The sequence below is a fragment of the Chiloscyllium plagiosum genome, unplaced genomic scaffold, assembly GCF_037043375.1.
Source record: "Chiloscyllium plagiosum isolate Xiang-an unplaced genomic scaffold, Cpla_swu_hap1 HiC_scaffold_10, whole genome shotgun sequence".
Classification (NCBI taxonomy): Eukaryota; Metazoa; Chordata; class Chondrichthyes; order Orectolobiformes; family Hemiscylliidae; genus Chiloscyllium; species Chiloscyllium plagiosum.
In genome coordinates this window covers 21269614-21404063 of record NW_028270148.1, presented here as the reverse complement: position 1 = coordinate 21404063, position 134450 = coordinate 21269614, and the positions used below count along the sequence as shown (strand labels likewise).

The 134450-nt window shown below is 42.9% G+C and overlaps 1 protein-coding gene and 1 long non-coding RNA gene across 4 annotated transcripts; one reads left to right on the top strand and one right to left on the bottom strand.

Moving 5' to 3' along the window:
- Positions 1-17242: 17242 nt before the first annotated feature.
- On the bottom strand, positions 17243-108640 carry LOC122552660 (inactive phospholipase D5). 3 transcript variants are annotated; one of them, XM_087991202.1, is made up of 11 exons: positions 108344-108640; positions 95239-95381; positions 88265-88448; positions 86018-86132; positions 80329-80456; positions 65319-65405; positions 61701-61898; positions 61124-61263; positions 52750-52915; positions 48694-48793; positions 17243-20488 (listed from the first exon to the last, which is right to left on the bottom strand). In XM_087991202.1, the coding sequence occupies exons 1-11, from the start codon at positions 108521-108523 to the stop codon at positions 20253-20255; spliced, it is 1677 nt and encodes a 558-aa protein (XP_087847328.1). In that variant the 5' UTR covers positions 108524-108640; the 3' UTR covers positions 17243-20252. The 3 variants fall into 3 exon arrangements, with proteins under 3 accessions (XP_087847328.1, XP_087847329.1, XP_043551415.2); XM_087991203.1 differs by having other exon boundaries at positions 65319-65363; XM_043695480.2 differs by lacking the exon at positions 65319-65405 and having other exon boundaries at positions 17245-20488; positions 108344-108638.
- LOC148148918 (uncharacterized) lies at positions 107504-125234 on the top strand. Its single transcript, XR_015758361.1, has 3 exons — positions 107504-107613; positions 108406-108593; positions 125102-125234. It is a non-coding gene; the product is annotated as an uncharacterized LOC148148918 (long non-coding RNA).
- The last annotated feature ends 9216 nt before the right edge of the window (positions 125235-134450 follow it).

Genomic DNA, 134450 nt, shown 5'->3' with positions numbered 1-134450 from the left:
TTCAGGGCATTCTGGGACGTCCTGGGGAGTGACTACGCGCAGCTCCTGGGGGAGTGTCTAAATGCCGGACAGCTACCCCTTTCTTGGCGCAGGGCGGTCATCATCCTGCTGCCAAAAAAGGGGGACCTTCGTTCTTTGAAGAACTGGCGTCCGGTCTCCCTCCTCAGCACGGGTTACAAAATCTTCGCCAGGGTGTTGTCTTCCCGCTTGGCCTCCGTGCTGGCTCGCATGATTCACCCGGACCAGTCCTACACGGTCCCGGGCCGGAGGATACACAACAACGTGGGCGGCACGGTGGCACAGTGGTTAGCACTGCTGCCTCACAGTGCCAGCAACCCGGGTTCAATTCCCGACTCGGGCGACTGACTGTGTGGAGTTTGCACATTCTCCCCGTGTCTGCGTGGGTTTCCTCCAGGTGCTCCGGTTTCCTCCCATAGTCCAAAGATGTGCAGGTTAGGTGAATTGGCCATGCTAAATTGCCTGTAGTGTTAGGTAAAGGGGTAAATGTATGGGAATGGGTGGGTTACGCTTCAGCGGGTCGGTGTGGACTTGTTGGGCCGAAGGGCCTGTTTCCACACTGTAAGTAATCTAAAAAAACGTCCACCTGGTCCGGGACCTGATCCATTTCTGTCGACGGGCTGGTCTGCCGAGCGCCTTCCTGTCTCTCGACCAGGAGAAAGCGTTCGACAGGGTCGATCACGAGTACCTGCTCGGGAGTCTGCGGGCATTCGGGTTCGGGACGCAGTTCGTCGCCCGGATCCGACTTTTGTACGCCACCGCAGAGTGTCTGGTTAAAGTTAACGGGTCCCTGACAGCGCCCCTTCGCTTCGGGAGAGGAGTGCGTCAAGGCTGCCCCCTGTCCAGCCAGCTGTATTCCCTGTGCGTGGAGCCTTTCCTGCGCCTCTTGCAGAGGAGGTTGTCGGGGCTGGTTCTGCGCGGCACGGGCACGGGGGTGGTTCTCTCGGCCTACGCTGACCACGTGCTCCTCACTTTCACCGACCCGGCTGACCTGGGGAGGATGCGCGAGTGCCAAGCCGTGTACTCGGCGGCGTCTTCCGCCAGGATCAACTGGGCCAAATGTTCCGGACTACTGGTCGGTCCGTGGCGGGTGGACTCTCTGCTGGAGGAGTTAGGGGGGTTCAGCTGGAGTACCACCTATCTCCTCGACCTGGGGGTCTACCTCAGCCCGGCTGAGGAATCCTGGCCGGCCAACTGGCAGGAGCTGGATGCCAAAGTCTCGGCTCGCCTAGGCCGCTGGACAGGACTGTTCCGAGTGCTATCTTACAGTAGTCGAGTGCTTGTCATAAACCAGCTGGTGGCTGCCATGCTGTGGTACCGGCTGGTCACTTTGGTCCCTCCTCCTGGATTTGTCGCTGACATCCAGAGAACGTTTGGTCGACTTCTTCTGGGACCAAAAGATGCTCAGGTTGAGTCTCCCTATTGAGGGCGGTCAGTCGCTGGTGTGCGTCCGCACCCAGGTCGCGACGTTCCGCCTTCAGACCTTGCGGCGATACCTTTACGTCGAGCCTCCTCCTAGGTGGTGCGCCCTGGCGACATTTTTTCCGCCAGGTGCATAGCCTCAACTACCACACGCAGCTCCTGTTCGACCGTGACGGTTTGGAGGTCGCCCTCAAGACGCTGCCTGTCATTTACCAGGACCTGATCCCTGTCTGGAACATGGTCGAATCGCGTCGTGCCTACCCTCCGGCTGGAGTAGCAGCTGTCGGCAGGGAGCTGTTGCTCAGGAATCTGCACCTCCGTACTCGCGGGTTCGAGTGGCTGTCGGAGGGGAGGGCCGTGGCGGCGAGGGTGACCAGGATCGGGGACGTGCTGGGGGTCTGGGCTGGATGCTGCCGCAGGACATAGCAAGCAAGGCAGCGGAGACGTCCGGTACGTGGCCACCGCCATCCGACGCCTTAAAACGGCGGTGCTCTGACCCGACGTAGTGCACCAGTTGGAGGACGCTCAGGTGTGCGGTGGGATCCCGTCCGCGCTCACCCCAGCCCAGATGGAATTTCACATTGGCTCCAAGGTCCCGTACTTCCTGCAGGAGCCTGTGCCCCACAACCTGAGCCGCCTCCGGAATTTTAATTTTGTTCCCTTCCAGGGGGTAAAAAGGCGGGCCCTATATAGACTGCTGCTGCACACCGTCCACCTCTTCTCCCTCATCCACCGTCCGGACACACCTTGGCGTGCCCATTTGCCACCGGGTGGTGGGGATCCCCAGTGGAGGGCTCTCTACACGGGAGTCCTCCCCCTTTCTCTCGGGGATCTGGGGTGGAGGGTGCTGCACGCAGCAGTCCCCTGCAACCGCAGATTGCGGTGGTTCATGGACTCCCAGCCCAACTGCTTGTTCTGTGGCGCTGTGGAGTCCGTGGACCACGTGTATATTGGGTGTGGGTGTTTGCACTCCCTCTTTGATTTTCTCAAAAACCTCCTCCTTTGCTTTTGGTTGCACTTCAGTCCCACGCTCCTGATCTTTGGGCACCCGGTCCGGGAGGAGGGAGGGCAGGTCTGAAAACCTACTCGTGGGTCTGCTCCTGGGCCTGGCCAAACTGGCCATCAACTGGTCGAGGCAGCGGGCCGTGGAGGGGGTCGTTAGGGCCGACTGCCTGCCCCTCTTCCGCGGTTACGTTAGGGCCCGGGTGTCCTTGGAGAAGGACCACGCGGTGTCCACCAACACCGTGGAGTTGTTCAGGGAGAGGTGGGCGCCGCAGGGAGTGGAGTGCATCATTTCCCCCTCCAACTCTATTTTGATTTAATCCCTGCCCTCCCCTTCACTGTTTGACCACACAGCATTGCCCTTTGATGTGAAGGGCAGTGCTTGTCACTGGCCATCTGGGTGTTTCCTTTCTTCCTGGTGGTGGAAATTGAATAAAGATTCGTGCACTTTGTGTCTCTCACTGTGTCTCACACCTGCGCACACACACACATATACACCATGGTTGCTGGGGAAAAAATAAGCACTACCGCAGTTAGGCGGTACTGTGGGGGTTAAATGTAAAAAAAAAGAAAAAAATACTGGAGTGTTCTCAGCTGTGTTAAAGAAAAAAAAATATATACAGGAGAACCCATTTGCCACCGGGTGGTGGGGATCCCCAGTGGAGGGCTCTCTACGCGGGAGTCCTCTCCCTTTCTCTCGGGGATCTGGGGTGGAGGGTGCTGCATGCAGCAGTCCCCTGCAACCGCAGATTGCGGTGGTTCACGGACACCCAGCCCAACTGCTTGTTCTGTGGCGCTGTGGAGTGCGTGGACCACGTGTATATTGGGTGTGTGCGTTTGCACTCCCTTTTTGATTTTCTTAAAAACCTCCTCCTCTGCTTTTGGTTGCACTTCAGTCCCACGCTCCTGATCTTCGGGGACCCGGTACGGGAGGAGGGAGGGCAGGTCTGAAGACCTCCTCGTGGGTCTGCTCCTGGGCCTGGCCATCAACAGGTCGAGGCAGCGGGCTGTGGAGGGGGTCTTTAGGGCCGACTGCCTGCCCCCCTTCCGCGGTTACGTTAGAGCCCGCGTGTCCTTGGAGAAGGAGCACGCAGTGTCCACCAACACCCTCGAGTTGTTCAGGGAGAGGTGGGCGCCGCAGGGAGTGGAGTGCATCATTTCCCCCTCCAACTCTATTTTGATTTAATCCCCGCCCTCCCCTTCACTGTTTGGTCACACAGCATTGCCCTTTGATGTGAAGGGCAGTGTTTGTCACTGGCCACCCGGGTGTTTCCTATCTTCCTGGTGGTGAAAATTGAATAAAGATTCATACACCTCGTGTCTCTCACTGTGTCTCACACCTGCAACATGGGTGCTGGGGAAAAAATAAGCACAGTGTGGGGGTTAAAAGGAAAAAAAATTTAAACAGGGGAAGTATGTGGGGCGGCTGGGTGCTGGAAGGCCAACAGTCCGACTGTAGGAAAGCAGTTCGGGGGTGGTTTGGTTAGTACGTGGGGTGACCGAGAGCTGGTGGCTGATGTCCATTCCGAGGGAAAATTGGCTGGGGAGGGTCAGTCAGTATGCAGGGCAGATGGAGACCAGAAGGCCAACAACCTGCTCAGTGGAAAGCGTCCCAGGGTAGTCCAGTCAGTACACGGGATGACTGGGAGCTGGGTGGTCGATGGCCAACCAAGAGGAAAGCAGGCCTGGGGATGGTCAGTCACTATGCAGGACGGCCAGAGACCGGAAGGCCGATGATTGTCCTTCAGGAAGGCTAGCCAAGGAAGGTCTGATCAGTATGTGGTGTGGTTGGGCGTCAGGTGTCTTTTATAGCTATATTGGCTCTGTGCTCTATGCACTATTTGATTGCTCTGTCTTGTTTGTGTTTGCTACTGTTATCTTTGTGATAAGTGGAAGTGGGATTTGAGGTTTGTCCTCATCTCCCTGAAAACTGGTTGAACGGTGGAGTTTGGGGTTTGGCTTTGCTGCCGATTCCCCTGGGTTTTTTTGTGAACTGCTGCCTTTTGTTTATCGTCAACTGTATTTTATACTGTTGAATGAAATAATTAAAAAAAAAAGGGGATTCAGAATCTCCTCACTTCAGGGAATGACTCTGAGCTGGCTGGCCATAGCTGGTATACTGTTCACATGTAAATAAAGGGTGACTTGGTGATAGGATATCAGTGTCTCAGCAGTTATCTCAGTTGGAAAATGAATGCAGACACTTACAATTTGTAACTTCGCTTCATCAGAATTACATATTTGGTGGCATGTCTCTTTAGTACATATATGTAACAAACCAGCTGGTTAGATATAGTGGAGCTGACATTTAAACAAACAGAAAATTCTCACGTTAGGTAGCCATTCTCAGTGACCTGGCAAAGGTCTGGTGATTGTAGTTCTGGAGTTTGCCATTGGATGGCGCTGAGAGTCTTACCAGCCAGGCAAGTGTGCAGACATGAATGATGTATGATGTGGGAGGTGCTGGTGTTGGACTGGGGTGGACAAAGTTAAAAATCACACACCAGGTTATAGTGCAAAAGGTTAATTTGGAAGTACTAGCTTTCAGAGCACTGCTCCTTCATCAGAAAACCAGCTGTGAAGCACGTTTTTCGAAATGGCATTTCTAAAGTAAAGCTCTGTGAGCCAATTGCAGAGATTTCCAAGAAATTAAAGCATTAAAAACACATGTGATACATATCTTTCCTTGCCCCGTCTATTTTTTGAAAACTCTGGAAATGGCCTGTCTAAGTTCAGGACTCTGGTGCAACTTGAATGTCAAGGCAAAGGGGTGATGTTTAGGTGCAGGGTTATTTTGAATGCATTGGCCGTGTGTCAATAATTTAAAGGAATTAAAGGGGATATTTTGATGCAGTTGTTTCGTCATTAGGCAGAATTTCAATCTGGGGCAAGGCACGTAAAATGCCAACTGAGTAAAATATTTGAGGGGCATATTTCATCACAGCAGCCACTCTACTATTCCCTCAGTCTGGAACCAAGTGACTCAGGCACAGTGACAATTCCGTTCCAATTAAATGTTCTTACAGCAGTAATAAAGTGTGAGAGTTGCCAAACTCACCGAGAACCATGTGCTGCTCTCCCATTAGAGAGAGATAGACGATTCATGCTAACATCATTCCTCAGACAGGGCAGAGCTTGATCCAATGGTCAGTGAAAGTAAAAAGCAATGCAGCTCTCCCAGGTCACGTTTCACACTGTGTTGCTATGTTGAATCTGGAGGATCATTTGAATGAGAGTCCACCTGGGTTATAAGCCTCCTATGTAAAGGTTAAACCATCTGCTGTTTCCTGAGAAGATATTTTTAATTCTATCATTTGAACATCAAGGACAAGAACCATTCTTGAATTCTCTTGAAAGATTGGTGGTTAGCTGCCAGTCTGAAACACATGCTGTGTGTGGTGTAGGTACATCCACTCTTCAGAAGCAGTTTGATACAAGTTAGTGATCATTTCAGAGGACAGTGGGGAATCAGACACACTGCTGACTGTCTGGAGTCATCTCAAAGCCAAACCAAACAAGAATGAAGGATTTCCTGCCTTAAAGGCAGTAGTGAATCAGATAGGTTTGTTTCTCCCTCTTGTGGGAGACTCTAGAATGAGAGTGCTTAATTTCAGAATAAGGGGGTCACACATATAAGTTGGAGATAAGGAGGATTTGTTTTGCTCTCAGAGGGAATAAATCTGTGGAATTCTTTATTTTAGAGGGTTGTTAGGACTGGGTATTAGGTATATTCAAGGCTGATATGGACAGACTTTTAGTCAGTGAGGGAATCAAGGGTTAAGCTGATAAGAAAAGTGATGTTGAGGAATATCAGAATAGTTATGATTAGATTACTTACAGTGTAGAAACAGGCCCAACAAGTCCACACCGACCCGCTGAAGCACACCCACCCAGACCCATTCCCCTACATTTACCCCTGCACCTAACACTACAGGCAATTTTAGCATAGCCAATTCACCTAACCTGTACATTTTTGGACTGTGGGGGGAAATCGGAGCACCCGGAGGAAACCCACGCAGACACGGGGAGAATGTGCAAACTCCACACAGTCAGTCGCCTGAGGCGGGAATTGAACCCGGGTCTCTGGCGCTGTGAGGCAGCAGTGCTAACCACTGTGCCATGGTGCCGCCCACAATGATCTATGATCAGACGCAATAGGCCAAATGTCCTTTTCGTACTCCTACATCTTCTGGTCAATGAATTTTTACAACAATTGCTAGTTTCATTATCATTGACCGCAGCTTCCTAATTCCAGGTTTAATTCACAAATTGAACTGATGTTCCATCATCTACCATGCTGGAAGTTTAATTAACAAATTACTGCAGATGCTGGAATCTGTACTGAAGACAACAAATGCTGGAGATCACAGCAGGTCCGACAGCATCCAGGGAGAGAGAGCAAACTAACATTTCCAGTCTAGATGACTCTTCATCAGAGCATCACACTTCCCCTCAGCTTTGATGAAGAGCCATCTAGACTTGAAACGTTAGTTTGCTCTCTCTCCATGGATACTGTCTGACCTGCTGTGATTTCCAGCATTTGTTGTTTTCAGTACAGATGCCTGACCATGCTGGAATGTGAACCTGGATCTCTGGAATATTCCTACTGAAGGGCTTATGCCCAAAATGTTGATTCTCCTGCTCCTCAGATGCTGCCTGACCTGCTGTGCTCTTCCAGCACCACTCTGATATAAACTCTGGTTTCAAGCATCTGCAGACCTCACTTTTTCCTCTCTGGAATATTGGCACTGTCCTCTGAATTGCAAATGCATTGAACATGAACACTGCACCGCTGTCCCTCTAGCACAGTGACGGCCAACGGTTTTGCATGGCTGCGTGTTGGTGGCAGTCACATTTCAGTTTTCTCTTCCTTGGGAGCCGATGAGCAAATTTCAGAAAGGTGCCATGACAGTAAACAAGAATTTCACCAAAAAAAATCAAAAGTAATAAATTGATCAGGTCCATGAGTACTTATTAGAAATGACCGTTAAAATGTGCAAAACAGCAAAGCTTATCGATAGAACCAATTTCTGCATTTTGGTTAGGAAACAGAGCTAAAGAGGGAAAGCAAAGGGAATGGGGTGGTGACTGGCACTGAGCTGAGGAGTTAGATTTAATCAATGCGTACTCTGGAGGGCGTACTCTGAGCCAGCCTTTGGAGACCTTCCCCTGAGAGTCGGGCTTGGAGGTGAGGTGACTGTAAGGCTGGAGTTTCCCTCTCACAGCCTGTTTTACTTCTCTCCGTCTGCCCATGTCCTTTCCAACATTCTTATCCTTTTCCCTCTTTCTCTCTCACCTACTTCTTTTGCAACCCTATCCCCTTCTATCTACCCTGCCCAACTCTCTTAACCCTCTGTCTTATTCTACCCCCTTTAATTTCAAGAAAATAATCCATGGGGCTTTGTGTTCCAAAACTTTCTGCCCGCGCTGTTACCTCACCATTGAAATGAAAATGATCAGGTTTTTATTTTTCAGGGAGACATAAACATAAAATGGTAAAAAAGGCACTTTCTTTTTGAAACATGAAATAAAATGAAACCTGGATGGAATAAGTTGGCAGCCTGACTGTTATTCCCCCACTCACGGTCACAGCCCCATCTGCAGTTCCCCTCTCCCACCCATTTCCCATTGCCTCTCAGGCAGCTCCTTGCAAAATCTTTAACTTTACAATTCCAGGTTCAAGCAATACAGTAAAGGAGACGTTGGACTGAACGATTGATTGGAGCGCACAGTTCCTCGTCTTTCTTTTAAACTGCTGGGATTACTGCGAGACAAGAAACTCAACTGGCTGCTATAAGGTGTCAAATGGAGGTAACACCTGAGCACGTGACATCATTAAACTATTTGAATGGGTTGCTTGCTCATTCCATTAAAACTGAACGTGGGTAGTTAGGGTCCAGGGATGCAAATTTTGTTTTTCTCTGTTCTGTTCCCCAGGGACCCATCTATCTGTTTGTAAGTTTAAAACCCATTTTATCCATTTGTGTTGCCAATCTCAGGGAACTGTGGATGCGTACCGTTAGATTGTTGTGTATGTTGATGCATTGAGTGATACTGCCAATTACTGTACATTTCCCTCCTGCATTAACTCTTTCAAAATGCATCACCTCACATTTGCCCAGACTAAACTCCATCTATAACTTCTCCACCCATATCTCCAGTCTATGTAAATCCTGCTGTATCCTCTGGCAATCACTCACTATCTGCAGCTCCCCCCAAACTTTGTGTCATCTGCAAACTTACTAATCAGGCCAGCTACATTCTCCTCCAGATCATTTATTAATATTACAAACAACAGGCATCCCAGCACTGATCCCTGAGGAACACCACAGGTCACTGATCTCCAGTCAGAAAAACATCTTCCTGCTGCTTCTGTCTGCCTGCTATGACCATGACAATTCTGTATCCATCTTACCAGCTCACTGATCCCATGTGACTTCATCTTTGTAACAGCCTGCTGTGAGGGACCTTGTCAAAGGTCTTGCTAAACTTCATACAGACAACATCTATCACCCTCTTCAATTATCTTTGTCACTTCCTTGCAAAGCTCAATCAGGTTTGTGAGACATGACCTTCCTTACACAAAGCCATGCTGCCTGTTGCTAATGAGTCTGTATTTTTTGAAATATGAGTAAATCCTGTCACTAAGAATCTTCTCCAATAATTTCCCTGCCACTGACATAAGAATCCCCTGTTGATAATTTCCAGATTATTCTTGTTGCCCTCCTTAAACAAAGGCTGTTCTCCAGTCCTCTGAAATCTCTCCCGTGAGTAAAGAGGATACAAAGATTTCATACAAGGCCCCAGCAATTTCTTCATCTGCTTTGCTGAGCATTCTGAGATAGATCCAATTGGGTCCTGGGGACTTGTCTATCTTATTGTTTTTCAAAACACCCAAAAACGCCACGTCCTTTTTTATATCGACATGCCCCAGCATATCAACATAGCCCTCCCAGAGCTCCCCCTCCACCATGTCCTTCTCCTTTGTGAATACTAATTGTAAAGTATTTGTTCAGGACCTCACCCACTTCCTCCAGTTCCATACATAAATTCCCTCCCTTGTTCTTGAGTGGACTAACTCTTTCCCTAGCTATCTCCATGCTCCTTGTCAATACATAAAACACCTCGGTGTTTTCCTTAACCTGTTTTCCAAAGATATCTCATTGCCCCTTTTAGCCCTGCCAATTCCTTGTTTGAGTTCTTTGCTGCTGTTTTTGTATTCTTCAAGAGCTCTGTCTGTCTTCAGTTTCCTAAATCTTCTGCATGCCTCCTTTTTTCCTTTTTGATTAAGCTGTCAATTTCTCTCGTCATCCAACCTTCCCAAATCTTTCCATGCTTATCCTTCATTTGCACAGGAACATGCTGATACTGAAATCTAATCAAACAGGCCTTAAAAAAATTCCCATATGTCAGATGTTTATTTACCCTCAAACAGCTGCCCACAATGTACATTCCCCAGTTCCTGTCTAATATTGTGATAGTTAGGCTTCCCCCAACTATAGTACTTTCACCCAAGGACTACTCTTATCCTTATCCATAAGTTACTTAAAACTTACAGAATTATGGTCACTGTTCCCAAAATGGGCCTCCATTGAAACTTTGATCCCCTGGCCAGGCTCAGTCCTCAATTCTACTTTTAGTATGGCCCCTTCCTTAGTTTTCTTTCTGTCATCTGCTGGCAGTGATTACATCCTTCTTATTCTTGTTCCCATATGGCCTGGCTGGATGAGCTCCTCAAGGTGTCCTCCCTCAGTACAGCTGTGATGCTCTCCCTAACCAAGAATGCAACTTCCCCACTTCTTTTTACATCTCTATCTCACCTGAAACATCTAAAGCCCGGAACGTTTAGCTGCCAGTCTTGTCCGTCTCTTACCCCAGTCTCCATAATATCTATAACATCACAGTTATATTTATTAATCCAACTCTAAGTTCCTCTGCCTTACCTCTCATACTCCTTGCATTAAAACGAACAGACCTCAGAGCCAGGCCTGTCGTGTTCAGCAACCTCTCCCTGTCTGTTCTTTCTCTTAGCATTACTGGTCTCAGTCTCAGACTCCTCTTCAGTCACTTAACTTGCTGACCTACCACTCTGGTTCCTGCCCCTACCACTCTAAACCCTCCTGAGTGGCACTAACAAATCTCCCTGCCTGGATATTGATGCTCCTCCAGTTTAGGGGCAACCTGTCCTTCTTGTACAGGTCCCACCTGCCACATACCTGAAACTCTCCATCCTATACTAGCTCTTTAGCAATGCATTTAACTATACCATCTTCCTATTCCTAGCCTACTGGCATGTGGTACAAGACGTAATCCTGGGATTACAATTCTAGAGGTCCTGCTTTTCAACTTCCTATCCAACTCACTGAACTCGCTTTGCAGAACCTCATCACTCCTTCTGCCTAAGTCATTGGTACCAATATGGACCACAACTCACTCTCCCTGTTCAGGATATCCTGAGCCCACTCAGAGGCACCATTGACCCTGGATAGAGGGAGGTAACTTGTAGAGTCTCATTTATGGCCACTGAAATGCCTGTCTGTGTCCCCTAACAATGTGACAAATCAAAATCTGCCACTGCTGATCACTCGTAGGTTCACACTGACTGATCCCATTCCTCAGGTATTTAACCCACTGCTACTGTTCACATATTGTGTCCTATCTGTAATTGACTGTAGCAAATGCAGCAAATCCCCCTACCTGGCTTACATAGAATCCTTGCAGTGTGGAACCAGGCTATTTAGCCCACCAAGTCCACACTGACCCTCTGAAGACCATCCCACCCAACCCTGTAGCCCTACATTTCCCCATGGCAAATCCACCTAGCCTGCACATCCCTGAACACCATGGGCAATTTAACATAGCCAATCCAACTAATGTGCACATCTTTGGAGAATTTAAGGAAGGATGTGCAAACTCCACACAGACAGTTAACTGAGGGTGGAATCGAACCTGGGTCCCTGACACTGTGAGGCAGCAGCACTAACCACTGAGCCACCATGCCACACTCAGTTGCTTTGTGTAACAAATACTTCCTTTTTTGGCTATGTAACTAAAAGGTGCCTGGAACATTCCAGAACGGGCCTCGGTATTGAGCCATACAATATCTAGTGTTACTTCTTCTGATGGTAATTTGATACACACTAATTGCCCTGATTGATGACCACTGCATGTTGATTGGATGATTTTAACATGTTATCAATGAACACAACCCAATCCTTTCTTATTTTGCTAAATTTTTACAAGCTTTAGGAGTTAGAACTGCCCACCTGCTCTAGCCGTGTGTCATAATGTGTCTGAAACCATAGATTGAACATGTCTTTACTGATAACTTTAATAATAATACATTGATTAGCATCATTATTTTTATACAAGCTTTATTCAAATTCACAGTTTTCATTTGTCTTACTCTATTTTTCCTCTTTGAAATCCACTCGAGGTTGTAACTGGTCCTAGGTCTCTCTGAAAATAACCATTCTTCTTTCTATTTGTTGGGTTTGCAGATTTATGAGGGCGGTATATGCAGTGTGAGGTAAGCAGCTACAGTTTGAATGTGTAGATTTTTATGGAATGTGACAATAGAAGGACTAGGCTGGAGTAACCGTTTTTGGAGATCAACAACAGTTTCAGTCACCCTTATGGACATTCCACTCAAAAATAAAAAGCACAGATCCAACTCATAACTCCACAAGCAAATATCAATTTATATTCTTCAAAAGAAGCTCACTGTAGTGACCTCAAAATAGTCAACTTAATTAGCATTTAGAAGCTATGAGCCTTACAGACCTGCTTTGTACTGATAATTACACTTGGATTACATTCTACATTCACTCCTGGGTATTATACTTTCCCCTTACTTCACTCCTGTTACTACATTATTTTTCAAATGGAAAATCCAATGTACCAGATGATTAATGTAGGCAAGTAGTTATTTCAATGCCTTATGTACGAGCTTCTCTCGCAGCACAATATGTTACATAGGGATACAGAGAGTGATTCCCAAGATTTACTGAAAAGCTCCATTCTGGCCTCTGGCATATCTCCAATTTTTATGCTCCCATCATTGGTGGCAGTGCCTTCAGCTGCCCAGGTCCTATACTATGGAATGCCCTCCTATACCTCTCCAACTTTATGACACTTCCTAAAACCTATTTGTTTAAGAACCAGGTTGTTTTGTCACCTGTCCTGCTGTTTTCTTCTGTGGCTCCGTGTCCCATTTTCTTTGATAGTGCTTCTGTGAAACATATTACGACATTAAACACACTGTATACATGTGAGTTTTTATTGTCTTGATTTGTAAAATGTTAACTTGCCTGACAACTTATTAGCTATTGTGCTTTTCGGGGTTGAATAGCCCATAAACATTTTTTTCCTTTATATTTCTTAGTTTAAATGCTCATTGTCATTTATACCATCGAGGATATGTTCTCAAATCCATTGGCCACCAACTCACATGACCAAACTGCTTTGTGAAAAAATGTATTGCTCTATTTCCAATGTTTATAGGATATAACTATAATTCTACACATGCACGTTGATACAGGCCCAGTAATACAGGCAACCATTACAGCTCTTGTTAAATATCTCTATACATTTCATGCAGTATTCCCGAGCAGAAACCACAGTATTCAACTGCTCTATCTTCTACACAATGATCAGCAGTGATCAGATACAAGTTTTGCATTTGTTCTTTTGGTTATATGCTTAGTAGAAAATGAGGATGAAACCTGCTTTTCACTGTACATCAAATATTTTCGTTCATATAATGGCATTCCAACTTTTGAAATCTGTGGCTTTTGAAGTTTTCTGCAGTGCCCCTAGAGTCTGTATGAGTATTGCTGAGATTGACTGCACAGACAAAAGCTACATTATAGTCACTCCCGCAGGCTTTGCATCTGATCAGTCTCTAGCATACAGTAAAAGCTTGTTTTGAAAACATGACACCTATCTGTTAGTGTGATGCTGGAAAAGCACAGCAGGTCAGGCAGCGTCTGAGGTGCAGGAAAATTGACATTTCCAGCAAAAGCCCCTAATCAGGCCCGAAATGTCGATTTTCCTGCTCCTCGGATGCTGCCTGACCTGCTCTGCTTTTCCAGCGCCACTCTAATCTTGACTGTAATCTCCAGCATCTGCAGTACCCACTTCCACCTATCTGTTAGTTACTAGGATAAAAATAATAAGGTAAAGAATAACAAGGGGCATTTTACAATTGGGTGCTGGTACTAGTCCCATCAAATCAGCCACAAGCTAGACATTTTCCCTCTGTTTACTTCAATGACACAGAGAATCAGGTAGAGTTTATAATGAGTGCTGAATTCAATATTATCAGACTTTGCTGAGGCAAACAGCACAGACATATTTAAGAGGAAGCTCTATACAGTCATAGAGATGTACAGCATGGAAACAGACTCTTCGGTCTAACTCGTCCATGCCAACCAGATATCCTAAATTAATCTAGTCCCATTTGTCAGCACTTGACCCATATCCCTCTAGACCCTTCCTATTCATATACCCATCCAGATGCTTTTTAAATGTTGTAATTGTGAAAGAAAAAGAAGAATATATCGTCAGGGTAAGAGGATGCCTGAACATAGACACCTGTAAAGACCAGTTGGGCCAGTTAGTATTGTACCTAAGAAATTTAATGCAAAGCCAGCATCCAACAATAAATTAAATTCCACTGACTAGACAGATGTAGTCAAGATGAATGTGGTCAAACTTCACTGAGGGATAACTACCCATGGTAATGATTTAAATGAATGCATTGTACTGCTTTTACAAATACATTACTGAATATATTTGCGTACACATTTACAGCAAACAGGGTAATCAATACGCTTAAAGAAATCAGAGTGGAATTTCAGCAGAGCACTGAGCTCATCTGTTACAAACGTCAGTGTCAGTAACTTGACCTCAAAACTCACCAACTCTTTGAAGTACAGACTGACTGATTAACTGAGACCCAACTCTCACCAGCTGTCTGAGCATCTCTAATGGATCCATTAGAGTAACATTAAAGTATATCGACATTAAACCGGCAGTATCGTTTTCATGAATGTACTGGGAGGAGACAACATTCTTCACCACAATGCATTCTGCATATCTTTATCGTTCATCCTTTTCTTTAATCCAACAATGGAAATATTATGCAAACACTGTATTCAGTCTCCTTTCTTATTTTTACCATTTTGACTAAAAGCTGTTCATGTGGAAGCTTCAAACTTGAAGATTCTGAAATTGAAAATCAAGTGCCTGAAAAAAGTTAGTGTTTGAAAGAGAAAGGATGTGAATAATTCTGGCACGGGTATTTTTCACAATACTCTGATCCTGCCCTAAGATGAGGGATAAAGGGTGGTACGTTCTCGGAAAAGAGCAAAGGAAACTGATTGCTCTTTGAAAGAAAACAGCATGGATGTGATGGACTCAATAGCCTCTTTTCCTTGTAATGTTCTATTCTATGAAATCTGTCACTTCAGACACATTGTTCCGGTAAATTTGCATTATATTTTCAGTGTAATCTCCGAATTTTTGATTGGTAAGGAGATCAAAGATTACAGGGAGAAGGCAAGAGAAAATGGGGTGAGAAACATCAGCCATGATTGAAAGCCAGAACAGATTCAATAGGCCTAATTCTGTTCCTATATCTTATATCATACAGCAAATACATGATTATGAAGTAACACAGTTTATTAAGGCAGCAACAGGTCAGGCAATGTCTTTAATCAGTGTAATCAGGGATAGGTAATAAATGCTGGCCTAGCCAGTGACACCCTAATCCCATGAATGAATATTGAAACAAAATGCAAGGCTGAAAACAAAAGGAATTACCTGGAACCATATCCTGAACATATTTTAATAATGCTACATTTGTCACCTGAACCCATTGTTTTATTACAACAACAACAGCATTATGTTTCAGATGAACCCCTATTAATGTGGTTCCTGCAGCTCATTTCAAGGAAGCATGTGGATAAGTGGAATTGCTTCTCTTTACAGTTCCTGAATGAGATGTACTTGTAAAAACAGTGCGTGCATGTGATACATATACTAATGCCTACTTCAACACGCTGGGAACTGTAGTCTGCTGAGACGTAATCTGATTTGCAAGTGTTTTAAGAATTAGGGATAAAGGGTGATGGAGAGAAGGAAGAAACAAAATGGAAATGATAAAAAGTAGTAGGGTCCCACAAACAGCAATCTGGTGGTGAGCAGATAATCTAACCTTTCTTTTGGTGAATGTAGGTTAAGTGATATACATTGGAAGGCACAAGGGAAGAGTTTCTGTCTCAGGCTTCTGATGTGGAACCAATTTGTTGGCAGAGCATATTTACAAAGAAATCACAGGCACTCCTCATTCTACCTCGACTATACCTGTACAGGTATTCACTGGGGTAAGCTCCGGGGTGTACAATAAAAAAACTGAAACTTCATTGGTCTCAGCTTTATTTCAATGTAGTCTTGGCAATGGGAGGGTGGTAGTGTCCTTACCGTTAGGTTGCAAAGGTCTGGGTTCATGTCCCACCTATCCTGGAGTGTGCCATGGACTGTCCAAACAAGTTTATTAAATGTAATTTAAAAGTAAATGGGGTGGAATTCACTCATGAGCACTTAGCTGAGGGCCTAGCATTGCGCAAAGAGTTTGTCTTCCATTCTATTGGCTAAACATGGCTGCAGTACAATGGTGCAAAGTTCTCCAATGTGCAGATTCCACTTTGACTGGCCATACAGGAGGGAACAGCATTGCTCAGGGCTGCTCACTCAGCAGCCACTGAGCTCAGGCCAATATTGGGTGACAGTGTAGCACAGATGAAGGCCATTGGCTCCGTAGTGCCAACTCCAGTTTTTTGAAACAGGTCTCCTTTTAGTCCCACCCATGTTCCTGCCCGGAGCAGTACCTTTTCAAGTATTTATGGATTTTACAAGTTACTACTCAATGTGTTTTCATCACCTTTCCAGGAAATGTGTTAAAAATTCTGCATTGAAGGTTATTTCTATCTCAGCTCTTAATCTTCAATTTCAGAACATTTCCAAGGCAATTGGAGAAGGTGGCAGCCCTGCACATTGGATTAGAAATTGGTAACTTATAACCACATTTTCTAGGGGACAATCAAGGACAAAACATATCAAATATGGTGGGAAGAATACACGTTATGTGACCTTAAGGTCACCTGAATTAAGTCAGATTCCCCTTTATTGTATTGCGGATGTGTCAGGTTAAATGGTTCCCAGGAACTTTCTGGGAAACAGGACTGCTCTGCTAAAGATTCCCCCCTGTAGATGTGGCTTAGCAAATGGCCACTACTAAAATAATACTTCTCAACAGCTCAATTGGTAGCCAGGAAGTGCAGGGCTGAACTCCCGAATGCCATGATTATCCAATGCGTGCTTTGTTGCTCTTTTTCAGAGGTCACCAGTCAATTGCAGTGCTAAAGGCCTGGCTTTTCATTTTCAGGAATGGGATCCTGAAGCTGGGTCTGTCTCTAGATCCCACTCTGCTCTCGGGGACATGGGGAAGGGCGGGAGATGGAATAGGAAAGCACTCGCTCGATGGAAGTTTGACTGGGCATCCCCTTAATTGACATGGAGACAGGCTGCTTGCCCAATTGAGGGTGGTGGGTGGGTTATAGAAGGTGAAGGGTCAACCAGAAAGAGGCCTAACCACTTGAGAGAACTAGTAGGCTGTAATGAAAGGTAAGTGTGAAAGAACGTCAACATGTAGACTCATCTACATTTAACCAAAAACATCAACTGAGAAACAGAAATAGATAACCAAGTTACTTCATGGACAGTAGGGCATGTAAGCCTACCCACTGCAGTCTCCCTCTCTCACCTCCCCCATAGGGCCCACTTCTCCTGCCATCCCCCTCCACCCACCCCCACTTCCAGTCATGATGTAACACTGCAGGCTGACTGGAGAATCTCACCTGCTATCCATAGTGAGGGTCTTAATGAAGCTGACCAGCTACTGTGGCCAAATTGGTCCAATCTAGGGCTGGAATTCGCCTCCTTTGCTGTCCAAATACTTATGCGACGTAACATGAAGTTGTAATTACATTTTTATACGCCACCCTCACATTTTCCCTCCCTCAGCCACAGCCCTTGATTCAACCTTTGGATTCCTGCCAAGGAGGGCGCAGAATTTTATCCCCGGATTTCAACAGTATCCCACTGACAGCATGAAATCTGCCGTCAATTCGCTCAAAGTGTTTGACTGGGGTCTGGAAAATGATTCGAGGATGAAACCTGGCTTTCTTTGTGTGGTACCACACTGTCTGTGCTGTTGGTAACAGACTCACCAACTGGCTTTAGGGCTTCTTAGGAATCCATCATTAACTTGCATCAAAGGAGATCAGATGGAGGAATTAGGCGACATAATAGTTGAATGCTTATTATTGCTAGACTAGTTAAATCAAAATCCAGTTAATGTTTTGGGGACCTAGGTTCAAATCTTGTCATGGCAGATGGTGGAATTTGAATTCAATAAAAATCAGGAATTAAGAATCTAATGATGAGCATGAAACCAATGTTTGGAAAAAAAGAACCCATCTGGTTCACTAATGCCCTTAAGGGAAGGAGACTGCTGTCCTTACTTGTTATCCTGGCCTACATGTGACTCCAGACCCACAGTGATGTGACTGACTCTTAACTGTCCTCTGGGTAATGAGTGCTGGCCTAGCCAGCAATGCCTACATCCTGTGATTGAATTTTTAAAAAGCCCTGACTTTGATCCTGTTGCAGTATCTGACTGGACTTGATATATGGATGCTGCATTAATACGAGCTACCAACCAGTGTGTTTATTGAAACATCATGCAATGTTGACTAGGAGAAAGTGAGGACTGCAAATGCTGGAGATCAGAGTCAAAGGATGTGGTGCTGGAAAAGTACAGCTGGTCAGGCAGCATCTGGGGAGCAGAAGAGGTGATGAAGGGCTTATACCTAAAACGCCGACTCACCTGCTCCTCAGATGCTGCCTGACCAGCTGTGCTTTTCTAGCACCACACTCTTCACCTCTGTTGACCCCAATCAGCCAAGTGGTCCTTCAGTGGAGATCCTGAAGCACAGGCAGCAATCAGGCTGCTGAGGGCCACACAGTGTAAATGTGCATGTTGTTTTAGGGCCAATACTAGACTCAATAGAAAAAGCCCCATCTACAATGTGCCAACAAGGTGCAATAACAAAACATTCAAAGCCTTCCAAGATTCTACACTAGCCATACTGATAACAAACAGAATAACGCAAATTAACGGGGTGCTTTCACAACCACTGGGTTGTCTGTATGTGCTTTATAGCCGATAAAATAGTTTTTAAAGTGTAGGCAGTGTTGTAATTTAGGCAATGTGGTAGCCAAATGTACTCGCTGTAAACTCTCACAGATAGAAATGCGATAATGACCAGATAATGTGTTTCTGTGATGTTGACTGAGGGGTAAATATTGGCCAGGTGACTGTGGATAGACCTGTTTTTTCTTAAAGCAGTGCAATGGGATCTTTTTACAACTGAGCAGGTTTAAGGTCCCATCCAAAAAATGGCCCCTCCAACAATGCAGCACTCCCTTTGTACTGCATTGAGTCAACATTGATTTTTATTCTCAAACACTGTATTGGGACTCGAACCCAGTACATTGCAGCTTACAGGCAAAAACACAGCCAACTGGGCTGAACTGACACACTCATTAGCAATCTAATAGCAATTTACAGCTATGTTATAGATTGCTATGGGCTCTAAATGTACCTGCCTTAGTAAATGGATCGATAATCCATGCTGTATGCTGATAATAAATGGGAGTGCAGCTTTATTCAGCTTTTGTTTATTGGAGGTGAATGTACTTAAATAATAACTGAAATGATAACCAATGGTAATTGGTGTGTTATGATATTGAGCAGCTAACACAACACGGGGATTGAGTTGCCAATCCACCCTCACCCTCAACTCCAAGAAAATCCACAGAGACTATTCTCGAATAATCATTTCAAAATTGAAGGTAGAGACCTACACTTTGGCTTTGCTCGGGTTGAAATCATGGTGTGTAAAGTTAGTAATATAAACGTCAATCCACTTTGAGTAGTTGTAGCAATTGAGAAAGGAATCCTGGATCAATATCGGCAAGCTTTTGCTAACATCACTCAGTAAAATTTCAACTCATTTAATTTGGGCTATTCCATTACATAGGTACCTTTGTAGCTACTTCTCTAGCTATATGATAAGGCAGTGACTTCCCTGTGACAACAAGTGAGCTACCTTATCTTCAGCTATCTAGTGGAGGTGTTGGATTAGTGGCACTGACCCTGTTAATCCACGGATCAAAATAATGTTTTGGGACCAGGGTTCAAATCCTGCCACAGCAGATGGTGGAATTTGAATTCGATAGAAATCTGGAATTAAAAGTCTAAATATGACCATGAATCCATTGTTAGGAAAAAAGACCCATTTGGTTCACTACTGCCTTTTAGAGAAGGGAAACTGCCAACTTTACCTGGTCTGGCTTACATGTGACTCCAGAGCCGCAGCGACGTGGTTGACTCTTACCTGCCCTCTCAATAATTAGGATGGGCAATAAATGCTGCTTAGCCAACAACACCCTCATCCCATGAATGAGTAAAAAAAAAATCATAGGACAAGGATGGAGTGGATACTTGGCGAGCATAAAACCATTGAAAGATTGCTATCAACTGAACATTTGGCTTGTTTTTTGGATAAATTTGGACATGGTAAGATGGCTACCTTTAATTCAAACCCAAAGTGAAAACTTCCAGTACATCTGATCACGTTCTTTCTCCCTTCGCTCGCATATCTCAAAACAATGGTATTGATTCACCCCAGATTAAATGAAGATGGTTTGCGCCGATAGGTTTGAAGTTCCAAGCATTCCGGAAAGATATTTATTTCCAAATTTTGGGCATATTTGGAGTTCCAGTCTCTCTCGAACACAGCCTTTAACTCCTCGAGAACTGTGGCCTTTCTCAGTCTCCTCCTGCTCTGTTTGTGTTCAATGACCAGGCTCACTCCCGTGTTTTTCACAAAGTTGTCCCCAACCCAGTCAGAGGTACCTGAAAGGCAGCACAAGAGATGTCTCCGTTAATTATCCCATTCACCAATCCAACAATCTGGGCCACATCCAGTATTTTGGGCCAAAATTACAGCCACAAAGCAGGCGAGGGGGTCGGGTACAATCTGGGCTTCATTTCCAGTGGGTTTTTCAAATAATAGGACATCACAATTCACAACCAAAGCTATTTTTACAGAAAGAAAAGGAGCTGCATTCATATAGCACCTTTCACTACCTTGGGACATCCTAAAGTACTTACGTTTTTCTTAAGCACAGTGAAGTTGACCTCAATTGTGATGAGTTTGATCAGAGAATGCAGATACTGAACTGAAAGAACTTCCAACAGCAGAACATTAAATCTCAGAATAAGGGGTCACCCATTTAAGACCAAGATGGAGAGGAACTTCTTCACTGAGCGGGTTGTGAATCTGTTGAATTCTTTATTGTAGGGGGCTGTTAAGGCTGGGTGGTAAATACAGAGTTTAGATCAGAGTGGTGCTGGAAAAGCACAGCAGGTCAGGCGGCATCTGAGGAGCAGGAAAATCGATGTTTCGGGCAAAAGCCACCACTCTGATCTAAACTCTGGTTTCAAGCATCTGCAGTCTTCACTTTTGCCTGGGTGATAAATACATTCAGGGCAGAAGGTGGGCATTTTTAAATGTGTATGGGAGTCAAGGATTATGGGGAAAGGTAGGAAAGTGGAGTTGAAGATTATCAGATCAGCCATAATCTCATTGAATGGTGGAGCAGATTTGATGGGCTGAATGGCCTATTCTGCTCCTATGTTTAATGGATGCGAGGGCATAATTAGGCCACTTCTCCACAAAGAGTAACTGAAAAATGTCCTCAAATTAGATTACAAGTTAGCAAGTAGACATCTTATCTATACTTTGGAGGTACATTAACTTGTTGATACAGGTAGCATGGTGGCTCAGTGGTTAGCACTGCTGCCTCACAGCGCCAGAGACCTGGGTTTAATCCCAGCCTTGGGCGACTGTCTGTGTGGAGTTTGCACGTTCTCCCTGTGTATGCATGCATTTTCTCCGGGTGTTCCAGTTTCCTCCCACAGTCCAAAGATATGCAGGTTAGGTGAATTGGCCATGCTAAGTTGCCCATAGTGTTCAGGGATGTGTAGGTTAACTGTATTAGTCAGAGTTGAAAAATGTGGTGCTGGAAAAACACAGCAGGCCAGGCAGCATCCGAGGAGCAGGAGAATCGACGTTTTGGGCATAAGCCCTTCTTCAGGAATGAGGCTGGTGTGCCAAGCGGGCTGAGATAAAAAGTAGGGGGGAGGGAATTTGGGGGAGGGGTGCTGGGAATATGATAGGTGGAAGGAGGTGAGGGTGAGGGTGATAGGCCGGAGAGGGGATGGGGGTGGAGAGGTCGGGAAGAAGATTGCAGGTCAAGAGGGCGGTGCTGATACCTCTACATTGGGGAGACAGGCGCCTACTTGCGGAACATTTCAGGGAACACTTCTGGGACACCTGCACCAACCAACCCAACCATCCCGTGGCTGAACACTTTAACTCCCCCTCCCACTCCGCCAAGGACATGCACGTCCTTGGCCTCCTCCATCGCCAGACCCTGACCACACGGCGCCTGGAGGAAGAGCGCCTCATCTTCCGCCTAGGAACCCTCCAACCACAAGGGATGAATGCAGATTCCTCCAGCTTCCTCATTTCCCCTCCCCCCACCTTATCTCAGTCCCAACCCCCGGATTCAGCACCGCCCTCTTGATCTGCAATCTTCTTCCCGACCTCTCCGCCCCCACCCCCTCTCTGGCCTTTCACCCTCATCCTCACCTCCTTCCACCTATTGTATTCCCAGCACCCCTCCCCCAAATTCCCTCCCCCCTACTTTTTATCTCAGCACGCTTGGCACACCAGCCTCATTCCTAAAGAAGGACTTATGCCCGAAACGTCGATTCTCCTGCTCCTCGGATGCTGCCTGACCTGCTGCGTTTTTCCAGCACCACAGTTTTCAACTCTGGTCTCCAGCATCTGCAGTCCTCACTTTCTCCTGCATTAGTCAGGGGTAAATATAGGGGAATGGGTCTGGGTGGGTTACTCTTTGGAGGGTCGGTGTGGACTTGCTGGGCTGAAGGGCCTGTTTCCACACTGTAGGGATTCTATGATTAAGACATGCAAGATGTGCAAAGACACATGAACATTTTCAACATGTCTTTTCCAAAATTCTCTAAATTCCAGAACCTTCCCAATGGATTAGAAGTTACTAAATGCATCTCCACTACTGAAGAAAGAGTGCTAGAGAGGAAACAGGTCACTACAGGCCAGTAAGGCTGTCATCAGTCTTTGAGAAAATGTTGGAATTTATTATTAAGGATGTGGTTATAAACAACTTAGGAAATCATAAATTATCAGGCAGAGTCAACATGGTTTTCTGAAAGAACAATCATGTTTTATTAATACATTAAAGATTTTGGAGGATATAACTAGCAAGATGCTTTCAGGGAAACCAGTAGCTTCTTTGCATTTTCAAAAATTACTTGGAAAGGTGGAAGGTGGCATAACAAAAGTCGTAGGACAATATAGAGTGTTCATGCAGAAGGCAGTTAAAAACAGAATGAATAGAGCATTGTAAAAAGGATACAAAACAGAAAGTGGGAATAAACAGACTTTTTTGCTTTGATTGTAGACAGCTCATAATCAGTTTTCATAAATATCAGTGCTGGGTGATCAGCTATTTATAATCTACAATAACGAAAAGAAAGTTTGTAATGTATCGGAGTTTGCTGACAGTTTCAAGCTGAAAGTGAAAAGGTTGTGAAAAGATGGTAATGGTTGAGAAAGGATATCTGGGACATAATCATATTCATGGGATGATACTGTACACACAAGATCAGGCTGTTGTTTAATTTGACCGTGGGGCAGCACTCCCAGTTTTGGCTTAAATCCTGAATTTGTTAAACACCTGGTTGATGTCACAACTTGTCTTACTAAATCTGAAGTTTCTATCTTACTAAACTTGCCAAATGAGTTAGATGCTGAGAAGACTCGATATGGAAACCAAAGTGGCTCATTGGCAGATTCAGTTTGCTATTTGCTCTAAACAGCCTCATGCTGCCTACAACCAACCTGCAGCCCAGAGCATGATCCATAGTGACAGCCACATGCACACCTCATCCATAGACACGAGCAGCTGATTGCTGCCAAATTCTCAGGATCATCATAGCACCTTTCTGGCACTACACTCTGGGTGTATTTGATGAGACGCACTGAGGGAAACTGCTATGCCTCGTGGCAAAAAAACCTCAAAAAGCCTTAAAACTACACTGACCCGGGCAAATGAGTTTACAATAGAGTCTAGATTAGAGTAGTGCTGGAAAAGCACAGCAGGTCAGGCAGCATCCAATGATTCCTGATGAAGGGATTTTCCTGCTCATCGGATGCTGCCTGACCTGCTGTGCTTTTCCAGCACCACTCTAATCTAGACTCTGATTTCCAGCATCTGCAGTCCTCACTTTTGCCTAGTTGATTTTAACCTTACTGCGAATCCTCTTGCAAGGATGCCTACCTTGAAGAAGCTCTCCTCCTCTCTGTACAAGAATCTCAGTGAGTCTCTCTCTCTCTCTCTCTCACTGCACTCCCAGGTTACCTCCTCTGCCCTAAAGCTCTTCAACCATGTACTGAACATTCCTGATGATGGGCTTTTGCCTGAAACATCGATTTTCCTGCTCCTCGGATGCTGCCTGACCTGCTGTGTTTTTCCAGCACCACTCTAAAATCCAGACTCCAATTTCCAGCATCTGCAGTCCTCACTTTTGCCTAAATGAGTTTACAACTCACACCCATCACTTCTGAAAATGTTGCGAAGTTGTTACATGTTGGTAAGGGTAGGTGATGGCCTAGTGGTATTATCACTAGACTATTAATACAGAAACCCAGCTCATGTTCTGAGGCACCAGGTTTGTACTCCAGCCAAGGCAGATGGTAAAATTTGAATTTAATTTAAAAAAAATCTGGAATTAAGAATCTAATGATGATCATGAAATCATTGCTGATTGTCAGAAAAACTCATCTGGTTCACTAATGTCCTTCAGGTAAGGAAATCTGCCATCCTTACCTGGTCTAGCCTACGTGTGTGACTCCAGCCCCACAGCAATGTAGTTGACTCTCAACTGTCCTCTGAAATGGCCTAGCAAACCATTCAGTTGTACCAATCACTACAAAGTCTCAAAGAAATGAAACCAGGTGGATCACCTGGCATCAACCTGAGCACTGGAAAAGCCCACGGCAAAAACAGCCCTGTTGGCCCTGCAGGGTCCTCCTTACTAACATCAGGGGGGCTAGTGCTAAAATTGGGAGAGGTGTCCCATAGAATAATCAAGCAAAAGCCTGACTTAGTCATACTCACAAAATTATACCTTACTGACAATGTCCCAGACACCACCATCACCATCTCTGGGTATGTCCTGTCCCATTGGCAGGACACACCCCGGCAGAGGTGGCAGCACTGTGGTACACAGTCGAGAGGGAGTTGCTCTGGCAGTCCTCAACATTGACTCCAGACGCCACAAAATCTCATGGCTTCAGGTCAAACCTGGGCAAGGAATCCATGTACCATCCTCCCACAGCCGAAGAATCGGTACTCCTCCATGTTGAACAACATTTAGAGGAAGCACTGAGGATGGCAAGGTCACAAATTGCACCCTGGGTGGGGAATTTCAATGTCCACCATCAAGATTGGTTCAGCAGCAGTACAACAGATAAAGTTGGTCGGGTTCTAAAGGACATGGTTGCTAGACTGCGTCTGTGGCAGGTGGTGAGGAAATCAACAAGAGGGAAAAACATACTTAATGTAATCCTTATCAATCTGCCAATTGCAGATGCATCTGTCCATGAAAGTATTTGCAAAAGTGACCACCATACAGTCTTGTGGAGATGAAGTCCCACCTTCACATTGAGAATAACCTCCATCGTGTTGTGTGGCATCATCACCATGCTAAATGGGAAAGACTTCAGACAGCAGCTTATCAGACTGGGCATCCATGAGGCACTGTAGGTCATCAACAGCAGCAGAATTGTACTTCATGGCCTGGCATATCCCCCACTCAATCATTTCCATTAACCCAGGGAGTCAATCCTGGTTTAATGGAGAGTTCAGGAGGACATGCCAGGAGCAGCTCCAGGCATACCTGAAGATGTCAACCAGTTGATGCCACAAACAGGATTGCTTGTATGCCAAACAGCATAAGCAGCAAGTGATAGACAGAGCTAAGTGATCCCACAACCAATGGATTAGATCTAAGCTCTGCAGTCCTCCTATATCCAGTCATGAATGGTGCAGGATGCTAAATACTGGCATACTGGCATATACCTGACAATGTGGAAAATTGCCCAAGTATGTCCTGTACATAAAAAGCAGGACAAATCCAACCCAGCCAATTACCGCCCAACAGTCTACTCTGATGGAAGTGTGTCATCCACAGTGTTATCAAGCAGCACCTGCTCAGCAATAACCTGAGCCCAATTTGGGTTCCGTCAGGGCCATTCAGCTCCTGACCTCATTACAGCCTTGGTTCAAACATGGAGAAAAGAGCTGAATTCCAGAGGTGAGATGAAAGTGACAGCCCTTGACATCAGATTAGATTAGATTAGATCAGATTAGATTACAGTATGGAAACAGGCCCTTCGGCCCAACAAGTCCACACCGACCCGCCAAAGCGCAACCCACCCATACCCATACATTTACCCTTAACCTAACACTACGGGCAATTTAGCATGGCCAATTCACCTAACCTGCACATCTTTGTGACAGTGGGAGGAAACTGGAGCACCCGGAGGAAACCCACGCAGACACGAGGAGAACGTGCAAACTCCACACAGTCAGTCGCCTGAGGCGGGAATTGAACCCAGGTCTCTGGCACTGTGAGGCAGCAGTGCTAACCACTGTGCTACCGTGCCGCCCACAAGGCTGCATTGGATTGAATGTGGCATTACAGAGCCCTAGCAAAACTGGAATTAGTGGGTATCAGGGGAAAACTCTTCGGTGGTAAGAGTCATACCTGACAAACAGGAAGATAGTCATGGTTGTTGGAGGTTAGTCATCTCAGCTCCAGGACATCTCTGCAAGAGTCTTTCAGGGTAGTGTCCTATAGGCCCAATCATCTTCAGCTGCTTCATCAATGACCTTCCCTCCATCATAAGGTCAAGAATGGGGATATTTGCTGATGATTGCACAATGTTCAACACCATTCGCGACTGAAGCAGTCCATGTTCAAATGCAACAAGATCTGGACATTGGCATTCAGTGGTGTTACCATCACTGAGTCTCTCACTATCAACATCCTGGGAGTTACCATTGACCAGAAACTCAACTGGATTCACCACATTAATACAATGGCTATAAGAGCAGGTCAGAAGCTAGGAATACTGCAGCGGGTAACTCACCTCTTGACTCCTGAAAGTCTGTCCACCATCTATAAGGCACAAGTCAGGAGTGTGATGGAATCCCCCCACTTGCCTGAATGAGTGCAGCCCCAACAACACTCAAGAAGTTTGTCACCATCCAGTGCAAAGCAGCCCATTTGATTGGCACCATATTTGCAAACAACCACTCTCTCCACCACTCAGTAGCAGCAGTGTGTCTTCTCTACAAAACATGCTGCAGAAATTCACTAAAAGTCCTCAGACAGCATCTTCCAAACCCACGACCACTTCCATTTAGAAGGACAAGGGCAGCAGATACATGGGAACTCTACCACTTCAAGTTCCCCTCCAAACTACTCCCTATCCTGACTTGGAAATATATCATTGTTCCTTCACTGATGATGGGTCAAAATCCTGGAATTCTTCCCTCACAGTATTATAGGTCAACCTACAGCATTTCCTGTTTCTATTTCAGATTTACAGCATCTGCAGTATTCAACTTCTTTTACTTCAAGGGAATATGGGATTAAGAAAGTCTTGTTTCAATTTCAGTAGACTTCGAGTACCCCTCACCAGGAATACTGTGCACAATTCTGGAATCTGTATATAAGGAAAAATATACCTGTCTTAGTTGGGTTGCAATGTATATTCACTATGTCCGTTCCAGGGGTGAGAGGGATGCCCTGGGGTGAGTGGCTAAGTAAATTGGGCCTAGAATCTCGAGAGCTTAGAAGAGTTTAGAGCTTAGATCTTCTCTGGAGCTTAGAATGGTGATCTTATTGAAGTATGTATGGTCGAGAGAAAGCTTGCTAGAATGGATGCCGAGCCTCAGAAATGGATTTCCCAGAGAGGTAAGAAATTCCATCGATCGGAGAGCCAACTGCTTGTAGTGTCATCCATTGAGGTGGCCACTGCTATGGATTCAGGGAGGAGGAGGAAGTGCTTCAATGTTGAAGTGCTATCGAGGAGAAATTATTCAAGCCAGGCCTAGTGTTTCGTTGGGGAGTGGGGTGAGTGCTGCATTGTCATGTGGTGCAATGGTGGTCTCTCAATCTGAGGGCAACCACTTTGCCTCGTGAAATGCTGGGGGTAGGAGCTGGCTGTTCATCGGGCACTGGATTGGCAAAATTGGCTGTCTGGGAGACAGCCACACCGTCGAGATTCCCACCATAAGTAAATTCCCATGGCAAAAGGAAGACACCATTCTCCCCCTCCTGATACCTTCCCATCCAACAGCACATCTCCAGAGTTAAAATCCATTCCTGAATTTTCCCTAGTTGAAAATCTAGCACGAGATGGAGCATGGCATTGTCATTTCAGTCTGAAATGAGAAATTTCTCCACTGAGAGGTTTGTGAACGTTTGGAATTTTCTACCACAGACCATTATTGATAGTCCAGTCATTGAGTATGTTCCAGTTGAGACCAATAGTTTTGGACTCTAAAGGAATTGGAGAGATTAGGATCAATTGGGAAAGTGGAGTGGAGGTTGAGGATTAGACGAGGTCTGATGAAATGGCAGACCAGGCTTGAATATAATGCTCCTGTTGATATCCTGAAGGTGCTTATCACACTTCGGCAGTTTGTCTGTGAGTGTCATAAATTTTCAATGACAGATAACTGACAACAGGCTCTGCACTCTGAGAACATAACATGTCCAATTAAGTGTAGCCCCATGTTTCATGGAAGACTAATCATCAGCTGAATGCAACAATAAATCAGTAAACTGACTTCACTACAGAAAAGAAAACTAAACTGTCTGGAGAGATGGAATGTTAGTGTGTTATTTAATGTCTTCAACCATCGGAAGATGGAAGAACAGCACTCCCACCAAATATCAAAAATAGATCAAGATAATGTTTTCTCTTCCTAAATCAATGTCAATGAATCCCAGTGAAGATCTGGCTTTTGATTACAAATTTGAATCAAGAATCTGGGCAATTCCACATCCAAATAGGAGGTTTTACCAAAAGCCTCTGTTGGGCAGGAGTCTGACATAATGTTAATAAATTCAGGCAGGACTCTGACTGACAGCTAACAGCTTCCAATGGTGGCAGATGGCATTAGCATCTGTCTGTTCATTATCCACAGCATGGAAGAAGGTGCACCTGAAGGGAAGGATTTTCCACATGATACTAACTGGTTAACAAGGGGTCCACCAGGATTTCCAGGCCAAGATTATGAGTTGGCAAACCTTGGAAATGTTGTAATGACATGTTCCTACTGGCACTTCTGTATATTTCATTATCTGGGGACTACATATCTGACTGAGAGAGAACCAGCAGATCTTCCTCTCGAGTCAGTTCTCCAGTACAGGTTGTTCTGCTATCACATGCTTTTCATTAATGTGAATTCGCTACTATGCAATTGACAAATTGGGAACAATGCTTCTAAAGTATGTATTGGTTATAATGTGATTCTGGCTTCAGTAGTTTAAATGGTGGTACTATTACACCATTTTCTTATAACATGGGATTGCACGAGTACAGAACTACCGCCTTACAGCAGAACTGACTGTACCATATGCTCTGTCCCCAGAAGCGGCACTCAGGATGTGTTAGGGCTATAACTAATGATCTGAATCTGCTCTGACCCCAGTACTCCAGAAAAGGCAGCAGAGAATTTTCTGGCTCAGGATCCTTTCACGTGCCAAACAGGAAATGTTACACTTTGGATAGAGTTTCACGCATAAACCTACGGATGGAAGATTAAGAATTTTGTACATTGTGAGCAAATACAGACATTTTGGCTCACTGTAATTCTGCATATTGGGAGTTTGCATAGGGCTATGGAATGCTATTAGTTCTATACAATGGACTGAGTGGGAATTACCCCAGTTGGCTGAAATTCTGCAGAACAGAAAACAATTTTGTATTTGGAAATGTGTACAATAGCAATGGAACGGAAATTGTTTAGCTGATCAGAGCTGTAGCGAGGTCCAGAACATGTCAAACACTATATAAATGAACATATCATCTCACTGGAATAGTAATCTAAAAGATGGATTATCTGGAGTTGAAGGCTCAAAAATGTGGTGATTTTATATTCAATAAACTATATAAATCTGAAACAAAAGCAAAGTGGCATCAACAATAGCACCAAGACCACCAGATTGAAAAATTCATCTGGTTCACTAACGTCGTTTAGGACAGGAAATTGGCCATCTTCACCTGATTTTCCCTATACGTGACTCCAGACCCACAGCTAACTAACTGATTCTTAACAGGTTCCTTGAAATTGCTGATTGACTCCCAGAATTGCACTTTCTCCTTTGTCAGCACGCTTCTTGACTTCTTCTTGAGTAAAAATATTTTGTTATTAAATGCTGGCTTTCCAGTAACACCCACATCCAACACATGCTTACTCCGCTGTGCACGATACAGAATGCATCGAGAATTAATTTTGAAAATGACAGTTGAAGTCAAAGGGGCTTCCAATCCGTAAAAGTTTAATCATTGAAATCACTCCCTGTTCTAAAAAACCTTTAGTGAAATGGCATTTCAAACCCCGTAGTAAAACTTTGAGAGTAGGAATTGCCATTTTTATTAAAAACGGAGTAGGAGGCATTTAATGACAATAAAAGTTTAACTGGCCCGTAAGAAGATTTCAGAAAGTTCCTCTCCGTAATAATGACCTTGATGAAATTGGAACAGCACAGGGCTTTCGAGAGGAAAATAAATCTCTTGGGGAAGATTAAAAACATAGAGGAGTAACTGCAAATGGAGGTTTAATCCTACATTTGGTGATGATTGAGAGCTCTGCACTCTTTGCCACTACAATATTTTACCATCCATCACATAAGTAATTCAGGTTTCTTGGAAGAGAAAGCACTTTTCTCCTGTTTCAACATAGCTAATGCGAATGAGTAATATGAAATAAGCTGGCAATATCTATCCATCACTTAAATTATCCTCTGGCAGAACAGTTCTGCAACCTCCTTGAAGAATCACAATTTTTATCTGGGCAAGAAAACTGAAATATATAATTAAGCATTTTGTACTGGCACCACTACAGTAGGATAATGATGCTCCTACACTACAAAACACAAGAGTCATCTTTGAGTGAATATGAAACCTTGGTCAATTTGAAAAGACAGAGTTACTCAAAATATACTTCACAATCTCAAAGCAAAATTACATTCAGAAAGCGCTAATAAAAAGTAACAGAAATCCTTTAGATCATGCAGCTTGTTTTCCATTTTCCATTTCTTTCAAATCTTGTGACATACGCTAAATCCTCACTTAAAATTGTGGTTGGGTTCCTAAAAATCCCAACTTTAAGGCAGACAACCTTAACTGATGCAATGGCAAAGTACTGCAGATGCTGGAGAGCTGAAAGAAAAACACAAAGTGCCAGAGAATCACAGCAACCTTCTTCAGGTTCCACTAAGTTCCCTTGAACAACCTTTTTGGACTTAAAACATTAACTCAGTTTCTTTCTCCACAGATGCTGCAGCTGAACTTCTTTGGCACTCTCTGACTTTAAGTGAAGCATGGTTTCCCATAGGAAGCAATGTTAAAGTTTTCCTGTCCAGAAAAAACATATGCACATGCTAAATAGGAGCAGATGTAGACCATCTGGCCCTTTGACCATGCTTTGCTACTCAATACAAATATGGCTGAGCAGCATGGGTTTTGAATTCCACATTTCCATCAATGCACAATAAACCTCAATTCCTCAGTTTAAGAAGAATCCGTCCATCTGACTGGGCGACCAATTGTAGAACAGCTACATTCTGTCCACAAAAATGACCCTGAGCTTCCAGTTACCTGCCACTTCAGCACACCATTGTGTTCCCTGGCCAACATCTCTGCCTCAGGCTTGCTGCAGTGCTCCAGCGAAACTCAACACAAGCTGGAAGAACAGCACTCCATTTTCCGCTTGGGAACCCTCCAACCTTCTGGATTCAATATCAAGTTCAATAACTTTAGGGCCTGACCAGAATTGCCCATGACCTTACCACAACCCCTTCATGTCCAGCCTTACCATCATATGGGCTGCTACAACAAACAGCCCATTGTCAGCAACTAATGATCCCCAGCTATTCAGGCTGAACTTTACCAATTTCTTTGTCTGCCCAACTGTGTTTTTCTCTCTCTGGGCTCCATCTTGACCTATTGTTTACTCTTTTTCCCCTCTGCCCACTTCTTCTCTAGCACTTCTTCCCCAACCCGTGGGGTGGCAGGCTGGCTCAGTGGTTAGCACTGCTGCCTCACAGCACAAGGGTCCCAGGTTCGATTCCAGCCTCAGGTGTGTGTGGAGTTTGCACCCCATGTCTGCGTGGGCTTCCTTCAGGTGCTCTGGTTTCCTTCCACAGTCCAAAGATGTGCAGGTCAGGTGAATTGGCCATGCTAAATTGCCCATAGTGTTAGGTGCATTAGTCAGAGGGAAATGGGACTGGGTGGGTGACTCTTCGGAGGGTCGGTGTGGATTTGTTGGGCCGAAGGGCCTGTTCCCACACTGTAGGGAATCTAATCTAACAGCTTCCTAGCTACAATCAGTTCTGAAGAAGGGTCACTGTACCCAAAACATTAACTCTGTTTTCTCTCCGGAGATGCTGCCAGGTCTGCTGAAGCTTTCCAGCAATTTCTGATTTTGTCTCCAATTTATATCCTTCCTTAAATAAGGAGACCGAAACTCTACGTAGGATTCAAGGTGTGGTAACTAATACACAAGTTGAAATACTATACTGCGCATATCTGGCTGAAATAACTTGCAAAATAAATCACAGAATATAGCGTAAATATTGTACAGTTACATGAACCTTCTTCCCTAAGGTACTTTTCACCCAAACAAGCAGAGACAAGAATAGCAATTTCACTGAACTTGGGTAGAATAATCGACATCCTTTAATCCTCAATGGTTTCTGTACCTCACTTACAGTAAGCACTCCTGAAACTCCAAAATGGAAGTCAACTTGTGTCAATAATTGGGCCTTGTTTTCAAAGAGATGAAGAGTGTAGGTTTATTGCTTGCAAAAATGAAAAACCCGAGCTTTGTATCCTGTACAAGTCTTTACTTCTCAGAACTCTGGCATGGAATTCTGTTTTTAAAGATTGAAATTGCCTCGAGTGCCACCTCCTTTCCTCACAATGGTGGTCATGATGAATAACTCTGACATGGATTGAGCATCAGTATTGCAGAGTGCCACTTTAAGGATTTGGATAAGGGACGACACACGACACCACACTACAGACATATCACATGATGGCACATGTATAATACATGTTGTGAGGATGGTTGGTAATGAAGCACAACACAGATGACTCAAAAACAACATTTAAATGAAGAAGGCAACTTTATTGGAAGAGACAGGGCCTGTAAACAAAACATTAAAATCAAAACATGTGCACTTTTCAGTGAGTTTTATGAAGGGTTTCGCTCCGTGAGGTTTTTACGCACCATTAGCCAGTTTTGTTTCTTTAACTCAGTTCCCCATTTCCAAGGCACCCTCGTTGTTTACAGCACGATGGAAGGAATCAGCAGGTGGTGGGCGGCACGGTGGCACAGTGGTTAGCACTGCTGCCTCACAGCACCAGAGACCCGGGTTCAATTCCCGACTCAGGCGACTGACTGTGTGGAGTTTGCACATTCTCCCTGTGTCTGGGTGGGTTTCCTCCGGGTGCTCCGGTTTCCTCCCACAGTCCAAAGATGTGCACGTCAGGTGAATTGGCCATGCTAAATTGCCCGTAGTGTTAGGTAAAGGGGTAAATGTACGGGAATGGGTGGGTTACGCTTCGGTGGGTCGGTGTGGACTTGTTGGGCCGAAGGGCCTGTTTCCACACTGTAAGTAATCTAATCTAATCTAATCTAATCTAAGCAGTGATTCTCCAGTTCAGCCTCTTACAAATGGTCAACATCCAAATGTAGACATTCCCTCCCTGTCATCCCCACCGGGGTTGGAATCAGCTAAGGTCCCCATCTAACCCATTGACCTAAACCTCCATCTTCCCACTTTAGCATCCCTATAGCCCCAAGGATGTCAAGTGAACACACCATTGTCCCCCAGCCATTGAAGCTAGGGTACTGGTTTCAGTCAGTGACCCTCCTCCTGCATTACCCACTTTTCTTTGATCCTCAATATGTCTCCCCCCCCGGGAACATATTGAGTTGCTCCTACACTGGAGCAATTCTCTGCATTCAGCATTCTGCCTCCAATCCCCACAATTAATTTCCTAGCTACTCTCCTGCACCAGTAGACCTTGATAACCTCCCCTTGATTTGACCTTTAGTGGATGGACTGCCACCACTGAATGTGGCCCTCCCCCATGAGTGACTTTGCCAGACAAATCTGAATGAGGAGTGACCAGACTCCTGTTACAGAGTGATATCTGTACGGGTCCCGACTGCGTTCCTGCAACTCCCCACACTGGTTGCTCTGGACCCACAGGGTTGATGGGACCTATTATTGGGACTGCAGAGGTACAGATCCCCTGACCATGACCAAGTTCTTGAACTATTATCGGAGGATGCCACTGACTTACTGAGCTGGGACTCCCTGACTGAAGGGAATCTCCCTGGATTTGACCAGGAGTTAATCCTCTTTGACTTAAAGCTTAGCCGTTTGCTTGGAGTGCATGCAGTTGTCTATGTGCTACTCACAACGATGTAGCACGGTGTCACACACCAAGGACCCTGAATAGGCAGTGCTGCACTGTTGCAGGTGCCATATTTCACCGTAAATCAAAGCCTGTGTTCAGATGGACATTAAAAAGTCTATTCCGCTAACTGAAGAAAAGCAGAGTCATTCTCAGGGTGACCTAGTCAACATTTAGCCCTTGAACAACATTAGCAAAATAGGCTAATTTGTCATTGACCTCTTGTTATTAGTTAGATGTGCACATTGTATGCAGTGTTGTGCCCTAAGGTCTCTTGCCCAAAACGTTGATTCTCCTGCTCCTTGGATGCTGCCTGACCTGCTGTGCTTTTCCAGCACCACACTCTTGACCCTGCTCTCCAGAATCTGCAGTCCTCACTTTCTCCACATTGTCTGCAGTGTCTGCCAACATAACCATACCTAATTAAATGGGGCTGAAGCATTTTGGGATATCCTGAGCCCATGAAAGGTGTATATTAATAGAATGTCTTTCTTGTCAAAAACAGAAATAATGTTAAAACATTTATGTCTCTCTGGTTGCAGACTGTACAATGAATACCAGTGACGTTAGGTTGAATCACATTAACTTTGCCAAACTATGGTCCATGTGTTGATGATTTGAACCAACACATTCAAGCCTAAGGTTCACGGAAAAGCTGATGCCTTTTGCTACATACTTTCCCGTGGCTTGCCACTTCAACACACAATCCTGCTCCCATGCCCACATGTCTGTCCTTGGCCTGCTGCAATGTTCCAGTGAAGCTCAACGCAAACTGGAGGAACAGCATCTCATTTTCCGACTCGGCACGTTACAGCCTGCCGGTCTCAACATTGAATTCAACAACTTCACATGATTATCCCATCTCAACCCCTCTGTTTTCATTCTGCTCCGTAATTTTATTTCATTTATTTTATTTACCGTTTTTAATAAATTTTTTTCACTGTTCTGTACCTCATATTTCTTGATTGTCTCTCTTTCTCTCGCTCCCCTCTCCCTTATCACCTTTTTCCTCTCCTCTTCCCCCTTTGCTACCCTTCTCCCAGCTTTGACAAAGGGTCAATTAGACTCGAAATGTCAGCTCTTTTCTCTCATTAGAGATGCTGCCAGACCTGCTGAGATTTTCCAGCATTTTCTCTTTTGACCACAGAAACCAAATTCAATGGGATCACATGACTGAGAAATGTGCAGATTTTTATTGTAAAATTGTTTATAAAATTTACTTTTGGATAATGGAAATTTCAGATATTGATTGGAAAGAAAATTTTCAGGATCACCTCGAATGGTTTGAGAGTCAATATTTTGTTGAAGCCCAAAGGAATCAGTAACTGATAATTCAATTATCTGAGTGCCTCACACTGATATTGCAGAGAAATATAATAGTAAGTGCAAGCTTTTCATATTTAAAATATTTCCTATGGCAATTCTATTGGAGTTTTTGACAACCTACTCAAAAACATATGACAATACATGGATCAAGACAATCTGATCACAAGACATTCATACAGCCTGCATCCACCACCACCATCACCAACTGGTGCCTCCCCTTCGATAAGATCATCCATGACCTGATTACAGCCTTAACTCCACAACTCTTGACTTCTGTGTCAATCATAAATCTGTATAATTCAACCTTGGATATATTCAATGATCCAGCCTTACACTGCTGTTTGTAGAAGAGAATACTAAACACTATTAGTCCTTTGATAGCTGTTCTGAGGAAGACCCGGAACGTTAACTCTGCTTTCTCTCCACAGATGCTGCCGGACCTGCTGAACTTTTCCAGCAATTTCTGTTTTTGTCTTTGATGGGAGGACCTGGTTGTCATCTCCATCTTCAATTGGAGAATCTTTATCTTTCGACTGTGCCTCCACCCCAAGTTCTAGATATCCCAAGGGAGGAAACATCCTCTCAGCATCTACCCTGCCAAGCACTCTCAGAATCCTATATGTTTGAATTGTCTGCCTCTCCTACTAAATATCAATGAGTATAGGCCTTATTTGCTCAACCTTCCCTTATAAGATAACTCTTTTGTCCAGGAATTAGCTACATGAATCTTCTTGGAACTGTTCCCAAAGCAAGTATAATCTTCCTTAAGGAAACCAAACTGTACATTGCCCTTCACTTGCAGACTCAACAATGCATTTTACTCCTGCAGCAAGACTTCCCTATACTCCATTGCCCATGCTCCAAAGGCCAACATTTCACTTACCTTTCTAATTGCTTGCTGTGCCTCAATGATAATCTTTTCTGACTGGTGTACCAGGATATACAGATCTCTCTGCATTGCAGCATTCTGTAGTGTCCCCCCATTTCCGTTCTTCATGCCAAAATAAACAATCTTATACTTTCCCACATTGTACTCTGCCACAATTTTGCTCATTCACTTAACCTATCAATATCCCTTTTCAGATTTTTATACATCACTCGCTATATGAGAGCTCTAGTACACTGGAGCAACATTGCAGCAATGTCACAGAGCTGCTCCTTAACTGGGCATGAGTAGCATAGTGTGGGCCGAGTTAAGGAGATGAGACAAACACGTGGATAGCATAGCTGAAACCTGAATATACATTAAATGGAACAGTGTTCCAATAATGTAACCTAACATTATAGCCTGGTCTGAATACCATGCATTGTAGTATTTAGTTTCAATATGTAATAAACAGGGTTATGAAGAAATACAAGCCGGAAAACAGTCCTTGATTCTGCTATCTCATTGACCAGATTCTGGATCAATGGTGCTGGAAGAGCACAGCAATTCAGGCAGCATCGAGGAGCTTCAGCAAAGTCGACGTTTTGGGCAAAAGCCCTTCATCAGGAATCAGTCAGTCTTGAACCCACCCATCACTTTAGGGATAAAACTATACAAAAAAAAATCCACAACACTTGCTGGTCGACTTAAATTATCTGCAAATGTGACTACAATACAGTTATTTCATCTCATTGAGATGGTTACTGAACATTTTAGAAAGACACACATGCCCTTAGCATTTGACTAGCAAATCCTTACCTCAAGTAATGAAATGTGAGAAGACACTTCATTCACTTCTTAAAACATTCTTTAAAATGTTGCTGATAGAAGAATGGAATGCTGCAAAGGTAGAGCTTAGGTTTTCAGATAAATTGATGAATTTTAATTCAATGCTGAAGCTTGGAAGTTAAAAGAGATAGATTGAGAGATGAGGTTTTTTTTATTTTGAATGTAACGACTTGTCACGATTTGGAATTCACTGAGTGAAAAGATAGTGGAAGTAAATTCAATAGGAATTTCAAGAAGAATTTGGATTAATACTTAAGGAATGTTAATTGCAGCGCTAAGGAGGAAGAACAGAGGAATGAATTTAACCGGATAAAAAAGGATAAAATGTTGGAGAAAGTCAGCTGCATATGTGGAAAGAGACAAAATTACTCTGCTGAGTTTCTCCAGCATTTTTGTTTTGTTCCAATTTTTCAGCATCTACATTATTTTGCTTTTATCCAAGATCCAACCTCAAATGGATAGAGGCTTAAAAAAGGCACAGTGGCCACAAGGTATCCATCTGCACTGTTAAGATTCTATAATTAAATGGGTTGATTGTCCAACTCTGACACATTTCCTAATATCATTGTCAGCGATGCTCCCGAATTAGTTACATTTATCCTAATTCACTGAATAACCTGTTAGTAGTTTCAAAACTAAAACAGGCAACATAAATAAGTTTTGCACTCAATATTTGACACAGAAATAACTAGATAATGGGGTAAGATCTCACATTTGAGCTCTGTGAGACTTACACAAATGTGTGGTAGGCTGACTTTTCTCATTCCGCCTTGCTTGGACTCAAACTAAAAGGTGAACATTTATCAAGATTAATGTGACAATGACCCTCAATAAGCCTTCCCATTTACAAGTCAGCTGGGAGATCTGTCTCCTTCCTACTGCTATAGCACAGAGGTTGATAATCAGATACATGTTGGCACTCAGACTGCTGACTGAGCAGAATGAACAAGCTGATGGGTTTGAATTTTGCATTCAAAACAGCACCAGTATAAAAATCCTCTCCTTCAATAAAATCCATTCCTGCTCAGCAGAGGAGTCATGATTTCATTTGACTGAATGTTTGGCTGCTGGAGTAGAATATATGAATATTTCCTCCAGACTCCTACCCACGGTTAATTGCAAAATGTCACACGGGCACTTGTTGATGAACTCTTTAATCGCAGAGTTATGCTCAGAGAGACAAAGAATCATTTTCTGAGGAATAATTTGCAATGTTATTTAACACTAATTAAAAAGACATAAAAGGCAATGTGTCACCATTTCGGGCAGAGCAGTGTAATTCTCTGTGGTGTCTGGGCTAATTGTGTATCAATCACCATCCACCAATGGCCCCCATCAAATCAGTGGCTATACTTCCAAAATGTTTTATTAGTTAAAGACATCTAGTGGTCATGAAAAGTTCTCTACAAATGCATGCCTTCCTTTCCCAATCAACACTGTTTTACAGATTAGACAAAAGATTGGGCCTCCATTCCTGATGAAGGGCTTTTGCCCGAAACGTTGATTTTCCTGCTCTTCGGATGCTGCCTGACCTGCTGTGCTTTTCCAGCACTACCCTAATCCATACCGCTATACAGATTATCTGGTCATTCCAACAGTGTTATCTGTGGGATCCTACAGTTGTCACACTAAATCAATTGTTTACCAATGTTTGCTACATTTCAAAAGTGAGTACACTTCTAAAACTCATCATTGGCTGTAAAGTCCTTTGGGATATCTTGAGGTCATGGAAAGGGCTATACAAATGCAAGTTCTTTCTTTTCATTCATTAGGTGTATGGCTGTAAAATGTCAATGGGATGTCCCTCTGGAACTCAGTGGCTGCTACAAATGTTACCATGCCCTCTGAGGGTTACTAGGAGAAAGTGAGGACTGCAGATGCTGGAGACCAGAGTTGAAAAGTGTGGTGCTGGAAAAGCGCAGCAGGCCAGGCAGCAACCGAGGAGCAGGAGAATCGATGCTTCGGGCAAAAGCCCTTCTTCAGGAATCTCTGAGGATTACTTCAATTCCAGGGCTACTGGGTGAGAAAGAAACTGTGCCAACATTCAAAATAAGGGTGAATAATGCAAAAAGTGAAAATAGTGTGGAAGAATGTGATCAGAACTATTCGCTCGTGTGTGAGGTAAAAGCCAATGGACTGGTTGACCGATCTGTTGCTATGTTTTATGCTGGTTTGTATATTTATGGATTCTCCTTGCAATCCATTTTTTATGTCTTGGCACCATAATCAAAGCAGGTTGTAGCTTTTGCTATACTCACTTCCTTCTAATGGAGCTTAGTTGGGCCCTTCCCTCCCCCCGCCCAATGCCCTGTCAGATTTTCCCCTTTTTGTGTAACGTCACCGCCCCCCACCCCCATCACTCCATCCTCTCCTCCACCCCCCCAGCCTTCAGCGTGTGTAACATTCTGTTCTGAAGCTGGGTCACTGGACATGAAATATTAACTCTGCTTTTCTCCACGGATGATGCCAGATCTGCTGGGTTTTTCCAATAATTTCTCATTTTGTTTCTGATTTCCAGCATCTGCAGTCCTTTGGGTTTTTTGCAACGATTAGTGTTCCCCTCACCAGTTATAATCACATGAATATCCACTCCATGGAAAATGTTCATCCTGCTGTAAAGAATCCCTTACAGTGTGGAAGCAGAGCATTTAGCCCACCAAGTCCACACCATCTCTCTGAAGAGCATCTCAACTCGACCCATCCTCCACACTATCCCTGTAACCTTGCATTTCCAATGGCTAATCCACACAGCCTGCACAGTATGGGTAATTTAGCATGGCCAATCCACATAACCTGCACACCTTTGGGTTGTGGGAGGAAACCAGAGCACCTAGAGAAAACCCACACAAACAATTGCCCAAGGGTGGAATTGAACCTGGGTCCCTGGCGCTGTGAGGCAGTAGTGCTAACCACTATGCCACCATGCCCTCCCACAAGACTGCCTTCCTCACTAACACCAGCTCCTTTGCTAAATGTAAGCTGCCCTTTTTAACCTGCCACTCGCAGATACTGGGCACCAACATATGGGAGCTCAGTATTCCTTTTCATAACTTCCCATCAGTGAAGAGGATAGATGAAAGGTTTGCTGCAGGGATTTATTTTTTTAAATTTATTAGCCCAAAGGGTAGTTTGGAGTCCACCACATTGCTGTAGGTCTGGAGTCACATGTCGAATAGACTAGATAAGGTCAGCAGTTTCTTTCCCTAGAAAAGCTGATAGGTTTTTCACCAAATGATCAACATTTGCCATCAATACACTCTTCCTTCCAGGTTTTTGCTGAATTCAAATTCCACCATCTGTCAAGGCATGTTTTGAACCCAGGTCCCAGAACATTTCCTGGATCTCTGGATTAATAGTCAAGCAACAATACCTCCAGGCCATCACCCATCCTGCAGGATTGCAGGTTAATTTTTCAGGCTCTTCAATAAGTGGAAGAGGTATTTTATTTACAGATGTCATTAATACCCCCCTCCCTCCACCCATCAGGTTCAAACAGGCTGCCTCTGCAGAAAGGAGCAGGAAGAATGACACTGGCTGTTTAGTAATGGAATGCTTAAACCATAAATTCCCGTTGACTTGGTTAAACTTGAAGGATATTACATTAAAGACACTTCCGTTACAGATGCATTTGTTGACTCCTGTTACATTTACAGCGCTAGTTCTGCAGTGACTGTTGACAAATAGGAGCTACTATGAATGATTGATCAGTAACTATTTCAGCTATTGCAATTTGATTCTGATTAGTCAGTTAATCCTTTAATGGTTGGATGATATCCGAGACCCTTCAATGAGACTTTAACATGTCTTCCCTGGTAAGCAGAATTTTGTTTTACACAAATGCCATTACTGCTTATGCTGGGAAGTCTTGTGGTGTGATTACAAGGGTTCCAGCAGCCATCTGGCAGGTTGCTGGAAGCAAGTAATATTTATTTAATGTGTAGAACCAGTTCCAATTGGACTCTCACAAAGCTTTGGATCAACATGCTATAACTGCAAAACAGTGTAACAAGTTTGCTCAAATCGATTGCTTCTATTTATACCACTTTGAATATTTGAACAGCATACATAATCCACCTCAAAGGGTTATTAAGAACAGATGACAGATTTCTGACCTGAAACTTTAAAAGGCGACTTGTGTCTGGCATCCAGAATAATATCGTTTAAGATTAAAATGCTCCAGGATAAAATTACATCTTCACCATCTGGGATGAGTATCCGGTATTGATCATTCCAATTAACATCAGACAGGTTATAGAAAAGACTTCACTTCGGTACAAAAACAGAAATTGCTGGAAAAACTCAGCAGGTGTGGCAGCATCTGCACAGGGAAAGCAGAGTTAACATTTTGGATTGAATGAAGATAGTTATAGAGATATACTAGATGTAGGTTTGCTTGCTGAGGTGGAAGGTTTATTTCCAGACATTTCGTCACGCTACTAGGTAACATTTTCAGTGGGCCTCCGGGTGAAGAACTGCCGATGATTCCTGCGTTCTATTTATATGTCTGGGTTTCTTCGGGTTGGTGATGTCAGTAACTGTGGTGATGCAATTTCCTGCGGTGATGTCATTTCCTGTTATTTTTCTCAGGAGGTCGTAGATGGTGTCTAACTCGATGTGTTTGTTGATAGAGTTCCGGCTGGAATGCCACGCTTCTAGGAATTTTCGTGCGTGTCTCTGGCTTGCCCTAGGATGGATGTGTTGTCCCAGTCAAACTGGTGTCCTTCCTTATCTGTATGTAAGGATACTAGTGAGAGAGGTTTTGTGGTTAGTTGGTGTTCATGTATCCTGGTGGATAGTTTTCTGTCTGTTTGACAATGTAGTGTTTGATTTAGTTCTTGCACAGCATTAGTTTTGCTTGTTGTCTGTATAGGGTCTTTCAAGTTCATTAGCTGCTGTTTTAGTGTGTTGGTGGGTTTGTGGGCTACCATGATGCCAAGGGGTCTGAGTAGTCTGGCAGTCATTTCTGAAATGTCTTTGATGTAGGGGAGAGTGGCTAGGGTTTCTGGATCTGTTTTGTCTGCTTGTTGGGGTTTTGTTGCTGAGAAATCTGTGGACTGTGTTCATTGGGTACCCATTCTTTTTGAATATACGGTGTAGGTGATTTTCCTCTGCTCTGCGTAGTTCCTTTTGCTGTATTGTGTGGTGGCTCGTTGAAATAATGTTCTGATGCTGCTTCGTTTGTTACCTAGTAGAGTGATAAAATGTCTGGAAATGAACCTTGCAGCTCAGCGAGCAAACCTACATCCAGAACCTCAACCTGAGCTACAAAGCTTCTTAAAACTCAATAGAGATTTAAAGCATGGATGGTTCTGATGAATGGTCACCGGACCCAAAACATTAACACTGCTTTCTCTCCACAAATGCTACTAGACCTGCTGAGTTTTTTCCAGCAATTTCTGTTCTTGTTTCTGATTTCCAACATCCACAGTTCTTTTTTTTTAATGTGCTTCAATACAACTCGGGTCAGGAAAGGTGAAAACTTGTCACTGTCTGAAGCCATGGATGTCCAGCACAGACACCAAGCACAGGACAAGGAACAAGAAGGAAACAGTAATCGTGCCTATGAAAAAGACAACCACCTTTCAAATCTGACTGGGATTTGTTCTCAATTACAGAGGCTCATTTCTCAAAACTATTGAGTTTGTATTCAGCTCTCGCTGTCTGACGGAGACAGGCTCCACATTGCAGAGGTAAGATAACACTTGAATGAATATTGTACATTGACTGACTGAAATTAAGGGACTAGAAAGAAAAAGGAACTTGTGCATATCACACCTTTCACACACTGGAGGCATCCAAAGATGCTTTATAGCTAAATGAGGCACTTCTGAAGCCTGAGCATGGTAGTAATAAAGAAAACATCACAGTGAATTTATGCACAATTTGTCCCACAGGCAGCAGTGTGATAGTGACCACAGAGGCTCTAGTTTCCTCCCACAGTCCAAAGATATACAGTTTAGGCAGATTGGCAATGTAAAATTTATTCAGGGATATGCAAGCTGAGCGTATTAGTCATGGGAAATGTAAGAATTTGGTGGGGGGGGGGGGGTGTTGTGCATCTGGGTGGGATGCTCTTTGGGGGGGTCAGTATGAACTCTAGGGGGTGAATAGCCTGCTCTCACATTGTAGCAATTCCATGATTAACATTTTATCTGTAAGACAGCATGTCTAACAATGCATCATGTCCACAGTACTACATTGAGAGTATCCACCTTTATCTGTGTGTTCTCCAGAGTGGACCTGAACCCATATCCTCTGACTCAAAAGATGACCAACCTGCTCACTGAGCTACAGCCAACACTTGATGGGCTTAATGGTACTGAAGTGATCAACAGGGGACATCAACAAAGTCCTTGAGTACAATGAAATGCCAGTTTTGGTCTCCCTTAGCAAGGATATACTTACCATAGGGGGTGCAACAAAGGTTCACTGGGGTGACAGGACTGTTGTATGAGGAGAGACTGGCTGGTATTCATTAGAGTTTGTAAGGATGAGACAGGATCGGATTTAAACATAAAATTCTCACATAGTTGGACAGACTGGATCCAGGGAGGATGTTTCCCCTGTTTGGGGAGTTCAGAACCAGGGGACGTAGACTCAGGATGTGGGATAAACCATTTAGTACTGAGATGGGGGAAACAGATTCACTCAAGGGTAGTTATTTTTTGGAATTCTCTGTGGAAGTCAAGTCACTGAATATATTCAAGGAAGAGAGAGATTTCATAGTTTCATTGAATGTGTGGGAACAGGCCATTTGGCCCAACAGATCTACACCAACCCTCTGAAGAGTCACCCACCCAGACTCATTTTCCTATCCTATATTTCTCCTGACTAACGGACCTAACCTATATATCCCTGAACACCATGGGCAATTTAGCATGGCCAATTCACCTAACTTGGACATCCTTTGACCGTGCCAGGAAACTGGAGCATCTGGAGGAAACCACGCAGACATTGGGAGAATGTGCAAACTCCACACAGACAGTTGCCCGAGGCTGGAATTGAACCTGTATCCCTGACACTGAGGCAGCAGTGCTAACCACTGAGCCATAGTGCTTAGATTTAAAAGGCAGCACGGAGTGTGGTGAGAAAGCAGGGATGCAGCAGCCATGATTTTATGGAATGGCAGAGTGGGCTCACAGCCCTGAATGGCCTATTGTTGCTCTCCATTTTTATATCTATCTTTCTGTGTGATTCACCCACATGCAAGGCATGGCAGAATCCTTGGTTTGAAAAACACCAATATAAAGACAGCTGCAGTCAGACTTTTATCTGAATGATTAAGAATGATTTGATCTTCCCAGAGTTAATAGACCATGGGGTTCATTTTAATGTTGTACAACAGTGTTCAACATGGTAAATAAATGGAAATAAAAATTAATGAAGTTGTACAGTTGTTGATTCACTAACACCTTGTTTCCACAACATGGGAACTGTTCTTCCTTTCCTTAAATTTTCCTCCCACCAGCCAATAATCCTGATGACTTCTAAGTGAAGGTCAAAATGCAGAATTTCAAAGCACTTTCTATTTCCAGTCCATAAAGTGGGCTTGGTGGACTCAGTGGAGGACTGTGTCAAGAGCTGCTGCAGCTATATTGGAGCTTCTGATGAGAATAACTAGATGAGGAACATTAGAGGATTACCAACAGGTAAAACAGGATGCTGTTAAATCTCAGCAACCTTCTCTCATTGGCAGCCTCACAGACGCAGTTTTTGACAGGTCTACTGTTTGGGTATTGAAATAAGGTGAATTTTGCAAGATATTGACAGTAGCTGATTGATGATCTTTTAAAATTAAATGGGCTCCAGTATAAAATCCATTCACAGTGGGTCCCACCTACACAGTTAGACCATAACACAGAGTTAGACAATATGACATAGGTGCAGAATTAGGCTTTTCAGCCCATTGATTCTGTTCCACCATTCAACCATGGCTGATATGTTTCTCAACCCCATTCTCCTGTCTTTTCCCTATAACCCTTCATCCACCTACCAATCAAGAACCTATCTAACTCTGTTTTAAAGACATTCAATGGCTTGGCCTATTGGGCCTTTACAGCCCTCTGCAGCAAGGAGTTCCACAGATTCATTACTCTCCTGCTGAAGAAATTCTTCCTTATCTCAGTTTGAAAGGGTCGTCCCTCCATTTGAGGATGTCTCCCCAGGGAGAGTCTCCCCTACGAGTGGAAACATCTTCTCCATGTTCACGCTATCCACTCCTCTCAATATTCTGTAAGCTACAACAATTATTGAAATTGCAGGTTCAACTCTTAAAATAATGACAGGAGAATCTCCCAGTTTGGGAGCATACAGATGAGATTCATAAAGGTGATCCTAGCAGTGAGAAGCCATAATTAATAAGCAGAGAAAGTGAGACTTTATCCTTAGCACAGTGAAGGTCACATTAGATTAGATTCCCTACAGTGTGGAAACAGGCCCTTCAGCCCAACCAATCCACATTGACCCTCTGAAGAGTAACCTACCCAGACCCATTTCCCTCTGACTGATTCATCTAGCACTATGGGCAATTTAGCATGGCCAATTCATCTAACCTGCACGTCTTTGGATTGTGGGAGGAAACCCACACAGACACAGGGAGCACGTGCAAACTCCACACAGACAGTCGCCCGAGGTTAGAATCGAACTTGGGACCCTGGTGCTGAGAGGCAGCAGTGCTAACCACTGAGCCACCGTACCGCCCTCAGATGGTGGCATCAAAAATAGTGAAGGGATTCAAAATGTACATATGGAAAGTATCCTGTGACCAGTGAGTCAGTAACCAGAGGGCACCTGTTTAATATCACCCTTGAGACGAGCATTTTAAAAAATGTAATGAGACAAGAACAAGGGATTCAAAGTAAGTAGCTCTTTCAGAGAGCAGGCACAGTTAAGGTGGGCTGAATGGCCTCTTCTGTGCTGTAATATTCTATGCTTCTATTAATGAACCTCAAGTTTCTTGGCCTAGTAGTCACTTTGCTGCATCAACGGAAAAACATCAAAGAGAACTGAAACAATTATTTGGTGCATCTTTCATCCTTATCATCATTGTTTTGGAAATCTTCTGATAACTGATAGATTGCCAGGTAGAGCCCTGCTTGGCAGCATCATCCTTTACCCTTTGATCCAAGTCCAATCCCACCCCAAATGTATGAAGTAAGGATGATTTCCCAGTGTCAAGTTCCACTCTCTGCAGTTTGACAGGAATAAGATAAGTTGGGAGGGGATGAGACAGGGCTGTCCGTCTAATAATTGAGGGGCCTGGAAATCTGAAGTAAAATAGAGCACACTGGAGAAACTCACCAGGCCTGGCAGAAGAGTTAATGTTTTAAATCCAGTGTAACTCCTGCAAGGTTCTGCTTAGGCGAATACCAGATTATAACTGAAATCGCAAACGATTGCAGTGCTTAAGACAACCTCTTTCTTATCAGAAGCAAAAGGAGTGTTGGAGCAGTGCTTTTACTTCTACATCAAACCAGAAAGTCAAATCAGAGTGCCACTTGGGGACTTCCATGCATAGTTTCTCCTTTCTGTGGATTTATCCCTCCTATTCTGTCAAACCTTATCTCTTATGTACAGATATTTAAATGTATACATTTGAATCTGTTGATTCTGGTTTGCTGAACTATCTATTATCCGTTAATAGATAATACAATTTTCTGTATCCCAACAGGGTCAAATCTGGTGCATTTTGCTCTGATATAATTGCCTCCAGCTTCACTCCTTTATTAAGATGTTTAGCATCTTATATTTAATCAACCTGTTCAATCATGTTATGAGAGGTCTCCAGTGCAGGTGGGACTGAACCTCAGAGCTTCCTAGCTCAGAAATAGAGATACTATCACTGCATCTGAAGTCAGATTTCACTATCTATCATGGTGGGATTTGAAATGTTGCCTACAGACTGATTTATCTGATGCACAACCACTGGTGATATTACCACTGTGCCCCCCCCCCACCCCAGGCAGTTAGCATATAACTCTCAATTACCTCAATTGTTCTTCATTGTAATAGTAGATTCAGTCACTAAGAGAGTCATTGACAGCACAATGAACCTGTTACAATGTCAAGCAGTTTCAACATTAATCCTCTAATCAGGGTTAGATTCAGTTAACTGCCTCATCGTACAAAGCTGTCCTTCCAAAAAGTCTTTATTTAGGATTTGAACAGTTGTGCACAAATGATGCTTTGCAGGGGAACCTGCTAACTTTCAACACAAAGATCAAATTCAGCCTTTACCTACGTTTTCTATTCCTAGCACTTTTGCCCATTAGATGGTTAACCACTGGATACACTGAGCAGAAATTACTCAGTGTTGCTGTTATTCTCTAAAGCAGCTATTTTAAAGCTTCCAGTTAAAATCAGAAAGAGAGATTGGAGGAGGATGATATGGTTGGTTGAATCAATGCTGGCAGAGAGATCATTGAGGGAAACTGCAGCATGCTTACTAGTCATACAAATTTAAATAAGTGAGTTGGACATGCACTTGGTAAGCAATGCTTATGTACTTTGAGAAGAAAAGGAATTTAGGACTGAATACCTCAATGTTCTTTCTTAGTTGGAAATGGTTGCAAGCAGAGGGGTATATGGGAGGTTTCGTTTGGAAAAGCATTGTGATAGTAGAGGTTTAGGAAAAGGAGCCAGCCTTCTTTCCAGACTCAGCCAATGTCTGTGAGGAGTTTGCATATTCTCCCTGTGTCTGTGTGGGTTTCCTCCAGACGCTGTGTTTCCTCCCATAGTCCAAAGATATATAAGTTGGGTGTATTGGTCATGCTAAATTATAGTGTCCAGGGATGTGCAGGCTAGGTGAGTTTGCGATGGGAAATGCAGGGTTACAGGGATAGGGTAGTGGGTATGGATCTGGGTGGGATGCTCTTCAGAGGCTTGGTGTGGAATTGATGGACCAAATGGCCTGCTTCCATGCTGCATGGATTCAATGATTCTGTTTGATACATTTGTGGGCAACAACTGAGATTGCAGGTATTAGCCTGGACAGAGGCAAGTGAGGGTGTCGACTGGCATTTCTACGTTGATGTAAAAAGAGGGTGTACAGATCTCCTTTCAAATGGCCACTCTCTCAATGGGCTCTCCTTTGTCATTGCCAAGTGGTTGGGGTTCATGCTCAGAGTCTGGTAACCTAACCTGTCTCCAGACCCAGAGATAAAATGCTGATTGGTTACTTACTGATGTATGCTGCTTTGTCTGTCACCATGTATTTGTTGCGATTGACACTGGAAAATGGGACCTTCTTATCCCCTTCAGAAGCAGGAATTCCATAATATTTCTGTAAGATATAAGCACAGGGGTGAAACCTTGAAAGGATCATCAATACAATTTTGAATGTAAAACTGTTTCTTGTCTCCATTCAAGGAGTAAAGAAAATCAAGATGCTTATTCCATCTGAATACAAGTGAAAGGCCATCGCTAGCAACATTACAGTAATGATACTGAAGAACAACTAATAATTTCCACAAAACATGTTTATTATCCAAGTGAGTAAACTATAGCTTAGCTACACTGTTTATTTCTCTGGAGTCAATTAAAAGTTTTAAATGATGCTGAAAGATATGGAAAACAAATCAATTTTTAGGAGGAAAGTCAAGATAAAGCCATTTGATTCATTTGAAACTTTATCATCCTAACTTTTTCATTACTATTTATAATGCTTCAATTTCTTTTCCTTTAGTATCTGCTTGGTAGGCCATTCCTATTGTGAAATTACATAAAGGGCATTCCTGACATCTAACATTAGCTTCAGTGGAGAATACTCCTGGAGAAATAGTGTAAATGCTGTTTAGCCAAAGTTATAGCTTTGCTTTGAATGTCTCATGTATTTCAATCTTCAATGGGCACCTAAGGTATGGTCACCATCATCCCAGAGAACCACAGAGCTGCTCTCTCAGACAGACCATCGGTGATGAGTTTAATCGGAGGGTCACCATTCCTCAGGTGAGGGGGGAGGTTCAGAAGACATGACAGGCATGGTAACCTCAAGAGTGTTGCCATCACAACCAGCTGTCCAGCCAACTTAGCTAACCAACCTCCAGAATATTCCATATGGCAGGTAGGAACTCCACACTTCATTACATGCTGGACATGCACCACCTATAATGTTGATTTCGGCAGAAAAAGAGGCATCATAGGATTGTGCCCAAAACAGACATCGCTGTTCTTCTTTCAAACACACTTCGGATCTTTTACATTCACCTTAGAAGGCAGTCACAGCTTCAATTTAACATCCCATGAAAGACAGCATCTCAGACAGTGTATTCCTGAAGCATCAGCCTAGTCTAAGTGCTGACGCCAGGGACAGTAACCTGTAACCTCTGACTCAAAGTCAAGAATGTGCCAAGGCTGATGATTGAAGGCGTTGCATTAGGCCTTAGGTGGTCAGCTAAATGCCTCAATTGCAGCTCAACACAGTCACAATACTGATTTCCATTTCTCTTTATATAAAAATACAATTAAACAATTATATAGCAGAAAGGTTAAGGAATACATGATGCAATCGGTTATAAAAGTAGTTTATGTTAATCAATTAATCCCTCAACTGAATTAGTATTCACTTGTATTCACTTCTAGACGCCAATTTTATTGAACCTGCCACAAAGGGTGCACTGATTTACTGTTTGGGCAAAATATCATTTTTAAACTTAGTTTTAGCTCTTCAACTTAATTTATTGCTGTCTTCCATGTGTTTATAAACTTCTCAAAGTAGCTAATTAATAATGGTTTGGATAAAAATACTTTTTATAAAAATAACAATGCATTACCCTAAATATTAGGAACCTAAGGCCCTTTGAATTTACCAAAATAGTTCTATGGAGCACAATCCACAAGCAAAGTTCTACATATCAATTCTTTAAATTCTAGATTTGCTTGTCCAGTAGCATACATTTTAACATAGCTTCTCAATCTAAAGTAATCAATTTGCTCCTCATGCCTGATCTCCTCTTTACAATTAAGGCCCTAGTTTTAGATTGACCTATATCACTTATAAACTTTATCTAAAATTCTATTATATTACACTCACTTTTCCCTAAAGGCTTATTTATGACCAAACTATTAATTAGCGCTTTTTCCTTGCCCAATATGAGATCTAAAATAACCCATTCTGGAGTTGGATTCTCAACATTCTGGTTTAGAAAACATCTCATATGTTCCAGGAATTCATCCTCCACAGTATTATTGACAATTAGGTTTACCCATTCTATAAGTAAATTAAAGTCCATGATTGTGTTACCCTCGTTACATGCGTCTTTAATGTTCAACCGATGTCACTGGTATCTACATGGGCTTCTCAATCCCATTGTATATTCTTCTTCGGCCCAGAGAAAACATTCTGAACTCAGCACTGGGAAGGCTAGACTGTTCAGGATTCATACTCTTGGCTGCAGGGAACTGTGCCAAGGGGCGGCACTGTGGCTCAGTGGTTAGCAGGGACCCAGGGATTCCAGCCTCAGGCAACTGTCTGTGTAGAGTTTGCACATTCTCCTCGTATCTGCATGGGTTTCCTCCGGGTGCTCTGGTTTCCTCCCACAGTCCAAAGATGTGTAGGTCAGGTGGATTGGCCATGCTAAATTGCCCATAGTGTTTGGTGCATTATTCAGAGGGAAATGGGTTACTCTTTGGAGGGTTGGTGTGGAGTTGTTGGGCCGAAGGGCCTGTTTCCACACTGTAGGGGAATCCAATCTAATCTTGAACAGAATCTAATCTATACTGCACCTTGCTACTATCAAACATTTCTAATAATTCTTCTACCTTGAACGGTTTCATGTATTGCGATGCCAGGCTAAATTTGCTCATCCGCTCTACATGTCCTTTTTAATTGATTCAGACTGTAAGAACCCAACCCCATTGGATAATTGAAGGGCTGATGCTCCACTTCTCAATCTCAAAGCCTGCCTCATTCACAGTCGCAGCTATTTATTCCTGTCCATGGATCAGATCAGATGGCCCTATCCTAAGTGGTGCCACTGCTTCCTGGAAGTGTGCATCCAGGTAACACTCTAACAAGCTTTATTATTATGAGTAAACCTAACTACTACTAATACAACTTCCCAAAGACTAGACTTAGCTGAGTTTTCAGGTTTTGTCTCTTGAGATCTCAGAAAAGTTCACATTCTGGAGATTTCTGCACATGAACACACTGTGAAACACTTTGCCAGTACAGAGCAGCACCCAAAGGAGCACAATAAATATGAACAGATAGAATAGAATGACATGCTGCACATACACATTTTGCACATCTTCTCAGTGCATTTTGGGGCTGTCAACAGAGATTCTCAAGTTTTTAAGAAGTTAAAACTAAAAAAAAACTCATTAATCAATCAACTACTTGTTTTCCTGTGACATTACACTTTTACTCAGAACATGGTCATTTTGCTCTGGAACTAGAGACTAGATTTAACTGGACTGGACAGTTCTCTTAGGTGCTGCTGCTTGATAATCTTGGGTTCTTTCTGTCTCTTGGTCTTTTAGATGCTACTATTAGTCTTATCATCTTCTCTCATATTTTTAGTTGTTGCTGTCTCTCTCCAAGTCCTCCTCCTCCTCTCTTGCTCCCACAATCCCTTGTCAAATGTTCGGCAGTTCTCTTTTTGCCATCTGTCACCTCCTTCCTACTCAGGGCCTGGTTAGCCTCATAAATTTCAGCCGTTTCAGTTTAAATGGACACCTGGTCCTGCAGCCAGATTATATGCCATTTTAGGTCTCAGTAAGTTATTCTTCTCCTCTCCTCTTCATATCACACTGAACTTTCTTTTCCCTTGACCTTAAATTGCAAAAGGAACAAAACAGGTGAATGATTCACTATCACCTGCATTTTGCCAGCCATCTGATGCTAAAATGGCTCCCCTATTGGGCTAAACTTCTATCTACACCCTGAGTATAAAACCTTATCTCGGTGGAAAATCCAACAGGTGGTGATTCCATGTGGACGCTGAGTCCTGTGCATTCATAACTTGCATTTTTATATCATATTTAACATAGACAAGAAGCCCAAACAAAATGTGACACTCATCCACAGAAGATGATATTAGCACAGATAGAGTCATAGAGATGTACAGCATGGAAACAGACCCTTTGGTCCAACCCATACAGCTTTGCAAAGTGTCACAGAGGAAGAGAGAGAAGTGGCAAGACAGAGAGGAGGTAATTTCAGAACAGTAAGCCAAAGCAGCTAGAGGTAAGACCAGTGATGGAGTAAGGAGGAAATCTCTGGAAGTGGACGGCACTCACCACTTCGAAGCTGCAGTTGATGGGCTCACTGCAGAACATTTTCAGGGACCATAGGAAGTTGAGCATTGGCAAGTAGGTTCCTTTCCAGCAGCTGACCAACATTCGCACCCTGACTCTCCGCAGAAACAGAGCTTCCCGCAGGCCATTATCTATCAGAGGCCAGTATCTGAAACACAACACAAGGATTTCTTGCCTTGAGCAGAACAAACAAAACTGATAATCTGATATTTAACTATGGCAGCCTTCATTTCCAGGTTAAACTGGTATTGTACTTTGCAGAATCTAAGGAAAGAGAAAGATATGAAGATATTGTTATGACTGACCCCTGTCAAGCTCAATGACTTTCAAAACAAATTTAAATATCCTGTGAACAGCTGAAAGGTTGACCCGAAAAACTTGCATACTTCAACTGTAACAAATAAGTAAAAGTAATTTTGACCAAGCACAATTTCTACTTAAAACTAAAAAGAACAGAACTTTGTACTTTTACATTTAACACAATTGAAAACTGCTCCTTAAGCAGAAACTTCAATCTCCTGAAGCCAGTCTAAAATGATTCTAAGCTCTCCTGGGTTTAGCTCTACTCTTTTCCTTTCCCAGACTGGTAATTTCCGGGACATTGATACCGCTGGTTGACCCAACATTTTATTGCTCGTCCCTAGCTGTCATTGAGACTGTAATAGGGAGCTGTATTCCTGAACTGCTGTAGTACATGTGTTGTAGGTGGACCTACAATGCTGTTAAGGAGGGAATTCCAGGATTTTGACCCAGCGGCACTGAAACAACTGCAATATATTTCCAAATCAGGATGGTGAATGGCTTGGAGGGGGGCTTGGAGGGGAACTTACAGGTGGTGGTGTTCCCATATATCAGTTTCCCCTGTCCTTCTAGATGGAAATGGTCAGGATTTGAAAGGTGTTATCTAAGGATCTCTGGTGAATATCTGCAGTGAATCTTCGAGCTAGTACACACAACTGCTACTGAGTGTCGGTGGTGGAGGGAGTGGATGTTTGGGGATGTGGTGCTCATCAAGGAAGTTGCTTCGTCCTGAATGGTGTCGTGTTTCTTGAGTGTTTGTGGAGCTGCATTCATACAGACAAGTGGGGAATGTTCAATCACACTCCTGACTTGTGCCTTGGTGGATAGGCTTTAGGAAGTGAGGGCAATATCCAGGCTTGGGCTGAGATGTGGCAAAATAACATTTGTGCCACTCAAATGACTATCTGGCTCGAATGAGAGATGATCTAACTGCTACCTCTTGATGTTCAATGGTGTAACCATCACTGAAATCCATTCCATCATTGTTACCACTAACCCAGAAATTGTACAGGACTCAAGACAATTATTATAGTCATGAGAGCAGTTCAGAGGCAAGGAATATTAAATTAAGTAACTCACCTCCTGACTCTACTCAATCATGTAAATGCATTGCCATATTTTTAATAATCTAGAAATTGTTGCTTGTGTATCAGCAGCAAATGAACACAGTATTACAGAAAAAAAGTAGAAAGAATAAAGCCATTTGTCCCATTGTGCCCATGTAAGTTATTTACATAAGTAAATTTATTTATGATGTTTATGTAATTCTTCGTAAGTTATTCAATTAGTCCTGTAGAAACATCAAGTGTGTTTTTACAGCATCATATCAACATTTCAAAATAGAAATGTATTTATAAGGTTGATGCCTCTGTTAAAAGAGCAATGTAATTCTTTATGACAACATCCTCATGCTCCAGTAAGCCCCCACTTTTCATCTGTGTCAAACATTGAATTGAAGTTTTCTCGATCTCATTGCCATGCATGGCACTCCATTGTCACTGGGCACCACCACTTATTGCTCTCAGTCTTTCACATAGCGTCAAGCCAAAGTCCTATCTGCCCTCTCAGGTCTGGGATTGCAGATTTCATGGCACAATTCCAGGAAGCAGTTGTTGACATCACTACAGCTCCAGGATTGAGAATTGTTGAAAAGATTGTAAACAGACAGTCAGAATAAACGAGTCAGTCTCAGGATGGTAGACTATTACTGATAACGTATCACTAGGATCCGTGAGAGACCCATTGTTGTTCACATTCTCTATAAATAATTTGGGTGTGGGGACCAACTGTAACATTCACAAATTTTATGATGACACCAGACCGGAAAGGAATGTAAGTCATGAGGAAGATATAAGGAGGCTTCAAGAGGGCTGGGCAAGTCAACAGTCTAGAACATGATAAATGGACACACATTCAGTATGAAGTTATTCACTTTTGTAGAAAGAAAATCAGAAAGGCAGAATATTTTTAAGCGGTGAGATGCTATTAAGGGAATGCTGTTAAGGTGTCAAGGGGATCTGGCTGTCCTTGTTTATCAGTCACTAATGGCTAGGGGCAGCTGCAGCAACTCTTTGTCTTGGATCCCATCGGCTATTAATGCCTTGCTAAAGTTCACGTACACCAAATCAAATACCCTCCCCTTATTAACACTCCTGGTTACCTTCTCAAAAATTCAAAGTTATCAAACATGATCTACCTTTAACAAATCCATGCTGACTTTCCCTGACTCAGCCATGTCTCTTCAAATGCAAATATATCCTGTCTCAGAATTCATTTTAATAACTTCTTCCCTACAACCACCTGACAAGGAGGAGCGTTCCGAAAGCTAGTGCTTCCAAGTAAACCTGTTGGACTATAACCTGGTGTTGTGATTTTTAACTTTGTACACCCCAGTCCAACACCAGCATCTCCAAATCATTCTTCCATATTGATGTTAAACTGACTGGCCTGTAATTTCTGGTCTAACCCTTCTTCCATCTTTTAATGATGGGACAATGTTAGCAGTCCTCTGGCCAGAGAGGATTTGGGAATTACTGCTGGGGACCCGGATATTTCCTCAACAGCCTGGGATACAACTCCGCCAGGCCTCCTCATACACCAGCTGAGTGACCCAACTTCTCAACCTTGCCCCCTCACCTGAAGTGTGGTGACCAACAGGTTAAACTCACCATCAGTTGTCTTTCACAAATCTGTGAACAGCCTATGGTCTTGCTGGGACTTTAATGACTTGACCTGACGCAATAAGTTTAACAAGTGTCTTGTACAAGTTCAACATCACCTCATTACTCTTGTATTCCATGCCCCAATTAATAAAACTGAGAACATTGTAGCTTTATTTAATGTTCTCTGCATCTGACCTGCCACCTTCAATGATATGTGCACATATATGTCCAAATCTTTCTGCTCCTGCACCCCCTTTAAAATTAATTCCTTTATTTTATATTGTTGCTCACCAGTGCAAGAAACAGGTAACTATAGGCGTTGGCTGAACATTTTTATTTTCAGAAATGTTAGTTTGTCATAAAGAATGCATTAGCAAAGCATTTAGAAATGTACATGACAAGCAGAGTCAGGATAGCTTCACAAAAGGGATATCATATCTGACAAATTTGTTAGAATTCTTTGAGGAGCTACCAAGCAAGATAAAAGGGGAAGCAGTGGTTGCAATAGATTTGGATTTCCAGAAGGTGTTTGAGATGGAGCCAAGTTATAGGCTACTTATTAGGATAACAACTCCATGTTGGAGGCAGAAATGGAAAGGAAATCAGTTAGAGGACTAAGAGGCGAGAGTAGAGGAATGGAATTAATTGGATAGTGCTGCAAAAAGAGTTAGCATAATCACAATGGGTAGAGCAGCCCAACTTCTGAGCTGTCTCATTCCATGATTATACAAGAAAATGGAACAAGATTTATAGCAATGTTAATCAATTTCTCCTCCCCATACGTTCTGATGATGTACAAACAAATTAAAAGGGATAATCAACATCTTATGAATGAAAGCCTAACTTTATGGAAAAGTGATGCAGAAGAAGATAGTTTATAGAATACCATAGAATCATACAATACAGAAGAGGTCCTTTGGCCGATGGAGGGGTCTGCATTGACAAAAACTATCCTAAATCTACACTAGATCCACCTTCCACTACTTGGTCCATATTCTCGAATGTTATGACAGATGTTCATCCAAATACTTTTTAAAGGTTGTGAGATTTCCCACCTCAACTACCCTCCCACGCAGTGTTTGTCACATTCCCACCAACCTTTGGGTGAATTTCCTTTACCTCAAATCCCCTCTAAACCTCCTCCCATCCCCCTTATTGACCTTTCAACTAAGGAGAACAGCGGCTTTCTATTCAGTCCTCAATCTTCTTATTCACCTCAAATCAGGTCCACCCTCAACCTTCACTGTTCTAAAGAAAACAACCCAGGCTTATCTAGCTTCCTTTCATTGCTAAACTGCTCCATCCTGGTGAATCTCCTTCACACCCCTCCAGTGCAATCACATCCTTCCTATAGTGTGGTGACCAGAACTGGGCACAGGCTATTCCAAATGTAGTTAAACCAAAGTCCTGTACAGCTCCAACAATACCTTTCTGCTTTATAATCTATGCCTCGACTGATAAAGCCAAGTGTTCCGTGCACCTTCTTAACCACCCTATTAACTTGCCTTATCAACCTTCCGGGAACTGTGAACAAGCACCTCCAGTTCCCCTGAGCTTGCTCATGTCCTGGCATTCATCGAGAACTCTCTTGTCTTGTTACTTATTCCAAAATGCACACTCTCTCACTTTTTCGGGTTTGATTCCTTCTACCCACTGATCTGCCCAATCTATATCCTTCTGTAACCTAAGACCTTCTTCTTCACTGTCAGCCACCCAGCCAATCTTCAAGTCATCTGTAAATTTACTTACCATCCCCCCACATCCTCATCTATATTGTTGAACAATAAGGGACCCAAAACTGATCTGTGGTAGGCTAATGGACACTAGCCTCCAGTCACAAAAACAACCTTCTCTCACTACCCTCTGTCTCATGTCACTAAACTAATTTTGGATTCACCTTGCCAGGTTATCCAGGATTCCATGAGCTTTTATCTTCGATCCCAATGTCCCATGTAGGACCACGTCAAAGGCTTTGCTGAAATCCATATAAACCACATTAACTGCACTACCCACCTCTATACTCCTGATCACCTTGAAAAAGTTCAGTTGAATTGTTTGGGAATGGCCTCCCTCTGACAAAGCCTTACTGACTATTCCTAATCAGACCTTATCTTTTCAAGTGGAGATTCATTCTGTCCTTCAGATAAACAACAATAGCTTTCCAATAGGAAAGGAAACCGTCTAGTATCAGTTCCTATGTTATGACCACTAACTGATAACAGCTCCCACAGCCATACTATATCATCATCGGCATAGCCAAACTGTCTCTGGGTCTCAGCATTCACGCAGTAAGAATGATAAAAAATGATTTTAAAAATGATGAATTAAGGATGTGGGCAGATCAAAAGAATCTAACCATTATGCCATAAACTACTCAAATTTGATATAATCTTTGCAAATTGATTTCTAACTAATGTAGTTCTTTTATCGATAAGCAGTTTGACGTTGAGTATCTTGGCTTCCTGTGTACTGCCATCATAATGAGAATTCATTTGTTTCCAGTCTCCTGCAGCACTAACTAAATAATTTCAGGCCGGCAATGAACAGTAAATTACATTAATTTGTTGAACCCTGCTACAAAACAGATCTGCATTCAGGTTGCCAGTTTTCTAAATTGTGCCTGATGCACATTAACAAAAACAGACCCTACTCAGTATAGTACACTTGTAGTAAATTCACTGTAACTGGTTTTGTAAAGTGAACAGTATTTATTTCTCACTGCACCTCACTGTTCTGACCCCGTACTCTATTGAAGGAATCACCTGATGCTGAGGGAAATGGGGTGGGGTATGACTGTAGGATGCTAGTTGCTTCATCTACCATTTTCTCTCAGGCATTGCAATCAGGTTCAATCCCCTTGTCCAAACAGTCACAATTTTGAATGAGAGAGATCGGGAGCAAGGTGTCTGGCTGCCGTAAATCTTCTCTATTCTAGATTGGCAACTGTGGTATTGGCAGCAATTTCAGCACAGACTGTGAATCAAAATCAGAATTTTACGGTTTACTCTGAGCTGGAATGGTAAGTTTTCCAACTGGGACATTTAGAGCCAATGCAAATCCATAGAGGACTTAAACACAGAACAGTACAGCACTGAAACAGGCCCTTCGGCCTATTAATCCCACTGCCTAGTCCACATTCCCCTATCCCCTGCTGTTTGTGTGTCTGCCTAAATGCCTCTTAAATGTTGCCATTGTACTTGCTTCAAGCACCTCCCCTGGCAACGCATTCCAGGCACCTACCACACTCTGTATAAAATACTTTCCTCACACATCTCCTTTAAATTTTCCACCTCTCACCTTAAACCTAGCATTCTTAATGTTTAACATTTCCACCCTGGGAAAGAGATTCTGACTATCCACACCTCTCAATTTTAGAAATTTCCATCAGATCATCCCTCAGCCTCTGAAGTTCTAGGAAAACAATCCAAGTTTGTTCAACCTCCCCTTATTAGCTAATGTATTCCAATCCCAGTGACATCCTACTTAATCTCTTTTGCACCCTCTCCAAAGTCTTCACATCCCTCCTATAATGTAGCGACCCGAACTGTATGCAGTATTCCAATTGTGGCCTAACTTAACAGCTGCAACATGACTTGCCAACTTTTATACCTAATGCCCTGATTAATGAAGGCAAGCATGCCATATACCTCATTACTACTTTATTCACTTGCTTTGCCACTTTCAGAGAGCTATGGACTTGTACCCAAAGATCCCTCTGAATATCAATACTCCAAAGGGTTCTACCATTTACAGTATACTTTCCTTGTGCATTTGACTTCCCAAAATGTATCAGGTCACACTCACCCACATTTGTTGTACACTTAAATTCCATCTGTCATTTCTCTGCCCAGCTTTCCAACTGATCTACATGCTGCTGTACCCTTTGATAATCTACCTTATTATCCACAAATCCTCCAGTTTTCGTGTCATCCATAAACTTGATAATCAGGCCACCTACCTTTTCAACGAAATCATTTATATACATTACAGACAACAGAAACCCCAGCACTGGATCCTTGCAGAACACCACGAGGGCTTGTCACAGACGTCCAGTCAGGAAAACACCCGTCCACAAACACACTGTCGTCTATGACCAAATCAATTTTGTATCCAATTTGCCAACTCACCATAGATTCCACTGGACCAGCCAGACCTTTACAAAAGCACTGACAAGTCAATATAGACAACATCTACTGCCCCACGCTCAATTATCTTTGATTACTTCATCAAAAACCTCAATCAAGCTTGCGAGACAATCCCTAATAAATCCATTCTTTTCCAAATCAATGTAAATCCTGTGCCTAAGAATTCTCTCCAATAATTTCCCTCCCATTGATATAAGGCTTATCATCCTATAATTTCCTGGATTATTCCTGTTGCCCTTCTTAAACAAAGGAACGACATTGCCTTTTCTCCAGTCTCCTGAGGCCTCGCCTGGGGCTAAAGAATATACAAAGATCTCTGTCAAGACCCCAGCAATTTCCTCCCTTGCCTCCTTTAGTATCCAAGGATAGTTCCCAATAGGCTCTGCGACTCTTCTTTGATGCTCTAAGACACCCAAAATCACCTTCTTAATACTGACATGCCCCAGAATAACAACACACTCCTCTCTAATGTTACCATCAACCATGTCCTTCTCCTTGCTGAACATCGATGTGAAGAACTCATTAAGGACCTTACCCACTGCCTCCGGCTTCAAACATAAACTCCCTCCTTTGTCCTTGAGTGGGCCAATCATGCTTGCCAAGAATATTTAATGGCCCCTTCTAGCCCTCCTAATTTCTTGTTTAGGTTAGAATTGTAGATTCATTATGATGTGGAAGCAGAGCATTTCACCCATCGTGCTTGCACCAACCCTCCTAAAAGCACTCCACCCACTCCTGCTCCCCTACCCTATTCCTGTAACCCTGCATTTCCCATGGCTAATCCACCCACCTGCAGTACCCTGGACACTATGGGCAATTTAACATGGCCAATCCACCTAACCTGCACATCTTTGGACTGGGGGGAAACCGGAGCACCCGGAGGGAATCCATGCAGGCGTGGGAGTATGTGCAAACTCCTCACAGACATTGGAATCGAACCCGGGACTCTGGCTCTGTGAGACAGCAGGACTAATTACTGGGCCATCGTAACACCTCTTTCTGGTTCTCTTTTCTGCTTCCATTACACTCCCCAAGGGCCTTGTTTGATTTTAGTTTTCTAGACCTTACATATGCCTTTTTCTTTTTAACTATACTTTCAATATCTTTTGTCATCCTTATCTTTCATCCTCACAGGAACATGCTGGTCTTGAACTCTGATCAACTGGCTTTTGGGCTCCAAAATTAAATGGTATATTTCTAATCATAAAATATCTAAATTAAACCAGATAATGAGTATGTTATACTGACCTCTGAGCATTACTGCGATTGACAAGGGGTAGAAAATCCATGACAGCCACGTCTATGAACTTCTGAGCATTGGCAATAACCCTGAGAACAGCATCGATATCTTTGGTGCGGCCACTGGGGCATAAATGTTCAGGAGAGGTCTATGGAGACGGAAGATGTGAATTAGCAAGTATTAATCAAGGTTATGTCAGAATGCTAGTCGCCTGTATTCCATTACTTTTCTCAACACTGGCCAAGGCTACTTTCAGCTGGTACATTAGCCAGGAATGAAGTATCAAAGTAGTGTTATCATCTCTGAATGCTCTCACTTCTACAGTTTGAATGCACCCCGTGTAGCTCATGTTTTCTACCATATGTTAGAGTCTGTCATACTCAAGGATATATGTCTCTACTGTATGTTGATTAGGCAATGTTTGCCAGGACCAATAGGAAGACTCCACAATCATCACTAAGCAAGATGCACTTATTGCTTAATATTTACTTCCAGAATTAATGAGGGGTTTCATAAAGTGTAAGTCTGCCCCATTCTCTGACAAAGCTGGCAATATAATAGGTACCAAAATGAAACATTACTTACAGCTAGATAGACATCGGCTTCAAACCCATTCAGCTGTAGTTTGAGGGGGGATTGCATGCTGGAAATACCGAAGAGCTTCTTTGACCAGATTTCAGGTGGAGAGTCTTGGTACTCTAGCTGCCAATACACGGAGAAGACTTTGTGCAGGTCTAAGCCGAGGCAGCTGCAGTTGTACATGATGATACCCAACTCTTTCATCTGTGGAATTGAAGTGAATTCTGTTCAAGGCAAAGCAGCAGATGGAAGTTGTCAACCTTGTTCTCTTCTACAACTACAAGGAGACATGTCTATGCATTGCTAATAAGGCTGGATATCTTTAACAAGACGCAAAGATGGTTCAGAGATGGGAGAATCTCCAACATGGGTGTATTTAAATTGACAATACTTCAGAAAAAAAAAGATTTATTTTATTCACTTCTTGATCATTGGCATCACTGGCTGGCCAGCATTTACTGCACACCCCTAGTTGCACTGAAGATGGTCGTGAGCTGCAGTCCATGTGTTGTAGGTAGATGAGTATTTATACACTACATCTTGTGACCTCAGGACATCCTAAACTGTTTTACAGTCAAACACATTTGTGATATAGTCACAGTTGTAGTCTATGAAAATACTTAGGTAATTTTTGCACAGCAAGCTCTTAAACAAAAAAAAGCATAATGTCCAGACACTCTGCTTTCTATGTTGCTGATTCATCAGATCACAGGGAAGATCTCATCTGCTCTTCTTAAAATAGTGCCATGGGATGTGCTCCCATACTGAGAAAGCAGACATTGTCTCAGTTTAACGTCTCAGATGAAAGATGGCACCTCTGACTGTCTCCATTTCCTGTCTTGCAGTGAAGTGTCAGTCTCGATTTTTAAGCTGAAGGTTTCTATTTTAAAAAATGGGATTTCAACCTACAAACTTTCCGACTGAGAGGTAACAGTACTGTAACCATACAGTAACCTGTACAGTAAACAGCCACCAAGTGTAAGCACAAAAATGTCTGCCTCCCAAGAATACATTTTCAAGAGAAACTGAAATATTTTGAAGAACAACACATCTTCAAAGGTATATAACGTGTCACCAGAAAGTTGTGACAAGACACTTAGAAAATCTTAACATTATCAAGCAGAGTCAGAATGGATTTCTGAAAGTAAAATTATGTTTGACAAGTCTGTTAGTTTGTGAGGATTTAACTAATGGTTTGGATAAGAGGAACCAGTGGATTTTCTAAAACATTTTAAAATGCTACACAAGACATATTACACAAGATCAGGGTTCAAGGGTATAGTTAGTATGGAGTCAGGATTGGTTAATGATCAGAAAAAAATAGGAGGAATGAACAGGGCATTTCAAGTTGTAACTACTCGAGTGCCACAAAGAGGAGTATTTGAGTGTCAGTTATTTACAATCTACATTAATGACTTCGGTGAGTGGTCCGAGTGGGACATATTCAGTTTTGGTGACACTGCAAAGTTGGATGGAAAAGTAAGCATTGAAGAGCTCACAAATGAACCACAGAAGGATTAGATAGCTGGGCTAATGGGCAATAACACAGCAGATTGAATATAATGATAGTATCCAAGTGAAAAAAAAAATCAGAATGTTTGTTTTTTGAATGGAGGGGGTAAGGCAGTGTGCTTATTCAAACAAACTATAATGTCTTTGTACACGAGGTACTGAAAGCCAACATGGAGAGGCAGTGGTCTCATGATAATGTCACTTCGCTATTAATCAAGATGGCCAGCTTGGTACTCTTGAGCATTTGGGCTAAAATTAGAATTAGAATCAGAATCCCTACAGTGTGGAAACAGGCCCTTTGGCCCAACATGACCACACCAACCCTTCGAAGAGTAACCCACCCAGACCCATTCCCCTACCCTATATTTTGCCCCTACCCTACGGGCAATTTAGCGTGACCAATTCACTTGACCTGCACATCTTTAAATTATGGGAGGGAACCGGAGCACCCGGAGGAAACCCATGCAGACACTGGGAGAATGTGCAAACTCCACACAGACAGTCGACCAAGGCTGGAATTGAACCCAAGTCCCTAGCACACTGAGCCACCGTGCCATCCCTGTTGTGGTACATGGGGAAAATGTGTTTTATATTTTATTTGAATTAAATTATACGGCTAGTTTCAAAAGAATAATCACAAAGCTATAAATGATTGTTGTTATAAAACCCACTTGGTTCACTAATGTCATTTTGGAAATCTGCCATCCTTAACTGATCTGACCTAAAGATAACATCAGATCTATAATAATGTGGTTGACATTTGACTACCTTTTTAAGTGGCCAAGTAAACCATTCAGTTCAGGGGCAATCAGGGATATGCAACAAATGTTTATCCCATGAATGAATGAAGAATAAAAAGGTACAGCAAGCAATTAGGAAATGTATAAGAAAAAAAATGTTTTACTACAATTATACAGAGCACTATTGAGGCCGCCCTAGAGTATAGTATTCCGTTTTGGTCTCCTTACCTAAGGGACAATGTAATTGTTGTAGAGGGAGTGCAGCTAAGGTTCAATGGAGTTATTTCTGGAATGTGGGGATTGTTCTCTGGGGAGAGATTGAATAGACAAATCCAATATTTTCTGGAATTTACAGTGAATCTAACTACCAAGAGGGGAAGAACAATAAAAAAGTCGAAAAACTGTATAACTTGGAAATGTCGTTCACTGGTCAGGAAAGCTGAATTGGACTGCTATGTCTCATTCACCAGTTTTCCTTTCTGGGTAAAACATAAAACATACTTAGAGATTGGAAGGGGTAGACACTGAGAAAATGTGTCCTCTGACTGGTGAATTTAGGTCACTGTGGTCAGTTGTTTAGAACTGAGATGAGGAGAAATTTACTCTCTCAAGGAATTGTGATTTGTTGTTGTGGTTCTGTTCGCCGAGCTGGAAGTTTTTGTTGCAAACGTTTCGTCCCCTGGCTAGGCGACATCATCAGTGATCAGTGACCATCAACAAACACATCGACCTGGACCCAATATACCAACCACTACAGCGGACAGCTGAAACTGACAACCGGAAGCGGCAGGGACAGACCACTATAAACACCGGAGGAAACATCAAAGAAGCGCTTCGCAGGAGGCTCCCAAGCACTGATGATGTCGCCTAGCCAGGGGATGAAATGTTTGCAACAAAAACTTCCAGCTCGGCGTTCCAGAACCACAATAATGAGCACCCGAGCTACAAATCTTCGCACAAACTTTGAATTGTGATTTGTTTCTTACTGAACTCAGAAAGCTCAGTTGTTGAGTACAGTCAATAAACAGAGCAGTGGATTTGTTAGGTACTCAGGGAATTAACAGATATGGGGATAAGGCAGGCAGGGGGAGTTCAAGTAAGATCAGTTGCAACCTTGAGTAGCTGAGCAAGCTCAAAAGGAGCCAAATGACTTACTGCTGCTCCTATTTCAGATGTCCTTGTGTTCCAAAAAAACACAAAACCATAAACTATGGGTTCATAGTAAACATGAACACACATGGATCATTTTTATGGGAATGCAATTGGATACAGTCCAGAAATTCTCTTCAGATATCCGCGGCTTATATAAAATGAAAAGGTCAATTGCTTCAAATACTTTACAAACAAAAATGAGCACAATTCATGTTATCACCTCAGACTGAATGGTCTCGCTGACTGAAAGATTGATCTGTGTAGTCTGTGAGGAATACAGAATTTTAATTTTGGCAGGTTTGACAATCTAAAAGCAAGAGAAAAGCATTTTTACAAATGAAAGACAGTGGATGATTGCGCTGCATGCAGAATCAACTTTATTCTAATAATGTATTAGCTCGATAAAAGATATATTGTACATTAACAGGGTATTAACAGTAAGGCTACCTGCCCCCAGGATTAGCCTGGAGTCAGCAGGAATTTAAAATTAGTCTCAAATATGGTGCTGTGAGCAACTCAGAAACAAAATAATATGGACATTTAAAAAGCTATCTTTCTGAAAGTTGAGGCACATTGCCAAAGGTCTTTCTCTTGCACTCATCAGGCCAAATGAAAGAATGCCAAATTTCAAGTGATAACGACTTATAATAAGGAGAAAAGGTGCTGATGGAGGTCAACAACTTGACAAACTGTACGCTAGTTTTCATTTGCTTTAATAATTTAACATTTAAGGCAGGTATTGGGGCAGTTCAAAAGACGTTCACTAGGCAGATTCCTGAATGGGTTGACTTGTCAAGAATGGTAAACAGTTTAGGTTTTTATTCATTGGAGTTTAGGAGTGATCTTATTGATATACACAAGATTCTGAGGGAGCTTGACAGGGAAGCTGTCGAGAAGATATTTCCATGAATGAACTAGGGAACATAGTTAAAAGAATAAAAGAAAGAGTCATTTAAAACAGAAATGCAAAGGAATTTCTCCTGAGGGGAATGAATATTGAGAATTTTTAACCCCAGAGAATTGTGGAGGCGAGATCACCAAGTATTTTAGATTAGATTCCCAACAGTGTGGAAACAGGCCCTTTGGCCCAACAAGTCCACACTGACCCTCCAGACCCATTTCCATCTGACTAAAACACCTAACACTATGGGCAATTTAGCATGGCCAATTCACCTGATCTGCACATCTTTGGACACAGGGAGAATGTGCAAACTCCACATAGGCAGTCACCAGAGACTGGAGACAAACCCGGGTCCCCAGTGCTGTGCAGCAGCCGTGCTAACCACTGAGCCACCATGTCACCCACCGTATTTAATATTAAGGAGTTGAGTACACAAGGGGTTGGCACATAGAAGGAGTTAAGGCCTGGGACAGATCAGCCATGAGCTAACAGAATGGTGGGTCAGGTTTGAGAGACTGAATGGCCTACACGTTCAGATTTCTTTTATTCTTATGTAACTTCCCCAGTCAAGATGCTGTTGTTTAATAATTGTATTGTTCTTGAAGCCAGTTTAGTGGTTGGAAAACATAACCTAGGCTGACTCTTTAGTGAAATATTGATCAAATGCTGCACTGTTGAGGGTGCCATATCCCAGACAAGGCATTAAAATGGGGCTTAGAATGCTCTCTCTCGGGCCATTTCAGAGTGGAGTTATGGGACAGTCACATTTCTATTGGTCTAGAGTCACATGTAGGCCAGACTGGCTTAGACAGAGTTCCCTCCCTAAAGAGGCATTAGTGAACCAGGCAGTTTTTATAACAATGTGCTGTTGACACAAACTCTCAATTTCAGATTTATTAATTGAATTTATATTCCACCAGCTGCCAGGATGGGATTTGAACTCAAATCAACACAGGAATAGACTTGTCATTCAGTCTAAGGTGATTAACATGAAACAATTGACAGAGAATGTAATTAAAAGAGATTGAAGTTTAACCTTTCATTTTTACATCAGCCAGAGACGCCTAAAGAGAATTTCTGGAATGTATTCAATTGTATTCCCATAAAAGTGATCTATTGTATGTGTGTGTTTACTATGAACTGCAGTTTAGGGTTTTGTGCTTTCTTTGAACACAATAGCCTCTAGATTACTAGCTTAGTAACATTTCTGAAATAACTCCACAGAGATCGGTATCCTGTCACCAAGTTCCCCTTTATTTACACAGAGATTCCTTGACACTGATCCAGCTCCCTCAGAGCCAGCTCTCAGAGTGAACAGAACCTCTGACACTCCTGTTTATATCTGTCAGCCAAGGCTCCCTGATTGGAGCAGATTAACAGCCCCAACCAGAGGACTCATATTCTATGTCATCCACCTGGCTGACCTTGTTACAATCACTGCAATTATCACCACGTCATCTTCTCCACCTCAAAAACACTTGGCCATCTATGAACTTGTAGGTTTTGATTGATAAAATATTTTACTCTTGGTCCAAAGTTACAGCTGCCAGAAGTTCTCCTCCCAACTACTGTTTTGTTCTGCCAAAGGTCAGGCTTCTTAGCTGATCTAAGTTTGCCGGGCCAGTTTCCAATGATATATGAAATACGGCAATTGCACAGTTTTAGCCAGTTATCAATACATGGGTCCAATTTACATTTGACTTTTACAATCATTCATTATTATTATTAAATGGATGGAATTGCAGCAGCATCAGGCCAGAGTAAAAGGGGGATCCAGTCTGTAATATTAGACTGGGATTGTAAAACACGTTCGCCGTAAAAAGTTTTTTATGACTTTTTCTCATCGCGAATAACAAAAGCATTCAGCCAATGAATCATGAATGCTTGCTAAAATTTCACAGTGTAAATCGCCTCACAACAATAATGCTGCATTGCTACAAGAACAGTAATATTAGGAATGTCAACTTCTGAAAATACATGAGTAAAATTTGTGTATGATGGAATACTTTTCACTTACCTTTATGAATGCCATTCTAATCTCCATCCAGGACATTTGATTAACACCCTCTCCATCACCTTAAACATCCACTCTCTCCACCAGTGCTGCACAGAAGCAGCAGAAGGTACTGCCCATAGGGTACACTGCAGCAACTCACCCAGGCCACTGAGTGTGGAGAGTGTGAGCTTGATCAGATAGTTGAGTGCAATCCGTCCTTATCAGATATCCACACATTACAAGGCTTCTTTGAAAGTAACAGCCAAAATTACAACTACTGCTGTTTAGAATGATAAGAATAACAGTCAAGGGGAACCACAGCCACCAAGTCATACACCATACTGATCAGAAAACAAAATCATTGCTGGGTCAAAATGCTGGAACTCACTCCCTAACCACACTGTGGATATAACTGCACAACATGATTTGCTGCTTTAAGATTATAAGATACAGGAGCAGAATTTGGCCATTCAGCCCATCAGGTCTGTGCCACCATTTGATTGTAGCAGATATAGTTCTCAACCCCATTCTTCTCCCAGTATCCTTTGATCTCCTTACTATTCAAGAACGTATCAATCTTTATCTTAAATACACTAAATGACTTGGATTCCACAGCCATCAACAACACATTCACCACACTCTGGCTGAAGACGTTCCTCCTCATCTCAATTTGAAAGGGTTGTCCCTTCATTCTGAGACTGTGCCCTCTTGTCCTAGTCTCTCCTACTGATTAGATTAGATTAGATTACTTACAGTGTGGAAACAGGCCCTTCGGCCCAACAAGTCCACACCACCCCGCCGAAGCGCAACCCACCCATACATTTACCCCTTACCTAACACTACGGGCAATTTAGCATGGCCAATTCACCTGACCTGCACACCTTTGGACTGTGGGAGGAAACCGGAGCACCCAGAGGAAACCCACACAGACACGGGGAGAATGTGCAAACTCCACACAGTCAATCGCCTGAGGCGGGAATTGAACCCGGGTCTTTGGCGCTGTGAGGCAGCAGTGCCACCGTGCCGCCCATGGAAACATCTTCTCTACATTCACTCTACCCAAGCATCTCATTGTTCTGTTGTTTCAATTAGAACTCCCCTCATCCTTCTAAACTCCACTGAGAACAGACCCAGAGTCCTCAACTGTGGGTTGTTTTGACCTGGATGGTGTCAAGCTTCTTGAGCATTTTTGAAGTTGCACCATCCAGGCAAGTGAGGAGTATTCCATCACAATCCAGACTAGTGCCTTGCAGATTGTGGTCAGGCCTTGACTAAAAAAGATTCTCCATTCAGAAGTTCCACACTGGATTCCAAACGTTAACTCTATACCTCTCTTCACAAGCGTTGCTGAGTTTCTTCAACATTCTCTCTACGTGTTCCAGATTTCCAGCATCCACAGTATTTTGCTTTATTTTGGAAGACTGAGGTGAATTGACACTCTTTTCTGCAACACAGAGAAGGGGTTCAGAGGGCTGTGATGCCTGACCAGTGCCCGGTTTGGGACATCTCCTCAGGGGGCGAAGGGGAATGCAGTGGTCTTTGCCTTTCTACTTACTAGTCATCTGGACCGAACTAGGAAAGAGGTTCTGAATACAGAGTATGAGGAACTCAGCTAAATTAAAAGGCAGAATCTCAGGGAGGTTATAAACTCTAGATTACCATCTGAGCCAAATTCAAATTGGCATATAAAATTCAGAAAAATTAATATGGGGTTCAAAGACTAGAATGGAAGAAGTGGGCTGTAGTTTATGGGAGAAAGTGAGGACTGCAAATGCTGGAGACCAGAGTTGAAAAATGTGAAGCTGGAAAAACACAGCAGGCCAGGCAGCATCCAAGGAGCAGGAGAATCGATGTTTTGGGCATAAGCCCTTCTTCAGGAAGCCTCGATTCTCCTACTCCTCGGATGCTGCCTGGCCTGCCTGTGTAGTTTATGGGACACTAGCAGTAGTGCTGTGGAAAGTTAGGGCTGTTCTCTTGGGACAGTCTACGTTCCAATATTGCTGGGTTCAGTGTTCTTATAAAGTGTATAAGTAGAGAACCGGAGAGAGTTTTAAACTAAATGGCCAGGGCCAAGGGATCAAATGTGGCATGATGTGCTGTCTCTTTGACACAGGATAAGAAAGCAAAATAATATGGGAAATCAGGTCAGAGAACAGCTAGAAGGAACAGAAAGGAAAAACCTAGGACTATCCCAAGGCTGGAATGGTGGCTCAGTGGTTAGCATTGCTGTCTCACAGCGTCAGAGACCCAGGTTCAATTCCAGCCTCGGGTGACTGTGCGGAGTTTGCACATTCTCCCAGTGTCTGCATGGGTTTGCTCTGGTTTCCTCCTACATTCCAAAGACGTGCAGGTTAAGTGAATTGGCCATGCCAAATTTCCCGTGTTCAGGGATGTGTAGGTTAGTCCAATCAACCTGGGTACAACTTCAAAAATACTCAAGACGCTTGACACCATCCTCCTGTTCTGAATACAGAACCTCTTTCCCAATTCTATCTGGATCACTGGTAACTAGAAAGGCAAAGACCACTGCATTCTCCTTCGCCCCCTGAGGAGATGTCCCAAATCGGGCACCGGTCAGGCATCCACAGCCCTCTGAGCCCCTCCTCTGTGTTACAGAAAAGAGTGTCAATTCACCTCAGTCTTCCAAAATAAAGCAAAATACTGTGGATACTGGAAATCTGAAATATGTAGAGAGAATGTTGAAGAAACTCAGCAGGTCTGGCAGAGTTTGTGAAGAGAGAAATAGAGTTAACGTTAGGAATCCAGTGTGGAACTTCAGAACGGAGATTCCTTTTCAGTCAAGGCTTGACCACTATCTACAAGGCACTAGTCTGGAGTGTGATGGAATACTCCTCACTTGCCTGGATGGTGCAACTTCAAAAATACTCAAGAAGCTTGACACCATCCAGGTCAAAACAACCCACAGTTGAGGACTCTGGGTCTGTTCTCAGTGGAGTTTAGAAGGATGAGGGGAGTTCTAATTGAAACAACAGAACAATGAAATGCTTGGGTAGAGACGTGGAGAAGATGTTTCCAACAGTAGGAGAGACTAGGACCAGAGGGCACAGTCTCAGAATGAAGGGACAACAATTTCAAACTGAGATGAGGAGGAATTTCTTCAGCCAGAGGGTGGTGAACGTGTTGTTGATCAGTCAGGGGTAAATGTAGGGTAGGGGAATGGGTCTGGGTGGGTTACTCCTCAGAGGGTTGGTGTGGACTTGTTGGGCAAAATGCCCTGTTTCCACACGGTAGGGATTCTATGATGACTTTCAAAGATACCAAAAAACAAAACTAACAAAGTAAACAAATTGTTGGGTGCACATTGAGGGAAATAGTAATGATCTGATCATAATTACAAGGATGTGGTAGCAGGAGGACAAGGATTGGGTCCTGAATATTATACAACATTCAAGAAGAATGTATAGATAGGAGGTGGTACTGTTAATCAAGGATGGCATTTGTGCAATAGTTAGAGATGACATTCATTCAGGAGATGAGAATGGAGAATTGGTTTCGGTGAGACAAGGAATAGTAAAGAAATAAGTTGTTACTTAAAGGGTGTACAGGCCTCCCAACAGTAAATACAATATAGAACAAATAACAAAGAAAATTACAGCACAGGAACAGGCCCTTCAGCCCTCCAAGCCTGTGCCGATCCAGATCTTTTATCTGGACCTGCTGCCTATTTTCTAAAGATCTGCATCTCTTTGCTCCCTGCCCATTCATGTATCTGTCAAGATACATCTTAAATGACATTATTGTTCCCACCTCTACACTCTCCACTGTTAATGTGCTCCAGGTCCCCACCACCCTCTGCATAAAGAACTTTCCACGCATATCTCCCCTCAACCTTTCCCCTCTCACTTTGAACTCATGACCCATAGTAATGGAGTTCCGCACCCTGGGAAAAAAGCTTCTTGCTATCCACCCTGTCTATTCCTCTCATGATTTTGTAGACCTCAATCAGGTCCCTCCTCAACCTCTGTCTTTCTAATAAAAATATTCCTAAGCAATTTAACCTCTCTTCACAGCTAGCACCCTCCATACCAGGCAACATCCTGGTGAACCTCCTCTGCACCCTCTCCAAAGCATCCATATCCTTTTGGTAATGTGGTGACTAGAACTGTACGCAGTATTCCAAATGCAGCCAAACCAAAGTCCTATACAACTGTAACATGACCTGCCAACTCTTGTACTCAATACCCATCCAATGAAGGAAAGCATGCTATATGCCTTCTTGATCACTTTACTGACCTGTGTTGCCACCTTGGGGGAACAATGGACCTGAACACCTAGATCTCTCTGTATGTCAATTTTCCCGAGGACTTTTCCATTTACTGTATAGTTTGCTCTTGAATTGGATCTTCCAAAATGCATCACCTTGCATTTGCCCAGATTGAACTCCATCTGCCATTTCTCTGCTCATCTCTACACTCTATCTATATTCTGCTGTACTCTCTGATAGTCCCCTTCACTATCTGCTACTCCACCAATCTTGGCATCATCTGCAAGCTTGCTAATCAGGCAACTGATACCTTCCTCCAAATCATTTATATATATCGCAAACAACAGTGGTCCCAGGATGGATCCCTGTGGAACACCACTGGTCACAGGACTTCATTTTGAGAAACTCCCTTCCACTTTTACTGTCTCCTCGTGCCCAGCCAGTTCTCTGTCCATCTAGCTAGTACACCCAGGACCCCATACAACTTCACTTTCTCCATCAGCTTATCATGGGGAACCTTATTAAATGCTTTACTGAAGTCCATGTATAGGACATCAACAGCTCTTCCACCATTAATCAACTTTGTCACCTCCTCAAAGAATTCTATTAGGTCATGTCTTACAAACCTTCGCTGCACAAAACCATGCTGCCCATTACTGATAAGCCCATTTTCTTCCAAATGGGAATATATCCTATCCCTCAGTATCTTCTCCAGCAGTTTCGCTACCACTGACGTCAGGCTCACAGTCTATAATTACCTGGAGTATCCCTGCTACCCTTCTTAAACAAGGGGACAACATTAGCAATTCTCCAGCCCTCTGGGACCTCACCAGTGCTCAAGGATGCTGCAAAGATATCTGTTAAAGCCCCAGCTATTTCCTCTCTCGCTTCCCTCAGTAACCTGGGATAGATCCCATCCGGACGTGGGGACTTGTCTACCTTAATCTCTTTTACAGTACCCAAAACATCCTCTTTCCTTATGCTGACTTGACCTAGAGTACTCAAAGATCTATTCCTAACCTCAACATCCATCATGTCCCTCTCTTCGGTGAATACCGAATATACTGAAGGGTAAAGTATTAAAGAAAAAATATTGGGAGCTTGTGATAAAGGGACAATGGGTGACAATAATCCAGATATAAACCAGAAAAATCAGACTGACAGGAGCAGACTTGATGAGGAGTTCACAGAATACTTTTGAGATAGTCCCTTAGAGGAGAATGATCTGAAATTGAGCAGAGAGCAGGTTATTTTAGGCTTGCTATTATAAAATACATCAGGATTAATTAATGACCTCAGAGTAAAGACACCCCATAGGTAGCATCAAACACAATATAATTAAATTTTTAACTTTAATTTAAATTAAATTTTACTTTCAGCTTGAATGGATCTAAGATTGTTTCCCTTATTCAAGTTGAAAATCTCAATGAAGTCATGAAAACGGAGCTAACCAAAGTGAACTGACTTTCAGGACCATGGGATAGGTCAGTAAGTAAAGTTATACTAAGTTAAAATCGCCATTGTCATAGAGCACCATAAAGCTGCTCTGTCATTAGACAGAGACAGAGAGAGACAGACAGAGACCTGAGAGTCACCATGCCTCAGGTGAGGGGTTAGGTTGTGAAGGCAGGGCCTTTATGATCATCACAGTTAGTCAGGGAATTTAACTCATGCTGTTACAGAGCCACGCAGCACAGAAACAGACCCCTCAGTCTAACTTGTCCATGCTGACCAAGTTTCCCAAACTAAACTGGCCCCATTTGCCTGCATTTGGCCCATATCCTTCTAAACCTTTCCCATTCAAGTAGCTGTCCAAATGTCTTTTGGATATGATTACTGTACCTACCACTTCCCCTGGCATTTCATTTCTAATATGCAGCAGTATCTGTGTGAAAATATTGTCCCTTAGGACCCTTTTAAATCTTTCACCTCTCACCTTAAAAATATGCCCTCTGGTTTTGAATTCCCCCACCCTAGGGAAAAGACCTTTGCTATTCACCCTATCTACACCAGTCATGATTTGATAAAGCTCTACAAAAGGTCACCCCTCAACCTCCTACATTCTCTGAAAAATGTTCCAGCTTATCCTATAACTCAAATACTCCAATCCTAACTCAAATCAGCCATCCAGCCAACTGAACTAACTAACCCCATTAGGTCAATAAAGACACAGTGGAATGCATTTAAGAGGCTATTTCAGAATAGTCAGAATAAAAACGTTCCTACTGAAGGGGGTTAGTTGGCTGGTTACAATTGCAGAGCAATGCCAACCTCCAGGATTTAATTCCCATACTGGTTGAGGTCACCATGAAGGACTGAGGCAATGGTGACCCTTAGGTTGAACTCACCACTCATCCATCTTTCTGTAATGAGAGAGTAGCCTATGGACCTTGGATGAGGGAGATATTTACCTTCTACTACACTCACTTTCTCACTGTAAAGCAAAATTCTAAAGCAAGGGTCCACCATCCATGGTACACTAAAAACATTATGGAAGACAAATCTCAGGGCAAAAGCAAACAATTGTGCAAAGTTGAGCAGCACATCAGATGATTGGACAGAATGCAAAATTGGCAGAAAATCACCAAAAGGTTCACAAAGAGAAAGAACTTAGTATATGGGAGGGAGCTAGCTGGAAATTTAAAATGGATAGTAAGTCTGAAAAACCTTAAGGTGGATATGGAAAAGTTGTCTACTTTTAGGGGTACATCCAAAACCAGGCAGCAGGTTTTAAAATTCAGCATCACTTTTTTAGGACAGGAGATGAGGAGAAATCTCTTCCTCTCAAGGAAATGTGCAGCTTTGGAACTCAGCCTCAGAAAGGTGTGGAGGTGGGATCATTAAATAATTTTAAGGCAGAGGAAGATAGATTCTTCATGGATATTGAAGGCTAGAAGGGGTGGATGCTGTATTCCTGCTAATCTGTCCTTAAACTCAGTGTTGTTAGAGAGAGAGAGAGAATTGCAGGATTTTGATCCATTGACACTGAAGAAATGGTGATCTACTCCCTAGTCAGGATGGTGAGTGGCTTGGAGATGATATAATGAATTAATATCTAACCAAAAAGCATAGATCAAGGTTTAAAGAAGAGAGTTATTCAAGCAGATGATTCATCGTCATATTGATGCAATAAATGTTCAACTTTTTCCATTGCAAGTTAATACAGCAGTATAGAATATAAACTTTGTCCTTATAATTATAGCACATGCATTCCTACACATGAATATCATTGCCAAGAGTGTTCATCAAAACATATGGATGTAACTGCAAAACCATCTCAGTCACAAACTACATGAAAATTTAAATGAGGCCATGGGTATCAAGAGAAAAGACATGGTGTTCTTGCAGCAGTTCGAACCACATAGCTCTGTGGCCAACACAGGAATGAAGTACAACTTTCAAAACTTTTTAAACTTTAATGTCAACAATAAATACTCTTGTGGATTTTTTTTTCAAAGTGCTTTGGAATGCTATGATATAAACCAAAAGAACATCAACATTTGTAAGATGGAACTTCTTATTAAATCCCTTTGACCAACAATGTGCCATATAAGTTCTTTCACACAATTAACTCAAGAATATCCAAAAGTCAACCGACTCTATTATCACTACCATCCAGAAAGGATAAGGACAACAAACAAGGGGATCACCACCACCTACAAGGACACTCCAAGCCACTCACCATCCTGATTTGGAAATATATTGCTGTTCATTTGCTGTCATTGGGAGGGAATTCCAGGATTTTAACCAAAAGGGCATTGTGGGTCTACCCAGAGCAACAGTCCAAAAAGGCAATTCATCACTGCCTTCTCAAGACTAACTAGGGATCAGCAATAAATGCTGGCCCAGCCAACAGTGCTCATGCCTCATGAGTGAATTACAATAAGTGTCTCTCCTGGAATCGTGTCAATCTGCCTTCTGCTCTGCCTGAGGGTGATCTGGAGGCCAGTATCATAAGAGGTAGTGGACAGATCCTATTGGACGAAAAGTTCATTAAACCAAGTTAGTCTCCCTTCTGGCAGCTTATCCCTGCAAGGGCATCTCCATTTGCTGCTTCTTTAGAGTTTATGACAGTGCACCTAGTAGCATTTTTAATGCATCAACAGTGTGACATTCAGAGAGGGAAGCTTAGGAGGGTTGACTAATGCAACCATTCTGAGAAACAGCAGGTAACATGCAGGTCACCTCCAGCTACTGCCATTGGGCTCTGCACCTGTATTGATGAAGGGCTTATGCCCAAAACATTGATTCTCCAGCTCCTCAGGTGCTGCCTGACCTGCTGTGCTTTTCCAGCACCACACACACACTTGTGTTGATACTGCCCCAGGGAGCCCAACTACTAAAGGCCAAGAGTGCAGCAGTCTATACACTGTCCTTCCAGGCTGAACATTGGTATAAATAGCACTGTCTAACCTAACCCCTATTGTCCCAGGAGATGCAATTTGTGATTCTGAGGAGGAGATCTCATTGCCTCTTGGATAGAGGCTGTTTGTTGGTGTGAATGAAGGTTACTCCAGGCTCCACTGATATATAGACTGAGAGTTACAGGGTACAAACCTCTGCTCCAGCTGGTGAGCTTGGAGGCAGGAAACTAGGAGAGGTGGTCTCGGACCTGAAGTCCCGTGTATCCCATTACCACCAGAATTAAATGCTGGGTGGGAACGCTCATGACTGACTTCCTGCCCCACAGCTAAATAATGCCCAATTCATGACCATTGTGTCAATGCTGGGATTAACCCAACTGTGAGCAGGCATGTTACCAGTGCTGTGGGTCAAAGCTGTTAGCTGGGGAGGGTCTCTCCTCCAGCCTGGGTCCTCCATGATCCTGGGATTCTTGGAGAATCGTTCTGACAGTAGCAGGAGCTGCTGGCTTCTGATTACCTGGCGGGAATTCCACCTCTGGTCTTGATTCCAGAGGGTAGGCCCCCTGGCGGCCTTGCCACTGCCTGATTGGCGTGAGGTTCAGTGAGCCTTCTGCAAAGTAGGCACCTCCAGTCACCAGGTGAGACACCACAATAAGACTCCACCTACGGATACCATTTGCCTCACGTGCTTAGAGACTGACTGCAGAGCCTGCATAATGTCAGAATGATAATTCTTGAACTTTCTTGTTTTCAGATGAATGGCCATGAGATGTAGATTCAACAGCATCCCTCACATTCTGCTGGGAGGATATTACCCACTTCTTCAAATTCATTCTGACACTGTGGATCACCTCCTGCTACACCCTTACCAATGTGGTTGAATTTGCATTGGGTGACCATAATTGAGTAAATGCGTGGGAATGAAAAATAATTCACCTGGAGGAGTGGAGGGGAAGAGAATGAAAGTTTGTTACTAATTCTACACTTTTTGTATTTAAATGGAAGTATTAATTTGAGATTCACTTGTGTGATTGCCCCAAAGACCAGTACAATCTTTCTATATATCAGAAGTGCTACAAGTTAGGAATGCACAAACTTGAGCTGCTGTAAACATTTCCTACCTACATCCTAACTTACACATCGTACTCACCCATCAGCTCTCACTGATCTACATTATCTCCGGGTTCACAGTGCCTTTAAGATTCTGACCTTTGTTTTCAAATCTCTCCATGACATGGCAAATGTGAACCACAGCAATCTCCACACAATCCTTCCCCCTACCATTCACCAAATCTTGGCGACCTTCTTCGGCCCTCTGACCCTTCCTCACCTTTGTGCTCCTCCAATTCAGGCCTCGTGCATACCCCCAATTTTCATGGTTTGCCATTGGGCTGCAGTCTACACTCAAAATGCTAGAATTCCATTTCTCTATCTCCCCACTTCTCTCTTCCTTTGAGATGTCCTTTTAAACCTACCCCTAACTATTTTGGTCCCTTTTAAAATATCTCTGTGTGAAATGCTCTTCTGAAGCACGTTAAAGTTACTAGATAAATAAAAGATGTTTCACTGTTGTGGTTCTGTTCATCGAGCTGGGAATTTGTGTTGCAGACGTTTCGTCCCCTGTCTAGGTGACATCCTCAGTGCTTGGGAGCTTCCTGTGAAGCGCTTCTGTGATCTTTCCTCCGGCATTTGTAGTGGTTTGAATCTGCCGCTTCCGGTTGTCAGTTCCAGCTGTCCGTTGCAGTGGTCGGTATATTGGGTCCAGGTCGATGTGCTTATTGATTGAATCTTTGGATGAGTGCCATGCCTCTAGGAATTCCCTGGCTGTTCTCTGTTTGGCTTGTCCTATAATAGTAGTGTTGTCCCAGTCGAACTCATGTTGCTTGTCATCTGCGTGTGTGGCTACTAAGGATAGCTGGTCGTGTCATTTTGTGGCTAGTTGGTGTTCATGGATGCGGATCGTTAGCTGTCTTCCTGTTTGTTCTATGTAATGTTTTGTGCAGTCCTTGCATGGGATTTTGTACACTACATTAGTTTTGCTCATGCTGGGTAATGTAGTGTACAAAATCCCATGCAAGGACTGCACAAAACACTACATAGGACAAACAGGAAGACAGCTAACGATCCGCATCCATGAACACCAACTAGCCACAAAATGACACGACCAGCTATCCTTAGTAGCCACACATGCAGATGACAAGCAACATGAGTTCGACTGGGAAAACACTACTATTATAGGACAAGCCAAACAGAGAACAGCCAGGGAATTCCTAGAGGCATGGCACTCATCCATAGATTCAATCAATAAGCACATCGACCTGGACCCAATATACCAGCCACTGCAGCAGACAGCTGGAACTGACAACTGGAGGCGGCAGAGACAAACCACTACAAATGCCGGAGGAAAGATCACAGAAGCGCTTCACAGGAGGCTCCCAAGCACTGAGGATGTCACCTAAACAGGGGACGAAACGTCTGCAACACAAATTCCCAGCTCGGCGAACAGAACCACAATAACGAGCACCCGAGCTACAAATCTTCTCACAAACTTGGAATGTTTCACTGTTTTAGCTTACTCCAATTCAGAATGGAAATCAGCAAACTGTTCCATTTAATGTGTTGAGAAAAACTGTATGTTTCTTAAATCCTTAATAATTGTCTTGTTTCACCTAGGCTTCTTGGTGGCAGAGATTGTAACAAATTAAAACAGACCAGAGTCTCGCCTTTAGACTATTTGAAATATATGGCAATTACCAGAAAAAACAATAGATTACCAATTTTATAGTTGATTGGATTTGCAGTTAAATACCATCAACAAGAGCATAGGTGCATTTATTGTATTAACTAAAGAGAACAGTAGTTATTGTGGAATATTAATTCCAATGATTTATGGCTAGTGACCCACACTAGTCACATCTCCAGTTAGAGTGTAAATGGGTCAAATTTTATTTTTCCCAATGCAAAAAAAAAACTAAGGTTCAATTCAGAGACTGTGCCTTTGTTAAATAAGAGTCTCCATCCAGCTTCCAGGACACTAAGCATATTACAGTGATCTGGTTTTAATGCTGCAGTCTCATATACATCTTATTTACAATGGCAGCTGACATAAAAGGGAAAATTGATTTTCATTTCCTATTGCAAGTGCAACATATTTCAACTATGTTCATGTTACAAAAGCTCTGGTTTTCTGTGATAAGAAACTTCTGCATCAAATGCATAGACTTAGCAGGGGCTAATTCTGTTCTTTGTAATAGTGAGCTCCACTGGTACTACTCATTGCTCCAGTAATGCCTTAGCCTGGTCCTCTGTTATGTTGCATACTGATCCTGTGTCTTTTTTATGATTAATCATGGTGCTGTGATTGGACTGAACCTGACTCAGCGAGTCACAAACGAATGTCACTCATGCCTGAAAACTTTGTACCTGCTCATTCAACTGCAGCAGCCAACAGTACTATGCCTCCAAATTAAATCAGGCAGACACAACTCAGGTAACTCAATTTGTTTTTCAATCTTTCGCTTGAAGCCAGGACCGACAATACAGTCAATAATTTACCAACACTTGTCCAGTCCACACAGCTGCATTGATCATCGAGCAAGTACGTCCTTTGTCTAAAAGTTCTCGTTCAGTGCTGACTACACATTTCTGCATGAGCCAATTATTGTTTAATGGGGTGCTATACACATTTTAAAAAGACTTAAAATATTATATGATTATTTTTATATGAGCCTGGGCATGAATTACCTGCGACAGAGAGCGCCAGTCCATATGGGCACTGCCAATGTAGATGTGCTTCCTGTCCACCACCCAAAAAGAAGAACGAAGCTCACCGCCAATAATGGGAGTCATATTTATGTATTTCACTAGTGCACCTGGATGTTAAACAGTCAACAACTCAACATTAGCTGCTACTTAATGTCTTCAAACCACATAGTGATGCACAGATGACACAACATTAAGGTCTCTCATTATCAACTGAACAGATTGAGAGTTTGTTGGCAGAGTATGTTATCAATATTATCACATAAATATCCTTTTAAAATTGGGCATGTATGAAATTGAAATACGAGGAGTAGTTGCACTCAAATAAAATCTCATATTATAACCTAATGTTATTGTTAATAGAAAACTAGCTCTTTATTGAATTCTACACTGATAAGGTCAGCAATATGACTTTACTAACACCATTAGCTGTCTAAATATTACTCTGCTCTTACTATGGGATTGTGTTTTAAGTTGACCTATCCCTTTGGCCATGAAGTTTAATCACTGTCAATGAGCCAAGCCTGAAGCCAGCCAGAGTTTAATTGCAGTTTAGTGAAGGAAGTTCTCAAAACTATCAATTTTTGGCTCTCAGTCAGACAGGCAAGCATGAAATTTAATAAAAGTACAAAGTGCTAGGGAAACTCAATGGGTCTTGTAGCATGTATGGAGAGAGAAACGTTTTGAGTCCAATGAGTTTTCTTTGTATCCAAATTAAGATGAAATTTAAATATATTCCCTGCACTTAGAAGTAGCAGAGCTGAAGGGTGACATGTGAAATGTGATGACATCATCCAAACCCTTGCATAGACTAGATGCAAAATCTACTGCTTTATTTAAAGAGTTGGACAGTATGCATTATTTGGAATTCTGTCCCTTTAAGGTTGAAGGTTTCTCAAACAGCCCCAGTGCTTTTGGCATTTCACATAGGAGGTGATAGGGGATGTTCGGTATGGTCCCTCACACACCGACAGCTGGACAGTAATACCAAGCAAGGAATCATCCAAAATATGTTCCTTTATTTATGCAATAGCTATGCCAGGTGCAATGGATGCCTTCTGCAGTAATTTGCTCTTCCTTCGTCTTCTGTATTGCCTTTGGCATTGAAGGGAAGGCTTGTAGAGTTGAAGTCGACAACAAAAAAAAACACAAGTCCATGCAAACCGTTGCAGTGTAAATGAAGCATTATTTGGCATGAGAAAAGCCATCAACTTGAAATGACTATTCAAGAGATTAAAACCATCAGAACAATTACAACTCCCAACTGAAACTGGCAGTGTAAATGTAAGCAGAGTGAGTGAATTATGAGCCAGCTGCAGGTTTGAGAGACAAAAGGAGAGGTTTAAGAGAGCAAACACTCCTTACTATAATTGGTGATAGTGATTTTAATGTGAAAACTATATAAAGTGGGCAAGCCAAAGGATGCACAGGGCATCAGAGAATACTGTAAATGAGCAAATAGACAGCACACCTGCTTCAGGCGATAAGCTGCTTAAAGAGTGAAGAAAAAAACTCCAAAAACTTAAATTTATATAGCACTTTTCATGACCTCAACATGGTGCCAAGACAATTCATAGCCAGTGAAGTATTTTCATAGTATAGTCATTGTTCTGATTCAAGACACATGGCAGCCAATTTGCAGACAGCAAAGTCCCACAAACAGCACTTACATAAAGTAGTCTTTTCTTGAAGTCATATTGATTGAAGACATGGGTTAAACCAGTTGTCGGAGACTGGATTTGTATACAGGCAGTGAAAAGAGCGTTTCATAAGACAGCCTGTGTTCCAAATAAGAAAGTAACATAGTAGTCTGTTCCTAGGTTCAGTTCCTGGTCTGTTATAAAGTAATCTCAGAGGCAGGCCCTATATTTAGCTTTGATAGGCCTTGTTAGGGATGGTAAATCTGGTCAGCATTCTCTCCCTTCCTAATGCCCTGGGCATGTAGATGTCAGAACAAAGGAGGGATTTTCACTTGACTGCAATGTTCTCTGTGGACAAAGAGCCCCTGAAGATTAGGATAGAACCTCATTGTAACCATCAGCATGTTAAGTACTCGAAGGCAACATGCTGACAGGAATTGGGAGAAAGTGAGGATGGTAGATGCTAGAGATCAGAGCTGAAGAAGAGTGGTGCAGGTCAACCAGCATCTGAGGAGCAGGAGAGTTGACGTTTTGAGCATAAGCCCTTCATCATTCCTGCTGAGGGGAAAACCTACCAAAGATGGTTGATTCCCTTTTCATTTAAGCTGATGGAAAGACATTCCAATATGTTCTGCTAAGTGGATTGACAAGAACCTAGCCCCATTATCCACATACTGAAAGGTATCGAATGCAGGTAGAACAGTACTCAACCAAGATACCAACACCTTCGTGGGAGGAGAAAGAGAAAACTAATGAAAAGAGGAGAAAGGAATGACAAGGAACATCTAATTACCACTGACACTAATCCCTAAATATATCTCCAACAGGGAACAAGAGAGATTTACAGTTGGCAGATTCATTGGATTTTTACCAAATATAAAATATAAAACTGTAGGAAACTGATAATTAATTAATTGATTATGAAAAATGTGGTGCTTAGCTTTAGCATGCAGAATGCTCAGTAGGAAACATCAGGGAGCATTTCCAAAATAATAACTAGCAGCTGAAGACGTTGCCCTGTGAGATCAAAAGCCATGGCAAAATGAGGACAATTATACAGAATGCAATTAACTGCCAATCTGAAGCAATTATGATCCTTAGGTTTCAGAGGAACACAAATGTGTATTAGTTTAGTGAGCTTTTGATGGCATTATCATCAACGTGACAAGGGAACTGGCTGTCTGCAAGGGAATTAAATTACAATGCTTCGTTCTCCCTTGATAGGAATTGAGTAGGACATAGTCCTCTTGTGGTTGTCCTTTAGTTCTGACAGACAAAGAATAAATCTGAGGATGAAGTAAAGGGAGATTTAATTGTGCTGAAGGATTGCAATTAAATGGAGTTCTGATCAATTCAATTTCTTGTGCAGGGGCTCAGTGGTAACTTTCTCACCTCTGTCAAAAGGTTGAGGATTCATCGAATCCCTACAGTATGGAAGCAGGCCATTGACCCATCAAGTCCATTCCAACCCACCATAGAGCATCCCAATCAGACTCAGTCCATTCCTGTAACTCTGCATTTCTCACAGCTAATTCACCTAGCCTGCACGTCCCTGGACACTATGGGCAATTTAGCATGGCCAATCCACCGAACCTTCTTTGGACTTTGGGAAGAAACCAGAGCAACCTGGTGGAAACCCACACATACATGGGAAGAATGTACAAACTCCATACAGATAGTCACACAAGAGTGGAATCAAACCCAGGTCCCCTGGCACTGTGAGGCAGCAGTGTTAACCACTGAGCTACCGTGCTGATTCAAGTTTGATTTCAGGGGCTTAGGCAATAAATCTAGCCTGCCACTTTGGTGCATTGTTGCGTTATCAGATGGACTCTCTTTCTGATGCACAACTGTATTAAACTGAGGTTCCATCTACCCTCAGGCTCTGGATCCTATTTCAAAGAAGAGTAAGGGAACGCTTCATCAAAATTCTTCCCTTGAAGAGCATGGTAGCTCAGTGGTTAGCACTGCTGCCTCACAGCACCACTGTCCCAGGTTCAATTCCAGCCTTGGGAGACGGTCTGTGTGGAGTTTGCACATTCTCCCCATGTCTGCATGGGTTTCCTCTGGGTGCTCCAGTTTCCTCTCAGTCCAAAGAGGTGCAGGTCATGTGAATTGGCCATGCTAAATTGCCCTTAGTGTTAGGTGCAATAGTCAGAGGGAAATGGGACTGGGTGGGTTGCGCTTCAGAGGGTTGGTATGGACTTGTTGGGCTGAAGGACCTGTTTCCACACTGTAGGGAATCTAATCTAATCTCTAAAGAATTATCTAGACATTATCACATAGCTTCTTTGGGGATTCAGTGTACAACTAGCTTGCCACAGTTCCTATGTTACATGATTTCATTCAAAATAAAAGTGCTCTAGGACATCTTGAGACCCTAAGGGAGAACATATAAATGCATTTTCCATTCTCTTATTGTTTAAGTCCTTCAAAGAACTTAAATTTTAATTTGGTGGAAATGAAGATTGGCAAGAATTTTCACTCATTGACAGTATAATCAACATTACAAGTTATCAGCTCCAACAGCTTGTTACATACCTTTTCTCTATGGTCATTATAATTGATAGTTAAGAAATAGGCTTTCAAAATCTTAAAATAAATATTTCAGAGTCAGTTTCATAGAAAACCCACAAGTGAAATTAATTGTCCAATCAAAGTCTCCCCCTGATAGGAAGGATGTTGTGAAACTTGCAAGTGTTCAGAAAAGATTTATAAGGATGTTGCCAGAGTTGGAAGATCTGAGCTATAGGGAGAGGCTGAATAGGTTGGGACTATTTTCTCTGGAGCGTCAGAAGCTGAGGGGTGACCTTATAGAGGTTTATAAAATCATGAGGGGCATGGACAGGATAAATAGACAAGGTCTTTTCTTCAGGATTAGGTGGGGGTTCAAAAATAGATGGCATAGGTTTAAGGTGAGAGGGGAAAGATATATAAAAAAAGACCTAAGGGGCAACTTTTTCACAGAAAGGGTGGTGAGTGTATGGAATGAACTTCCAGAGGAAGTGATGGAGGCTGGTACAATTGCAACATTTAAAAGGCGTGATTATGGGTATATGAATAGGAAGGATTTACAGGGATATGGGCCAAGTGCTGGCAAATGGGACTAGATTAATTTAGGATATCTGGTCAGCATGGATGAGTTGAACAGAAGGTTCTGTTTTCATGCTGCACATCTCTATGACTCTAATATCCATTCTATTCCTTATTTAAAGTCATAGAGGTTTAACAGCACAGAAGCAGGTCCTTTGGCCCATCAGTTGTGTGCTGGTTAAAAACAAGCATCTAACTACTTTAATCCCATTTTCCACCACTTGACCTATAGCTGTGTATGCCTTGGCATCACAAGTGCACATCTGAATACTACTTAAATGTTATGAGGGTTTCTACCTCTCCCAACCTTACAGGCAGTGAGTTCTGGATTCCCACTGCCCTGAGTGAAAACATTTTCCTCACATCCCCTCTGAACCTCTTGTCCTTTATCTCAAATACATGTCTCTATGTTCACAAAGGGGAGACAATGCTTCATCCTGCATACACTCACGTAAACAATTCCATGCCTCAATTAACCTACTGAGGGATTCTAATCTCTCCCGGCCCCTCCATATTCTTCTGCTTTCTTCATCAGTCACAGCCAAAGTTACCATATTGGGGAAAACTGCAAATCAATTTAGGATTAAAATTAGCCCTCACAGCTTTCCCATTGAAGAAACTCAACTCCATTGGAAATCTGAATATGTCTTTGAGAAGAGTATTTAATGATGTTCCTGACTGAGGAGCTTGGTAGCCAACAAACCTAATGCAGCAATAGTCTAGTGGGACATTACTAGAGGCCAAGGTTGCATGGTAACAGTTGATAGGTAGTTGTAATTATTAGCTCTGAAGAGGAGGCATATTGGACTTGAAACATTAACTCTTTCTCCACAAATGTCATCAGACCTGCTGAGCTTCTCCTGCCCTTTCTGTTTTTATTATTATTCACTGATGGACCACTTGATTATCCACAATTTTAGGGCAAATTTTTTACTTACCGTTAACTTTCAGATTTGTCACTTCCTGGGATCCAAATTGGAATTTATTAATCGGGATTCTCAGGCCTATGTTACGAGTCTTCAAGTCCTGCAGCTTCTCAAATATCTTCTCACCCTGGCAAATGTCATTTATGGATTTTAGAAAAAACACAAATAGCATTTCCAAATCTCAAAGAAACATTTTGTTTTCATTTCTATTTGTCAAAGCATAATTTTCCAGTATCATTCATATTTGCATATTTTTGTCCATCAAACTGGCCAAATGTATCTGGGTTCCTTTTGGTTGGCCTGATGCCCTTACAAATCCAATCATGTTGCCCAGCCAAAGTCGTGGGCTGTGTCCTAAACTCATTCTGACAAATGTACAAGTAGTTACACAGTAGCAGCTATCATAGTTGTCAATACTTGTAAACAGTCTACAAACATGGTCCTTCTTAATGTTGCCCCAGAACTATACAACTGTCTTTTTTGAACAGAAATTTAACAGCCATTAGTAGATGCCAGCTTTCTGCATGGGGAGGACTGAGCTTATTTGCCATGCTTCAGAAACAACCCCCCCCTATAAAATCATGGTGGAAATGAAGCCACAAATACCTTATCGTGTCAATCTGTGAGTTTAGAGTATTATAAGTATTGTCATTATATTTAGTAGCCTACATATGTAACTGTATAAACCTATCGTAGTAAAGATATTCTATTTAAAACAATGTTGGTAGAACAACATCTCCACTTCTGACCTTTCAAACCCACAAGCCCTATTGCTCAGAAGGACAAGGGTAGCAAGAGCATGGAGACACCACGCCCACAAAAATCCCTTCGAGCTCACACGCCTGACTTTAAAATATGTCACCATTCCTTCAGTTAATGGGTCAAACATGATGGATCTCACACACACACACACACACGGAACTCAAAGGCAGTTCACCACCACCTTCTCTAGGGAAATTAAAAAGGAATTATTACTATTTGGCTTGATTTTGCAAATGTGATTTTTATTAATATTTTGTCTCAGTTTCTATATGGAACATATGAACAGGGCTAGGGTATTCAGCCTCATAAGCCTGCCCCAACACTGACAGACATCATGGCTAATCCACGTCCCCACCTCAATACTCTCCTCTGAAGTTCTTGGGATTAGCCCTGTCGTCTAGCCTGGAAGCAGTAAGACATAGGGATCACTGGTAATTCTGGAGTTAATTCTCTCTCGAGGGAGGGAAGTGAAAGGATGCATATAATCAGCTGGGGTTGGGAAGTGCGTATGTTTCACTTGTGGAAACTTGACTTGTCAGGCCATTAAACTATAAAACCATCTAAAGGAGCCCAGAATTGTAACAGCATGCTACCTGATTAAAGGACAGCTGATGTGATTAATTGACCCTGCCAATAATGTTGCATGTGCTGACCATGTAACTACTGTTGATTGTCACAAAAACCCATCTGGTTCATTCATGTCCTCTGGGGAAGGAAATCTGCCATCCTTACCTGATCTGGCCCATGTGTGACTCCAGACCAAAGAAATGTCTTTGACTCAAATGCCTTCTAGGTAATAAACACTGACCCGCAGCAATGGGCCTGTAGTAATAGCAGTAGGGAGAGTGTCATACACCAGATGGACACTTCCTCCTGTTGCAGAGCTACAAGGAGATACCCATTAACTTGTACAAGTGCCAGATGCTCCCTGATTCACAGTGAACATGAACTAGTCAATTCTCTGTACAGAGAACATTAATTTTCCACATCATTACTTTCAAAGTACAACAGCTGTAAGGCTCTGCCTCAGAAACTAACAGGTTCAGGTCTCACTTTGGAGACATGAGCACATGCTCTCAGCTGACATTTCAATGCAGTTCTGGAGATTGCTGCATCATCACATGAAACAAGATGCCATTTGACTCTTGATTTGTACCTGCCTAATTTAATTTTGAATCGATATCATTAAAGTATGAGTTGATAATCAGTGCATATTTTGAAATAGATACCAGTGGTTTTTTAGGTCTCCTGTGGGCTGAGAAATATCAGGTTTTATTCCAATGCTTGTTTATCTAACACATAATAAGATTATTTAATTTGCAGGTAAACAGATTTCCTTTAAAAAGTCATCTTTTAATATTGGAGCAACACTAACCTCACAGAATTCAGGGTTTGCTGATTGCTATTACATTCTATGGTTCAGAAATATATCGTCTTCCACAAATTGTGAGAAGCAAATTTTCTGCCTCTCCTTACTGACTCAATTGAGTCTCTTACCCAGTGACTTAGTGAATGGTTTTGGTCCAGATCACCGTTTTTTAGAGCCCACTTGGAAGAGACAATATCAACACTGTGCAATGCTGCATCCAGCAACTCCGTCCAGCCCTGGAACAAGGAAATGTGCTTTGTGTTGTTGTCAGTATTGTCCAGCCCATCTGGAATATTTTCAACAAGATGAACCCTGGAGAAAAATACATGATTTCCATTTAAGATTCAAGAAAGAATACTTATTTTGCACTTATCTGGGGAATACAAAACCAAAATCCCAACCTCATTTCAGCTGCTCAGAAATAATTGGAAATGAATCATTGGGTGCATCAACCCTTAACATTAAGATCAACCTACCCTGAGCCACGCACATTACTATCAGATAATATATCAATGTATAAGTCATTCAACATCAGTAATAGGGTCATATAGCAGTCATATAGAACATATCCTTTTATTCTTCTGGATTTGAAATTGTGGACTGAATGGGAAAAGAACTGTTTTATAACCAAGGATTTTGAAAGGAATTGTTGCACTTTTAGAAAGCAAGTTACTGAAACTCATTGTAAGCTGTGTTTGTTCAAACAGTGAGGGAGGATATTTGAAGATGGGCCAGACCCAGGGGTGTGTACAGAGTGAGATTTGGCAAGTAACAAGATTGGTTTGTAAAGCTGTGATCAGTTGTGGAATACAAATGCCATCATCCTAACAACAGCTATCTAATTGGTTTCTGAGTAGTTGAACAACTTGTGGGTGTGAACAATATCAGCAGAAGCGTTTGGACTGCTGCAAAGGGAGATGGTATGTCTTTCACTTCAGTAAAATACATAAAACCTGAAGACAGCCTGTTTATTTTCCCTCACCAGTGGCTGTAAGCTGTGGCCTTTAACCAGTAACTAAGAGATTTTAGTCATCAATGTTTCAATTGCTTGTGTCTCCTGTATAGAACTGAACAGAACCTGGAGAAAAGAGATTGAAGGAGAGAGGAAAAAAAAATAACTGCAGATGCCAGAAATCTGAAACAAAAACAGAAATTGCTGGAGAAACTTTGCTCTCTCTCCACAAATGGTGTCAGACACCCTGAGTTAATATTTCAGGCCCAGGGTCTGAAGGAGAGTCACTGGACCAAAACATTAATTTTGCTTCCCTCTCGACAGATGCTGCTAGACCTGCTGAGTGTCACCAGCAATTTCTGCTTTTGCTGAAGGAGAGAAAATCCTGGCAAGGAGAAGGATCAGGAGCCATTGATCGGATTCCCCAACAGAGACAAAATAAAATTGCTGTTATCTATTTCGGATTGTGTTTGTGTGCGCGCACGTGTATGTGCGGGAGACAGTAGGGTGGGGTTGGAGCTTTAACTGTTAGAGCTATGTTAGAGCTAGTTCATAGCTGGTTATCCTGTGCTAGCAATAAATAGTAGTTTTTGTTAAATATAAAAACCTGGTCTGTGTTTTCTGTTAGCTTGCGTCTATCTGACAGGTAAATTGGGAAGTTTGCATACTTTGTTAACATTTTTAACGTTTCAAACAACTCTGGGAATATTAGGGCTTGCTTTCCAATGCACTATCCCACTGAGGCATGACATCCTGTATAGTGCAAAGCCACTTGCTCCTGAAAAGTGGAGGGCTAGGACTAGAACTAGAGTCAGCATCTGAGGACTGATACAGAGAAGAAAAACGTTTGAAGTTACAACACTAATACCTTTCTGTATTTTACAGAATGAGCTGTAATTGCAATTGGAACTAAATAGCAATGACCAATTTTAACCAGTAGGAAGTGAGCAGGAGGATTGTTTTGTAACCTCTCCAGTTAGGTCCCAGTGGTGGAACAGACCATTTCCCACCTGCTCTTCCGAATTTCTGACTCTGACACCCATCCAAAGTTGGCTTCACCCATGTATATTATCAGGTGCCCACCACTATTTTGCCAAGTGATCCACGCGGGAAGCAGCTATGAATTTCCTTCACTGGGCTGATCTGAGCAGGAGCAGATGGAGAATGCAAAAGGTTCATTTGCTTTTAGAAACACCTTTTGTGGCACCAGCAGTTCTCCTAGATCACCATTTGGAAGAAAAGCAAGGGAGAACTAGCCAGGGTTCTGGCCAATATTTTATCTTCAAATCAATATTATTAAAGCTGAGACAAATCACCACATTACTATTGGTGGGAACTTGCTGTGCACAAATTGGCTTCCACATTTTTACTCTTTCAGGAGATGTGAGCATCAGTGGCCAGACCAGCAATTACAAACATACATGTGAACATACGACTCAAAGACAGAAGGAAGCCGTTCAGCCCGTCAAGCCAGCTTCACCATTCAATAAAGTCAGGCTGGTCTGTTTGTCTTCTGAATTCCGAATATCCGTATCGACCAAATTCCATATCTACCTCTGAAAACCTTGGATTCCCCTGTCTAACAAGAATCTATTTGCCTCTGTCTTAAAATTATTCTATGACTATCTCCACCAACTTTGGAGACTGACAAAGTAACACAACCCTCTGATGGAGAGCAACACTTTCCTGACACATCTGTCCTCAAGGAGTGACCCTTAACTTCAAGTGTCCCCTGGTTCAGGACTGATCCTGAAGCATCAGCATCCTTTCCACATCTGCCTTCTCAAGAATTTTGTACATTTCAATCAGTTCCTCTCTTCTATACTCCAGAGTAAACAAGCCCAGCCTGTTCAAATCTTTCCCCATTAAACAACTTACTCATTCCAGATGAATAAACCTCCTCTGAATAAATTTACATTCTTCCTTAATACTGCACACAGTATTCAAGATGTGGTCTCGTCATTGCCATGTATAACTGATGCAAAACATAATTGTTTTTATGATCAACTCCTCTCATAATAAAGGATAGCAGCCCATTAGCCTTCTCGCCCACCCAGAATCAAAAGAACTTCCTTCTGAAGGTGCTGCAGTCTTGGAGTGTAGAGAGACTCACAGTGCTGTTGAGAACAAAGTTCCAGGAATTCGACCCAGTGATGGTAAAGGATTTGCAACATAGTTGCATAGAGGGACAGTGAGTGCCTTGCAGGGGTATACTCAGGTTGTCGTACTCCCTTGGACCTGCTTTCCTTCCTTTTCTGGCTGGAAATTTCCTATACTATGTATGTTACAGTAATGGCCACACTTTAAAAGCACTTCCACACCTGTAAAGGACCGTGCGATGTTCAAAGGCCACAGAGGGGTGTGATAGAAATGCAGGTCGTTCAGTTTCTCAGGCCAAGTGCTGCAATCTGCCCACTCCCCGATTGGGTTCCCTCACACAAGCAGCATGGCAACCCAGACTCAAGGCAGGAGTCTGCCAACGGAATTAAAGGGACACTCAGGAGTTTTGTTTTTAAGATTAGATTCCCTACAGTGTGTAAACAGGCCCTTCGGCCCAACAAGCCCAAACCAACCCTTCGAAGAGTAACCCACCCAGACCCATTTCCCTCTGACTGATGCACATAGCAGTCTGGGCAACTTAGCATGGCCAATTCACATGACCTGCACATCTTTGGACTGTGGGAGGAAACCGGAGCACCCGGAGGAAACCCACACAGACACGGGGAGAATGTGCAAACTCCACACAGACAGTTGCCCAAGGCTGGAATCGAACCTAGGACCCTGGTGCTGTGAGGCAGCAGTGCTAAACACTGAGCCACCGTGCAGCCCACCATTGCTCAGCTCTCATTCTGGAGCAGCAGCTGACTGTCTAATTCCAATCTCTGCTCACCTCCACAAAAACAGTCAGGGATAAAATCAGCGATAAGATCTCTAGTTGAATTTTTGAAACAATGATAAATGATCAGGCTGTTGTGATTCTTTAATGATGTAAAAACTACTTTTTTGGGCGGTGGGGGGGTGCCTGTAATCTTAGTCTTGGCAATGGAGCTCACAGGTTACATTTCATGTCTGTTTGGATAATTGCATTATTCAGGCGCATTGCCAATCTATAAATCTAATCTGGCAGGCTCTACAGTCAGATTCATTAGCATTGTTCACACAGCAGCACGATTCACTTAATAAGGAGGGTTTTCTTTACATGAGCACAAGTCTTTTAGAGCCATCAGTCTGCAGATATGAGCCTTGGGTTTTGAATCCAGAGTGCGGCAGATAGGACTCCCACTAACAGATTCACAACTGTCCCGTTACCCCCCTGCAGGCAGCTCCACTGGGACATTTCAAACAGACTCAGGGATTGCTATGGCAGAGGAAATAAATGAAGGGGAAGCTGCTTAAAACACCAGAAGCAGCTTTAATAATAAAAAAAGGCAAAAGATGCTCAAAATACTAAAGCACATTAGGCAGCATCTGCGAAGACAGAAGCCATTTTCAGAACTCGTGAAAGTTAGATTTGGAATAAGGCTTGAGTCTTATTGGTGGGTGGTGTTCTTGTTGTCTCGTATACTGAGCTGTCCCGAGCAAAGGCCTAATACCAATTCTCTGAAACCACTCAAACTGCTCCCTGAACCAAGACTCACCCCATCACCAAATATCATGCCACTGTTTCCAGAAATGTCCCTCATATCATCACCTCCAGAGATCCTCCCTCCACAACTTCCAAAGTTCTCGCTCCCCGAACATTTCATTTCCACCTCCATTCCAAAACTGCCAGTGCTTCACCACATTCCTGCCACACAGAACTGATCGCTTCCTGTATCAACCTGCACCTGGCCCAGTCTTTTCCTGCCTACATCTGAGGCTCTATTGCTGCCCTCAAACGCCGTAACAGGTTGGATTTCTTGGTTCAAATAATCTTGTTTCCATTATGGATGTCCAATCCTTCTACATATCTAGTCCCACCAGGAAAGTCAGAGAGCTCTCCAAATCTTCCTTGAATAGAGGCTCAAACAGAATCCATCAATCATCAGGCTCAACCAATCCTCAGGTCAGTCTTTCAATTCCATGCACCATAAAAACATTTCTATGGTTACCCACATGGGTCCCCGCTATGTCCGCCATTTTGTGGCACTATTTACTTTACACCGGTTTAACTGAGACCACCTCCCCACTTCTTTTTCTGGAACAGTGATCACCGTATTGATAATGTTTCCTGCTCTCACCTTGAACTGGAGAAGTGTCATTCTCTTTGCTCCTAATTTCCACTAGTCTCCTGCCTTCATGTGCTCCAACTCCTGATTGTCCCTTCACTCCTGTCTTCACAGTCTCCACTAATGGGGTTAGACTGTCAGTCAACATTTACTGAAGCCTAATGACTCCCACAGTTCCACAGAGGCCAATTAGGATGAACACGTCTGAATTAATGGGTGGCACGGTGGCTCAATGGTTAGCACTACTGCATCACAGTACCAGGGACTCGGGTTCAATTCCAGCCTTGGGTGACTGTCCTAGTGTCTGTGTGAGTTTTCTCTGGGTGCTCTGGTTTCCTCCTACCATCCAAAGATGTGCAGGTTAGATGAATTGGCCAAGCTAAATGGCCCATAGTGTTTACAGAGGTATAGGCTAGGTGCATTAGTCAGGGGTAAATATAGGACAATAGGGGTAGGGAAATGGATCTGGGTGGGTTACTCTTTGGAGGGTCGGTGTGGACTTGATGGGCCAAAGGGCCTGTTTCCACACTATAGGGATTCTATGATTCTAATGATTACAACTGCTAATGTCAAGGCAAGCCACTGAGGTGTTCTGTCGTGAGCTCTGCTCCAAATGTCAACTTAGACAGCACTCCCGCCCTGTCCACTTCTTGTTAACTTTCATAAAGGAGACTTGTATTACCTGGAATGTACAAAGGCAATACACAAGGTGTGAAATTCCCTTCCACAGAAGTACTATATCCCCTAGCTCCAGCAATAACTTTAAACCAGAGATAGACAGATTTTTGATCGGCCTGTTACAATACCAATACAGACAAACAACTGATCCCCTAGCAAAGCACCAACTGTGAGAAGTGACTCTGTGATGGGGCAACTACCTACCTATCAGACCAGTAGTCCCATCAGGGCTCCCAGAAATGGATAAAGTGGGATTACAACTGGATTCCAACAGGTGAATGTGCCCCTTGCCACAGCATAACATTAAGCCCTGCATACTTCTATCTATCATGTCCCATTTTTCACAATGTCAAGCAGCCTGTTCTATCCAGACCAGTGTACCTGGAGTATCTGATCTGTTACAGAACAAGGGTGCTTTAGCAACTCATTGAATGCTACTGTTGACATTCAACAAGCAAAGTTTTTTTAAAAAAATCCATAGAATCAAAACAGGTCAGCAAACACAGGGAAACATTTCATCACGAAACCTTGCTGGCACATCCCAGCTGTTCAAAGAGGTTATGGACAGTTGGCAAGAGTTCAATACAAACCGAACCTGCATCAATCGCACAGGAGAAAGGAAGGAACACACAGCTGGCTCTGTGGCTACACTTTCCTGCCCAGTGTGATACTGAGCCACTTGGCCGGAAACCTTCTGGCCCATGCTGTTTTATCATCCTTCAATTATGGCTGCATCAGTTGGGCTTTAATTGGTCTGAACTTGCATGAGTCTGACGATTGAGAATAATGTACAGTGGCTCGTTTATGACCACCATCTCTCCCCAGCCCGAATCCTGGCCCACAGAACAGAGGGACAGGCTCGACTGTAATACTTGTCAAGTTTTTTTTAAACTCATTCAAAAGGAAATGAGCTTCGCTGGCTAGGCCAGCATTCATTGCCCATCCCTAGTTGCCCTTAAAAGGTGGTAATGAGCTGCCTTCTTGAACCACTGCAGTCCATTTGGTTTAGGTATGCCCACAATGCCAACAGGGAGGGAGTTCCTAGATTCCTAGATTCTGACCGAGTGCCACAGTAGGAACATTTCCAAGTCAGGTTGCTAGATTCCCATTCATGAAAGTGTACCATTTGGACGACTGCCAAAATGTCTGGGGCCAAACCCAGATGTATCTACATATTGTGACTCTGGTGTTGGGGGTGAGGAAAGAGGAGAATAATTAGAGGGCAAGATATCAATGAGCCTATCTCAAGTAAACTCATTCTTACCGACAATTCCTATTGCAGTTGTCCTCGGTAATGTCTTCCATGTCATTGCCGCTGCCTGGAATATCCACAGCTGAAAATATCAGAGCGACAGAGATAGCGAAACAGCACACAAGGGCAAAACCCACGATGCACTTCTGCTGCGACTAAAGTGGTGAAAACAAAGCATTCGCATGAGTATTGGTTCAGTTCGATGGATTTTTTTCAACTATTAACTTCAGTTGGAAGAAGATAAGGAAGCAAAGAATGGCAGAGGTCAGCCGCTTGGCTCGTGTGCAAATTTACCACACCCATTATGATCTCCTGAAGGAAAGTACATGCTTAAATAAGCCAAAGTGATTCAAAAACTATTGGGCTGAATCAAATATTTTTTGGCCACGTGCCAGTTGTGTGGAGTTTTTTGCAAAGGATTTTCATGCTCAGTGGGATTTCTCGCCGTATCTTGCCAAATGCACCTCATTAACCACCTACCCCATGCCCTATGCCCAATTCTAGCCCTTCGTACTATAGTATTCCTGCAGAAACTCATAACTCAGCAGATTTTCCACCAAAAGACCCACACGTTCTTTTCATCCTTAGAAGTCCGTCATGCACTTAGATAAGCACCTTCAGTCCAGAGCTGCCCTGCACAATTCCTGACATTAGCTTTGAACATGGCAGACAAGAGGAAAATTAAAACTGATGAGTAACTAGCCACGCTGCTCATCAAAAACATAAGAAATGCAGCAAGATATTCCTGATGTTAAGATTTCTCTATTTTTAACATAAATCTCTTCACAGCCAATGTTACTCAGGCCCCCTACAAGATTCTGCCATTAACTTCCACGTTGCCTTAATGCAGTAAAGCCTATAAGAACCCCTAGATGCCATTTATCAGAAACAAAAACAGAAATTGTTGGAAAAGCTCAGCAGGTCTGGCAGCATCTGTGCAGAGAAATCAGATTTCGGATCCAGTGAGCCTTCCTCAGTTCTGAAACACAATCTGTTTTCTCTTCACAGATGCTGCCGTACCTGCTGAGCTTTTCCAGCAATTTGTTTTTGTTGCCTTTATTTAGTCTTGGTTTTCCAAGGAGGTTTCCATATTTAATGTCAAAGATACAATCCCATTCCAGACTGTTCATTTATATAACACGGAAAAACAGACTACATCTTGGTTCAATTCTGTACTTTTGAAGGTTGGAAAAGGCATAATCATTTTACTGAGGTGATTAACTTAAAACCAACTAAGTTTTTAATGGTGGCTTATAACAAATTTGTGAAGATATGGAGTATTAAGCTCATGAACTAAATACTCTACCTTCTGCAGTTAAAATGTTTCATCTGCAACACAGCAAACCTTTGGAACACAATCTCAAAGAGTCTTCCAGCACAAAATGGTGGTTCAGGGAGCCAGTGTTAGAACTAGCACATTATAAAGGTAGGGTCCCAAGTTCAATTTCAGTTTGTACTGATATCAACCCAAGCTACAGTAGAGATCATACAACTGACCTTGCAATCTCAAGGACAGGGAGGGGGCAGTGGGAGGGGTAAGGAGGGGAAAAAAGAAATCAACCGGTGGTCTTACCACTCACTAACACACAGGGATAACTGGGAAAAAAGCATGTATATGGTCGGACAGGCTAAAGCAGTAATGCATCCCCCTGGCTCATATATATAGGCTATCATTTATTTCGGGGCTAGTCTACAGTTCCACCACTTGGAGGTCCACACGGGGTATATGGCAGGAAATCACAGCTGCTTAATAAAGCTGAAATTTCCATCATTGAAATCTTTGCTACATGTTGGGAGAGTTGTTCTATTTTAAGAGCAATCACTGACTGAGGTAATGGACGATTGCTGGAATCTGTGGAATCATATCCAGCATGTTTTTGAAAAAGGTGAAAAATAAATTGAAAAAAGCATCACTTTTTTGATTTCTATGGATCCAATCTAACTTCTACATAAGAACTTGAAGACCATGAAAACCCAATCATGCCCTTGGGCAACCTGCCATTCATTTAAATAATGGTTGTTGTGTACTTCATCTCAATTCACCTGCTTTTGCTCCATAATACCCTCATGTAAATGTCATATCCTTTGGCTGGATTGGGGGATTGCTATACAACATATTTTTACTACCCTTTGAATGAGAAAATGTTGATATTCCTTCTGAGTAGCAAGTCAGCACAGTCTCCTCAGCCATTCATTCATTGCCCTGTAATGTCCCACCCATGCTATCTTGTGATATGCCTTCTAAACATATCGTCTATCTGTTACTGTGCACCACTGTACAGTACTTACATAAACGTAAAATTATTTAAAGTCAACTGGCAACATAAACATATCAAAAACTAAAAATTTGTTAACATATGAAATGTACATCTTACGTTAAGCTCACAAATATTTGAAGCCTTTTAATACTTCTACACGTCAATTTAACAATTTTGTTTCCTTTTTCTGAACTCTAATCCTCTTGCTTATGCACTCATGAAGAAAATTCAAGAAACACTGATGACTGCAAACATTAATTACCTCACTCAGTGATCATTCCTAAATAGAGACATGATGTTGCAGCTCGTCATCTTTCATTAATCAGAACAGATGCAAGAATACCAAGTTTCAAAATCAAGAGTAACAATTTACACTGTCTACCAAAAGGATGCTGACTGATCAAAACTTCCTGGAAGTTACTAATATTTATCCTCAAGAAACATTATACTTTTCTTGAAATCAACAAAAGCATGGGAGATAACAGTTCCTTTGTGCATTCTTTAGGGCAACATTTTGACCACTTCGTCAATTTGCCAATTAATCAGCATCCTTTTCTCATGCTGGATAAACAGTACTCACTTTGAAATTTGGCATTCTTGCATTTGTCCTGATGAGTGCTGATTGAAAAGCTTCAACAGCAAGCATCTTTTCTCAAATACTGATAAATGTCCTTATGATTCTCCAAGAGACAGATGCCAACTGTTCAATAGTGGTTTTATGAGAGAGGTGGTTTGCAAACTGTTAAATCTGTTTCAGATCAGCCTTTTTCCATTATTAATCATTTCAACAATGCTTTCTGCCGCTTCAGGAAAGAAAAACGAAGGAGAACAAATACTTTTGCAAACAATTGGGTAATTCCACAATAGACAACACATTCTGATGTTGCTTTTGAAGAGTGGGTTGTGTTCACAAAACCTCAAGAATGACTTCTTAAGTGTAATGGAGTTTAGAAGTATCTTTGAATTCAAATAAACTGTTGTACACTTTACAAACACATTGATATTCTTCCAATGGCCAACAACTGCAGCATAAATGGATGGTTTAGGCCACCCCAGGGATCTTTTGGTGTTCATTAATTGAAACAGAACATACAAATATGAAGACTTGCTTTCTTCCAGGCAAAATAATTCTCAAAGTGATGCATGTGACAAGTGAATCACTCCTGTTGAATCTTACAAGGTGAATTTTGATGTTTTCTTTCATGTCATTTATCACCCACTCTCACCACTTCTTGAAATCAGGTATGTTTTCACCTGCTTAGTTCTTCCCAACATTAAGACTGGAGATGTCAAAACTATTTTACATAGTTACATAGAAACTCAATCCGAGAAATAGAAACTCAATGTAACACAGAGGACTATCATTTAGTGGAACGCCCACGATACATACTTTGAGTGAAGTATTCCATTGGTCATGATTTGCAATGAAGAAGTAGACATCTATTTACAACGGATGCATTTATTATTTCCCTGTAACTGGTACAGAGTGAAATTTTCCCTTTTAGGAGTTATGTTCTTCTATGAGATGGAACCTTAACACTAGTTAATGTGTTATTTTACTACAGTCATGAACCTATTTATTTTAAATGCACTGTCACACTTTGTTAAGATAGCTTAGAGAAAAATTTAATCACAAATATATTAATCAGTGTGCCAAAAATATCACAGAGCAAATTAAACTCAAAATAAAAACATTGCAGGGCTCCACAATGACACATCGCTTGGGGGAGTCTTGTGCTGAATAGAAGTCCCAGGTTAGTTGCTTGGTCTATATTTCAGGATTAGTGGTGCTGGAAGAGCACAGCAGTTCAGGCAGCATCCAAGGAGCTTCGAAATCGACGTTTCGGGCAAAAGCCCTTATTCCTGATGAAGGGCTTATGCCCGAAACGTCGATTTCGAAGCTCCTTGGATGCTGCCTGAACTGCTGTGCTCTTCCAGCACCACTAATCCAGAATCTGGTTTCCAGCATCTGCAGTCATTGTTTTTACCTGGTCTATATTTCAGTTCACTTATTTCCAAAATGTATCTGTGGTGGGCGGCACGGTGGCCCAGTGGTTAGTACTGCTGCCTCACAGCGCCAGAGACCCGGGTTCAATTCCCGCCTCAGGCGACTGACTGTGTGGAGTTTGCACGTTCTCCCCGTGTCTGCGTGGGTTTCCTCCGGGTGCTCCGGTTTCCTCCCACAGTCCAAAGATGTGCAGGTCAGGTGAATTGGCCATACTAAATTGCCCGTAGTGTTAGGTAAGGGGTAAATATAGGGGTATGGGTGGGTTGCGCTTCGGCGGGTCGGTGTGGACTTGTTGGGTCGAAGGGCCTGTTTCCACACTGTAATCTAATCTAATCTAATCTATTTCACCAGAGACAGGAATGAAAGCTTACTATGGGTCTTGGATTTCTTGTATTGAGGCTTTTTCAACCAAATTCTTCCTGAGATGGCAAGGCTAGCATTCTTTCCTCATTCCTAATTATTCTGAGAAGTTAGTAGCCTTCTATAATTCTAACAGTTTTGCTACAACCGAGGGGTTTGCCAGGCCACTTAACAGGAAATCCTATTCATATGGTCTGGAGTGTCAACCATACCAGCCCAGGTATGGATAGTTTCTCTCCTGAAACCAGTATCATATAGAGTCATGCAGCAGGGAAAAAAAGACCCTTCGGTCCAACTCGTCCACACCAACCCAGGTTTCCCAATCTAAACTAAATTCCATTTGGTCCACATCCGCTAAATCTTTCCTATTCATGCACCTGTTAAAATGTCTTTTAAATGTTGTAACTGTATCTGCATCTACCATGTCCTGTGGCAGTTCACTCCACATACACACAGGGAACACTGTCGCTCAGATATTTGTGGGTCTGGTCCAGTTCTTTCTAAGTCAATGTAACACCCAGAATGATGATAATGATGGAGGTTGGTGATGGGGATGTAGTTGAATATCAAGGGTTGCTGGTTGGATTCTCTCTTGTCAGCAATGGTCAATATCTGGCACATATGCCGCAATGTTGCCCAGTTCTTGATGCTTATGAGTATGAACTGTTTCATTATCTGAGGAACTAGAAATGGAATTCTGACCATCCCCTTGTCTGACGTTATGGAAGCAAGGTCCTGGATGAAACAGCTGACGATTGCTGAATATATATATATATATATATATAAAAATATATGAGAGAGTGAGAGAGAACAAGAGCGAGATGGGATGTAGGAGAGGGCTAACGTTAGAATTTTGGCAACTCTAGAGGTAATAGTGAGCAGAGGGGAACAGCTGCTCTTCAGATGTTTGTTCTAGTTATATTTATAGACAGATACATTTTGGACCAAGGCGTTTCACTTAAAGGAGCAGACATTTCCTCCTACTAAACACTAGCTAACCTGGAGCCATTGGGCAGCCACAGGGGAGCCCAGTGGGATACAGCGCCTGCCTCTAAGCCTCATGATCTCATGCCCATCTCAAGTAGTACCGATCTGTGCCAGTAAGGCTGGCACCCAGACATTGCACTGACATCTTCCATTGGTGGTCCCACTTCCTAGGCTCCATTAGATGGGAACCTAGGAAGCGACTGCCTGCCTCTGGGAAGACGTTGGCCATTTTGGAATTTGACCTGGAATCAAAACTAGCATCAGGATGACAACCCGACCAGGAATATCCAGCTTCCCCTGAAACTCCATTCCCTGCCCACCTAACTGAGTCAGATCACTTTCAATCTGAGTGCTCTGTTTGTCCTTAGGTTGAGTTCATGACCACATTTCCACAACATCAACAAGACTGCCCAACCCTTCTCATGTCTGTATTATTGGAGGCAGGGATGGGATGATTAACTTAGTTGGCTCGATAGTTAGCATGTGGTTCAGAACAATGCCAACAGGACCAGTCCAACACCTGTTTTGGCTAAGGTGGACTTGAGACGGACCTTGCACTACTAGACAGTGGAAGACATTAACAACCACCACTTAAAAAATAAATAACTGTTGAGTAAAACAGCTCAGAATGAAGCATCAGCACAAGACTTGCCTTCATGCAGAGCCCAAATGATAATGATCACTGGAGTTTAAAAGAACGAGAGATGATCTCATTGAGACATATAGGATTCTTAAGAGGCTTGACGGAGAAAGTGCTGAGTGGATGTTTCTTGCATGGGACAGTCTAGGATGAAAGGACAAATCGCAGAATTAACGAGCACCAATTCAAGACTGAGACGAGGAGGAATTTATTCTTAGAGAGTTGGGAGTCTTTCGATCTCAAGCCAGAGAGCCGTGGGGTCAGAGTCTTTAATATATTTAAGGCTGACATAGATTCTTGATCAGTAGTGAAATTGAGGGCTACAGAAAAAAGGCAGGAAAATGGACACAAATCAGCCATGAGGGGCCAAACTGCCTACTCCTGTTCTTTTTTGCTTATGGTCATATGGTCTTAACAATGATGAGAATCACTTGTCTCTGACCTTCCCAAAGCTCACCTTCTGCTGAAACTCTCCTTCATAACTCTACAACCTCTAGACATGACTGCTTTAATAAACTCACATCTGGCTTCCCAATTTCCGCCTTAGATAAACTCGTGTTCATTTAAAAACACTTATCCATATCAGAGAAAGGCAACAAGTGCATTAAAAGCAGTTCAGAGAAGGTTTACTTGGCAAATACCTGGAAAGGGAGTGGTTGTCTATTGAGGAAAGGTGGGACAGGCTTGGCTCGTATCTATTGGAGTTTCAAAGTAGAAGAGGCAAATTGATTGAAACATGTACCATCTGAAGAGACCTTGACAGGATGACTATGGGGAGGATGTCTCCTCCTGCAGGAGATCTACAATGAGGTGCCACTGTTTTAAGACAGGGATTCCCCATTTAAAACAGAGATTAGGCAATTTTGTTTTCTCTGAGGGACGAGAGCCTTTGGAACTTTGTTCCTGAAACATTGGTGGAAGCAGAGTTCATAAACATTTTTTAGGTGAAGGTAGATAGATTCTTCTATGTAAGGGGTGAAAGGTTATCAGGATAGGTGAGAATGTGGATTGGAGGTTACAGACAGATCAGCAATGATCTGTTCGAATGACAGCACAGGCTTAAGGGGCTGAATGGCCTACCCTTGTTCCTGACTCATGTTTGTATGACAGCTGGCTCCAAATTTTATTCCCAACTTCTGTGCTTGCTGGACTACAGTAGTTCACCATCTGACAACACCTCAAGTTTAAAATCTTCAGTCTCAATGTCGACTCTCAGCATGACCTAGCCACCACACGCCCTGCAAGCTTTTGTAATCTCTGCATTTCTGATGACGGCCTCCAAAATATTCCTGATTTTCATCTCCCCTCCCTTTGCTTTCAGCTGTCTTGCTTATAGATTGTAGAATTCCAAATCTAAACCTCTCTAAATCCCTCTCCTTATAAGATGCTCCTTAAAGCCTACTTCTTTTGTGATTTCTTCTATGGCTCAATGTCAAAAATCACACAGGACTTTTTTTTATTGCTGTCGCTCTTGTTAAATGCTTTGGAATGCACACCATGTTAAAAGGCACTATATAAATCTAAGCTGTTGTTTTCTTCTTTCATATCTGGTCACCACGAACCACAAGCCTAGTCTATCGCCATTTCTTTCATGATCTGAGCAGCTCAGTCAGTAGTGGTGCTACCAAGCCATTCTTGGTGATGAGCATTAAAGTGCTACACCCAAAATACATTCTGTGCCCTTGTTACTCTGAGCTTTTTCAAAGTGGTGTTCAACCTGGGGGGGATTCATCAACTGAGAGAGGGCAGCACGTGTTAAGCAGCAGGAGGCTTCTATGTCCTTGTTTGACGCAATGCTATGCGAGTCATAAGGTCTAAATTCGACGTCAAGAAACTACAGGGGCAAGCTCTCGAATGTATCCCTCTATCCCAGCACTCTGGCAGATCTATCCTGTCCCACCAGATAGAAGAGACAGTGATTGTTCATAAGAATAGGAATAGAATTAGGCCATTCAGCCCATCGAATCTGCTCCGCCATTCAATCATGGCTGATATGCTCCTCACCCCCAATTTCCTGACTTTTACCCATTATCGATTAAAAATTGGTCTAATTCCTCCTTAAATGTACTCACTGTCCCAGCATCCACTGCACTTTGGGTAGCAAATTCCATAGATGGAGGAGTCCCGGAAATATCCCACTGACTGCTGCTTGACCAGATCTGTGGGATATCTCTCCAAGAGGACTCAACTGGGTTTGCCTGAGCCGAGTCAAGTCTGGTATCTGGGTTGATCCCAGGAATCTATGTTTTATTTGTAACAGTCTGACACAACTGAATAGCTTGTTAGGATAGTTCAGAGGGCATGTAAGATTCAATTAAATTGCTGTGGGTCTGGTGCTAAGTTCTAAATGGCCTAAAGTGAATTAGTTTTGTTTTCACAAAAATTTAGTATTTTACCATCACCATTACTAAATGTAGCTTTCTTTTAATTGATTGAATTTAAATCCCCAAAGTCTCATGATGTGACATGAACTCATGTCTCTATCATTAACTTTTGGAGTACTGGATTTATAACAGAACCACTCTGCAAGAGTGTGCCTATAACATTTGGCTGCACTGCTACATAAACTAGGCTTCATGCAGCTCTCTAAAATAAGTGGTCAAGTCAAATATGGTCGATACGCATCACTGCTTAGCAAAGCTCATGGATCGTATCCCATAAACTGGGATTGGATGTTCGCAGAATGTTAATACATTAATGCGTCTAATTAACAAGATATGTTTGTGTTCAGTCTGAAATCTCTGAAAGAGCAACTTCTTTATTCAGACGTATTGGTCAGCTCCTGAACCGGCCAATAAACAAAGCTTATAGATTTCAGTTTCAAGTAGTGATATGCTTCTTTTGTTATGACCGCTAGACTTCACAAGATGTCTATGATTGAAAATGTCTCCATTAATAAAAGGTTTAATTGGGGACTGAAGCATCGCAGCTCAGAAGCAGACCCATAGTGTCTGGTTGCCATGGAGTGAAACTCAAACTGAAACCTGTTTAAATTAAGTGACAGTGTTCACATCTGTATGCAGTAACTTACAGTAAAGTTGCTCTGTGAGACAGAGAGAGGGAAAGCAATTAGTACAGTGTGCAGGATCAAAGCAGTTGCTGTTGTGGAGAAGTAGGACCCCTGTACTCACTGTTTGATAAGAAGTGGAGAGAAAAGATAGACTTTGAGAGATTTAAGGAACAAAGATTTGCCGAGGTGGACTTAGCTGGTGGTAGTGAGATCGGGAAATCTCAGACTGAAGCTCTCAAAGTACACCTGTAGTTTTGACCTAGTGGAGCAGGGAGAGCTGAAGAGATAGAAGTAACACTGAAAACTACTCTTATAATGTGACATTCTGCCAGAAGTACAACGCACAGTGGTAGAAGTTGCAAGATGTATCTCAACTGAGTTAATTAACAAGTGCAAAAGTATCCTTTCTTTACTTTGATATGTCAGTTGCCTGTTAAATATTATAACTAATAATACTATGCTTAACATCAGTTCTGTATTTAGATTAAATTACTCAGTGTGGAAACAGGCCCTTTAGCCCAACAAATCCACACTGACCCACAACCCTACATTTACCCCTGCCACTACAGGTAATTTAGCATGGTCAATTCACCTAACCTGCACATATTTGGACTGTGGGAGGAAACCCACACAGACACAGGGAGAATGTGCAAACTCCACACAGTCAATCGGCTGAAGTGGGAATTGAACTCAGGTCTCTGGCGCTGTGAAGCGGCAGTGCTAACCACTGTGCCACCGTGCTGCACACAAGATGAAGAGTAATTTAGATTCAAAACATTATCTTGCTGTCTCCATAGATGCTGTCTGATCCACTGATCTCCAGCATTTTATTGTTTTCAGTACAAATTCCAGCATTTGCATTTGCTCCTCCAATATTTGACCTAAGTGTTTTTTACTTTGTGTTTCACAAGCCTTACAACATGAAATCTAGTATTTTAGTTATTTACACATTTGGGAAATCTGTTATCTTTAAAGTCTTTGATCTCTAATGGGATCATAACAGATTTAATTTAAACACATTCTTAAACGCCTCTCCTCCCCTTGCACCCTACACATCTAACAATAATTAGGATGCACTCATGGACTTCTGCAACAGCATCAATATAGATTTCATATTTCCCCCAGCTGTCTTCACTACTTCCGCCTTTTCCTTTTATCCACTATTCCAAATCACTCTCTGGCCCCTTAACATTAGCTTGCAGTCTCTACCTTCTTCTTAGTCTCTCTCATCTCTCTTCTTGAGCTCATCTCATCTAGAAAACCTTCTTTCTACTCCCTCAAATTCATTCCTACTGACTTCCTGAGTAAACAGAATTTAAGGCAGAGATAGACAGGTTTTTAATCATAAATGGAGTCAAGGGTTATAGGGAAAAGGCACGAAAATGGAGGGTTATTAGATCAGTCATCATCTCATTGAATGGCACAGCAGACGTGATGATCCAAATGAACTACCTCTGCTCCAATGTCTTATGATCATTTAATTTTCCTTCTTGGCCCATGGCCCACTATAAATGGTTCCCTCTCAAGTACTGCCCCTTCCATTTCAAAGCCTCTGTCCAGTTCCTCACTGCTTCAGAAACAAAGCCTTGTACCAACATCTCCAACTTCTTCCTGCTCTCCAACATGTGGTCTTCAAGGTGTACACCATCTCTCCTGAATCATCTGTCTGAATCCCTCTGATCAGTTTCTGCTTCTCACCTTTGCAGTGGTGCTCAATGGTCCAAACCAAAGTTACAAAACATTTCCTGTGAGCATTCAAATGGATTGGAGTATCCCTCCTTTTTCTTCTCAAATGCCTTGCAACCTTTGTTATAATTAATTACATTATCTGACACAGTGCCTCTTATCTGGTTCAGTGGGACTACCATTGCCTTTACCTGATTGTAGCCAGTGTCCAGCATTTCTATCTTTCCCATCACTGACACCCTCATGAATATACTCCTCCCCTTCATTTACATGCTCTCCCTTGATGATGTTATTTCCAAGCACTAGGTCAATCTTCACTTTCATATTGACAACATCAAATGCTACCTCTCCTCTTTCTCCCTCACTCCATTGCTCTGTGCTGTGGCACTCTTTATCCAACATTTAGTCTTGGATTTAGCTTTCCTGTTTTTGAGCTGCTCCATTAGTTTCAGCTTGTGTCACAACCCTCCAAGTCCTTGCCAATAACTCCACTAATATCCTCAGCCGAACAAGATTGTTCCCAGTTCCAATATTCAGTTTGACCTCAGCTGAAGTTCGAACCACATAACCTGTCAATAACAAAAATCAACTGTTTCTATTTGTGCTTCTATCTCTGCTTCCCAAACCATCATCCCTGCCATTGACAGTATTCTCTACTCTCATAGTTGCATCCTCAACAACCTGTAACTTTGCTGCTTCTTTTCTGTTTCACATCACGTTCCAGTTACCCACCCTCTCTCAGTTCCCCCTGACCTACACTGACTGGCCCTCCAATGTCTCCAAGTTAAAATCTCTCTATGGTCTGGCCTCTCCCTAACTCTGTAACCTCCCTCAGCCCTATGACTCACCCAATCATTATTTATTCCTCAGAACATTTGCACATGTCCTCCTTTTGCCCAGTTGGTGCTCCTGCTTTCAAACACATAGGCATCATGTATGAAACCATCCCAACCCAAAGTTCTCCTTAAAACTCATTTCTTTGACCTAGTTTTGAATCACTTGTCCTAATGTCTGTAAAGTGCATTACAAAGCTTTTTTATTAAATCTTGAAAGAAGTTTTTAATCAAAATCACCATTTTATTTGTGTCCTTTCTGTTGGTTTCTTCAGATGGGTCAGCACAGACAGGGCATTAGGGTGAATCAGCGTGTGATTTCCACTCTCCCTGTGAAAGACATCTGTCTGGGCATTCTGTTAATATGACAGTCTGGAGTGGGGATCATACACATGGAGAAATCACAGGCACAGACCCTTGTTCTATCTGGGAGGTCAGATAGGTGTAGAACTGGAGATATATATAGCTGAAGATTAAATAGAACAAACTGGGTGTCGAGGATTTTAAATTTGAGATGTTTGGGAAGCAGGAGCCGGTATCGAGCAGGGAACACTGAGATGATGAGCAACGCGATATGGAATGGGATAAAGGCAGCAGAGTGTCAGGTGAGCCGTTCATTGACGGTGAGGATAGAGTCAGGTCTGCGACTCACAATGACAGTTTGGGAGGCAGGCGGTCTGAGATAGGAGCAGGGAAGGGTGATGATGTTCCACAGCCTGGGGATTCGCCCAACAGAACTGCAGAGTTTGGGGCTGCCTCACTGCCTGAAATTCACTGTCAGTTTCAGCTCCGGCAATGGCATGCCAAGACAGCAAAACATCTCCTGTTCACTACTGTAATTAATGGACACTTACAATCCAGCAAGCCACCAAATGTCCCACTGATCAATACTTCTGTCACCACTTGGTGTGTTTCACATGCCACTCACTCCAGCTGAGGGTGAGCTTTACTGCCCACCGTGTGCCCTGACTGTACCCAGGAACTCACGGTCACTAGCCCATGCCGCCTTGTTCTCCAAAGACTGTCCCCCCCCAGGCCGCCTGGTTGCTGCTGAAAGTTAAATTTTAGGAGCAACTTCGCCCCAGAGGGGGCTGCATGGTACCTGCAACAGCTCTCGGCACTCTTTCAAGCGTCGAGAATCTGTAACTTTGCAGCCCGTGAGATATCTTTCCCTGTTGTTATTACCCCGGGTGTGTTTCCCGTTAAGCGCGGATGGAAGTAACATTTGCTTTAACCAACATGCAGCACTCCACCTAGCTCCATCTGTTACCCCTGCAATCCACCCCTCAGCCTTGACTGCAAAAACAAAGCTAGGGTGAAACACACACGGCTTACATGCTCGCTCTTGCCCCTGTTATTGAGATAGACTGAGACGGTGTAATCCTTTTTCTTTGCAGTACTGTACAAGTTGGGAGAAGCCCCTCGGGCAGGGTTCTGAGGCGTCTCCCTCGGTCCCGTTTTCACTTTCAGCTGATCGTAAGGTTCCTCGGACAGTCGGTCATGCTTCACTTCCATCTTCGCATCAATCTCCTGAGCTGCGCTTGGATTTCACGTGTGCGAGTGCGAGCTGGAGGAGATGTGGGAGGTAACAGATTATTGATGAACAGCTCAGGTGCTGCTGTTGCTGCAGCTCATGTTTATCTGGCTGGACGCAGCAGCAGCAGCGACTGAAAAGCTCAGGACAAGGCGAGTGGGAGGGGCACACAGTTTGTCTGCGTCTGGTGCAGTGAGCTGCAGGAGGAAGGGGCTGCAGCACTCTCTCTCTCTCTCTCATACACACACACCTCAGCAACGACGTGCTGAAATCCAGAGAATCCCAAACAGCGTGGAAGCAAGCCATTCCGCCCATCAAGCCTACACCCACCCTCTGAAGAGCATCCCACCCAGATCCGCCTTACCCCTGTAACCCTGCAATTTCCCATGTCCAATTCGCCTAACCAGCACATCCCTGGACACTGTGGGCAATTTAGCATGGACAAACCACCCGACCAACACATCACTGGATACGATGGGCGATTTAGTATGGCCAATCTACCTAACCTGCTCATCCCTGGACACTATGGGCAATTTAGTATGGCCAAACTTCCTAACCTGCTCATCCCTGGACACTATGGGCAATTTAGTATGGCCAAACTACCTAACCTGCTCATCTCTGGACACTATGGGCAATTTAGTATGGCCAATCTACCTAACCTGCTCATCTCTGGACACTATGGGCAATTTAGTATGGCCAAACTACCTAACCTGCTCATCTCTGGACACTATGGGTAATTTAGTATGGCCAAACTTCCTAACCTGCTCATCCCTGGACACTATGGGCAATTTAGTATGGCCAAACTTCCTAACCTGCTCATCCCTGGACACTATGGATAATTTAGCATGGCCAATCCACCCAAACTGCACATCGTTTGACTGCCAAAGTGGTCAATTCAGCTGCCAACTGAGCAGCTCCAGTCAGTAACAACAGCCATGGGTTTGGCAATAAGGGGGAACTCAAGTGTAAAGCAACAACCTCGCAGAGTTGTGAGGATGCGTCATTCGATCTGAAATGTTAATTCTGATTTCTGTCCATGGATGCTGCCAGACCTGCTGAGCTTTTCCAGCCATTTCTGTTTTTGTAACTTCGTAGAGTTGCTAGGTTACCCCAAAGTAGGGCAATCACTTTCAAATTAGTTGACTGTGATGGATGAGGGCATAAAGGCTGCAGAAACGTGAATAAAGGTACAAGTTCAGGCCATATGACCATGAAGTTTATGCTGTCTGCATTCCTGGAATAATATGGCTCTGAGGGGTCATGAAAACCTTTTTTTTAAATATTCATTCATGGGATGAGGGTGTCGCTAAGCCAGCAGTTATTGCTCATTCCTAATTACTCAGAGGACATTTCAGAGTCAACCACACTGATGTAGAACATGGCAGTCTCGGCAGAATGGCTGTGCTAGAGGTGCATGAGGCATTGGAGAAACAAGGGAGTTTATCAGTCTCACTGGGGACATAGGTTGGCACATATCAACTTGCAAGGGACTCTGATGGCACAGTGGTAGTGTCCCCACCTCTGAATCAAAAGGCCAGGGTTCAAGTCCGAAGTTGAAGTCCCCTAACAGCATTGTGAGTCTACCTACAACACATCAACTGCAGCGTTCAAGAAGGCAGCTACCATCACTTTCTCAAGGGCAACAAGGCACAGGCAATACATACTGGTGAACCAGTGACACCCCCACCCCATGAATGAATTAAAACAAATGCTTCAGAAGTGTGGAGCAGGTCTCTGTACAGGTTGATTAGAAAATATCTAAACCAACTAGCATTAATGCATAATGGCACTAATACCACTTCAAGGATTTCTATTTGGGTGTCATGGCCCTCTTGAACTGTTCTACCTGTCCATCTTCCTTCCCACCTATCTGCTCAACCCTCATCTCTGACCCATCACCTTCACCCCCACCTTCACGTACCTATCACATTCCCAGTTACCTCCCCCCCGCATCACACCTTCCCTCCCATTTATCTCTCAGGCCCCATGGGACCCCCCCCCCCCTATTCCTAATGAAGAGCTCATGCTCGAAATGTCGATTCTCCTGCTCCTCAGATGCTGCCTGACCTGCTGTGCTTTTCCAGCACCACACATTTTGACTCTCACCTCCAGCATTTGCAGTCCTCACTTTCTCCTAGTTTCACTGGGGTATTTGGTTAAGTTTTTAAATGCTTCTTAAGATCATCTATTTGGTCAGTAAAGTGTGGCCAAACCACTAATATAACTTGAATATTTAATCATAGCTACAATTGACATAAAACAGAACATGCTGGAAATACTGAGTGGATCAGGCTGTGTCTGTGAAGAGATAATCTTTCAGCTTGGTGACCTATGAACTCAGCCTCTCCTCACTGTTGCTGCCAGACCTGCTGAATACTTCCAGCACCTTCTGTTTTAATTCTGATTTCCAGCACCTGCAGAGTTTCATTTTTTGTATTAGTCACAAATGGAATCCTCTCCAAATGCATTATTTCTCTGCAACCTCCTCAACTTCCTTTGGCACAATCAATCACATCATCCTCCTTCTACACCTCTGCCCTGATATTTAGCTCAGTGAAGCTGCCCTTATTTATTAGGTTTGTTAATACTGATCTGACTGTGGTCTGAATGTTTACGGCAATTACTTCTCTCTAAAGACCATGAGACATGGGAACAGAAGTAGGTTATTCACCCCATTGAGTCTGTTCCACTATTCTTTGAGATTGTGGCTGATCTGATAATCCTCAACTCCTGGCCTATCTCAGCCATGACTATGATTAAAGCCCCAAGCTCAACAGCCCTCTGCGGTAGAGATTAGAGAGGATATTCCTCCTCATCTGGTTTAAATAAATGAACCCTTGTTCTGGGATTATGCCCTGTGGTTGTGTACTTTCCTGAAGAAGGGCCTGTGCCCGAAACGTCGAATCTCCTGTTCCCTGGATGCTGCCTGACCTGCTGTGCTGTTCCAGCAATAAAGTTTCAACTTGTGTACTTTCCCACAAGCTTTCTACATCTACCCTATCATTTACTTCTCTTTCTGCCCCCTTGCCCATTATGTCCGGGGTACCTTAAGCATCTACAAATGACCTCCTTCTCCTCTTCACATCTTCATGCAAGTGCTTGACCTCATCATCCTCACGCAAGGTATCAGCTTCTGTACCTACACTGTCTACGCACAGCTTCAGCTGTCCACCACTTACAGTCATAGAGTCACAGAGATCTACAGCACGGAAACAGACCCTTCGGTCCAACATGCCCAAGCCAACCATGTATCCCAAAATAATCTAGTCCCATTTGCCAGCACTTGGCTCATATCCCTCTAAAACCTTCCTAATCATATACCCATCCAGATGCCTCTTAAATGTTGTAATCGAACCAGCCTCCACCACCTCCTCTGGCAGCTCATTCCACACACACACACACACACACACACACCACCCTCTCTCAATAACTCCACTCCTTCAGTGCTATGAGACAGCCTATTGGCATCCAAACTTCAGTGAGTCACAATGTCAAATTTTGTCACAGACAGCTCAGCTTCCCCTTTCAAATTCAATTCCTCCTTGCTTTGAAGCTAAAAATCACTTGAGTGGACATTATTCTGCATTATTTTGTACGCATGTCATCTGTAATCTTAAAGTCAATACCCCTGAACCTCCTCACCACCAAATCAATTAACATCAGGAAAATAAATTGTTCCAGAAATAATGATGAGTGATAACCGTTTCATCTGTTGTGAAATCAAACTCTAATATTTGTTTGAAGACATTAAAGCAAATCATAATTTTATTACTGTTGTTTTATTGCCATTTGTATTTACAGAAAATTTACATTTATATAGTGCTTCCTATGACCAAAAGATGTCTCAAAAATTATTTTGATTTGATTTATTTATTTATTGTCATGTATATCTTGCTACAAAATACTATGAAAAGTGTTGAATAGTGTTGCCACTCTCCGGCACCATTTTGAAATGCGGAAAAATACACCAAAGCATAGAATATAAAGGCAGGAAAATAAAGAAATAAAGAAAGTGCCTAATTAGATTACTTTACAGTGTGGAAACATTGCACCTTGCTCCCTCATGGTACCAGGCATGAGACCCCTTCACCGCGCTGCCACCTCTGGAATGAAAGTTGTCACTCTTTGGCGCCATCTTGCCTCCACCGATACCCTCACCAAGATGGGTCCTCGCTGGACCTCGCCAGTATAGGTGCCACCAATGCTGCCGGGTTTGGGCACCAGCCCAAACTCAACACTGCTGCTGCCATGAGTCCACTTTGGGCCTACATCACCAATGCAGCCACTGCCCATGCCACTGGGTCTCACACTGGACCCAAACCCATCTCCGCCACCACCTCAATGAATCTGTGCTGGAAGCAGATGCTGCTGGAAACCCAAACTTGCTTCTGCAGCAGCAGCCATGAGTCAATGCTAGGACCACCTCAACAATGCAGAAGCTGCCAGGAACCCAAACCTGTCTCTGATGCCGCTGCCATTAGTCTGAGCTGCTGAGCCTACTGGAGTCAGTGTTGCTGGGCCTACTGGAGTCCACGTTGCTGGGCCTACTGGAGTCCATGCTGCTGGGCCTACTGAAGTCCGTGTTCCTGGGCTTACTGGAGTCCACGCTGCTGGCCTACAGGAGTCCATGCTGCTGGGCCTATGGGAGTCCATGTTGTTGGGCCTGCTGGAGTCTGTGCTGCAGGACCTATTGGAGTCCGTGTTGTTGGGCCTATTGGAGTCCATGTTGCTGGGCCTACTGGAGTCTGTGTTGCGTGGCCTACTGAAGTCGATGTTGCTGGGTCTACTGGAGTCTATGTTGCTGGGCCTACTGAAGTCCATGTTGCTGGGCCTACTGGAGTCCTTGCTGCTGGGCCTACGGAAGTCTGTTTCTAGGGCCTACTGGGGTCTGTGCTGCTGGGCCTACTGGAGTCCATGCTGCTGGGTGTACTAGAGTCCATGCTGCTGGGCCTATTGGACTCTGTGCTGCTAGGCCTAATGGAGTCTGCGCTGTTGAGCCTACTGGAATCCACGCTGCTGGGCCTACTCAAGTTCGTGCTGCTGCGCCTATTGGAGTCCATGCTGCTGGGACTACTGGAGTCTGCACTACTGTGCCTTCTGGAGCTAATACTGCTGGGCCTTCTGGAGTCAACACTGCTGGGCCTACTGGAGTCTGCACTGCTGGGCCTTCTGGAGTTAACACTGTTGGGCCTTCTGGAGTCTGCATTGCGCTAACACTGCTGGGCCTTTTAGAGTCAACACTGCTGGGCCTACTGGAGTCTGCATTGCTGGGCCTTCTGGAGTTAACACTGCTGGGCCTTCTGGAGTCTGCATTGCTGGGCCTGCTGGAGCTAACACTGCCGGGCCTTCTAGAGTCAACACTGCTGGGCCTACTGGAGTTAACACTGCTGGGCCTACTGGAGTCTGCACTGCTGGGCCTTCTTGATTTAACACTGCTGGGCCTACTGGAGTCTGCACTTCTGGGCCTTCTGAAGTTAACATTGCTGGGCCTTCTGGAGTTAACGCTGCTGGATCTACTGGAGTCTGCACTGCTGGGCCTTCTGGAGTTAACACTGCTGGGCCTACTGAGTCCATGCTGCTGGGCTTACTGGAGTCTACACTTCTGGGCCTTCTGGAGTTAACCCTGCTGGGCCTACTGGAGTCTGCACTGCTGGGCTTCTGGAGTTAATACTGCTGGGCCTACTGAGTCCATGCTGCTAAGCCTGCTGTAAATGTATTGGTGATGGAAATGTGTTGCTGGAAAAGCGCAGCAGGTCAGGCAGCATCTAGGGAACAGGAGAATCGACGTTTCGGGCATTAGCCCTTCTTCAGGAATGTATTGGTGTCAAATGAGTTAAACTAGTGAAAGACATGAGTTAGCAAGCAGCCCTGTCACCCCTCTAAATACTTGTGCACAACATCTATCTGACACTCCAGTGTGGGGCTGAGAGCATGCTACACTATCAAAGGTGCCATCCTTTAGACAAGGTAGGTCTGCCCTTGCAGGATGTAACAGATCCCATAGTAGTAGCTCCAAGAAAACCAGCCAAGTTCTTCCTAGTATTGTGGCAATATTTATCCTTCAGATCAACATTACCAAATGGGCAGATTATCTGGTCTTTACCTCCTTGCTGTTGCTGGATCTTACTGTGCATGATGCTTCCTACATTAGACTGGAAGCCACATTTCAAAAGTAGTTACTAAGACAGTAAAATAAGATAAGATGGCGGTGGAGTAGGGCTTCTGAGCTTGGCGCTCGTCTGCTCCACTCACTTTTCTTTTCACTTTTTTTCTCACTTCTCTTGGTTTTTTTTCTCTCCTATTTTATTTTATTTACCTCTCTGTGAAGACCTTGGTCACGGTGATGGTATCAGCGGCGGTGAGTGGGCCCAGCAGCACAGACTCAAGTAGGCCGAACTGCACAACCTCAGTAGGCTCGGCAGTGCAGACTCGAGTAGGCCCAGTAGTGTGGACTTGGGTAGGCCCAGCAGCACGGACTCCAGTAGGCCCAGTAGCGCATATTCCACCATTTTAACTCATTTGACACCAATCAATTTACAGAGTTCTAATAAGGCCCCTATGTGAAACAAATGTTTAACTCTCATTTTACAATTTTTAAAAACATGGCGTGTTTAAATAATAAGTAAATTGTTTAGCTGCCTCTAGTATTCTCTGTGGTTTTATTTGTGGGGCTAACTGTTAACGTTTCAGTATTTTGTAGACTTGATTTTCCAGGTTTACAATGCTTTTTTTCAAATTGCCTTCATTTTTATTCATTTTTGGGTAGTAGGCATCAATGGCAAAGCTACCATTTATTGCTCGTCCTTAATTATTGTTAAGAAAGTGGTGGTGAGTTGATGTCTTGATTGCTGTGGTCTATGTGGTGTAGGTAGTCATAGAATCATGTTATGAAGATGTGGGTGTACTTTAAGAGAGTTAAAAGCAGCAGAACTACTGGACACAGCACTAAGTGTTCTCAATAAGGTAACAATGTAACACTTGGTCGAACAACTTGATTAGTAGGTGGACTTTGAATTTAGTATATTGACAATCTTAAAAGCCAATGACACATCCAATGTTTTGGGGGGTATAAGACCGGGGAAAATTGTACCGTTAAGAGGAGAACTGCCAAGCCCCAATGGGTGACAGATTGCTTGAAAAATGGCTCTCTTAAAAGATACCTTTTCGATCAGTAACCTGTGACGCAGAAATTCCTAAGAATAAGAAAAGAAGACACAGGAAGCTCCAAGTAGAAGAACCAAAAGCTGCATGGTTTTGAGATAAGAAGTTTTTTAGATTAGATTAGATTACAGTGTGGAAACAGGCCCTTCGGCCCAACAAGTCCACACCGACCCACCGAAGCGAAACCCACCCATACCCCTACATTTACCCCTTTCCTAACACTACGGGCAATTTAGTATGGCCAATTCACCTGACCCTGCACATCTTTGGACTGTGGGAGGAAACCGGAGTACCCGGAGGAAACCCACGCAGACACGGGGAGAACGTGCAAACTCCACACAGTCAGTCGCCTGAGGCGGGAATTGAACCCGGGTCTCTGGCGCTGTGAGGCAGCAGTGCTAACCACTGTGCCACCGTGCCGCCCACAAAACAAATTAAGTTTTGTTTTACAAATCTTAATTTTATTTTATTGGACTAGTATTATTGTTATTATTACTACTATTATTATTAGTAGTAGTTTTTTTGGACTAGTATTATAGAAGGGAAGGTAAAAGATAGGTTACAGTAAGGACTTGTACATTATTTAATGATAGTTAATAATTCTCCGTGAAGCTTTAAGGAATAAAGTTGTTAATTTTTACTTTAACTATTTCTTGGTCACTTGAATTTTTACCGATTACTGCACAGGATAAATCTTTTCTGTGTTGCTGGTTTTAAATTAAGCAGAAGAGTTTAGTTTGGGGGCACCGGTCCGTGATTTGAACTGGTTTAGACAGATTTGAATAGATTTGGGGGTACGAAAAATCCCAGTAGATTTAAACCAGTGTTGAATAGGTTAGGTTTATTTTCACTAGAAAAAAGGAGATTGAGGGGGGATCTGATTGAGGTTTACAAAATCATGAAGGGTATAGACAGGGTGTTAGAAAGAAGCCTTTTCCCAGGGTGAAGGATTCAATAACCAGAGGTCATACTTTCAAGGTGAGAGGTGGAAAGTTTAAGGGGGATATACGCGGCAAGTACTTCACACAGAGGGTGGTGGGCATTTGGAACGCATTGCCAGCAGAGGTGGTAGAGGCAGGCACAGTAAATTCATTTAAGATGCGTCTGGACAGATGCATGGGTAGTTGGGGAGCAGAGGGATACAAATGCTTAGGAATTGACCAACAGGTTTAGACAGTACATTTGCATCGGCTCAGGCTTGAAGGGCCAAAGAGCCTGTGCCTGGGCTGTAAAATTTCATTGTTCTTTATTCTTTAAACACTTGTAGATTAGTCTCCTAGATCTTTAAATAAAACATAGGTGAGACAATTTGTTCAATTTTGTTGCCTTGTGGTTGATTAAATTAAAAGTGAGAGAAATGGCTCTTAAAATTGCGAAGGAGGTTCTGGGATTTGAAGATGATTCTCAATTTGCCAAGGAAGTTTACAAGGAAAGAAAAAGGCTATACTTTTAGAATTAGCAAAATAAGTTAGATTTGGCTTTAACTAAGGACAAAAGTAAAGTTGAAATTGTAAAAAGGCTACTCAAACACTTAGGTGTGTCAGAGAAACAGACAAGTGCAGTAGAGTTAGAAAAATTACAATTGAGGAATATAGAGTTAGAAGATAAACAAGAGATAGAGGAAAGAGAGAGGGAGAGAGAAAAAGAAAGAGAGAAGGAAGAGAAAGAGAGAGAGAGAGAGAAGGTTCTTAGCTGAGCAATGAGAGAGAGAAGAAAGGGAGAGACAGAAAGAGAGAGAATTTGAACTTGAGAAGTTGTGACTTAATCAGCAATGTCAAGTTAACCGGATGGAGATTAAAAGAGAAGGCAGTGATATATGATGATGTCAGAACTCTGCCACATTTTGATGAGAAAGATGTTGAAGTCTTCTTTATTTCATTTGAAAAGTTGGCTAGGCAGATGGAGTAGTCCGAGGATTTATGGGTAATGCTAGTTCAGACTAAACTGGTAGGCAGAGGTAGTGGGGTTTTTGCTGCGCTGTCAGATGAGGGGTCAAGACATTATGAAGAGGGTAAGCAGGCTATTTTAATTTCTTATGATCTGGTACCAGAAGCATATAGACAGTGGTTCAGAAACATAAAGAAGGAAACAGGTCAGACTTAAGTTGAGTTTGAAAGAATTAAACATAGTCATTTTGATTGATGGGTTTGTGCTTTAAAAATAGATAAGACATTTGAGGCTCTAAGAGAGATTATTCTGCTGGAGGAGTTCAAAAACTCACTTCCAGAAATTCATGTGGAGGAGCAGAAAGTTCAGGACGTGAGAAGGGCAGCAGAATTATCCGATGAGTACATGTTGGTGCATAAGACAAGCTTCCTGCCAGAATTTTGTCTTGTGAGGGATAGAAGTTGAGAGAAGGGGAGGTCCTACACTACTAAACCAAGAGTAAAGAGCACTGGTAAGAATTTACCACAGGATAAAAAATCAGCCCAAGAGGGTGGAAAGGAGGTGAAAGGCCTCAGGTGTTTCCACTGTGGTAAAGTGGGACACATAAAGTGACAGTTAAGGAAGGGCGCTGTGGGAAAAGACATTATGCCAGTGGCATTCGTGATGGTAGCAAAGGACACCCAAAGAAGAGCCAAGAAGCTGCAGGAGAGTGCACAGCCTAGGCAGGGGCTGGGTACGGACTTAGTATCTGATCTCTACAAAGAATTTGCCTCTGTGGGTAAGGTTTGCTCAGAAAGAACAGGGGGAGAAGGACAAGAAGTTATAATTTTGAGAGATACAGGATCTAACCAGTCACTGATAGTAAAAGATGAGTGAATATGCACTCTTTCTGATCTGTTACCCGAGACTGTGGAAATTTGTGGGATAGATGGACAGAATTTTAGCATTCCCCTATGTAAGATCAGATTGGAGTGCCAACTTAAAGCTGGGGAAATTACAGTGCGAGTGATTGACAGAGCGTCAATTCCAGAAATGCAGATTGTTCTTGGGAATGATTTGGAAGGACCCAAGGTGGGAGTGACACCCCTTGTGGAGAAGCCAAAGAAGACCAAGAAACTGAGGAGTTAAAACAGAAATATTGTGGTATTTTCTAAGACTGTGTGGTAACCAGATCTCTTTAACATAAGTCACAGCGCGAAGCGAAAAGTAAAGAGAAAGATGAAGGAGTTGAGATTCAGATAGCGGACACCCTGTTTGACGCGATGCTGCAGGAAAATCCTGAACAGGCAGAGGGTCAGACAGAAGTGCTTAGTCCTGCAACAGCAAGACAAGACAATAAAAGATACGTATGTGAATGTGTACTCTGAAAAGGAGGCGGAGAATATTCCGGAGGATTATTATCTGAAAGATAGAATCCTAAGGCAGAAATGGAGTCCACAGCAGGTTAGTGCAGAGGAGAAATGGGCCAAAGTGCATCAGATTGTCAGTAATATATAGACAGGAAGTGTTACAGGTAGTACATGAACTACCTGTAGGAGGTCACCTGGGAATATGAAAGACTCAGGCTAAGATATAAAAACATTTTTATTGGCCTGGAATACACAAGGATGTGGTTCACTTTGCCGTACATGTCATACTTGCCAAATGGTAAGTAAGCCACAGGCGGTAATAAAACCAGCACCTTTGTTGCCAATTCCCACACTTGAAGAACCTTTCATGTGGGTTATCATTGATTGTGTAAGTCCCGTCTCGAGAACTAAAAGTGAGAACCAGTATTTGTTAACCGTGGTGGATGTGCCTACCAGATTTCCGGAGGCAATTCCATTATGGAGTATCAAGGCAAAAAGAGTAGTAGAGGAGTTAGTAGCTTTCTTCACACGGTATGGACTACCCAGAGAGATACAGTTGGACCAAGGGTCAAACTTGACTGCTAGGCTGTTTAAGGAGGTTATGGATAGCTTAGGTACACAGCACTTTAAATCCAGTGCGTATCATCCTGAATCCCAGAAGGGATTTAGAAGGGTGGCATCAGACCTTGATGACCATGTTGAGAACATGCTGTCAGGATTACCCAAATTATTGGGATAAAGGTATCCCATTCATATTGTTTGCCATTAGCAATGCCCCAAATGAATCTACTCAGTTCACTGCCTTTGAGTTACTTTTCAAGCATGAAGCAAGAGGCCCTTTGAAATTAATTAAAGAAAAATTGACAGGACCAAAGTCGGAGATCTCACACTTAGATTATGTATCGGAGATGAGGGAGAGATTAAACTGAGTAGGTGAGTTAGCTAAACAGCACCTAAAGAGGGCACAGTATAGGATGAAGCAGGTGGTAAATAAAACTCTCAGACTCGGACAGTTTCCCAAGGGGACAATGTGTTAGTGCTGTTACCAGTGATAGGAGATTCCTTCAAAGCCAGGTTTAGTGTTCCCTATCAAATTGAGAAAAAGTTGAGTCAGGTGAACTATTTAGGTCAGATACCAGTTAGAAAAAAAAGGTATCAAGTATGTTATGTGACGTGTTGAAACTGTTGAAAAGAACTGGAGAAACAGGTGTTAGTTACTGCCCCACAGAGTGAGGAATCAAATCTAGATGATGTGGATTTTGAGGTGCCTCAAAATAGATTAAAAAATGAAGAAGTCCTTGAGGAACCTGGACAGGTTAGTAAGCTATCTGTCTCAGGAGCATAGAACGTAGTTGAAAGATTTGTTACTGCAGTATAAGGACATATGTAAGAATCAGATGGGGAGAACTAATGCTACTGTACATGAAGTAGACGTAGGGAATACTGCTCCGATAAGACAACAGCCCTATCAGTTTAATCCTTTCAAAGCCAGACAGGTCCAAAAGGAGGTGGATGCTCGATGAGGGCATCATCGAACCAAGCCAGAGTGAGTGGAGTTCGCCGATCATCTTAGTTCCCAAACCAGATGGGACTCAATGATTCTGCGTGGATTATTGGAAGGTCAACACTGTTACGAAATTGGACTCATATCCAATTCCTAGATTGGAGGACTATATTGAGAAAGTCAGACAAGCCAGTTACATCACCAAATTGCACTTAATGCGTGGTTACTGGCAGGTACCTTTATCAGAGTTGGTGAGAGAACTTTCTGCATTTGTAAACCCAAATGGGCTATATCAGATTAAAATGATGCCCTTTGGAATGAAGAATGAACCCACCACATTCCAAAGACCCATGAACAGAGTTGTAGCTGGGTTAACAAATAGTGCAGTCTATTTGGATGATGTAGTAATCTTTAGTAAGTCCTGGAAACACGCTACAGTTGGCAAAGCTCTTTGAATAACTATGAGAAGCAAAACTGGTGATAAATTTAAATGAAACGAAATTCGTGAAAGCAGACGTGACGAACTTGGGACATAAATTCAGTCATGGAAGGTTGACCCCATGGAATGCAAAGATGAAGGCCTTCAACGAATTTCCATGAACAACCTCAAAGAAAGGTCCTTAGGACTCAGTGGATTCTATTGGAAGTTTGTTCCAAACTTCAGCAGTGTAGTGGCACCGTCAACCGATTTGCTGAAGAAGAACACAAAGTTTTGGTGGACAGAGCCATGCCAGGAGACATTCGGCCATTTGAAATCAATATTAACCATCAAACCAGTTTTAGCCACACCAAACTTTCCAAAACCTTTTAAAGTCATCGTTGATGCTAGTGACATTGGAGTTGGAACTGTACTCCTACAGGAAGATGAGGATGGGATTGAACTACCAGTGGTTACTTTTCGAAGAAGATCAATATCCACTAGAAGAAATACTCCACAATTGAAAAGGAATTATTGAGTTTGGTACTGGCCTTACAACATTTTAATGTGTATGTCACGAACAATGTGTGGGTGACAGTTGTGTACACTGACCATAATCTGCTTACATTCTCAGAATGTTCTAAAGATAACAATATGAGACTATTTAATTGGAGTCTTATGTTACAGGCTTTAAATTTAAAAATCATACATGTTGCGGGTCGGAAGACTGTAATCACAGGTGCGTTATTGCAGACTTAAGTGATTGAGTTTAGATGAGATTTGTCTTTATTTAAGGCTATATACAGGTATATGGGAAGAAGTTAAGGTGAACTTATATATTAAAGTTATCTGTATGTTAGGGTAATGTGTTTAAAAAGTAAAGAAAAAAATGAAGCCATCTTTTCATTATGATGGTTCATTTTTTCTTAAAGGGAGGAGGTGTTATGAAGATGTGGGTATACTTTAAGAGAGTTAAAAGCAACAGAACTACTGGACACAGCACCAAGTGTTCTCAACAAGGCAACAATGTAACACTTAGTTGAACAACTCGAAGAGCTCGTTGCCTGGAAACAAAAACAAATTTGAATTTGGCCAATCAGTTTAAATTATACCCCGAAAAATATCAAACTCCAATCCATTTTGAATTGAGTATATAGACAATCTTAAAAGCCAATGACACAATCCGATGCTTTGGGGTTATAAGACTGGGGAAAATTGAACGGTTGAGAGGAGAACTACTAAGCTCCAGCAGGTAAAAGGCTGCCTGAAAAATAGCTCTCTTAAAGGTACCTTTTTGGTCAGTAACCTGTGATGCAGAAATTCCTAAGAAGAAAAGAAGACACAGGAAGATCCAAATAGAAGAACTGAAAGCTGCCTGGTTTGGAGACCAGAAGTGTTGTTTTATAAACCTTAATTGGGAGTTTTATTGGACTAGTATTATAGAAGGGGAAGGTAAAAGATGGGTTAGAGTGAGGACTTGTATATAGTTGTTCGTTAATTATTCTCTGTTATACTTGAAGAAATAAAGTTGTTAATTTTTACTTCAAATAGTTCTTGGCCACTCAAATGTTTACAAGTTGCTGCACAGGATAAACCCTTTCTGTGTTACTGGTTTTAAATTAAGCAGGAGGGTTTACTCCATGTCGTAACAATCACTACATTGCAGATACATTTGGCCCATCAATCTGAATCAACCTTCCAAAGAACTTCCCACCTAGGCCCACCCTATCCCAAAACCCTGCATTTCCCATGACTAATCAACCAATCATGCACATCCCTGGACACTATGGCAATTTAGCATGACCAATCCACCTAATCTGCACATCTTCGGATTGTGGGAGGAAATCAAAACATCCATCGGAAACCTACACAAACACAAAGAATGTGCAAACTCCACACAGTCACCCAAAACTGGAATTGAACCCAGGTCCTTGTTGCAAGGCAGCAGTGCTAACTACTGAGCCACCTGCCACCCTGCAATTTTGTAGGGAGAGGCAACTTCTAGGATTTTGATGCAGCTGCAGTAAGGAAAGGTATCATTTATTCAATTCAGAATGGAGTGTAGCTCAGAGGGGAACTTGCATGTGACTGTGATCCCATGTGCCTTAGTCTTCGGACCTTTAGTCCTTTAGGTAATAGAGGTTGTGGACCTTGGAAATGCTGATGGAGGTTTGTTGGTGAGTTGCTGCAGTGCATCTTGTACATCGTATTATATATGTAACTGTGGTGAAGAGACTGAAAATTCAAAGTGGCAAATTGAGCTCCAATCAAGTGGACTGCTTTCTTGTTGACATTGTCAAGCTTCTTGAATGTTGAGGAGCTGCCCTTATCCAGGCAAGAAGAGGTGGTTAGATTCTCTCTTCCAATATTAATAATGTAACGAGGGATATTCTAGGCCATGAAATTATGGAGTGTGGTAGAGTACAATTTTCTCACCTTTTTATTTTGGTTGCTCTGTACTGACTTCTCTAGTCACACATACTTTTATTTTTTTAAATGTTACACTATCATACTGAGGTGATCTTTTATATAATTCCAACAAGCCAGCTGTTAGATGGAACGGAATTGATATTCAGAAGTTAATTATCCTCCCTGGTTATATACAGTATTGTGAAATTACTACTGTACAAGTTAGATCCTAGACTGAAACCTGGTTTCATAGATTGTATTTTGTTTTGTTTCAATTTTAGCAAGTGGTCTCTTTCTGAAACGTAAGTACACAATCCTGCAGATTTTGCTTTAACAATAAAAAACTGAAGTTTATTCACAAATGAAATAAAGACAAAATGGAATAAGCCAAACTAATCACCTAAAACACAAATTCAATGATGTCTAAACACAAAGTAAAAGTATAATCCCAAAATACTCTGTTATACATTGAAAATAAAAGCAAAAACATTTGTATAATACCCAAAAACTACTCCGGTACAATACACAAAAACAACATCCGTACAGTGTTCACACCAGAATCCCTGCCTCTAATATCTCAATGGACTGGATCTAAAGGTAGCTCCTTCCTGGAGCTGTTATATACTGGAGCGCAAATCAATGTAGCTTTAAATAGCCTCTTCAGGGTTTTAGCTTAAAAATGTGTTGCTGGAAAAGCGCAGCAGGTCAGGAAGCATCAAAGGAACAGGAGAATCGACATTTCGGGCATAAGCCCTTCGTTGATGCTGCCTGACCTGCTGCACTTTTCCAGTAACACATTTTTAAGCTCTGATCTTCAGCATCTGCAGTCCTCACCTTTTCCCTCTTCAGGGTTTTATCGCAACACTCTTGGTCTGGGACTAAAATTAACTTTTTAACTCACCAACTCCAAGGGTATTCTAGATTCATTACATCCTTCCTATCTCAGAAGCACAGGTTTGTACAGCAATCTTCATCCAAGGACTTCACAGGACTTCTCAAAACTCAAAGGAAAACAAAGTAAATCTCTCTCTGAGCTATTCAGCTAAAAAAATACAAGTTCCATAAATCTCTAATAGATTGTAAGGCTACACTATTTATGGTGTTGGGTCAGAAAACAATCTACAGTTTTGTAAGGTTACAACCAATGCAGCCAGTATTTTTAGATCCAGTGCTTTTAAGACACTAGGATGCAGGCTGTCAGGTTTGACCATGGTGCTGTGTGGATAAGGGCTGTCAGTACTGTAATGATAAGACCTACCAAGACTTGTGGGACAGGCTGGTGGAGCAGTGCAGCTTTGAGTATCTAACAGATTTCATTTTCTCACAAAATTTACTTTCAAAATCAGGTTTCAGGGTATTCAATCTTTGTGACTGAGTATTGGGCTAACTGCCAGGGTTGAGGACAATGCAGTTTCCCTTTCCAATTCCTTATCCACAATGGGTGGATGATGAAGTACTGCATAAAGGATTACTGTTCCAGCTAAAATCCATGGGAAACCAGAGCAAAATGGGATTGGATAGAAAATAAAAAACATGAAGTGCTGTCAAGGATTGTACACCATCAAAACAAAACTGTATCACAAGGTAAGGCACTGACCAATTCTCAAGTTGTTCCACTCAATATTTGCCCTTCAACCAAAAGCTTTAAAACAGTTATTTACTCATCTGTCGCACTTGGGTCCTTGCTCCATTTACACTGATTTCCAGATTTCCTACATTTCAACAGTGACCATTCTTCAAAAGGTACTTAATGCTAGAGCAATTTTTGATGTTCTGAGAGTGTGAAAGTCATTATATAACGGTAAACTCCATCTTTTCCTTCTGAATGTAGAAATCGATCGTGACTTGGAAACTTTTATGGATCTGAAGAAGGGCCTGTGCCCGAAACGTCGAATCTCCTGTTCCCTGGATGCTGCCTGACCTGCTGTGCTGTTCCAGCAATAAAGTTTCAACTTTGATCTCCAGCATCTGCAGACCTCACTTTCTCCTCGAAACTTTTATGGATAACACTGACTTGAAAAGCATTAATGGGACAAAGAATGCAGTTAAGGCTTTTGTAGAAGGTTGCAGGTCCTTTTAACAATTGGGCAGACATTTACGTTAAATTAGATACTGATAAATAGAAAACGCTACATATTAGTTACCTTTTTTAATGTACTCCTATTCAAAGTGCTAAAGACAAAACTACCCTGAGAGGCTGAATAATTTACTTTGATAATTTTCCACCTGTCCAGCAAGTGAGTGGATTTTCCAGCGATGCTGGATTCAGCAAGACATAGAACTACAATACAGAAGGCCATTCTACCCATGCCCATGCCAACTCTTGGTAAGAGTAACTTTGCCAGTATCACTCCCCACCCTAATTTCACTACAGTATTGCAAATCTCTTCTCCTTAGAGAATTACCCAATTCTCTTTTAACAGTTGTGGTTGAATCTGCTTCCAACAAACTCTCATTCCAGCCGTTGCTCCTCGCTGTGTAGAACAGCTTTCTTTTGGCAATATCCTAAAATCAAAATTCTCTGATTCTCGAACCCTTCTACCGTTGGAGAACAATTTCTTCGAACTACTCTGCGCAATCTCTTCATGATTTTGAAAATCTCGATCAAATCTCCCCTTAATCTTATTTCTTTCATGCAGAACAGGCCTGATATTTCATAGAACATAGAACAATACAGCGCAGTACAGGCCCTTCAGCCCTCGATGTTGTGCCGACCTGTGGAACCAATCTGAAGCCTATCTATCCTACACTATTCCATTCTTGTCCACATGTTTATCCAATGACCATTTAAATACCCTTAAAGTTGGCAAGTCTACTACTGTTGCAGGCGGTGCGTTCCACGCCCCTACTAGTCTCTGAGTAAAGAAACTATTTGTCCTATATCTATCACCTCTCAGCTTAAAGCTATGTCACTTCATGCTAGCCATCACCATCCGAGGAAAAAGGCTCTCTCTGTCTACCCTATCTAACCCTCTGATTATCTTATATGTCTCAATTAAGTCATCTCTCAACCTTTTTCTCTCTAATGAAAACAACCTCAAGTCCTTCAGCCTTTCCTTGAAAGACCTTCCCTCCATACCAGGTAACATCCATGTAAATCTCCTCTGAACCCTTTCCAAAGCTTCCTATAATGTGGTGACCAGAACTGTACGCAATACTCCAAATGTGGCCACACCAGAGTTTTGTACAGCTGCTGCAACCAGTTCTGAAACTCAATCCCTCTATCAATAAAAGCCAACACACTGTATGCCTTCTTAACAACCCTATCGACCTGGGTGGCAACTTTCAAGGATCTATGTATCTGGACACCGAGATCTCTCTGCTTATCTACACTACCAAGATTCTTAACATTAGCCCGGTACTCTGCATTCCTGTTATTTCTTCCAAAGTGAATCACCTCACACTTTTCCACATTAAACTCCATTTGCTATCTCTCAGCCCAGCTCTGCAGCTTATCTGTATCTCTCTGTAATCTACAACATCCTTCATCACTATCCACAACTCTACCGATCTGAGTGTCATCCACAAATTTACTAACCCATCCTTCTATCCCCTCATCCAGGTCATTTGTAAAAATGACAAACAACAGTGGACCCAAAACAGATCCTTGCTGTACCCACTAGTAACTGAACTCCAGGATGAATATTTCCCATCAACACCACCCTCTGTCTTCTTTCAGCTAGCCAATTTCTGATCCAAACTGTTAAATCAACCTCAATCCCATGCCTCCATATTTTGTGCAACAGCCTACTGTGGGGAACCTTATCAAATGCCATTCTCAAATCCATATACATTACATCAACCGCTTTACCCTCATCCACCTGATTAGCCACCTTTGCAAAGAACTCAATAAGGTTTGTGAGGCATGACCTACCCTTCATAAAACAGTATTGTCTATCTCTAATTAACTTATTGCTTTCTAGATGATTATAAATCCTATCTCTTATAAACCTTTCCAACACTTTACCCACAACTGAAGTAAGGCTTACAGGTCTATAATTACCAGGGTTGTCTCTACTCCCCTTCTTGAATAAAGGTACAACATTTGCTATCCTCCAGTCTTCTGGCACTATTCCTGTTGACAATGAGGACATAAAGATCAAAGCCAAAGGCTCAGCAATCTCCTTCCTGGCTTCCCAGAGAATCATAGGATAAATCCCATCCGGCCCAGGAGACTTATCTATTTTTACACTTTCCAGAATTGCTAACACCTCCTCCTTATGCACCTCAACCCCATCTAGTCTAATAGCCCATATCTTAGTATTCTCCACAACCATATTGTCTTTTTCTAGTGTGAATATTGTCGAAAAGTATTCATTTAGAGCTTCTCCTATCTCCTCTAACTCCATGCACACCTTCCCACTACCATCCTTGACTTGCCCTAAACTTACTCTAGTCATTCTTTTATTCCTGATATACCTACAGAAAGCCATAGGGTTTTCCTTGATCCTATCAGCCAATGACCTCTCATGTCCCTTCCTGGCTCTTCTTAGCTCCCTCTTTAGATTTTTCCTGGCTTACTTGTAACTCTCAAGCACCCTAACGGAGCAATCATATCTCATCCTAACATAAGTCTTCATCTTCCTCTTGACAAGAGATTCAATTTCCTTAGTAAACCATGGTTCCCATGCTTGATAACTTCCTCCCTGCCTGACCAGTACATACTTATCAAGGACCCACAGTAGCTGGTCCTTGAATAAGCTCCACATTTCAAACGTGCCCATCCCCTGCAGTTTCCTTTCCCATTCTATGCATTCCAAACTGAATTGAATTGAATGTATTGTCACATGTACCGAAGCACAGTGAAAAGCTTTGTCTTGCGAGCAATACAAGCAGATCACATAGTTAAATAGCATAGATAAGTAAATAATAGGTAAACTACAGCAAAAACCAAAACACAGGTACAGGCGAATGCTAAGGTTTTGTGAGTCTATTCAGTATTCTAACAACAGTAGGGTAGAAACTGTTTCAAAACCGGCTGGTGCGTGTGTTCAGGCTTCTGTACCTTCTCCCCAATGGTAGAGGTTGTAGAAAAACATTGCCAGGATGGATGGATCTTTGAGAATGCTGGCGGCCTTTCCTTGACAGAGGGCTTGGTAGATGGATTCTATAGATAGGAAGTTGGCCTTTGTGATTGTCCAGGCTGAGTTCACCACACTCTATAATCGTCTCTGATCTTGAATGGTACAGTTGCCATTCCAGGTAGTGATACATCCAGACAGAATGCTCTCAATGGCGCATCTATAAAAGTTGGCAAGGGTATTCACTGTCATGCCAAATCCTTCTTAGGCACAGCGATTATTTAGGCCCTCTTGAAACAGGCAGGGACAGTGGCCTGCTGCAGGGAGAGGTTGAAAATGTCCGAGAAGACTTCTGCCAGTTGATCTGTGCATGCTCTGAATGCACGGCCTGGTACTCCATCTGGTCCCATCGCTTTCCTTGAATTCACATGAAGGAAAACTGATCTGACCTCTGATGCAGTGACTGTTGGGATAGGTTCATCAGGACTTGACGGAATAGGTGTTACCCCTCTGCTGAAATTCTGCTGAAAGCAAGCATAGAAGGCGATGAGATGATCTGGGAGGGATGTGTCATCATCTGCTATCTTGCACTGTCTCTTTTTAGAATCTTGCTTAATCACATTGTAATTGCGTTTCCCCCAGCTATGACTCTTGCCCTGCGGTATATACCTATCCTTTTCTGCCATTAAAATAAACATAACCAAATTGTGGTCACTATCATCAAAATGCTCATCTGCCTCCAAATCTAACACCTGGCCAGGTTCATTACCCAGTACCAAATCTAATGTGACCTCGCCCCTTGTTGGCCTGTCTACATGCTGTATCAGGAAACCCTGCCACACACAATGGACAAAAACTGACCCATCTGAAGTGCTTGAACTATAGTATTCCCTGTCAATATTTGGAAAGTTAAAGTCCCCCATAACAATTACCCTGTCACTATCGCTCCTATCGAGGATCATCTTTGCTATCCTTTCCTCCACATCTCTGGAACTATTTGGGGGCCTGTAGAAAACTCCCTACAGGGTAACCTCTTCTTTCCTGTTTCTAATCTCAGTCCATACAGAGTAGAAGAATCCTCAAAAGTTCTTTCTGCAACTATAATACAATCCTTGACTAACAGTGCAACACCACCCCCTCTTTTACCATTTTCTCTGTTCTTACTGAAACGTCTAAATCCCGGAACCTGCAATAACCATTCCTGTCCCTACTCTACCCACGTCTCTGAAATGGCCACAACATCGAAATCCCAGGTACTAACCCATGCTGCAAGTTCACTCAACTTATTCTGGATGCTCCTGGCATTGAAGTAGACACACTTCACACCAACTTCTTGCCTGCCAGTGCCATCTTGCGAACTTGAAATCTTAGCTCTGAACTCACTACTCTCATCCTCCCGTATACACGAACTACAATTTGGGTTCTCATCCACCTTCACCTGAAGAGCATTAGCAAATTTACCCCCCCCCCCCCCCCCCAGGATATTGGTACCCCTCTGGTTCAGATGAAGACCATCCTGTTTGTAGGGGTCCCACTTACCCCAGAAAGAGCCCCAATTGTCTAGGAATCCAAAACCCTCCCTTCTGCACCATTCCTGTAGCCACATGTTCAACTCCTCTCTCCCCCTATTCCTCACCTCATTAGCACATGGCACAGGCAACAAACCAGAGATAACAACACTGTTTGTTCTACTCTAAGCTTCCACCCTAGCTCCCTGAACTATTTCCAAAATATCCATGTGACTGCAGTCAGAGGCTCATCTCAGGATCATATAGAGTTATTGAGATGTACAGCACGGAGACAGACCGTTCGGTCCGACCCGTCCATGCCGGCCAGATATCCCAACTCAATCTAGTCTCACCTGCCAGCACCCGGCCCATATCCCTCCAAACCCTTCCTATTCATATACCCATCCAAATGCCTCTTAAATATTGCAATTGTACCAGCCTCCATCACATCCTCTGGCAGCTCATTCCATACACGTACCACCCTCTGCGTGAAAAAGTTGCCCCTTAGGTCTGTTTTATATCTTTCCCCTCTTAACCGAAACCTATGCCCTCTAGTTCTGGACTCCCCCACCCCAGGGAAAAGACTTTGCCTATTTATCTATCCATGCCCCTCATAATTTTGTAAACCTCTATACGTTCACCCTTCAGCCTCTGACGCTCCAGGGAAAACAGCCCCAGCCTATTCAGCCTCTCCCTGCAGCTCAGATCCTCAAACCCTGGCAACATCCTTGTAAATCCTTTCTGAACCCTTTCAAGTTTCACAATACCTTCCCGATAGGAAGGAGACCAGAATTGCACACAATATTCCAATAGTGGCCCAACTAATGTCCTGTACAGCCGCAACATGACCTCCCAACTCCTGTACTCAATTCTCTGACCAATAAAGGAAAGCATACCAAATGCCTTCTTCACTGTCATATCTACCTGCGACTCCACTTTCAAGGAGCTATGAACCTGCACTCCAAAGTCTCTTTGTTCAGCAACACTCCCTAGGACCTTACCATTAAGTGTATAGCTCCTGCTAAGATTTGCTTTCCCAAAATGCAGTGCCTCGCATTTATCTGAATTAAACTCCATTTGCCACTTCTCAGCCCATTGGCCCATCTGGTCCAGATCCTTTGTAATGTGAGGTAACCCTGTTCGCTGTCCACTACACCTCCAATTTTGGTGTCATCTGCAAACTTACTAACTGTACCTCTTATGCTCGCATCCAAATCATTTATGTAAATGACAAAAAGTAGAGGGCCCAGCACTGATCCTTGTGGCACTCCACTGGTCCCAGGCCTCCAGTCTGAAAACAACCCTCCACCATCACTCTCTGTCTTCTACCTTTGAGCCAGTTCTGTATCCAAATGGCTAGTTCTCGCTGTATTCCATGAGATCTAACCTTGCTAATCAGTCTCCCATGGGGAACCTTGTCGAACGCCTTACTGAAGTCCATATAGATCACATCTACTACTCTGCCCTCATCAATCGTCTTTGTTACTTCATCAAAAACCTCAATCAAGTTTGTGAGACATGATTTCCCACGAACAAAGCCATGGTGACTATCCCGAACCCTTGCCTTTCCAAATACATGTACATCCTGTCCCTCAGGATTCCCTCCAACAACTTGCCCACCATTGAGGTCAGGCTCACTGGTCTATAGTTCCCTGGCTTGTCCTTACCACCCTTCTTAAACAGTGGCACCACGTTTGCCAACCTCCAGTCTTCCGGCATCTCACCTGTGACTATCGATGATACAAATATCTCAGCAAGAGGCCCAGCAATCACTTCTCTAGCTTCCCACAGAGTTCTCAGGTACACCTGATCAGGTCCTGGGGATTTATCCACCTTTAACTGTTTCAAGACATCCAGCACTTCCTCCTCTGTAATCTGAACATTTTGCAAGATGTCACCATCTATTTCCCTACAGTCTATATCTTCCATATCCTTTTCCACAGTAATACTGATGCAAAATATTCATTTAGTATCTCCCCATTTTCTGTGGCTCCACACAAAGGCTGCCTTGCTGATCTTTGGGGGGCCCTATTCTCTCCCTAGTTTCTCTCCCTAGTTACCCTTTTGTCCTTAATATATTTGTAAAACCCCTTTGGATTCTCCTTAATTCTATTTGCCAAAGCTATCTCATGTCCCCGTTTTGCCCTCCTGATTTCCCTCTTAAGTATACTCCTTCTTTCTTTATACTCTTCTAAGTATTCACTCGATCTCTCCTGTCTGTATCTGACATATGCTTCCTTCTTTTTCTTAACCAAACCCTCAATTTCTTTAGTCATCTAGCATTCCCGACACCTACCAGCCTTCCCTTTCACCCTAACAGGAATATACTTTCTCTGGATTCTTGTTATCTCATTTCTGAAGGCTTCCCATTTTCCAACCATCCCTTTACCTGCGAACATCTGCTTCCAATCAGCTTTTGAAAGTTTTTGCCTAATACCGTCAAAATTGGCCTTTCTCCAATTTAGAACTTCAACTTTTAGATCTGGTCTATCCTTTTCCATTACTATTTTAAAACGAATAGAATTATGGTCACTGGCCCCAAAGTGCTCCCCCACTGACACCTCAGTCACCTGCCCTGCCTTATTTCCCAAGAGTACGTCAAGTTTTGCACCTTCTCTAGTAGGTACATCCACATACTGAATCAGAAAATTGTCTTGTACACACTTAACAAATTCCTCTCCACCTGAACCTTTAACACTATGGCAGTCCCAGTTGATGTTTGGAAAGTTAAAATCCCCTACCATAACCACCCTATTATTCTTACAGATAGCTGAGATCTCCTTACAAGTTTGTTTCTCAATTTCCCTCTGAATGTTGGGGGGTCTATAATACAATCCCAATAAGATGATCATCCCTTTCTTATTCCTCAGTTCCACCCAAATAACTTCCCTGGATGTATTTCCGGAAATATCCTCCCTTTGCACAGCTGTAATGCTATCCCTTATCAAAAATGCCACTCCCCCTCCATTTTTGCCTCATTTTCTAAACTTCCTGTAGCATTTGTATCCTGGAACATTCAGCTGCCAGTCCTGCCCATCCCTGAGCCATGTTTCCGTAATTGCGATGATATCCCAGTCCCATGTTCCTAACCATGCCCTGAGTTCATCTGCCTTCCCTGTTAGGCCCCTTGCATTGAAATAAATGCAGTTTAATTTATTAGTCCTACCTTGTCCCTGCCTGCCCTGACTGTTTGACTCACTTCTGTTCTCAGCTGTACCCGTCTCAGATCGATCTCTTTCCTCACTATCTCCTTGGGTCCCACCCCCCCCCCCCACCTTACTAGTTTAAATCCTCCCAAGCAGTTCGAGCAAATTTCCCTGCCAGTATATTAATCCCCTTCCAATTTAGGTGCAATCCGTCCTTCTTGTACAGCTCACTTCTACCCCAAAAGAGATTCCAATGATCCAAAAATATGAATCCTTCTCCCATACACCAGCTCCTCAGCCATGCATTCATCTACTCTATCCTCCTATTCCTGCCCTCACTAGCTCGTAGCACTGGGAGTAATCCAGATATTACTACCCTTGAGGACCTCCTTTTTAAAATTCTACCTAACTCTCTGTAATCTCCCTTCAGAGTCTCAACCTTTTCCCTTCCAATGTCGTTGGTTCCAATGTGGACAATGACCTCCTGCTGGCCCCTCTCCCCTGTGAGAACATTCTGCACCCTCTCTGAGACATCCTTGATCCTGGCACCAGGGAAACAACACACCATTCTGCTTTTTCTCTGCTGGCCACAGAAATGTCTGTCAGTACCTCTAACTACAGAATCCCCGAACACAATTGATCTCTTGGAAGCCGACGTACCCCTCGCTGCATTAGAGCCAGTCTCAATACGAGAAACTTGGCTGTTTGTGCTACGTTCCCCTGAGAATCCATCACCCCCTACATTTTCCAAAACGGCATACCTGTTTGAAATGGGTATATCCACAAAAGACTCCTGCTCTAGCTGCCTACCTCTCTTACCCTTCCTAGAATTAAGCCATCTATGTGACTGTATCTGAGACCTTTCCCCCTTTCTATAACTGCCATCCATCACATACTGTTGCTGTTGCAAATTCCTCATCGCTTCTATTTGTCTCTCCAACCGATCCACTCGATCTGATAAGATTCGCATCCAACAGCACTTATGGCAGATATAATCCGCAGTAACCCTTAAACTCTCTTTAAACTCCCACATCTGACAAGAAGTACATATCACTGCAAAGGCCATTTTTGCTCCTTCACAACCTACAGGCCCAGAAAATAACATCGTCTTATTCCTCTACAAACACTGCCCCAGATTAAATTAATAGCTATGGCTTATATTTTAAGTTTAATCAAGAGACTTATCTCCAAAAACATATAATCAAGAAAGAATCCACTGTACTCACTACTGCAGCCTTTCTCTTGGACAGACTTAAAACAGCAATTAACTTCTCTGATTCTGTGCTGTGAACCTCGCCCAACAGTTCCTCCAAGGTTAGTTGTGAATTTCACTGTTTGTTAATTTTTCCCAGATGCATTCCAATGTCCAGCGATACACGAATTCAAACAGCAAAGGCAGTAACTGTGCAGATTTTCTCTCTCTGTCTCTCTCCTGCACTGTCCTCACCATGTGCTTCCTTTGTCTGCTCTTTTATCTTTTAAAACTGCTGTTGTTTTGACTTTTT

Bases quoted from the DNA above. Each gene is read 5' to 3' on its own strand.
- LOC122552660 (XM_087991202.1), bottom strand. From the start codon at position 108,523: ATGGAAGTGAAGCATGACCGACTGTCCGAGGAACCTTACGATCAGCTG. The intron at 61,264-61,700 runs GTAAGTAATGTT...CCGTCTCCATAG, and splicing joins AAGCCGATGTCTATCTAGCT to ACCTCTCCTGAACATTTATG. The intron at 48,794-52,749 runs GTGAGTGCCGTC...TATATCTTACAG, and splicing joins TCAACTGCAGCTTCGAAGTG to AAATATTATGGAATTCCTGC.